Source organism: Scleropages formosus, chromosome 4, assembly GCF_900964775.1.
Source record: "Scleropages formosus chromosome 4, fSclFor1.1, whole genome shotgun sequence".
Classification (NCBI taxonomy): domain Eukaryota; kingdom Metazoa; phylum Chordata; class Actinopteri; order Osteoglossiformes; family Osteoglossidae; genus Scleropages; species Scleropages formosus.
In genome coordinates, this window is record NC_041809.1 from 30933847 (window position 1) to 31050362 (window position 116516).

At 44.4% G+C, this 116516-nt stretch overlaps 5 protein-coding genes across 13 annotated transcripts; 1 reads left to right on the forward strand and 4 right to left on the reverse strand.

Annotated features, from left to right (window-relative positions):
• Positions 1–6283: 6283 nt before the first annotated feature.
• Positions 6284–17662, reverse strand: LOC108934083 (monocarboxylate transporter 8-like). 2 transcript variants are annotated; one of them, XM_018751587.2, is made up of 7 exons: positions 17287–17662; positions 15987–16131; positions 13663–14149; positions 12209–12352; positions 10382–10610; positions 9020–9203; positions 6284–7106 (listed from the first exon to the last, which is right to left on the reverse strand). In XM_018751587.2, exons 1-7 carry the CDS (start codon positions 17612–17614, stop codon positions 7016–7018), a joined length of 1608 nt encoding a protein of 535 aa, XP_018607103.2. In that variant the 5' UTR covers positions 17615–17662; the 3' UTR covers positions 6284–7015. The 2 variants fall into 2 exon arrangements, with proteins under 2 accessions (XP_018607103.2, XP_018607104.2); XM_018751588.2 differs by lacking the exon at positions 6284–7106 and having other exon boundaries at positions 8197–9203.
• Positions 17663–21987: 4325 nt separating this feature from the next.
• Positions 21988–38049, reverse strand: LOC108934473 (interleukin-13 receptor subunit alpha-2-like). 2 transcript variants are annotated; one of them, XM_018752346.2, is made up of 10 exons: positions 37759–38049; positions 33291–33394; positions 32823–32974; positions 30245–30398; positions 28948–29065; positions 28462–28646; positions 27615–27766; positions 25211–25358; positions 24981–25092; positions 21988–23804 (listed from the first exon to the last, which is right to left on the reverse strand). In XM_018752346.2, the coding sequence occupies exons 1-10, from the start codon at positions 37794–37796 to the stop codon at positions 23651–23653; spliced, it is 1317 nt and encodes a 438-aa protein (XP_018607862.1). In that variant the 5' UTR covers positions 37797–38049; the 3' UTR covers positions 21988–23650. The 2 variants fall into 2 exon arrangements, with proteins under 2 accessions (XP_018607862.1, XP_018607863.1); XM_018752347.2 differs by lacking the exon at positions 37759–38049 and adding an exon at positions 36920–37024.
• Positions 38050–39954: 1905 nt separating this feature from the next.
• lrch2 (leucine-rich repeats and calponin homology (CH) domain containing 2) lies at positions 39955–88421 on the reverse strand. 6 transcript variants are annotated; one of them, XM_029251006.1, is made up of 22 exons: positions 88310–88421; positions 87821–88118; positions 65351–65495; positions 63148–63274; positions 62219–62324; positions 61985–62121; positions 61485–61618; positions 61169–61256; positions 59917–60025; positions 57942–58039; positions 57551–57618; positions 56487–56588; positions 55650–55718; positions 55485–55550; positions 54870–54918; positions 53975–54115; positions 53034–53087; positions 52238–52301; positions 47483–47592; positions 44663–44800; positions 43475–43552; positions 39955–41631 (listed from the first exon to the last, which is right to left on the reverse strand). In XM_029251006.1, the coding sequence occupies exons 1-22, from the start codon at positions 88415–88417 to the stop codon at positions 41512–41514; spliced, it is 2409 nt and encodes an 802-aa protein (XP_029106839.1). In that variant the 5' UTR covers positions 88418–88421; the 3' UTR covers positions 39955–41511. The 6 variants fall into 6 exon arrangements, with proteins under 6 accessions (XP_029106839.1, XP_029106840.1, XP_018607596.2 ...); XM_029251007.1 differs by lacking the exon at positions 55650–55718; XM_018752080.2 differs by lacking the exon at positions 88310–88421 and having other exon boundaries at positions 87821–88187.
• A 127-nt stretch (positions 88422–88548) lies between these two features.
• On the forward strand, positions 88549–95302 carry LOC108934376 (UAP56-interacting factor-like). 2 transcript variants are annotated; one of them, XM_018752085.2, is made up of 9 exons: positions 88549–88835; positions 89335–89496; positions 90340–90470; positions 92044–92129; positions 92325–92415; positions 93025–93059; positions 93529–93603; positions 93979–94087; positions 94669–95302. In XM_018752085.2, exons 1-9 carry the CDS (start codon positions 88760–88762, stop codon positions 94783–94785), a joined length of 882 nt encoding a protein of 293 aa, XP_018607601.1. In that variant the 5' UTR covers positions 88549–88759; the 3' UTR covers positions 94786–95302. The 2 variants fall into 2 exon arrangements, with proteins under 2 accessions (XP_018607601.1, XP_018607600.1); XM_018752084.2 differs by having other exon boundaries at positions 88564–88835; positions 93025–93074.
• A 1247-nt stretch (positions 95303–96549) lies between these two features.
• LOC108934060 (WD repeat-containing protein 44-like) lies at positions 96550–113438 on the reverse strand. Its single transcript, XM_018751549.2, has 20 exons — positions 113034–113438; positions 111563–111596; positions 109836–109913; positions 107552–108113; positions 106755–106876; positions 106455–106547; positions 106032–106168; positions 105571–105654; positions 104501–104607; positions 104245–104396; positions 102911–103049; positions 101806–101870; positions 101257–101373; positions 99519–99641; positions 99094–99285; positions 98802–98903; positions 98253–98368; positions 98021–98148; positions 97431–97565; positions 96550–97165 (listed from the first exon to the last, which is right to left on the reverse strand). Exons 1-20 carry the CDS (start codon positions 113108–113110, stop codon positions 97080–97082), a joined length of 2649 nt encoding a protein of 882 aa, XP_018607065.1. The 5' UTR covers positions 113111–113438; the 3' UTR covers positions 96550–97079.
• Between the last annotated feature and the right edge of the window lie 3078 nt (positions 113439–116516).

The window sequence follows — 116516 nt, forward strand, 5'->3', positions numbered from 1 at the left end:
TCCCATACAACTTGCTTTCAACATTTATTTTCTCAAACTGTAAAGCTCAGCTCATTTTAGAAAAGAATTAAACACATCATATATTTTCCAGCCAGGTCCCACCCCTTACAAGAGTAAATATTAATTAAAATATGCGGGACAGATGGAAACGTGCAAAAGATTGCAAAAGAATTTTTACAAAATTGGTGGGAACAAGGGCAGCACTCACCGTCGGCAATGAGGTTGTAAGTATGATAAATATTCGATAGCAGTACCTTCCCTCTAACTGTGGGCGTTCATTTAAAAAACTCACAGTATAGAACTTACAGTCTCTCCCCTACATCTAGTAGCAGTTGTCCTATGAAGTCGAGGTCTGGCATTAGTTATTCACTTGTGTACTCGCCAGATTTACCCCTAAATAAGGTATTCCCTGCTCTCCACCTCAAGTGCCTTGACTGGTCAGAACAGGATCTTCACAGCATCCTTTTAGGACTATTTATGTGTGGCAATATATAACTCTTAAGTGCACACAACTGAAAATTCTAAAGACAATTGAAACACTAATTACATGGACCTTGTAAACTGCAGAGTGTGGAGGTCACCAACTGTAGTACACAGATATTTCTTAGAGGTTAATTTTGTTGCATTTTGGTGATTTGCCTGCTGATGTGCTAATTAAATGTACCTTATAAAAAAATTTAGAAAAATTTGCAGGAGGTTTATCAGGATTCATGTATCCTGAGTTTTATGGACCTACTTGAGCGATGAACACCGGTGCATCAGGTGGAAAGTAAGAAATTAGGTTTACTTAAGAATCACATGTCTGCAGCCATGTCTCTTTCTCCTAATGTAATGCACAGATTTGTATTTTCGCTGAGATGTACGTCACTTTCGAGAAAATGGTCTGCTAAATGAATAAATGTAAATGTACATGCAATTATTGTGTTAATTTGCTAAAAATATGGCACCAGTGGTCATCTTATGATAAAATGTTCAACTATGATAATGTTAAAGCAAATGTTTGAGAACTAATTCAGTGACCCTATTAGCTGTTTATAGTAATTTAATGTCTGATGCAACCTTTGAATAGCGTGAATGCATTTTTTTAAATTTTATTTTAAAGAGGGAAAACAGTTTTTACAGTTGAAACTACACATTTTATAGAATAAACTGACATATAAGCACTTCTTACAACCTAAGACACCACAAAATCATTTTTTACCTTTACATTCCACCATATAAGTGTTGGTTGGTACATGTCTTCACCTTGTTGACAGATGAGTACAGCAGAGAGCAGGTGGGGCCGTTTAACCATAAATTGGACTTTTTAGCAAGGCATTTCTGTTTGGGGCTGCAGTGATTTTTCAGTTTTACTTCCCAGTTTTCATTTCCAGTCACCTGAACTGATTCTTCTGCCTTTCTGTCTTTTCAAAAGCCTCATAACAGCTAATGGACAGTTGTTTTGTTTGCTGTGATGTGTATATACATATATATATATACACACACACACACACACACACTGTGTGAACCACTTGTCCCATATGGGGTCACAGGGAGCCAGAGCCTAACCCGGCAACACAGGAGGGGGAAGGGGCACACCCAGGATGGGACACCCATCCATCGCAAGGCACCTCAAGTGGGACTCGAACCCCAGACCCAGCAGAGAGCAGGACCCAGGCCAACCCACTATGCCATAATGTAGTCATGGAAAATTTCCTCTTTTCCTCCTCCTTTAAATTCTGAGCGCCAGAGATGTGTTGAGCATACTTACCTCGAGCTACGAAGTGAACTAAAGATGCCTGTGGAGTTTTGGACAGATATTTGACACCTGAATGGAGTTACATGCAAACAAAGACTCCTTGTGCTTCAGACTGGCTCATAAACACCAGACAGGAGTGTATTATTAGCCATTGTATATGTGCGAGCAATGAAAACAGACTAGAAAATGAACTTCTTGGGAACTCTGAGGAGGCAGGGTTCTTCCTGTTTTTCTTTTTAACACTCATACCTACTTGCCAGTTTGAGCAAACAGCAGAACTTGTGTGTAGGCATCTGGGGAGGGGACACACCCAGGACGGGACGCCAGTCCATCACAAGGCATCCCAAGTGGGACTTGAACCCCAGACCTACCAGAGAGCAAGACTCGGCCAAACCCACTGCCCGCACCCCACACCCATCCTTGGTATAATCTCGATTACTACAACATTGTTTTGGTTTTGCACTTGATTCTGAGTTTATGTGCCAAGAAACAAGGCATGACATTTATCTGATGGATTGCCTGATGCTGTCTTTAGCTCTTCAAAGCTTCTGATAGTACATTATTTGGATTTACTCCTTTCTGTAATATTCATATAAGCACGAAACAAATCCTAGTGAGGAAAAAGTATACAAAGGCATACTGGCTGTTTCTTGTATATTTTTCTCTACCATCACTGGGTCTCTTCTGAGTGCTGTATGATTAGGCTATGGTCCTTTTTATAGATACTATGGTAATCTAGGGCATTGCCTGAATGATCATCAGATTACGCTTCGTAGTGAATAGGCATAGATTTAAGAAGTTCTGGAATTTATTTTTTGATCTTCTTTCTTTAATGTGAAAACAAAGTAGTTCTGGTAATTTTTCTTCAACTACAAATGAAAATTTGTGCGAGTTGCTTTTGTGACCACGCTCACAGGAATCTTGATGTCTTTCAGCACCGGGACTGACACTGTCAGTTCACCTTCGAGACACCGCCTTTGACTCACTTCTTGTTCCAAGAAAAGGATCGTATAACACACTTCCAACTGCCGTTCTCACCCCTGGTATCTCTCCATGTGACTTACAGGGTAAGGAAGAAGTCATTGGCACCTCTCTTTTAGATGAAGCCGTTCCATTTGCTCTCCTCTACCTGGAACATACAGAAAGGGTTAGGTTGTCAGATATTTTTGTTTTTGCTTCTTAAGGAATTTGAAGACAATATATTTTTTATTCGGGTGATGAAGAAATTTGGGGTCAGATAAATTCAATCAGTGGGTGTCAGTTGTGGCCTGTTACTGCTTTCTGGTGGGTCTGGGATTCAAGTCCTGCTCGAGGTGCCCTGTGATGGACTGGCGTCCCGCCCTAGGTGTGTCCCCTCCTCCTCCAGCTTTGTGCCCTATGTTGCCTGGTTAGGCTCCGGCTTGCCGCGACCCCACTTGCGACAAGCGGTTTCAGACAATGTGTGTGTGTGTGTGTGTCACTTCTTTACACAGTTACAGAAGATGGAATGTGCATTGCAGCTGTTGTTGGCTTCTAAAATCATAGAATCTAGGGCCAGGTGCCAGATGAAAAAAAACAGATTATACCATCAGATGATGATTTATGAATTATGAGTGAGTCATGGGTATTTTCAGTGCCTGCAGTTACTGATCTTATTCAACATTACAAACAAGTAAGATGTCGTAAGGCTGTGCACTTAGAAACTTTTGCTGGTGTATCATCCAAATGTAATATCTGTTTCTGCTCTGCAATCTCCCATTCAAGACAAAATATGGCCAAAAAAAAAAAATCATTAAGTGCACTGCAGGGTAAGGAAGAAGTCATTGGCAGCTCTGTTTTAGATGAAGCCCTTCTGTTTGCTCTCCTCTACCTGGAGCGTGCAGGAAGGCACTGCAAAACAAGGGCTTAAAGTATCTGTTGGAAATGATCTTTTTCCAGATGCTTCCTCATTCTGTAGAAGCACAGTGAGTAAAAGTTAGTATCTTACTCTGCATTTTCGGTGAAGTTCCTTATGCTGGACACCAGCGTTCCAGAACTTAAAATGGAGATCAGTAACTATTATGGGGACTGGAAAAATGAGAAACTGAATGATGTTGGCATCCATGTCCAAAATAAACAGAAGACAACCACAGAGTACTACTGTCAACACTAAAATCTTATACTCGGTTTCCACTGAGATGTTTGTTTTTCAGAGATCATGCTGATGAACGTGATGATAATCAAAGCTGTCGTGGTACAGTCGGAAAAAATATACAGTTGTCATGACAAGCATGTTTCGACAAGAAATAATTATGTTAATTTGATTGAATCACATACGAGTGAAAACATCCTGCTTCCTTAACTGGTGCTTGACAAACGTGATCAAGCGATTTGCAAAGGACAAGGAAACAGTATTGATATCGAAAAAGATAATTGATCAAATATCGCACTTTGCAACATACCCATTTTCCGTGTTTAGTGCTTGTCACTAGGGTAACCTGGGAAATACTCATGTGGGACAAAGTGGACCAAAGATTCAAATCCGTGTGGGTGGCACAGCGAGTAGCGCTGCTTTCTCACAGCACCTGGGTGGTGCAAGAGAATGTGGGTGTGATCCCTGCTCAGTCTGTGTGGAGTTTGCATGTTCTCCCCATGTCTGTGTGGGTTTCCTCCGGGTGCTCTGGTTTCCCCCCACAGTCCAAAGACATGCTAGTCAGGTTCCCCGTAGTGTGTGAGTGACAGAGAGTGTGTGTTCCACTGATGTATGGATGAGTGACTCAGTGTAAGTAGTGTATCTAGCAGTGTAAGTCACCGCGGTGAATAAGGTGTGTGGGCTGATAACACTAGATAGTATCCATTGTAAGTTGCTTTGGAGAAAAGCGTCTGCTAAGTGAATAAATGTAAATCAAAGCAACCCACTAGTGCCCTGCGTCCCTGGGATCTGCTGCAGAAGAGCTGGAAAGACATGCCAGCTCATTCCTGATAAAACTTGTAAGGTGAATGCTTCCAGCAAGACATTTGACTGGTACGAAACAAGGAGAACTGACTTTGACCGACCAGTCGCATGAATGGAAAATTCAAACTACGGACATTTTTGAATCCTCTTTTGTACAACCATACAAAATCACAAACCACTTGCCTGTTAAGTATTGTTCATCTGGTATTCATGGACTCTCTATTTGTTCATTCTTAGCCCACTCATAGGTAACTTGGATTTCCAACTTGCCAGGAATAGTGTACAGTTTTGGTAAGTGGAGGATCACACACACACACACACACACACACACACACACGTAAGACAGCTGATGAGGTTGTATTCAGATCACTGGAACTACATGCCACACTCTGTTAAATTAAATGATGCGAGTCGAGAACCACAAGTAACAAATTTGGCTTCGCGTGCACAGTACGGTAAAAACAAGGGCTGGCACCTGCACAAGGAACGTATGAGTTACGTTCAGTCTAAATAAACAGAACTTTCTCCTCTATAGCCATTAACAGATGTTTTTTCACGAAGCCTTCAAGATGCGCTGTGTGGTTCATCGTTATTAATGCAGCTCAGTGCAGCGATATTGTGAGATAAATAAGCATCTGTCTGGAAACACTTTAATTTACACAGGGGTTTGGCGGTGTGTAACAAACCAACTAATGTGCCAATTTCCGCATTTCGTTAAATTGTTCTCTCTGCAATTTTTTTTAAAAAAATATTGAGCTTCTATTTACTACCTCGTTAGTGGAAAACTAATATGTTCTGTGAATTCAGGCACATTCCGGTGTCTCTGTCATTATGTTGTCCTGTGTATGACGCTGTAGCCTCTTGCAATTTCCTTCCATATTAATAGTTTTCATCTGTCCATCACATTGCTGGACAAAAGAAAGGAAATCCTAATTTCTCCTGTTAGAGGGGAGGCCGTTAACAAATGAATTTTCATTTATTTATTTATTTTTAAATCAAAAATTAATATTGTGGCATGAAGCATACACATTTTCTAAAATCAGCTATTTCCATGCCTCATAATACTAATTTTTACTTAAAGATGATCAATATTTAATTCCTGTTTTTTTTTTTTTTTTTTATAATCTTCATCTCTTTCTCAAAAAGCAGTCCTTTACATTTTCAAGCCCTTTATACTTTGGACCGTCTTTACAACAATTCTTCATATTCCTCTTCCCACGTGTACCAAAGTTCAAATTGGGATTCATCCCGTGGCCTTTGCAGCGCTGAGTACCTGTGTAAGTGTACACAGTACCACATGGTGCTTAACCTTTTAAAGTCGCCTTTACGCTAACATGCATTTTGCAGTATGGAAATCCTCAAAATATTTTTAAAACATTTCAAATGCCCCCAAGACCTCAAAATAGTGCACTGTAAAAATTTCCACACTTCTTTTCTATGCATAGCAACAGGGTTGCCAATTATTTAACCCGAAAATGAGAGCTGAACGTGTAAACACAGGCTGCTCACAGCAAATGACTGTAGATCCCAACAATTATGGTGATTTACATTATAATAAAAATTTAGCAGTATTAGTAAAATGTATTTTGCTCTTAAAAAATGGTCACAGATTGCAATGTTATGTGGTTTATTTATGCTTCCTGCATGTACAACAAAAGACCCTCACAAAACAAAAGTACATACAGTCAACAGTCACTCTATGTACAGTTTTAGGAGGGCCGCTGGGTACCGAGTGCTCGACGGAGTGGCGCTGTGGCGCCAGAGGGCCTTCGGATGCACAGTCCACCTCGCAAAAAAGACTGCAGACTCTGTGACTGATACTGATGTGTACACAAAGTCAATGAAACAGACAAACGCATTCAGTTACTTTGTGTCCAAAATATTAAAAATACAGAAAATTCTGAAGGAAAGGGACATTACATTGGTTTCTAAGCTGTGATTCATTTTAACATTATGGTGAATGTAATATATTGCCGTGTAACTCCACATCTTCGGTTTCTCTCGTTCTACATCCAAGGAAATGCTGGTGGGCATAAAGAAATGCTGGGTTATAACTGGGGTGTGTTGTGTTTCTGTGAGCTGGAGAGTGTTAACTGGGGAAATGGAGCACCTCCAAAGTTTTTTGTAATATTATAAGCAGGAAGAAGCTTGAAAGAAAAACTGGTTTAAAAAAAAAAATTAAATATAGTAGAAATGTGCTCAGCTGTTGATACATTTCTGCGTTAATAATGTCCAGAGTTCTATTAAGAAAAATAAAGTTTATCAGTAGTGCAGTATCAGGGTCCCTTTAAAGATCATGACAGTAGGGATAACTGGTAGTGTAGTGGTTACTGCAGCTGCCCTTGAACCCTGATATTGTAGGTTCAAGTCTTGGCTCCTCCTGTATTACCCTTGAGCAAGGTACTTACCCTAAATTTCTCCAGTAAAAAAAAAATGTCCAGCTGTACAAATGATCTAAAAAAAAAAATGTAAATAGATTAATGTTGCAAGTGGCTTTGGAGAAATGCATTGGAATGCAGTGATGTAATTTACAGTTGGGTATCCCAAGCAGTGCTTTTAAGGAGAAACTCTTTTACCACAGAACACAATCTGTCCTATTTTCAGATGACTGGAGTAAGAGAGCCAGTCAGGTAAGCATGATCATCTTTCTCATTTCAGGGAAAAACACATTCCTTCTGAACTCTTGCCATATTTTCCCTTTTGTTTTGGAATAGCTTGTCACAGGTGCCGGGGTGTTGCAAGTGGCAGGAAGCCCAGGTCAACAACACATCAGTGTACATTTTCAAAAACAGATCACTTTAGACACACCATTCCTTTCATTCTGCACTTATCTCTACTAGGAAGAATCATGTCTGGCAGTGAGCCGCAGCCAGGAGCACACCCTGCTGGGAGCCAATCAACTGTGGTGTTTCCAAGAACGGCGATGACAAAATGCCGCGCGTACACTCATCGGTTGTCTCGTGCGGTTGCCCGCGCACGCTTCCACACACGTACTTAAACATACTGTACATACAATAGGTGCATTTGTTTCTTTGAAATCACGAAAATGAAATATGGAACATGCCATCCCAGCAAGCAAACCGAGCAATTGTACTGGGATCAAGTAAAAATCCAATGTTAAGTCTGGTTTCCAACAGAAACAGCAATGTCAATAGTGATTAGAGCTGCTGTCAAATAAAGCAATGTCTTTCTTATAAAAACTGTCATTAACCAGCAACACGGGGTGCAAGGCTGGAGGGGGAGGGGACACACCCAGGACAGGACACCAGTCCATCACAAGGCACCCCAAGCGGGACTCGAACCAAGGGAGCAGGACCCGGCCAAGCCCGTTGCACCGCCGTGCCCCCCCAACACAACATATGAGGGGGGGGGCGGGGTTGGGGAAGACCAGGTCCTGCTCTCTGGTGGGTCTGGGGTTTGAGTCCCGCTTGGGGTGCCTTGCGATGGACTGGTGTCCCGTCCTGGGTGTGTCCCCTCCCCCTCCGGCCTTATGCCCTGTGTTGCTGGGTAGGCTCCGGTTCCCCGCGACCCTGTATGGGACAAGCGGTTCAGAAAATGTGTGTGTGTGTGTGTTTTTGATTAATTTTTTGCTTAATTAGCCACCCACCAAAATGTCATTACTGAGCTTGATTTCACACCTGGTCCATTCGCTTTGGTTAAAGTGGTGTGAAAGTTTGTTTTCCCTTAATTTTTTTTACTAGAAAAAGTACAAACTCTACCCACAACTGGTTCAAATGTGTCACCTTTACAACAAAGCTGTGCGGTAACTAAATAACAGCATATAGTAATGTTACCGAATTAGTCTCTCCTCATTTATTTCAACAAGCTAAGATCCCAAAGCACATATTTCGGGAATAAAGATAATCTTTTGTATATGTTGATTATAGTTTTGTAATAGTAATGTTTTTTTCCCTATTAATTTCCAGTGAAGACTAGGTGTAATATACGAAGAAAACCAGAAATTCGTAAAGATATCCTTCTGCGGCCTCATTTTCTTATGGCGGGAGTTACTTTGAAAAGAGTTGTACTGTATAAAAGTGTTTGTGAACAAGCTGTGATTTATATTCACATTTGCACAGCTGGGTAATCATACCAGAGTAAGTATGTATTTGAAAGCACCTTGTTCAAGGTTGCTATAGCCACAGGTGGGATTCAAACCTGTGACCCTTGGGTACGAACACCACAGCTGTAAACAATATGCTACCAGCTGTCCCTTAGTTGGCCTCATAAGGGTCTCCGTGGGTGGTGCATAAGGAGGGATGGAGGGCTGTTGGCTCCAAAGAGCGCTGCTGTTGCAAGCGCACACACGGAGGGGTAAAGCCCTTCACATGAACGTCTCCTCATAGGTCAGGCCTGGAATCGCACACCTGTCAGCAATGTTTGCAGAGAGGGTTGGAACAGGTTCTGAGCTGGTGCCGTGTTCAGGCTCGTAGCCCTGTGCCCGCCAGTGGATGAAGGGAACCAAAAAGAGCTGCAGACCCCCAACTACGATAGGTACTCCTGTCAGGTGGAATGCCACATCGTAGTTGCCAAAGTGGTCATGCAGGAGCCCTGCAAGGAAACGGGTGAAAATGAGTCCGGGTGAGCGACACCATCCTGCGTTACAACATCATTTCTGCGTCCAGAAATATCATTTCTGTGTCAGCTGCAGCACATTAAGAGAAGCAGGTTGGTTTTGTTTTTGTTGACACGCCCACCGATAAATACAAAAATATATGCAAACATTGAAGATATTCCTCTTCCGTGATAGTTTACGAAAGGTTTTCAGCTCCCTAAGTATATTCTTTTTCAGGTGCTGTAATGAACAAGAGTTAATCGTAGCTGCAGTAGGTCTATTTAGGTTAGCTCATTCGATTCGATTCCATATGGTTTTTTTATGTGGTGCGATGATGCAGCGGGTTTGGTCGGGTCCTGCGCTCTGGTGGGTCGGGGGTTCGAGTCCCGCTTGGGGTGTTCTGTGACAGACTAGCTTTCCATCCTGGGTGTGTCCCCTCCCCCTCGAGCCTTGCGCCCTGCGTTCCAGGTTAGGCTCTGGTTCGCTTCGAGCGTGTGCCTGTGTGTTTTGATAAGGCGTTCTTCTCACATAATGACACTGAACAAAGGAATAAGACAAAGAAACAAGACGGTTGACTATATATCGGAGTAACACAGTATCCATGCAGTTATTAAAGATGTAAGTATGTCTACTGGTCATGGAGGAAAGGAAGAAAAAAAACCACTGGAGGGGTCCAAGTCCCAGTGTCTGCCCACCCCTACTAAACATAACAGGCCTGATCCTCGCTGTTCATTTAAAAAAAAAAAAACTATTTAAAGAACTTAAATGGATTTAATGGTACCATTAATGCATTAAACAGGGTGTGGTTTTTTCAGTGCAGTTTTTCTAATGCATTTCAGTTTCAGTGCAATTTTTGGGTAAATACCTCCTTGTACACTTGCAGAGTAATAGGTTTAAAGTGTGAGAAAAAGAAGCGTTATTATGAGCTGGCAGGAAGGTGTGCAGAAGCGATTTAAAAATTGTTGCATTGAAAAAATGGTTTCATATTAAGTACCTAAATGCCAAGGAGGAAATCTCTCTTCAGCTCACCCTTACTGATCTAAAACACAAATCGAAGTTCACCACTTTTCTCATGCATCCGACAGCCAGGCATCTTCTTAATCTGCAACCTTTTGGTTACAAGTTTACTTGCTTTACCACCGGACGGTCTGCGGCAAGGAAGACGTGTCATCACCTGCAATCGGCGGCCCCACGATCATGGGGAGTGCTAGGAAACCCAGCAGATAGCCGATGGCCTGGGACGCCATCCGCTGATCCACCAACTCGAAGACGATCGGGGCCATGCAGCTGAGGAAGCAGCCATCACACAAGCCTTGCAACAAGCATGCCGCCACCAAGGCTTCAAAGGTTCGACACAGGGGGAAGGTGGCAAGTACCACTCCCATCACCACAAAAGAGGCAGCCTGACACGGGGACAGAGACATGGAACGGCAGAGATACCAAAGAGAGATACCATCAGTCTTTTGTGTAGAACAAAGTACTGTAATGACCCGGGTTACTGGTATTTAGGTGGGAAGATGTTTTGTGTAAATAGTTGCATTGTGGGTAACGTGCAAATAGCGTGTGTAACCACTGAGGGCACTTACGGGAAAAATGATGGGGTGACTGTGCCTACGGGGGTGTTGGAAAGAACCTGGGGGTGCTAAGCAGGCGGGGAAGGCTGGCTGTAGGCACAGGTCCTGGTGGCAACAGGGTCCTTGGACCGAGAGCATTATTTCCCTGGTGTTGCTGTTCTAATAAATCGTTTGCAACGAACGCCGCCTCTGCGTCCTTCACCCCATCCAAACCCATGGTGCTGTGTGCCACAGTGTTTTACTTTTACTTTACCTCAAGTCTTAACTTGCATCATTTAATAGTTTTCCTTTCACTTCATATTAAGAGCATATATCAGGCACTAATTAAAACGTACTCTGGAAAAATCTTCAGAGTTGCCGCTTCTTTTGATTTTATGGCAGCTCTGATCTGTAGCAACTTGCTCGTCTTACCAATGTCCATTATATGTGGTAATTCATGTAAATCACACCTTTTCTTCGCTTTTTTGAATTGATGTGTTTTGTACCCTGTAACCATTCATAATCCCATCTGGGACATACTGTATACCTGCGGCTTTCTGGATAAATCCTGATGTTTCACTACGGCAGAGGACCACTTGGTGCCCCAGGACCACAGTAAATTAATCACCCAGTTTGGTAAAGTCAGTGCAAAATTGCTGTGTGACCGACGGCAGCTTTCCGCTCCTAGATTCCACACTGGGTGTGGAGTCCCGCTTGCACAATTTTATTTGTATGCCACCAATTTGCACTGAAAAGGGCGATGAAGTGCTGCAATGTGAAGTGCACTGTGTCCATAATGGTTTGTTCTGCTAGTAGGTGGCTGACAGCTCTGCCCAAATTTCCTGCATAGCTTTCACAATTAATATTTGCTTTTTAAGCACAAAAGCAATTCCGTCCTGGGAATTATTACCTGCAACATATGAGCCACAGCTCCAGTTGGACAAGATCCTGCACTATCATCATTTTAGGTTCAGCAACATTTTAATAACAGCTGAGGCCTGCTGCACATTCTACATCGATTTTAATTATTCATGAATTATTTGAATATCATTTGCAATTACTTAAAGATGTTCTTTAATTCAGGGTTACAGCACACATCTGCAAACTTGGGTTTGTATTCCTGTTACTATATTGTGTGTAGTAAACATAGTTTTCAAAGCTGCTTTAGGGAAAAGCACAGGATGGGTTTGTTTGGGTCTCTCTGCAGGACACGAGGGGTGACGACTACTGGGCTGAGACTTTTCACGCATTTCTGCGCACCAGCAAGGGTTGAGATCTCACCCCAGCAAAACTGGAGTAATGAAATAAAATTTGCATCATCTACACACAGCATTTGCTCTGACCTTATTAAGATTTGCCATATTTTCCACACTTGCTCAGATATTTATGAAAACATTTACAGGTAGAATAATCTGGCAGGTAAATTCAAGTGCAAGCTTTTTTTTTACCTGAAGAAAGAGCTTCTTCACTCCACCTATGAGGTCTATCGCTTTACCGAAGATGAGACGCCCCACGCAAGACGAGCCACCGACATAGATCAGTAGAATCCATACCTTCTGAGTTCCTTTAAATTTTTCTTCTGCAAAGCTAATCTGCCAGGGGAAAACGAAAATATTTTATTTAAATAACAGTGAATAGTAAATGATAAAGGTCGGGGTGCAGTGGTGCAGCGGGTTTGACCAGGTCCTGCTCTCTGGCAGGTCTGAGCTTCAAGTCCCGCTTGGAGTGCCTTGTGATGGACTGGCGTCCCGTCCTGGGTGTGTCCCCTCCCCCTCCAGCCTTGTGCCCCGTGTTGCCGGGTTAGGCTCCGGTTTGCCGCGGCCCCGCTTGGGACAAGCAGTTTCAGTCAATGTGTGTGTGAGTAATGATAAAAGCTGTAGGAGAAACTGACATTCAGAACATAGCGTGCAATACATGTATCAGTAGCAATGGGATGAATGGGTTTAATACACAAAAATAGTGCAATGCTCGTTTACCTTTGCACAACGCAGTAAACTTTAAATATTTTGCATCAAGCTGCAGGAATGAGTAAAAATAAGTGAAATTTTGCTTGTAATTTTGGCACCTGCCCTCTAACTGAGGTTTCGTTCTGTATCAGTTTTTATTGCAACGTCATCAACTTTACCGTTGTCTGTTGTATGTTTTTTCACAGAGGGCCTTCAGGATAAACATATAAGAACATATTATTACCATTATTTTTTTGTTTAGGCAATAGACTTATAGCTTACTGTTTTGTAACTATTTTTCATATTAGACCATGATCGTGAGGTTCTGATAAGGGAATAAAATAATGTATAATAAGGTGATTCCTTGGGAAGGGTTGGTTGCTTCAAGAGGAAATGTGTAGTATAATGAGTACAAAGTGCTCCTGAGGAGGAGGTGCAGTGGTGCAGCAGGTTTGCCCAGATCTTGCTCTCTGGTGGGTTTGGGGTTTGAGTCCTGTGGGGGGTGCCTTGTGATGGATTGGCGTCCCATCCTAGGTGTGTCCCCTCCCCCTCTGGCCTTGTGCCCTGCATTGCCTTGTTTGGCGCAACCATGTGTGGGACAAGTGCTTTGAGACAATGTGTGTGTGTTCAGAGGAAACATCATGTTTGATTAAATTCTTCCCAGAAAGACATGCAAGTTTGGCCATGATGTGTAACGCCGAGTGAGCTGCCAACTGTATTCCTGAGTCCCCGATGAAAACATGTGTTGAGTAAAGTCTAAGGTATCATGTGGCAAGTAGATGATGACAGAGATACTAAATAAAATCATTCCAGGGAATTTCTTGCAACACATCAATCAAATTAAATTTATGAGGCTGACAGATCATGAATGATTGTTTCAGTGACTTGATAGTTCAGAGACAGTTCAATTTCTTACTGTCACTCCAGGCAAGTCATTGGATAGATATTTGACTCACCAGATGAACAACTGGCACAAAGTATCCCAGTGTCGCCACAGCTACTCCAAACAGCCACTGCCTGTAAGTGGTGACACCAAACACCTTCAAATTGAAGTATTTTCTCAATCCAGCCCCACCCTGCAGATCAGGGCCAGGGATTGGAGGACTTGGGGCATTGCCCTCTGGGGAAGACGAGGCAGGTTGGGCTCGACGATGAGGCCCGGCGGAAGGCAGCGGGCGGAAGGTGAGAGACAGCGGCACCTGTATGAGCAAGAAGATGCTGAGGACCTGGAAGGTGGTGCCGAGTCCGAGTGGAGTCACTGCCTCTTCCAGCAGAACAGGAAAGCCCATGGTGAAGAGGCTGCTGGCTGCGGTCACCACCCCGCTGGCCAAGCCGAGCCGACGGCGAAAGTAATGTCCCAGAATGACCAACGAGGGCTGGAAGGCGAAGGAGGAACCACAGCCAAAAAGGATGCCGTAGGTGAAGTAGTACAAACTCAGGGACCTGCCACAAAAGGTACAGCAGCTTTAAAGCAGCAATCTGGCAAATGCACCACGGTACAATAGAGCAGGCTATAATGTGACCAATTCACACAATCTTGGGGTCGAAATTCTGGACCAGGTATTTATTGCCTTACCAACTTGGATCTCTCGCATATAAATCTTTCAAATGTAAGAAGGAATGTAGAGCATCCAAAATAAATGTTCTATAAATATGTGAAGAACACGCAAAGCCTAGCCAGACAGCGCTGAGACTGGATTCTAACGTAATCTAAGGGATGTAAGAAAGAACTCGTACAGCTGTGACTAAGGTGATGTTTCCCATAAGACTCGATTACATTAATCATTTAATAGACACTTGTCTCCAAAGCAGCTTCCAACAAACTCTGTGTAGTGTTATGAGCCCACACACCTTATTCACCACGGTGACTTACACTGCTAGATACACTACTTACACTGGGTCACTCATCCATACATCAGTGGAACACACACACACTCTCTCTCTGTCACTCACACACTATGGGGGAACAGTGTGTCTTTGGACTGTGGGAGGAAACCAGAGCACCCGGAGGAAACCCACACAGACACAGTGAGAACATGCAAACTGCACACAGGCTGAGCGGGGATCAAAGCCACGTCCTCTTGCACCACCCAGGCGCTGTGAGACAGCAGCTCTACTCGCCGTGCCACCGTGTGCCACCTAGTTAAGAAGACAGATGGAAAACTTACGAAGAATTCACGGTTGCTCATTCGATTTGTTACTTGGCTCCAGATACTCGATTCAGCTCACAGCTCGACAGTGACTCATCTCGCACCTGATAGTTTGCTGAAGCAGTTTTAGTTAAGCTTTTTGCACAAGCACGTGACACACACACACATTTTCAGAACCGCTTGTCCCTTACGGGGTCACAGGGAACCGGAGCCTACCCGGCAACACAGGGCGTAAGGCCGGAGGGGGAAGGGGACACACCCAGGACGGGACGCCAGTCCGTCGCAAGGTACCCCAAGCGGGACTCAAACCCCAGACCCACCAGACAGCAGGACTGCAGTCCAACCCACTGCGCCACCGCACCCCCTAAGCACGTGACAGTGCAGTCCTTTGGTTTTCAACCAGTTATTGTTGTTCCTGGTCTGGTTAACCTGCTGTCCTCAATGTACTAAACAACTGACTTGAACAGCAACATGTGTTGACGATGAATGACGTGCTTTTTAAAAGACATGAAAGGTCAGGGATACACATCTTTATTACATCCTCCAGCTTTTTTCTGTACATTTTAATTTTGTTTTGTTTTACGGATTTATCCGAAATCATCGTTTTTTGTTTACAGTTTTGCCCCAAGGGTAGCACAGTGGTGCAGCTGGTAGCAGTGCTGCCCCACAGCACCTGGGCTGCTTGGGCATAGAATCAAATCCAATTCAGTGTGTGTGGAGTTTGCATGTTCTCCCTGAATCTGCGTGGGTTTCCTCTTTGTGCTCTGGTTTCCTCCCACAGTCCAAAGACAAGCAGTTCGGGTGAACTGGACACTCCGAATTGTCCTCAGTGAGTGAATGTGTTCGTGTGTGGCTATCCGGCGACGGACTGCCATCCCATCCCCCCAAGCCAGTGATTCCAGGACAGGCTCTGGTGCGCTGTGACCCTGACCAGAACAAGAGGTAGATGGGAGCGACTGAGTTTTACCAGGTTTTATTGTATGCAGTTTAAACTGAAGACAAGTACTGTAACAGTTGAAAGGGTACAACAGCAGGGTCCTTGCTGTTCCTCAAACATCGTATTTCCGATGGTCTTTACATAAGGCATACTTTCCATTAGTGTGGAATGGGTTGAAGAAAAAGCTTCTTACGATGCAAAGGAACTGGCCAGGAGTCCAGCAAAAGCCACAAGCGCCCCACCAACTGCTGTATTCCGACAACCGAAGCGGTCGGTGAAAATACTGACGACAGGGGAGCAGAAGAACATCATGCCCATGGACAGGGCCCCAACCCAGGCTAGAGCAACGGGGAGGGAGATATGAAATGTTACAGAACATGAGTTGCTTCTGGGAACAGTTGTAATAATACATAAAATTAATAGTGCTTATAATAAAATACATTAGACCCTTTTGTATTAGGATATGAAAAGATATGATAGTATTTTTATTTTAATTTGTAATATTTTGCATCCTAAGGGGAAATTTACACACATCAGCTCAACATGGCACAGAAAAAAAGTACTGTTATCCAGTGAATAATTAGTAATGCAATAAATAGTGAAACAAAAAAATGACATGTCACACACAGATACTGTCTGACCCGAGCCGCGGTGGCGCCAAACTGGAGCCTACCCAGGACGGGACGCCAGTTCATCACAAGGCACCCCAAGCAGGGCTGGAACCCCAGATCCCAGAGAGCAGGACCCGGCCAAACCCACCGCGCGGCGAACATTACGGGCCAACATTTCCATTTCAGGAAAATTAAACTGCGTTTACAGGAACTCAGCAGAGCAGAGTGTTTATCGGTCTCTTTCCAAGAAGCAACGTTATCAAACGCTGTAAATCATGCTCTCCAACAGAAACTAAAATACACAAACGATATTTAACGAAATAATTTGTTATGTGCCTGCTTGAAGGGTTCACGAGCGTTTCCCATTGTTAAACTTTCCCATTGAAATCCTGTTTCCTAACTGCAACACCATCTGCTGCCAATAAACATGACCCATTTCAGTAATGTTGTACAATTCGCCACTGGTTTAAATTTCTATAATTTAGAAAGAACTTAAAGAGCTGAGTACATATTGGAGCAGTTTTTCTTTTCTAAAGGATATGACTCAGTCATCAAAGCCATACATATTTTTTAAAAGAAAGCAACATTTTAACTTGGGGCACCTGATTTGGTTTTGCAATTGCACGTGGTCGTTTTTTTCTGCACGACTTATGTTTGTTATTATTTCCTTCCAATAATAAATTGAGGGTCCGGAAAAGACCGAACTGCTTGTAGAATTTCAAAAGAAAATTTTTTGCACTATAGACTATGCCCTGCTGAGAACACACTTGTGGATTTTAAAGTTTTCACTTTTCGGACCCTTTGTCTCAAGCCTGACATCTGCAATTCCTCACCAGGTTGCTCAGAACTGCAACAGATAGGTTGAGATTTTTGGCTACTCACCTACTTTAAACTGAGATTGATCGCCGGATTCTTCATAGCCTTCTATGAGCATCATGTGCAAAATACTGAAAGAATTATGAATCCCTAAGATGCATCCATTGCACCACATAGAAGCAAAGGCTACAACCCAGCCGTAACCCCCATCTGGAATTACAGCTGTGTGATCCTGACTGGTAGAAGGTGGAAAAGTGGTAGATGGTGGTGGTGGTGGTGGTGGTGATGATGGTGGGTTAAATCCATTTACTTGAGAAAAATGTGAACAGCAGTTCTCTTTCTTCAAAATCTGGTTTGTGCCGTTGCTATGTGGAGCCTCGGGGACGTTGTCCATTTCATACTTACGATCAGAACCTTCACTTGTGAACTCTGCACCATACTCCGCAACATATCTCTACTTTGAACTCTGTGTACTTTGTGCAAATAAGAGCAGGCGCTCATGCTGCTGGGCTATTGCAAAATGTCAAATGTGTAGCAGTTAGGGTTACTGCCGATGGACCAGAAAGTCGTAGGTTCAATCCCCCGCTCTAGCTGTAGTACCCTTGAGTTAAGTACTTACCGTAGATCACACACACACACACACACACTTTCAGAACCGCTTGTCCCTTACGGGGTCACGGAGCCTACCCGGCAACACAGGGCGTAAGGCCAGAGAGGGAAGGGGACACACCCAGGACGGGACGTCAGTCCGCCACAAGGCACCCCAAGCGGGACTTGAACCCCAGACCCACCGGAGAGCAGGACTGCAGTCCAACCCACTGCGCCACCGCACCCCCTTACCGTAGATCACTCCAGTAAAATTATACAGCTGTACAAATGAGTAAATAATTGTAAGCTTGTAACCTTAACATTGTAAGTGGCTTTGGAGAAAAGTGTCAAGCTAAATGACTAATTGTAATGTCTGCAACCGCTTGGCCCAAGCGGGGTCGCGGTGAGCTGGAGCCTAACCCGGCAACCCAGGGCGCAAGATTGGAGGGTGAGGGGATGCATCCAGGACAGGATACCAGTCCGTCACGAGGCACCCCAAACTGGACTCGAACCCCAGAGAAGGCCCCAGCCAAACCTCCTGTCCCACCATGCCCCCCCTAAGTGTAAAGTCTTGTAAAAAAAGGGATACTGGTGTACATTTTGATAAAACATATATGGAGATTTCATTTACATTTACAGTGCTGTGAAAAAGTATTTGCCTCCATTTTCTCTATTTTTGCAGCTCTGTGACGTTAAATCTGATCAGATCGCTCTGACACATTCATCAGTATATTAATGATGCCTGGGTGAAAAAAAGAAACGATCCTTCTATGTTTTTCATGCCCCTTGCTGAGAAGAGCATGGCTTGAAATAAAAGCTGTCCATGCCTCAGCTCTTACAGCGTATCGCAGGAAGTTATCTGTCTGGCGTGAAGAAATCCCGGTGTGCTATTTCTTAAAGAAATCAGTATGGGTGTGACATACACAAATAAGAGGAATTTCTCGGCTAGAAGAGGCAAACCTTAGCGGGAATGTGTCGTGTCAAAGCTGCAGACTGCAACAGCTTCACCTTCAGATCCTGTAGATACCCACCCATGACTGGTCACAGGTAATTTGTCACAATCCTCCATATGAACCAGTGTACATCACACAAGTTGCTGCATAAAGGTGTATCCATTGTTCTTAAATTTCTTAGAAAGACTACAAAACATAAATAGTTAGATGTTTATCATGCACATATAAAACTGTGATTAGTTTGACACGCCACCCCCAAGGGCATTTCAGTAGCTTGTGAAAAACAAGTCAAAATGACATTCTCGGGTAATAAAAGGCTGCAACGTGCATTTTTTCCTGCATAATTCTATTCCTGGAACCAGGAACGCATGTCTTTAAAAGCCACAAAACATCCTTTTTTCTATTTCTGTTTCTACCATGGGAAAAGCTAGTAGTGTAGTGGTTAGAGTAGGTCCCTTTAGTGCTAAAGGTTGCAGGTTTGGTTCCCACCTCTAGCTGTTGTACTGTTGAGGGAAGATACTTGCCCTGAATTGCTTGGTCTAAAGTTGGCCGGCTGTATAAGTGTGAATATGTTAACAGTGTAAATGGCCTTGGAGAAAAGTGTCAGCTCAATCAATGAATACAAGCATTCGTCTAACTTCTGAGACTTTGTAATCAGCAGCAACTCTCAGTCATGAGTCATTTATGCCATCACTTAAGTGGTAGATGTTGTTATTTGCTGAAATCACATCACAATACCAAGGGCTGTGTTCTGAACGCATCCAGTGTCATTACTTATTCTACCTGATTATTAGATTTTCTCAGTAAGCTCTGGCACCAATGTCTGGGAAGAATGTGAACCTCTAGATTCCCTAGAGCCAGACTGTCTACCCTTCCAACAGACAGTACTCTTCCATAACTCCAGGAAAAATACCTGTGCAGTTATTTATATCCACCGCTGCCTGCTCACAAATGCTACTAAGAGCACATTATACATTACACTCGGCTATGGAGCGGAGAGACAACACACACACACACACACACTTTCTGAACTGCTTGTCTAATACAGGGTCGTGGGGAACCAGAGCCTAACCCAGCAACTCAGGGCGCAAGGCTGGAGGGGACACACCCAGGACAGGACACCAGTCCATCACAAGGCACCCCAAGTGGGACTTGAACCCCAGACCCACCGGAGAGCTGGACCCAGGCCAACCCGCTACACTACCACGCCCCCGGAGAGATAAATTTAATGTTCTTTCCAAAATATGCTTCTTTAAAAAGAAACTTCTGAGGATCATCAGTGAAAGAGGGCAGCTGGTAGGAGAGTTTTAAATAAAGCATCTTACGTTCGAAAATAGCTGTCCTTTTTGTTATTATAGCTGAATAAGTCGTGCTTTTTTCCTTCCAGCGTGTCTTTTCTGCTACATAAATAAATGTAAATGTAAATATAAATGTGTTGTGGAATCCCTTGATTTATTTTCTTTGTAGCAGAAACGAGCAAAATGAACCATGAGGCTGGTATTGCGAGTGTCAGAATTGTTTGTGTCAGGCAAAAAACTGTCACCGCACACTATGTGTAGCCAAGATAAACACGGTATCTTCGGATGGAATCTGATACGAGTTCTGTACGTGTTTTGTCAAAACAGATCCGGCATGAGCAAAATTTAAATCTGTTACAAACAGTAGCGACGACAGCTTTTTGCGTACAGAACTTATAATGAAACTTCTGTGGTCATGAAGTCACTTGAAAAACTGGTGTTGGACTACCTGAAGGACATCACTGGACCCTTGCTGGACCCCCTGCAGTTTGCTTACCGAGCAAACAGGTCTGTGGATGATGCAGTCAACATGGGACTGCACTACATTCTACAACATCTGGACAAACCAGGGACTTATGCGAGAATCCTGTTCGTGGACTTCAGCTCAGCCTTCAACACCATCATCCCACACCTCCTCCTGTCCAAATTAACCCAACTCTCCGTGCCCACCTCCATCTGTCAGTGGATCACCAACTTTCTGACAGACAGGCAGCAGATAGTGAGGCTGGGAAAATTCTCATCCAAAACTCGCACAATCAGTACTGGAGCCCCCCAGGGATGTGTGCTCTCCCCACTGCTCTTCTCCCTGTACACCAACGACTGCACCGCAAAAGACCCCTCTGTCAAACTCCTGAAGTTTGCAGACGACACCACACTCATCGGCCTCATCCGGAATGGGAACGAGTCTGCTTACAGACAGGAGGTCCAAGAGCTGGCTGTCTGGTGCAGTCATAACAACCTGGAGCTGAACACGCTCAAAACAGTGGAGATGATCGTAGACTTCAGGAGAAACACCTCAGCATTATCCCCACTCACCATCATGAACAACACTGTGGCAACAGTGGAGTCATTCAGGTTCCTGGGCACCACCATCTCACAGGACCTGAAGTGGGAGCCCCACGTAGACTCCATTGTGAAGAAGGCCCAGCAGAGGTTGTACTTCCTTCGCCAGCTGAGGAAGTTCAACCTGCCACAGGAGCTACTGATGCAATTCTACTCCGCAGTCATTGAGTCCGTCCTCTGCCCCTCTATAACTGTCTGGTTCGGCTCAGCTACGAAGTCGGACATCAGAAGACTGCAGCGGATAGTTCGGACTGCTGGAAGAATCATCGGCACATCCCCCCCAGCTCTCCAAGAACTGCACTCGTCCAGAGTCAGTAAAAGGGCTAGCAAAATCATTCTAGACCCCTCGCATCCAGGCCACTTCCTCTTCGAACCCTTGCCATCTGGCCAGCGCTACAGAGCACTGAGCACCAGGACAGCCAGGCATAAGAAAAGTTTCTTTCCTCAGGCCATCTACCTCATGAACACCTAAATCTCTCCCCTAGAGAGTAAACCGTGCAATACATAATGCTATTTATATTTATATTTATAACTATTTATCACATATCTCTTACTCACACTCCCTTGCATTTGTATCTAGTGACTATTTTTGTATATTGGGTACTTTATATTTTTTAAATATTTTTTATCCCTTGCTCACATACTCTATCTTCTCACCTGTGTTGTCACTGTCATTCTGTCTGTGCTGTGGTAGTTCCTGTCACCAAGACAAATTCCTTGTATGTGCGAACATACTTGGCAATAAAGCTCGTTCTGATAATTATGCATTTTACATAACGCATTAAAATTTCACATAAAAAAGACCAGAAACACAATATTTGTAAAAGAGGCAAGAATATTCACATTTAATGTTAAATATGAAAGTTACAAAATCTGAAAAAATTGTCCCACAGAAACATTAAATATATGACATACGCATGACAGAAGTAAATCACTGAATGGGCAAAGCAGTGAACGATTCAAGACCAGATAAACAGAAACAGTTGGCAAATCGACTTAATAACTCAATTACGTACTTTAGATTGTAAATTTGAAATGGATAATGTAACACATACACCTTGTCACCCTCAAGCAATACTGCACGTTCTCACCCGTCAGCATCGGAATGGAATTCTGTGACGGGTTCCTCTTCAAACCATAATGTTTCATTAAGGGCACAGCATTACCAATATTCAGTGGTAGCAATGTGGAACATTTGAAAAATTAGCTCAAAGTATAATTTATATTTTGCAATAAATGTGATTCAGATTACTTTAAAAGTAAATGTAGAACTAGTAAAAGACTAATTAAGTGAAAAGATTAGTTAAATATTTTTGTAATTCTAAAAGCAGCCGTCAACATCCTGGACTGACAAGTACATTGTTTGAACAAATCACATCTTAATGCTAAAGTAAGCTAGAGATACATAAGAAGGAACTTATTTGGTTATATACGGTGCTTTTGAGACCACGGGTCCCTTTGTAAGAATGAAAAAATATCCCGTCTTCCTTTCCTGCTAGAGGTATTTCATGGTGGTCGCCTATATGGGTCCATGTGAATTCACTAAAAAGACACCGATGTGCACTTTCCCTCATCACCGTTTCCCCAGAGGAATCCGTGTAAAGGACCATACAGGAATGTGAATCTGGGGACATTAAAATTACTGGCAAGAGTTTTAAATCATGACTTTACAATTAACACCTTTATATAAGGCTTATACACCATTAAATCATGAAGGTGCTGAATTACTGTACAATACTGGAATGAGCATTTTTGCAAATAATTATAATAACCAACATATTTTAAATCTAACTGAATCATATTTTTTGCATTGCCAGTTCCTTTAATGTTAGCCTGCACATATGTGTATTAACCATTTTCTACTGAATACTGATTTCATCAGTTTCTTTGACGTAATTGCAGTTCATAAAGTTTGTGGCTATATGGCTATAGAAATATTTATACATATTTACTTTGAATAGTCTGCATATGCATTTGCAAGGCATAACATTCCAACTATATTTAGAATACAGCTGAAAAACTGAGCTATCTAAATAACTGCAAGTCTTTACATTAAGACATTGTTGCAGGGAAATGAAATCCCTCGGAAATGGCAGGGAAGTAAGTCTTGTTTGTAGTCTCCTTCAAGCTTCATCTATGGCGTTTATATTTAAATCTGATTAATAAAATTTCACATCTGGACTAACCCTAGATAATATATCCCGAGTGAAACGTAAGACACCATAATAACTGAAACTGCTAAAATTGTTTTCTTACTCTTAAAACGAGGCAAACGGTTTATTCAACATCAGGCTCGAAATGAAACTACTTTGTGCAAAAGTACATCACGCAATTGTTAAATAAGATTTAAAAAACAAACTAATCTGGCAAGACTTTGGCAAATAGTGCATGATATACCTCGACTGTAAGTGGAACAGCTTGACTGATAGGGCAAACATTGAGTGGCTTGTTTTAAGGGTTCTAGCAAATTCCCATGTTTGCCTGGGAAACGGCTCGACAAACAATGCTGCGGAATATTCCGAAGGCGACTTAAACAGCCTGTCCTTGCTTAAATGGCTGCACTTCATCTTGGCTGAGATGATGGATGAGCTTTTCCACTGAAGGGGGGGACAGCCCCTGATTGCAGCCCAACAGCCCCCATTTGGTGAAACTGGAGGAAAGGAACCACTCTTGGTTCTTCACCCTGAAAAATCCAACGGGGAGAATAAACCTTTAGCTCGTCCGTTTCAGAAAGCATGGGATTACAGATCAGTCGGTTTAACCAGGTGATGGCAACCGTAGGTCTCGAGAGACCATGGCACATGCGCACGGGGTCAGTATTTTGTTCCTTGTTTTGTCCGGTGCAGGGTTTCCGTCTGCCTGTCAGGAAAACCTTAAGCTTCACGCACCCAGTGAAGCAAGCAGACTATGGCGGGACAGCGCCTTACTGGCTGGGGACTGCGCAACTTAGGCGGGCTGTAGCTATCCAGTGAGATGCGATGATCTCCCCACCGTCGGAAGCAGCCCCTGGCGCCTCGCTCTACGGGAATCGAGCACAACTTATTACCAGAAGACTGCTACTCCTCGTGTTGTGTCGTCCCGGTTAAGCAACGCTGGAGTGACCTCTCCAGTGCGCAAACCTGGGCAGGAATGTATGAAAGACCAGCTCTAACCCAAGGAGCAGGTCTCCCCTCTCCACGCCGTTAGTGAGATCCAAGGGAGAGGCAAGAGCCGGTACAACTTGGCACGACCGTTGTCGCAGGAGCTGCCGGAACAGTGCTGAAGACAGCAGCGGACCGCCTTAGGGACTCCAACTCTGGATTTTTCCTCGGGGTCGACTCCCGAAGCCTTTCGCATAAGTGAGTGTGGCCGCAAGGAAGCGGAGGTTTGAAATCGGAGTATTCCTTCTCCTAGGCGGGCTGCCTTCCCAGGCTCCCGGGTGCCACCTGCCCGAAGCAACTGGTTATTAAGGCGCCAGTGACCCGCCTTCGCCCCTTTTCCTGTCTGTGAGAACAGTTCCTGCCATGTGAAGGCCAGGAGTTGGGCTTTGGTTGTCAGAAGCTATTTCAGACACATGTCGATGGGAGCATTTTATAGAAAATGGGAGCTTATCCCCACATCCAGCCCCGGCTATGACAACCTTTAGGAACAAAAAACAAAATGCTGGGAGGAAAGTTGACACCCTTGACACCCTTCACACCATCAGGTATCTTTGTGAAATCTGCCCAGTGTCTTTGCAGATGATCCATCGGAAAGGTTTGTTATGTCGTGTTCAAAGACATGTCATAATCTGAAAGAAGTTTAAACGGATAAAGGAAAGGACGATGAGGGACAAGAACAGCGACCGCAGTGGTTGGAAAGTGGGGTTCCATCAACTTACTTTCTTTTGCAGTTCCACAGGTAGAGAGGGAAGGCGAAGAGAGTAACTGCACAAAGGGCCAGCACACAGACTTGGCCCACCTTCATCGCCGAGACATCCTTCTTTGTTGACTCTGTGGGCGAGAAGCAAAGGGTGATGAGACTGTGAGGCAACAGAGGAGATTCATTCTCATTGACTCTCTTTGAAAAGAGGAGATGTGGTGCACTGTGCGGTCTTGATCCGTGCCGCACCTGCCAGACAACGCTGGTGGCTCCACTCGCTCCAGAAGCTCTTGTCGGCGCAGAACTGGTGCACTCTTGATCTGACCCGGAAACAGCTGGTCTTCGGTTGACCTTGGACGGCCGAGGTATACGAAGTTTCCCTGGTGATATACTTGTGCTGCAAATGACAGATGAAGATGAGGATTTATTTTACTCTAGACAGTGAAACCAGGCACCAGTAACAGGATGAGAACAGGTTACACCGAAGCACTGACCTACATACACATGAGCAACTAAAACTAGAACTGAAAAACATTGAGTCACATAAAAATACGTGTGTTACATATATTAGATCAATGTGATATAGACAGAGAGCCAAGAAGGAGCAGGAAAAAACACTGATGGTAACTGCCCCCGGCTCCAATCATCGGTTATGATTCATGCGAACAAGCCACTAAACCAGTTATTATAGCCCATGTTTATTTTTCCATGACATTTATTTGCATACCATGCCATACAACAGCGCTTGCTCTATGTAGATGGGCAGGCAGTGAAAGTGCCGGTATTGAGTACGGTGCAAAAGAGGTCTGACTACGTTTGAACGCTACGATACATACTGGCTGAGAACTGCATTTAAAAGCCACTGAGCTCAGTCAGCAAAAGCCTTCAGGTGAACCCCATATTTTGATCTGCAAACAATTATGTATTTCAAAAGCATGAAAATAAAACCGCAGCAAAATAATGCCATTAAAAAATGTATTCGCACATTGTTACTGTGCCTGTTAGATGAAAATCACAACTGATAAAAACACTGTAAACAAATCTGTCTGCCAATACAACTGTATTTACAGTGAGAAACTTTATTTTTTCTGTTTATTTAAACCTATACACTTTGTACATATTTGAATTTATTCAAAAACTAAGGAGTCATTTTATATCTCAGATCGACATCTAATGCTGGCGCGGCAGCGATGTGCAATTTAAAACAGTTTGGCAATTAACTGTCCATAAAGAATTATGGTATGAAATGAAAGGGCTGTACAGAAAAATACCAACAGACATTCTGCTTGAGGCACATGTTGCAGAACAGATTAGTAGAAGTGCGTTATGAAAATATCTCACTCTTTCAGGTCATTATTAACAACTCTTTGCCCCAAGTGGGGTCGCGGTGAGCCAGAACCTAACCCCCCAACACAGGGTACAGGGCTGGGGACACACCCAGGACAGGACACCAGTCCATCACAAAGCACCCCAAGCAGGACTTGGGCCCCAGACCCACCACAAAATGGGCACCAGCCAAACCCACACCCCTGCACCCCTTTCTCGATGTTTTGCCAAGCTAATATTGGTTTCTTGGGAATCGTGGTTTCCTTTTCTGCATTTTTTTTTAACAATGAAAAATATCATACACTTTACATCTATATCAATGTGGACAATTTGATGTGTAGTTGAAATTGCCCATGTTGCACAAGAACTCCCCTTACTAAGTCTATTGAAGTCTTTACATACAGCAGATTAAAGTTCCCGGTGCGTTTTTAAAGTTTGTAAATGTGTCTTTTAAAATTCATGACGCTGCTGTTCCGCATTGTTTGCTTCGAGAAATAGAGAAAAATCAAATATGCAGTGTTTCTTAGCTGATTTAACAATTCATTATGTTCACTGTGCTATATAAACTGTAATGGATCGCATCCAAAACTATTTCTTCCGTGCCATCCTGCAATGGAGCTCTAAATCCATGATGAAGGCAAAAGTCTTAAACTTTGAACTGTTAATCTCATTTAAAAAGGCCCAGTAAAACTCTGAATGCGTTCCAGTGAATTAATTTCTACTTATATACCAGGTAATATGATAAATAGATGGTGGCACAGAAGCCAAACTCTGACACTCCCATCTGAAAACATTGCCGAAGCACCTCTTTTAATCCATGAGCACGGCAACGGTGCCTGGTTGTTACGTACAGAAGGAAGTATGCAGTGTAAAGACTTGTCCTTTTTGCCCTAGCCGATAGTGGTGCAATTATTGTCAAACATTTCTGAGGCTTCTGAGCTAAGCAGAAATATGACATGATGTGAAAATGCCATCTTACAATAGTGAACTGTCAGTTTAACTATGCCTCACTGTCTCCTGATAAGCTGGGCTCCTAAGGGCTCATTATCTGAAATGCGTCATCTCGTTTCCAAAGAGAAATCAATTCAATTCAATTTATTTTTATAGAGCGCTCTTCTCACGCACTGACACAGAGCGTTTTAACACAGAAATAAGGCAAGAAAAACAGATACAAAGAAAGAAGAGAGGCGACTAATGGCTACCATAATACAGTACTTTTATAGAGCTAAAAGTATGCCTACTGGCCACCGGGGAAACCAACAGTCATTGCCCGACTATGGTTTCAACGAATACAGAAGGGAATAATAAAGGATCAGAAGAAGCATACCAAGTTTTCCCCCAGGACGCCGTCTTCTTTGGACTCCACTTCAAACTCAAGGCAGTGGTTGGGGATTTTTCCTCCCGGTGGCGACCATGTCAATAGCGTATTCCCGTTGGGAAGAGCATCCAAGCTCAGAGTTTCGACTGTAGCCGGCTTCACTGGAAAAGACCAAAGGGCTCGTTCGGAACACAAAAGTAGGGTTTTTACCCAAAGGGTTTGTACAATGCGCAACTGTTTCCTGTTCTTCCCACAAAGCAAAGCATTTGAAAGCTGAGGTTAAAAGAAATTTCTTGAGCAGCACGTTTCCCCACTTGGTAGTTCTGCACCTGGGCTGTGCTGCTGTCTACCGTGCCAAGTTAGACTTCTTCTCGCGTTTGGGGGTCTCCTCCATTTAGCCTTGTGTCCGTCAACGAGACAGACAGCTTTGGTGGATTTAGCTCGCTAAAAGTCTGAAGCATAAGTGTGATTTTAGCTGCTGTTGCCAGAATGGAGTCCATCCCACCCCGTCATACTGACCGGAGCAGTAACACCGTTACGGAGAACAAATGAATAAAACACCAATTTCGTAGTCTTGGCATGAAGGTTACGTTTTGCTAACACAAAACACTTGTGCATTAATTACAAACACTCTAGGAGCATTAACCTTACAATATAAGGTTCATATAAGGGCATTCGCTTTATAATATAGTCTTGAAAAGCTTAGACTAAACCAGTACATCCTGATGACTGCATTCCTTTAAATTTATTTATGCATCATATTTGATGGTTCCCAGATTTTTTTATTCTGTCTTTGCAAATGACCTATGGTACCAGCAGGCATTAAGCGTGGCAGGGAGGACCTACGCTGCATTACCATGGTTCTGTATCTGCAGGGTGAAGTAAGCTGCCCTCATCGGCCCAGCGGCAGAGGTGCCGTTCACACAGATGTTGAAATCGGTAAACTCTTCGAGCACCTCCTTGGGGAAGCGGCAGCCCGTTCGGAACCCGTCGGACTCGATGTACTCGGGGCATTCCATGGCCTGCCCCATTTCGCTGTGCCTGGAGGAGAGGGCGACAATCTGTTCACATTCCTTGTAGGCAGCGCACAAATCTGGGGACAGCAGTCGGCCAAAGAGGTAGGTGACTAAGGATAGGTGCAGCATCGCGCTAGGGCACTTCTCTACCCTTGGCATCACCATAGCACAGGGACAATTCTGCACAGGTGACAGAGGCTGTTCCACCACGCGGAGGCAACTTATCATAGGAGGTTTTTCCAAAGCTTGGCCACAAGATACAGTGGACAGTGAGATGTAACGTGCGAGGAAAACACAGGAATTCGGCTGCAGGGCAGCATCGTTACCAGTAGAACAGGTGGTCTTGGGCCTGTGAGGCTTCCCCTCCCCTCGCCTCCCATGTGCAATCCATGAATTCTTTCTGGTAGAACACGCAGGTGAAGCCAGAGACCCGTGGACTTGTGCCTGCAGGGTTTCAACCAACACAGCAAATTAAGTAAAAGTAGTCATGTCTATGAAAAAGGAAGAGTACAACTTGCTCTGTCTATGGGGACAGCTGGTAGTGCAGTGATTAGAACAACTGCCTTTGGACCCCAAGGTTGCAGGTTTGAGCCTCACTTCTGGCTGTAGTATCCTGGAGCAAGTTACTTACCCTGAATTGCTCCAGTAAAAAATTACCTAAGTGTATAAATGGGTAAATAATTGTAACCTTGACATCATAAGTTACTTTGGAGAAAAGCATCAGCTAAATGAATAAATGTAAATGTTGGAGAGCCCTGCTCACATTGCCTAGTTCCTAACACTTACTTTCTCATAAACCCTTTGTGTGACTAAATGCCAGTCCAGGCAGAGATGTTCTATTACTACATGTTTTGCAGAAAAACAAGAAACACCAAGAAGAGTCCAGCAACAACTGACAAGAAGCACAGTACACACGCTGGCAGAGGGCAACCAAGTATTACAGATCATACTGCACACAATCACACACCCCAGATAATACATTGACACAACACACACACACATACGTTGACTGAAACTGCTTGTCCCAAGCAGGGTCACGGCAAACCGGAGCCTACCCCAGCAACACAGGGCATAAGGCTGGGGGGAAGGGGACACACCCAGGGCAGGATGCCAGTTCATCACAAGGCACCCCAAGTGGGACTTGAACCCCAGACCCACCAGAGAGCAGGAACCAGCCAAACACACTGCCCCACTGCACCACACATCAAACCAATTCACAAACACAGTTCAAACAACATGCAAACACCACGTGGCAAGGGATGATGGGCAGGTTCCCTTCGTCCCACCCATACGCTGCTAAACTACCCACCAAAAGCCGACACGGCAAGAAACCAAATGCGAAAACGCCCATTTTCTCATTTCGCTGACACTCTTCTCCAAAGCAACTTACACTGTTAAGGTTACAATTATTTACCCATTTATACATGTGGGTGATGTTGTGTTTTTTGCTGGAGCAATTTACAGTAAGTACCTTGCTCCAGGGTACTACAGCTGGAGGTGGACTAATTTAAGTTCAGGTAGACATGCACTTAGTTATTAAACTATTATTTAAGGGTTGATGTGAGAACTTTTCATATTTTAGCCCATTTCTTCTTTCATGTTTAATTTCTGAGCTCAGCTTACCTTTATCAGGTGGCTGCAGAATCACCTCTGCAGGGGGGCTTTGGAGCTCTGTATTGTTAACGCAGGGCCCTCTCAGCAGGGTCCACACCTTCACATGAACGTCCTTTTCCAGGTCAAAATGGGTGCTGTACTTCAGCCGCACTGTCCTGATGACCTGAAAAAAAGGATCAAGACCCAGCTTTAACATTTCACTTTGTGCCTTGTGCCAATTACCCCCCTGGCAATCACACACACACACACACACACACACTTTCTAAACCGCTTGTCCCATTCAGGGTCGCAGGGAGCCAGAGCCTAACCTGGCAACACAGGGCGTAAGGCTGGAGGGGGAAGGGACACACCCGGGACGGGACGCCAGTCTGTCGCAAGGCACCCCAAGCGCGACTCAAACCCCAGACCCACCGGAAAGCAGGACCCGGTCCAACCCAATGCGCCACCACACCCCTCCTGGCAATAACAGTTGGTCACTTTTAATTTTAAAAGCCAAATGTCCCAAAACACAAGTTAAAGTGCTCAACAACCCTGCCCTTACAGGACTGTTGCCAGGATTCTTTTATTTAACATAATGAGACACTGCTTTTAATCCTGCATAAATGGGTAATTTGCACAATATAAATCAACATCAGGATATAAAATCAACTTGATTTGGGATTCTTCCAAATGACGGCCCTCGTTCTCTAAGCGTGTGATTTTTTGCGTAAACAACGAGGCTCAGGCAGCCGCAACTTACGATTATTTATTTAGCCGAGACCGTTCTCAAAGCGACACGCAGCTGCTTACAATAATTTACCCATTTATAGAGCCGGGTAATTTTTACTGGAGTAATTTAGGGTAGAGACGCTTGCTCAAGGACACTACAGCAGGAGGTGGCGTTCAGACCTGCGTCCTCCACGTACAAAGACAGCAGCATCAAGCACGGCGCAACCTGCCGCTATAAACACATCACATTTATTAATGAGAAATTCCATTACGTTCCAGCAGAGGAGTGACATTGGACACCTTGCCAATAATACGCGCTGAATCACATGAGCTTCCATTACTTTACAAATCTCAGAACGTTTTTTTTTTTTTCTTTATTTTTCACAGTGATGGGATGTGGTTGAAACAGAGAACAATATAACACACGTACTGAATTTTGAAAACATGCAACGCTGGACTCCTTCTGCGTCAGTGTAAAAAGCATTAAAACAATCCTTAACCTTTGTGTCATGTCACGTACTATGACTACTTCCTTAGAGCGAAATAAAAGGTATGCAAAAATACAAAACGTGCCATTCAGTGTCAGCGTACAAGCGTTCCAATCATTTTTTTCATGTGGAAAAATGGGTGTGGAAGACAAAATACAGAGCTATTTATGATCAAGTCAGAGGTTTCTTTGTATAGAAGCCATCTGTCCTGCTTCTTCCGAAGAGGATGTTTGAAGCAAGTGTTTGTTTTCTTTAATCAAGTTAGACAAGCAGCTTTGTGTTAGAAGCATGTGCGGTACCAGCATCTGAAAGGTCATGTGAATCTTTTTTACATGTCATGATACCGAGTTCCCGTGCCGGATTCTCACTGGAAACACGACACCAGATTCCACGCCATAGTTCCAGAATTCCAGCATCCCTGCCCTCAACTCAGTATGTCTCATACACGATGGTAAAATGGTCCTTTTATTCTGTCACAGCTTCGCTTCCCTTCTGCAGAAATGCACCTCCCACTGATGTGTCATTTAAAAAATTCCCTTTTCCCGATCTATGTTATCAGATGATCTTTCTCACTAACCAAACTTCCAGAGAAAAAGAGATTTCGAGAATGACTGGGCCTTTAGCCAATGGTGACATATTTTTTTCTAATGGACAACACTATCCAGTAAGGGTGATTTACATGTGACCCTCCACTAGTCATTCAGGAGAGGCATGTTGCAATTTTCCCTGTTAGTGTTGTTGGACTTTTCTACTCAACACCCGGCTCTCCCTCACAGCAGCGAGAAATTCGTTGATACGAGAAATTCTGCGTCGTATCTGCAAGACCCGATCATCTGCTACACCCCAACCACACTGCTACGCTCTTCCACCTCTGTCCACTTGGTGGTCCCACGCATAAAAGGTCCAAAAACAAAAGCACAAAGGTTCTTGGTTCTGGCTCCGATGTTGTGGAATGACCTCCCCCCCCCCTCACTCAGAACTGCTGAATCTCTGTCCGCATTTAAAAGGAGTCTTAAAACTCACATCTCCCAGACTCACTTCTCCCATGATCTCTTAAGTTCATTCAATGTGTAAATGTTCATGCTGTATAACTTTGAGATAATACCTGTTAAACAATGGATAAACCTTTATGCAGCTACTCCCATAATGTAATCTATATATATATATATATAAAATTACGAATGCGTTTAGGAATCGGCGATATTCAGATAAAGTTTTATTCAGCTTTCCGTTTGATTTACAAACACTGTACTTTATAATCACGCATCTGCATCTAAGTGTCTCTTTCTGCTAATGTAATGCACACATTGTATTTTCTATGAGACGTACGTCGCTTTGGAGAAAAGTTTCTGCTAAATGAATAAATGTAAATGTAAAGGTGTAGTATTTACCGTCCAGCGGTCCTCGTAAGTGTTGAAGTACTGGAGCTCGAAGCGCACGGAGCAGTCGGTCACATTCTCGAGACTCGAGGGGCGCGCCCAGCTGATGTGAAGGTGGCCAAGGTGCCCAGGATCAGTCACACGCAAGTCGGCCGGCGGATCGACTGAAAGACACAGCGAGATAGATGGGGGCTGTCATGACAGAAAACCACAAAGCACAGCAGTCGCTCAGTCAGCAGGGCACCTGTCAGAGCAAACAGCTGTGATGACCTGCGCTAGCAACTGAAGGGAACCCTTCCGTTGTACCCTTGAGCAGGGTTTCCGCAGCAACATCCAGCGATGAAAGTGGCATGGTACGTTTCTTACCTAAAGAAGCCGCGTTCCCTTTTTTATTTTGCCTATTCTTAATAAAGGCTTCATTTTTGTTGTCCATTGATTTTGCGGGCTTGGGTTTTCAACTTGGGAGGAACGCAACTTTACCTGTGATTTCAGCGGAGGTGCTGCACACGTTGAAGTTCACCAGGAGAAATAACCCAGCCAGGAAGTCCACCGTTAACTTGTGTTTCATTTTCTTCCTCACCAGCCTGAAAAACAGCAGTGAAAAGGAATTTAATGCAAACCACATAGTAAATGAGACCTTTCTGAACTTCTCACACTGATGAGCCCAGCAGCATTATTTTAAAATTCATTCTTAATACCACGCTGCACAAAAGTCCTTTCCTGATAAATACTGATTCAAACTAGCCTTTCCCTCACTCACCGGATACACAATCCTGCCAAAAAGTGGGGTTTTTTTTGCCTTGTCTTGTATTACACTTTAAGACGAGTAAAAAGGAGGTAATATGACTATGCCGTACTGTAATTGAAATAAGTGCAGTATGAGAAAGCGTGGTATTTCCGAAGAGTTATACACTGGCTCCTCAACTTCTTTAACTGTATGCACAATTACAAAAGTTAAAGGTACAAAGTATTTTCTTGGTGTTTCATTTAATGGCCCTTTTCTTGATTTGCCTGTTTGCAAAATGTCACTTTACAGCAGAGCAAACACAACTCCTGTTTTTACCCAAGTCGCTGCTAGATGGCAGCGAAAAGCACCATAAATGTAGTACAAGTGTGGGAAGGACTTGGTAAACAGCACATGCAGAGAGACACTCAGAAACAGTCACACCTCCACCTATTTCTAACACTACAACTTCAGTTGAGTACCTTGTTCAGCTTTACTACAGACAGGGGTGGGATTTGAACTAACAACCTCAAGATCTAAAGGGAGCACCTCTAACCACTACACTACCAGCTGTACTTATTTGTAATGTTATCAATGACACTTACAGCTCCAGTCTGGGGTTCCTCACTCTTACTGGTTCCAGTAGCGCCAGTAATGAGAGGGGAACAGTTACCATGGAGGCCAACGAGGACATCAGTCTTTATTATTGATCTTAAAGTGCTGAGAAGATGAGGAACACTGTAAATTCCTGTGGGATGAATCATGGCTTGTGCCGGATAGGACTTGAGAAAGAATTTAAGTACTCAGCAATCAAAAATAGTTTTAATTTTAACATAGTTCAAAGTTAATGAAATACACACACACCCACATCATCTGAAACCGCTTGTCCCATACAGGGTCACAGGGAGCCAGAGCCTAACCTGGCAACACGGGAGGGGGGGGGGGGGGGGGAGGCTAGAGGGGACAGACCCAGGACAGGGCACCAGTCCACCACAAGGCACCCCAAGCAGGAATCAAGCCCCACACCCACTGGAGAGTAGGACCCGGTCCAACCCACTGCACCACTGTGCCACCCTGCCACCATGCCACTGCACCCCCTGTTCATGAAATAGTAAACCATTTTTTTCCACTTTTTTCAGTTATTGATTGTTGTACCCAAAGCCTTTGCAGAACTTCACCCACCAATAAATGGAGAAATGTCTGCATTACGGTTGTGATTTTAGATGTAAAAGTGACTTTGAAGGTATCGGCTTACAAACAGTGTCCTGGTCCCAGTTGGCTTTGTAATGTTTGGAGGAGAGAATAGAACAAAAACTCCACACCAGTTAGTTCAGTATGTGGACTTGTGAAGACAAAGTTACATTTACATTTATTCACTTAGCAGACACTTTTCTTCAAAGCGACTTACAATGGATACTATGTAGTGTTACTAGCCCACACACGTTATTCACCACGGTGACTTACACTGCTAGATACACTACTTACAATGGGTCACTCATCCATACATCAGTTACAGGTTACAGGTTCAAGTTCCTCAAGGTCCCCTGTAAGACTACAGTGAACCAATTAATACACAAAATTGAGAAAAAGATCAACTTTGAAGGTGTCCAGGTTCTCATCTTAGAGCCTTAAGGTCCTGTGTTCATGTTGCACTCCTGCTGTAGCAGGAATACAGTGAAAATACCCTGCCGTATGAATACGTGAATTATTCTAAAGGGGATTATCTAATGCTGTAAGACATCTCGGACAAAAGGCGACATCTAAAAATGGTGAACAATAAAAGGTGAAGACCACGTCCTCAAAGCGCAACACAGTAATGTAATGCAATGTAAAGTAATGTAACATTGTGACTGTTTCCACACTGTCACGGGTGTATAGCAGTGAGAAAATGTTAACACCAATAGCCCTGGAGCAAAACCACAAAGGTGCGGTGCAAATCAAGCTCTAGTTAGTTCTCATCTGGGTAACCACACGTCTTCAACATAATATATAATGTAATAAAAAGAGGAAGGCTCCCTTTGAACGTTATTACCGCTGAAAAAAAAATAATCTCTGAAAAGAATTAGCTCCGAAAAAAATACAATAAAACGCTAATTTGGGGTGGGGGGGGGTCCTGATGTGACACTGTTTTCAACAAGAAAATTAACATGATGAATGAGTAGAGTTGCCAAACAGCTCTTTGAAGCGCAGGAAACCACAGCCAAGGCCATTGGCCAGGAATGACAGAGCGCATGTCCGCTCTTTCCGCAGAATACTGAACTTTACCTGTTTCCATGGAGGAAAGAGAGCTTCCAGCTGTCAGGGTGCAACAAGAGATCATGAGGACACCATGGACCCGAAGGCCAGATTTATAACCAGAGTTTCTTCCCTATAAAGACCTTTAATCTTTATAGATACATGAATCTTTTTAGACGCCTGGATAAAGATGGACTTCTTGGCCTACCCTTAAAAGAGCCCAGTATTTTAAATTATTTTATCCCAGATAAAGTCATGTCAGGTTACATCTCATTTTTGTTCCACTGACAACTTGCGTATTTCCTGTATTTAATCATGTTTATTTAGCAGACGCTCTTGCCCTGGGCAACATGCAGGATTACATTTGTATACTGACAACGTTTCGCACATTTAACTAGTGGGGATATTATTGTTGTATCAACTTACTGTACTTTACTGTAACTGCGGGAATTTACCTAGGTCTACGGCAGGAGAACAGGGTGGAAGGAGAGGGCTTTAATACCTACGCCCCCTGCTGGCCATTCTTAGGCACACAGTTAATTTATTCAGCAGGGAGAACTGGGTTCGCTGGAATTTCTGAAGGAGCCCAGTAAGGTACCCCTCTCAGAGGCTGCGACCACAGGTCCACTTCTCGCACCACAGTTTCACTTGAATCACTTTACCCGATATAATGAGCCCTCAAACTCAAAGCGACTGTCCTACAGCTCCCAGTGGAACACAAGGAGAAGAGCAGAGGAGAAAAGTTCCGATGTCCAATGACGAAGGAAGGCTATTCAAATTATAACTTATTAAAATATCAGCAATAAGATGAGAATTTTTAATTACTCTCAAAACCCTGAAATCATGTCAGCCTAGTAAACATCCATATAATGCAAGAGTTGCAATTTGTGTAATCAGTATGGATGGCAAGTAAACTGTTTAAAAATGTACTAACTGTAGATTTTTGTGTAGAAAAAAAAAACTGTCTCTTTTATCATAATAACGGACACATTGTGTTGTATTTTCTGTGATGTGTACGTCGCTCGCTTAGGAAAAGCGACTGCTAAATGGATACATGATCATCATGTATGTAAATGTAGTAACAGACACAAGTTACCATATTTTACTCTAGGCTAGAGCACGATGTGTTCGGTGCAAAGGGAGCACTTACTGAGAGCCCAGGAGAGGCAGGTTGCTGTAAACCAGATGTGTGGACGCGATCCAGCTTTCGCTCTGAGGGCTGCGTGGAGCACCGCCTCTATATATAACACGGCTGGTCTCGTGCGCTTTCCCCCTTTGTCGGGCGGTTACTATTTATACCAGGGCGCGCACGCGGCCGGGACGCGGACGGACACTGAGCCCTGAATGGGAGCTTCGCTGGGCAATTCCCGGGTACAAAGAGGGCAAAGAGGGGCAAAGAGGCGGATCGCGGCACAAGTTAGTGTTAATCCTGCGGACTGGCGGTGCCGTGTCACAAGTCACAAACCTGGTGGCTGGGTGGGAGTGGGACATTTTTGTTCCGCTGCGAGAGCGGTGAACTGCTGCCATAAAAAAAATGCCTTTGTTTCTGATCAATTCCAACACAGCGACTGAAATTTGGTGCTGTGTGACACAAATACGCACGTCAAGATCGATCTTAGGCGGTTAAATGAGGGGAATTAAAAAGTAACGCTGCATCCTGGGCGCTGTGCGGTTCAAGTACACTTTGTTACTTTACACCATATATGAACGAATCAACCAAGTATGATTGCATCACACGAGTACCTGCATAAAACTTTTTCTGAACAGTTACGATTCCTAATGATCCTAGTAATATACATCTACGTTACATTACAGCAGTTTTCGACCTTTCGAGAAGAAAGCCACAACGATATAATAACTGTCTAAAATTGAAATTGTTCAACAAAAGTATTTCACGGTAGTGAAGGAATGGAATAAGAAGTTTGTTACGTTGTTAGATCATTCACACATCATGTATACTTGTATTCGTTCTTATACTACAGTACTTACACGCAGACGATTCTCGTGTCATCCACTTCAAGAGCCATAATCCCATTCAGATTTGGGTCCGTATTATCATAAATATAAGACTGAGTCCCCCACAATTGGTCTGATGTGAAACGCAAGGCATAGCGTGTATCACTAACCTAAGTGGAACGGAGGGGAGATCATCTACAAGGTGGAGTTCACTGGAGGGATCTTTGACTCGCTCATTCACGGGTGACATCAATAAGTGGAAGCGATAAATCACTTAGAGAGCGGGGTGTGTGACGGCAGACTGTCTGGAAGCTGGATGTGTGTGTGTGTGTGTGTGTGTGTGTGTGTGAGCGCTGACAGTGACGGGCTGGTTAAACAGACATCCGTGTCCAGATTCCAGGAGTGATGCTCATCTTGTGCTCGGGAAGCCTGGGGTCGGTAAGAGACAGCCGGCAGCGTAATCATTATGGTAATGGTTAGTGCTACTGCCTTTGGACCCAAGGGTTGTAGGTTCGAGCCTCGCCTCCAGCTGTAGTACCCTTGAGTAAGGTACTTACCCTAAACTGCTCCCGTAAAATTACCCAGCTATATTTAGGTAAATAACTGTAATCTCAACACCGTAAATCGCTTTGGAGAAAAGAGTCGAATAAATGTAATCACCGCGCTAATTTGTGAAGGCAGCAGTTGCTTGGAGCTAAATCTTTATTTTAACAGAGTACTGTAATAAAAAGTATCCAAAACAGCGGTTCGGAGAAGACAGAACGCCAAACGGTGTGCGAAAAAAGATGAGTTTTATTTTTCCTTTAGACTTGAAACATTATAGAAACAGACAATTTACACATATATGTACAGTATATACACAAGTCATGTGATCTGACAGGTTCGTGGCATGCACTTCATTCAGTTCCAATACAAAACAGTTACGTACAATTGGCACATTATACTGATGGCAAGATTTTCTAATATGAAATAAATTGGGTGTATAATTGTTGACTCCCAAAAAGAAAGACGAAAAGGCAAATGGATGTAAAAATATTTAAAACAGTAGGAACAGTCACTAGAAATACGCGCATGACCTGTGTTGTTGTACCTGTCACAAAAAAAAAAAAAAAACAAACAAAAAAAATCCCAAATTCAGACCTGATTATGGTGCTGTCGTCCCATCACTAGTGTTTCAGTGACAGTGGTCAGAAAGACCACCAGACAGTGTAAACGGTCTCAATACTTGTCTGGCTACCAGCGACTAAGAACCAACGAATGGGGTCCTACAATAAAAGTGTACCGGTTATTCAGGTGAGTCCTGAGACGAGTAAAAAATAAAATCTCTGTTCAAGGAAGAAATGTGTCGATGCTACTGTCCAAACGGTCCATCCATCATAGCAGCACATTTGGTTTTGGTCCCCAGTCCATTTAGTCCGAGCAAACCCTGGACAGAATGTCAGTCATTATTTTAATATTTTATTCCATATTATTTATTTTGCAACTCGGTTTCAAAATTTGCATTACTTTCGCTTAATGCTTCAGGGCGCGGACAACCTTTGCCAAGCAGTTTAACCGAAATGCAGTACTGCGACCAAGTAATAAAATGCTTACAAATGTTTGTATCAGTTCAAACGAAACTGCCAAGAAATCAGACAGAAATTATAATTTAACAGGCTTTCAAAAAGCCATCAATACTAGCCGCTGGTGCGTGGCTTAAAAATACTGCTATTGTGGTATTCACACTATAATATATCAGTATAACAGTGTAATAACAGTATATAAAGGCAAGTCTTAAGAAGCAATCCACTCTGCATCAGGCAGAATTTACTGGTCAAGTTTGTTAAGTCTTTCTTGAAAGATGCGGGAGTTGAGCAACGTGGTGGGAGAATAAAACTGAAGAAGGAAAAAAAAAAATGAGCTGGCTTCTTAAATGATCAGGCTACTGTGATTCGAACCATATTCATAAACGCCTGCCTCCATAGCAGAATCAGTTTATAATTAAACAAGTTACCCGCAGGCTTATGGAATTTTTAGGTTTTGATCCAGTTCACATTAGCGAGACAGACCTTGTTAAATAACCTATAAAATGTGTCCAACAAAAACACTGCTGTCTTATCTAAGCAACACCGCGCGTTTGTGTTGGCACGACCCAGGACGGTAGGGCGTCTAACAGCCGAGCGAACGGAACTGGAGCCTCTCGTCCCACGGCGCACTTGTCGCGCCAAAAGCCCGCGACAGACCGCGCGCGCTCGGCCGCAGACGCTCACGCGACCACGAGAGCTCCTTCGCGGGACAGGCAGCGACACAAGGCTCAAGAGCACAAAGGCAAAGCAGGGTTCAAGGTGGAACTGAACAATACTGCAACTTCCCCGACAACATAAATACTAAGACGTTAAATAAAACTATACATACATACATACATACAATACATAAATAGGCTTTCTTGGTATAAATAAAACTTACTGTACGACGCGTACGACAGTGGATTTAGCCTTAGGATCTGACACGTCAGTCAGCCGTTATTAAATTAGTGAAATACAAATACGGAAAAAAAAAAACTACAATAATTTAAAATAAAAATATCACGAGAACTTTTACAATGACTTTAGGATGAAACTTAAAATGCTTTCACGTACCAGTGTGGTGGAATTTTACGATACTTAACTGAGTAATGAGCTCACGTTACGAATACTAAAACTCCTGAGCGGGAAAGCAGTGACTAGGGCTGTGTGCATTCAGATATGTTTCAACAGTTCAGTGGAAATTCTGGCATTTCGAAATTCTCCCATTTTTGGTGAGGCTGGGCGTACCAAACATGAAGGGCTTGGTAACTTGACTCAGATAAGCAGAGTTTAGATCTGAGTTTAGATATCCTCCCAAATATTAATCTGCTGCTCCAACAGCAGGAAGCTCGTATATATTTTTGGGTAACAAACCAAATTCATTAATTCGAACAAACTAAGTCAATTATCTATCTTTAATGCTGCATATTGCGAATTTCCGCTGAGTCAAAATTCTAGAGCCCGAAGGTCTACAATATAATTTTTGATTTGCTAAATGTTTTCTGACCAAATTCTGAAGTAGGGCGCTTTTTGCCTGTAACGTCTATCACGCGTTGTTCTACACCAGGCATATTCACAGGTTCATTTCATGTCTTATATTTATTTAAACAGTAGGAACAGTCACTAGAAATACGCGCATGACCTGTGTTGGTGACGTCATGACGCAGCCGAACCGTGTCAGTATCTCGCTGACGCAAACCCGCAGACACCGTCGCACTACTAAAATCCACATTCTCTCATTCATGGGCACAATGATGACGTCATTGCTTCAAACAAAAATGTGTGAAATGCTCCTCCAAAAAAACAGAAAAAAAAAAAAAAAAAGCATGAATATTGGCCACTGACGTCTTTACCATGAATTGCTCTCCACTGTGATGTTTGAGTGTTAGGTTGTTACAAAATGCTTTTAAGTAGCTATGGTTTTCTACATGTTCATACAACATTCTTACTGGGTTTACCAACAAGAAATGCTATAAGAGTACCCCACCTGGCTACAGTGATGTGCTTACCTGCCAGGCTAAAACAGTCTCCATTAGTGCTTGTTCAGAATTTGCTGCTGGAAAACAGACCATATACAGAACCCTTTCCCACTGGGGGCAATACAGCTGAAAACAAGGGTGGTTCCAGCTGATGTCATGAAGGAAGTGGGTTCTGGATCCTTCCCTCACCCATTCCAAACAGTTTAAGCCTCCCATCAGGGGGCAAAGTCACTGGGTTAGGTTGGATGAGGTCAGAGGCAGTGCTATACAGAAGAGAGCTGGGTTGGCTTCAGGGCTGGCAGGTCCAGCAGGGCTTGGACTGTCACGCTGACCTTGACCAGGCCTCGCTCCTCCAGGATGTGGTGTGGCAGACACAGCTTGTCCTGGGGGACCGGAATGTATTCAATTTTCAAAAAAAAATTCTATTGTGAAGAATTTGGTTAAGTCTACAGCTGCACATTCGTTCACCTAGGGGGCTGTAAGGCTCGGAGGTTTCTTGTCCTGTAGCAGTAAATTGTCAAAGTTTTCATTTGTATACATAGATTAAATTTTTGGGAAAAAAAAGAGAAACTCACCTTTTGAACTGAAAGTGGTCCAGACAACCAATTAATCATACATTTAGGAAGCTAGTGAATCAAGTCCCAGTAACTTCCTATTCAAACTTTAAATAATGACGCTGTGGTGTATTTGCATATCATTAAGAGGAGCACTTGTCCACACTGGTCCTGGCAGCACGTTGTGTGAGCTGTTTTGTGTCACACCTATTTTCATATCGGTTATCTGTAAAGTAATACTAAGTAGTATTTTTCATATGGGTCCTATTGGTGCTAACAGACCCAAATATGCTGTTTAAAACTGATCGTGTCACTCTGTGATGGTTTAAAAAAATTTTTTTTAAATTAATAGCGACCAGCTGATTTAATAGTAAAGTAGTCACAAATTTAATTTCATTAATAGGGACAAAAAACATTTTTCATAATGAAATATAATGAACAGATTTAGCACAACTGAAAAACTGTACAGAGGTCTCTGGTAATGTACTCAGGTAAAAATAATCAACCACTATTCCAATCATGTTTGTTAAATTGAATAATTGAATTCACAATTATGAAAATAATGTTGCAAGGTCTGAGATTGCTGCATTAAAATCTGCAACTTTCATGGGACGAAGTTCTATAAAACAAGTACAACTGCAATGAAACATGTTATATTTAAAATTTGCCAGCAGTTGTGTTAGTGCAATGGTTCATTTGTCCTTTCTAGGCTTCATAACTTTCTTCTGTGAGAAATGTTAAGCATCCTACCAGCCTCATAATACTGATGAATTACAAAAGTTATAAGATTTTATCACCTCTTGGGAACTTTCAAGACAGTTTTACTTGTTCACATTTGCTTAATGTTTTAATATTTTGCCATTGCACTATACCTGTGTTTATTTTTGTGGTATACTCATTCTGTGTTGTTGTGACCCATGTTTTGCTGTTAATTAAACAAAAAAAATAATACAATTGTAAGCATATAAATGATTTAACAATTAAGGAGAAAAAGTAAAATCTGGAAAATCTGAATTCCCCTATTACTTTTGAAAGTCTTGACTTCACAATTCAAAACTGGGGTAGTAGTATGCTAGCAAGTCATAGGCTACAAAATGTTCAGAAATTATGACATTTGTGAACATGATATTTAAAACAAGATATTTAAAATACACACACACACACACACACACACACACACACACACACACACACACACATTTTCAGAACCGCTTGTCCCATACGGGGTCACGGGGAACCGGAGCCTACCCGGCAACACAGGGCGTAAGGCCGGAGGGGGAGGGGACACACCCAGGACGGGACGCCAGTCCGTCGCAAGGCACCCCAAGCAGGACTTGAACCCCAGACCCACCGGAGAGCAGGACTGTGGTCCAACCCACTGCGCCACCACGCCCCCATATTTAAAATATTTACAAACTAAAATAAAAATGAAAATATAAAGTGACTTTAGTAAGGCCTTCCTAATTAAAGGAATGAAAAACATACAGACTTTACTGACTGGACCAGGATTTTGTGCCACCAGGACATAACAAATATCAGATGTAGAGACATGATTATTAATTCTTCAGTCTCCATAATTTATCCCTTCTCTATACTAAAGTTCAAGAAAATCCAGAAAACCTATGAGTGCTGGAGCCATCCAGCAGCTCTCCAGCTGTTTAGTCAGCCTTACCTGTGGTACCCCCAACTTCTTACAGGCATCCAGGAAGTTCTCTACATTCCTACGACACTTGGCCATGCTCAGTTTGGGCTGCAGACAAAACAGGTTCGTTACTTGGGATACGTCAGGGCTAAAACATTTGGGCCCAAATAACCTGCTGCCCCAATTATGCAAAGTTTCACATAAAACAGTTAAAAAGGTATCAGACAAAAGACAAACTAATGTTTACTGAGCAACAAAATACTTTAATTGTGGAACAAATGGTACAAATGTGAGAAAAATATTTATAATCCAATTATGTATCAAACACCCATGCAGTTTTTAATAGTTAATGATGTTGGAGGAATATATTGAGTGTTTTTGAGATGTTCTTTATTGTCCTTCACATAATGCCCATTCTTCTTGTTGCTTCCTGCTGAATTGTTTACATTTATTCATTTAGCAGACACTTCCCCAAAGCAACAAACAACACTAAGGTATCTACAAGTATTTGTCCATTTATACAGCTGGGTAATTTTACTAGAGCAATTCAGGCTAAGTACCTCGCTCACTGGTATGACATCTAGAGGTGGCGTTTGAACCTACAACCTTTGGGTCCAAAGGCCATAGCTGTAATCAGTACTCTACAAACATGTGACTGGAGATTTCAGCACTACAGGTATCTCCACCAGCCACCGATGAGTGATGTTAGGCAGTTGGCATTTGATTTGTTTAACTAAAGCAATTCTGTTAGCAAAAGTCAAATCTCTTTGTGGCATCTTGGTAAGGGTCTAAAATTTTACTAAATCAGAAGTCGCTACACTGTCTGACTGTACCCATTTGTTACTAAGAGTTAGTCCATACGCCACATGCTGGCAATGACATCCAGCAGTCACTATGCTGACTAGACAGCATCCCAAATAAGCAAAGCAAATTCTGGTTATCTTCTCGATTTACTTTAATTTCTCAGATTAACGGCTTCCCCTATTAACTACTGGCCGAATTATCCGAAATTCAATGTATTTCAAGATTTAGAATTAAAAAAAAAAAAAAAAAAAAAGGATTTTTTTTCCTGCTGCTGTGATAAAAGGACTACGTATCTGATTTTAATAACTGCCAATTCTTTCTTAATCAAACCTAGTGGCACCATGATATTAGACATTACAGATGATGGGTGTCAGCAGACTCAGTGCATGCACTAAGGAGTGGAAAGGCACTCACCACAGCGGGAGAGGGCACGTGAATGCTGGCCACGGACCGGGGTCGAATGTGATTAGCCAGGTGACAGAGAACCACGCCATCCATCAAGGCAGCACCCACATCTTCTGGTAGCAGCACCTTCAGCCTGGACTCCAGGTTCTGCAGGGCAATCCAGATAACTTTACTATACACAGCAGGACATACAAGCTGACGAAGACGTTGAAAGTAAACAGCTTGCTGTGACCAGGTTCTGCTGCTGGAAAAAAGCATATAAATTAATGGAGGGGAAAACATTCACCAGTATAAAGTGACACATGTACAATGTTAACCACTATGTGATGTAAAACCAGCTCTTCTATGGTTTTTGCATTTATTCATTTAACTGACACTTTTCTCCAAAGTGACTTACTATGTTAAGCTACTGTACTTACAAATATTTACCCATTTATACAACTGGGTAATTTTATTGGAGCAATTTTTTTAGGGGAAGTACCTTGCTCAAAGGTACTACAGCTGGAGGTGAGAATCAAACCTGTGACCTTTGGACCCAAAGGCAGTAGCTCTGCCAACTACACTACCAAAAATCTGTAACTGTACATACATATTTTGTATTACATAAATGTAAACTGAGGGGGTTCGGTGGCGCAGTGGGTTGGACCGGGTCCTGCTCTCTGGTGGGTCTGGGGTTCGAGTCCTGCTTGGGGTACTTTGCGACAGACTGGCATCCTGTCCTGGGTGTGTCCCTTCCCCTCTCCAGCCTTACGCCCTGTGTTGCCAGGTTAGGCTCTGGCTCCCCACGACCCCAAATAGGACAAGAGGTTCAGACAGTGTGTGTGTGTGTAAATGTAAACCTGAGTTCCATGTCTACATTTAAACAACTTCTATTTTGTTGTCCCCACAAGGATAACATCTTGTTGGCACACTGAGTACTTCACAAAGTTTTAACATGCAAATATGAAAAGGAACTTAATGGTAGTTATGTGTATGGCTGTTTTTTTTGAAAATTATACACATTAAAATTCTGCCAGACAGCCACCTTCCATTTCAGAAGTAAACCCAGCACTAACAGGACAAAACTCAAAATTAACACCAGGGGGGGAAAAAAAAAAAAAAAGAAGCGAAGAACAGTATCATTACAGTTACTATTAATAAGCAAAAAAAGGGTGTGGTCAGTAATGCAGCGGAAATGTGTAATCATGCAATCGCAAACAAATTCTCGGCATCTGCCTGCCCTGATCATATCGGACCTTCCTGTGAAGACACGCTCTCCACCGAGACAGTTCTACTGGCAGTGTCAGATACTTCCCAGTCCAATCATCCCCTCAGTCTCTCAACTGGCGTCCCACAGGGCCCCGTACTGGGTCTCCTACTCTTCTCAATGTACACCTCTTCCCTTGGCCCTGTCATCGCCTCTCACAGATTCTCCTACCACTGCTACGCAGATGACACCCACCTTTTCCTCTCCTTTCACCTGGAGCTACAGACATTTCCTCACGCATCGATGCCTGCCTATCAGACACCTCTGCCCGACTACCTGATCACCACCTACAACTCAAACTTTCCAAAATGGAGATACTTTACCTCCCAGCTGGCCTGTACTCCCATCGTGAACTCTATCAAACTGCACAACTGACTTATTTTGCCTGCTTCCTCAGCTAAGAGCCTAGGAGTAATGACTGACTCAAATTTGTCTTTCTCTCAGCACACTGAAGCCACAGCTTGGACCTACAGATACATCTTACATATCATCCTCAGGATCCGCCCCATCTAACAACTGACTCTAGGCATCTACTTGTCCAGGCCATGGTGACATCCCACCTGGACAACTGCAACTCTCTCTTGTCTGGCCTTCCAGCTTCTGCTATCAAACTTCAACAGCTGTTACAGAATGCTGCTGCACAAACTGTGTTTGACCTGTCGAAGTGGTCCCAGATATCTCCCCTGCTTCTCTCTCTGCATTGGCTTCCTATTGCTACCCGGATAAAACTCAAGACTCTGGTTATGAAAAGCATCAATGGAACTTCTCCCCAATATCTACAAGACCTCATCAATCAATACACCCCACCCAGATTGCTATGCTGCTCCTCCTCCTCTGCCCACTTGGTGATCCCAAGCACAAAGGCTTCTGATCCAATGTGGTGGAATGACCTCCCACTCAGAACTGCTGAATCTCTCTCCACATTTATTCATTTAGCTGACAATTTTCACCAAAGTGACTTACAATGTTAAGGTTATAATTATTTACCATTTGATACAGCTGGGTAATTTTGCAAGAGCAATTTATGGTAAATACCTTGCTCAAGGGTACTACTACCAGAGGTCAGGATCGAACCTGCAACCTTTGGATCCGAAAGTAGTAACTAACCACTAAACTACCGGCCATTCACATTTAAGGGTCTTAAAACTCACCTCTTCCAGACTCACTTCTCCCCTGATCTCTGAAGTGCATGTTAATGTGTAATTGTTTATGCTCAATAACCTTTCAGGTATAACTGTTGAATAATGGCTAAACCTGTATGCAGCTACTCATGTGATTTAAAAAGTTAATCGTGCTTACAATCACATGTCTGCATCCAAGTCTCTCTTTCTGTTGATGGAATGTACTTGTATTTTTCTGTGAGATGTAAGTCGCTTTGGAGAAAAGCATCTGCTAAATGAATAAATGTAAATGTGCCTGTGTCAACATCAGTACTCTTCAGATGGCTAAAGGAAAAACTCACTGGAAGACTTATTCCTGTAAGCAATTTCTCAAAACCCAAGAAGCATACTGAACACAGGCCAATGTTTTATGGTGTCTAGTGTCACGTGACGTGCGCCAGGTCCTACGCACGTGTTGCTCACCTGTCGCAGCAGTTGTATCTGCTCCATCTCCTCTCTTAAGTGTTCCATCTTTCTTCGCATAGTGAAACTGGGATCGCTGCTGAAATCCTGTCGAGTCCCTCGGGAAAAGGCTGCAACAGTAGAAGGGCCAAAGGTCACAGCGAGGTACGGCAAGGTCATGGATCAGGTGCATGAGGTATTCGCACACGTGGCTTATGGACGAATGCCATAAAAACTTAACAGCTTGGTTTCCGGTTTCGCAAAAGAAATAGGAACAACGTGGCTCTTTTCTTAACGGGATTTTATGTGATAGTAAGAGTAACACCGTGGCTGATGGTGCTTCACAGCTCCTGGGCTTTGGGTTCGGAAAGTACTCCGGCTACGACGAGTCTCTTCTACACGCCAGCGAAACACACACTGTCTAACACAAACACACACTACCGGCAATCCAACTGAAAGCACATCTTTGGACTGTGGGAGGAAACCGGAGCGCTCAGAGGAAACCCACGCAGACACTGGATGAACATGCAAACTCCACACAGACTGAGCAAGGATTGAACCCACGTCCTCCTCCGCCACTCAGGCACCGTGAAACAACAGCGCTTCTCGTTGCAGCAGCGTGCCATCCAAAATGTGAAGAAATAGGTGAAGATCGGAAGATCAGAAAGTAACACTAATTTATCCGACACCTTGCTCCAAAGCAACTGACACTGTCAGGTACCTACAATTATTTAACCATTTATACAGCTGGGTAATTTTACTGGAGCAATTTCAGGATAAGTGCCTTCCTCAAGGGCACTACAGCCAAAGATGGGATGCAAACTTGCAACCTTTGGGTCCAATGGCAGCATTTCTAACCTCTACAGGTGGTCCCTGATTTACGATGGAGTTATGTTCCCTGAAACCCATCATAAGTCGAAAATGCATTTAATACACCTAGTACACACCTCTAAGTGGCAGATGGAGATGCAAATCGCTGTTGCTGTCCAGCATCGCAAGAGAGTATCGCTTGTCCGGGGAGAAAAAAAAAAAGTTCAAAATTCGAAGTACGGTTTCTACTGAATGTCTATTGCCAGCTCACCATCGTAAAGTCGAAAAAAATCGCACGTCGAACCTTCGTAAATCGGGGAAGACCTGTACACTACCGTACTGGCGTACTCCTGGTAGAGGCGACCAAGAACAACCTGCCAAACATAACACAAAAACCACAGATGGTCTTTGTGCAAGACTTGCACAACTTTTTTTTTCTTTTTGTCCTATTCCTTTTGTTTTTTAGAATAAAAAGTGACATTTGGTTTTCTAGTGTATGAGCCACCTGTTTAAGGGTGTGGAACCACTGTTTTTTTACCCTAGGGCTAACAAATCACATTAGTTACATTTTAGTGAGAAGTTTAACTTCTTTTTGAGCAACAGTCATAGCCAAAATTACCAATTATTCACACAAATATTATTTAGTCCAATAAATCACACTAACAATATCACAAAAAACACAATATACTGTAGGAGGTCTGTAGGTGTAGCGTCCGGACGGGAGTCCGACACGGACGCGCGTTGCTATTACGTCCAAACACAGACGAAATATATAATGACTTCACGTGCAGTGTGAGGTTAGACGTGTACGGTGAGTATTGTAAGACACTCGGTGGAAGTGAAACAAGAAACACGAGACCAGGAAACACACACGGTGTTGGAACTACGGTGAACAGTGAAACGCTAATCTGTGAGTCTGACCGCAACCCTGAGACGTGACGAAATACCGGACAGGAACGATGGACCAGGACTGAAGAACAAGAGGCAGGAACTGACGGGACGGGCACTCGGGACTGGAACATGCACACCTAGGAAACAAACTGAGGGAACAAGAGACTACCAATCGCCAACGAAGCACAAGAGAACTGCTGATTAAGAATCCGCGACTAGTTCTGCTCCGCTGGCTCCTTTTATACCTCCATGTCCTACGAGACTGTGAGGTGATAGGTAAGCGTTAGCTAGCGGCACTGAGTGGCGCCGCCTCTGACCAGGAGGGGCAGTGACCCCGTGGGATGTGACAGTAGGCTGTTGGCTCAGGACAGATAAATGCCACCAAAACCAGGGATTCTTAAACTTTTCACCTTTGTATCTGATCTGAAAGTGAAAATGTTTATATATCCTTCCGTTCTCTAAATTAAACAGAGCAATTCTGATACATTTTTTTGGGAGTCACCTTACACCTCCCCTGAGCAGGCACACCCCGCAGGTCAACATCCTGAATGAGAACCAACCCTACACCGGAATGCTGAGCCGCACAATCCATATGTAATGCAATAACATTGTAATAATAAAGTGTGCACACTGCAATTACCAGCTTCCTAGTAAATCCCACAGCCCAAAGGTTTGATCATTTCCCCTCTAGTGTCAGTTACATCAGCTGCAACCCATTCTGACTGATAGAAATACAAGCTAAAAAATTGGGAAAGTACAATTAAGGGGAACCCTGTTGTTTCCAAAGCATGCAGAAGTGCTCATGTGGCCAACAAGCACCCCTACAGGGGAAGACTATTCAAGTGTTAGAAGAGTGAAAGAGGGAGTTCTTTGGACGAGACAGAATGTGATGGAGAGGGCCCTCTGGAATTTGCCTCATCCAGCTGCTTGAAGGCGGTGACACTGGACACTGGATGCCTGAAGGAAGAGCGAAGCCAAAACAACAGTACTTCACTCTGTCAACCACAAGAAAGTTGGGGGGCGGTTTCTACGATTGAAGACAATATTGCGTGCACAGCCAAAAAGGAGTCTCGTGTGACCTGTTGTCTGCCTGGAGACGTGCTGGAGATGTCCTTGAGTGCATGTAAAAGCTGACCAGAGGGAGAGGGAATTGAGCTTTCACAGTCCATGTCCAAGCCAATGATACTGTTTACAAGTCTGGTTTATTAAAAGAAGCCAACCACCACTTTGTTGAACCCTATGTTTATCGTAAATGTCACCACTGGACAGAGACAGATAGGATTTAAATTATTTTTTTTATTGGAAACAGGCACATGGCAAAACCTATATTTGCAAATGTAATATGTGGCCATAAAAGACAGCTGAACCCAAACTATCCATTATGGTTACATTTACATTTATTTATTTAGTAGACACTTTTCTCCAAAGCGACTTCCAATGAACTCTTATGTAGTGTTATCAGCCCACACACATTTTTCACCAAGGTGTTGGAAGCAAAAATACACTGCTTAAGTAACAGAGGGTTGCTGCAGCAGACAAAGAGCCATCTAGTTATAAGAAACCTTACTGTATGACTCAGTTGAACCAAAAAGTGATTGTTTGCAATGCACCAAGTGCATGCATACAAGTAATGAAACTTATATCAATATAAAGCATGATGGTGCTGTGCAATCCTATGAGCATCTTTACTCAAGTCATTTCAAAAGGATATTGCTGCATCGCAGAGACCTCAGTGAACAAGACTATTTCAGGTGCTTAAAGGTTTCCATAGAAGGACAGGTCATAAATTTACATTTATTCATTTAGCTGACACTTTCCTCCAAAGTGACTTACAATGATAAGGCTCTTTATTTAGCTATTCATACAGTTGCATAGTTTTTATTGGAGCATTTTAGGGTAAGCACCTTGCTCAAGGGTTCTACAACCAGAGGTGGGATTTGAACTTGTGACCTGTGGATCCAAAGGCAGCAGCTCTAACCACTATACTACCAGTAAAAAGCAAAGGCAACAGAGCTGCTGACAATCCAGGTATCCGAAATTCCTGAAAGCCAGCGAAAGCAAACTAAATCACTGCAAATATTGAGGCCACAATACAAAGACACCGAAGGAAAATTATTAAGAACAAAGAAAAAAAGCTATTATTTACGTGAAAGCTGGTAGGTGTTCAGAACAGACTCATGCAACAGAACTATTGACTATCCAAACAAGCTAGGTGAAGTGAGTGGGCCTCTGGGAATGTTGCATTTTCTTCCTGGTTTCTTCTGTAAGAATGAAGAATGGGTTTTGCGTAGGGTAAATACTTAAGCCAATTGCTTGCTGAACACAGGGACGGCTGATGGCGTCATGGTTGGGGCGGCTGCCTTTGGCTCCGCGGGTTGCCGGTTTGATCTCCGGCTCTAGTGCCCACGAGCAAGGTGCTCGTCCTGCAATTACTCCAGTACCTTTTCCCGCCTGTGTGCCTGGGTACCTAGTTGTGGCGCTGCGATGGACTGGCGTCCCGTCCAGGGTGCGCCCCCCCGCCACTGCCTTCAGGATAGGCTCTGGCTCACCGCAACCCCGTTCCGGACAAGCACTTATTGAAATGGGTCGGCCGGTCAGCTTGCTAAAAGCCAGCACATTTCTAAGGAAGAAGGTTTCCTTTGAGTAACCTGACATTTTCCTGTGAGAAGCACAAACTGTGCAGTGAAAACATGTATTAAAGAGTAGCGTGGACACCTGCATCTGCACAGAAAAGTATATTTTGAGTAAGAAGACCATGTGGCCCGGTTATTAACAGTGCACTCCCTAAGGACCATGATTCAAAATCCAGTTGTAGAATCCCAAGGTGGTTGTGATAAGAACATGTGCCATTGTGAAGGCACCCGGGGGGGTCCTGTGAACTCCAAACTGACTCACTTTTTACAGAAACTCATTACAGTGGGCGGTTATACTTGTCCAGGGGAAAGATTCTGGTCTTCCGCCAATAAAGACAAGGTTAGATGAATCTCTGCAGCCACTGTCAAACTACCCAGCACCAGACCTTGACATACACCACGCCATATCACAATTTCTCTGAACAGATATGGAGGTTCTTACCTGATCTCGGCTTCAACCCAAACACTGAAAGATTTGAACTGAACTCAGCAGAGCGTATTCCTTCCTGCAAAGAAAAGATCTCTTTAACACACCTGGAATCAACAAAATCCAAAAGTACTCGAAACGGTCATTTCCGTATCCTTGCTCATTTCGATTGAATTGATTACCTCATTTATTTTCTGTAGATTTCTTTATTCAAAGGAGCATTCATGGTGCGTATCTGATTTATAATGAATCAAGCAGGTGCTCCTATAGAGCAACAGTCGTTTCATTATGGAAAACGGACTCGGCAACCTCGCTACTCTCTGGGGCCTGCGACAAATTGTTTCTTGCACTAAACCTTTGAGGAGGCACATTGCTGCGGAGTACTTTGAAATACAAATTTTTGCACAAGAAATACTCCGAACAACAACAAAAATACTCTTCGCAAAGCCCCGAATTTTCAAGCAAAGCTTTCAACTCTGATTTTTAAGGCTCCGTAACACGACTGAAAGGACACAAGCACGCATGTTCCAAGTCTTTCCCGCAAAATGAAAACATAGAGACAAAAAAAAAAAAAAAAAAAAGGTTTTTATGACCCATGAGCTTACTGCGATTCAAAACTGTTTAGATTTCTTGAATGAGCACGAGCGCTGACGCCGCGCACACATATAGAGAGACCAATTTGAACGTGGGTGTGTATACACACAGAAAAACATATAGGGCACACCCATACACAGAGACCTGCACAGACACGAATAAGGTGAAAAATACTCGTGATTGATGTGCAACTATTCACAACAAACCAAAAACTTACCTCGCTCTCACTGTCCTTGCTGCATGAGTTTCTCCGTGCACTCTGGCATTTGTACTGCAAAAGGAGGGAAAAGCAGCACATGACCCAGGCCATAGCCAATCCTAAATATTGCTCATCTAACTGCAAGATGCCGGAGTATATAAATACATAAATCTGCTAAACAATAATTTATCTCTACACTAGACAGGGAATCACAGTGGAATGCACACCAGCATGGAGAAGGAGCAGCAGATAAGAACTCAGCTTTCCTTCTGCCTTACTTGTTTGGTTCAGTTTACTTTGTTTACAGCATTTCTTGGTGAAAGGAAAAAAAAAAAACCACAGTTTGGCTATTCTCATGATCAATCCAATGGGGAAAGAACACATTTTCAACATTACGGCTCTCTACGAGAATTTACACCACTCAACATCGTCAATCACGCAATCTCAGAATTCCCCCCATTTCAGGTACTACGTAGCTGCAAGAGAGCAACCTTGACCCCTGTTATTGCCCAAATGTGTACTTCTGTCACAAGATACATTAGAAATGTAGCAAGCATTCTCACTGAATGCTGACTTTATCTTCAGTTGGTCCCCAAAGTACTGGGCGGAGCACAAGTGAATTTTTCCAGTTGTCAGAGAGTTTGGACAAACTCTTCCCAAGAAGTTTAGGAGACTTCTGGAATGCTTTTAATTACTTGGCTCTGAGAAATGATTCGGTGTCCTGCAGCGCAAAGAAAACTGGAAGTACTCAGCGGACTATCATGGTACAAGTTTGTATATTTTGAATGAGAGAGAAAAAAAAAAAGAGATAGGAGTCATCAGTTCATGCAATATTAAAACACACTGATGTGAGGAAAAAAGTGGTTGCGATGACTAAACACTAAAACAAAGAATGCCTGGAAGCAGATAGATGCTGGTAAAGCATCCTCTCTGGCTGAAGGCCCGTGAAGCAAAGGTACCTTCAGGTAGTCTTTCCTCAGGTATTTGCTCCGTCTCCGGTCGTCACCTTGGTTCGGCGCCGGAGGGACGTCTGTCCACCGTGGTTCTGCGTCCGACAGCTCGGGCTTTTGGGTTGGGTCACCACAGTCCGCGGAAAGGCGCTGAAAGAAAAAAAATCAGAGGCGATTCGAGACACCTTCTCGGTGATTTACACTGGTTTGGTTACCCTCCTCCAAACAAAACTGCACGCAAACATTGTCTGAAATCGCTTGTCCCAGGCGGGGTCGCGGTGAGCCGGAGCCTAACCCAGCAACACAGGGCGTAGGGCCGGAGGGGGAGGGGGACACACCCAGGATGGGACACCAGCCCGTCGCAAGGCACGCTAAGCGGAACTCGAACCCCAGACCCACCAGAGAGCAGGACGTGGTCAAACCCGCTGCACCACCGCACCCCCCTTTGCACACAAACAGCAAAAAAAAATTTAATTTACACAAAAAAAAAAAAAAAAATCACCATACACCGAAGAAAAACATACCCAAACCAAAATGTATGACAGCCGAATACCGCAAGTGCGCTTACGTTACGGTGTCTTCAGTTCACCCTGCTGAATCAGACCCATTTGTTATTTAATTTACTTTTTTCAAAGAACTAACTGTTCCTTGACCATTATACCACTTATGGTCCAGGGGTATACGGCCAAGAAAATACAAAGGCGAGGAACCACATAAAAAAGTTGACAAATCATCTGCTTTCATAGTGCAGTTTCATGAGCACCTTCTTCCCAGACAGCTGGTAGAGAACACAAGACAAACATGAACTTCATTGCAGTGAGAGGTCTTGCGCAAAGACAGAGATCAGTAAACACTGTGAAATGAACCACAGGCCTTGCACGTCTGCGAAGACCAATTTACGTACCTGTCCCCTGAGGCTCGTAACCGTCGGGCTTCCATCTTCTAATGAAGGGCTGAGAAGGAGAAGTTGCCAAGTTCAGTCTAAGGGGTGCTATTATAGGCATCGGCAAGTTTAAATGTCCTATCAAAGTTACAACAGCAGGGCTGGACGGCCAACGAGCCAACGGCACAAATTTGCTTTTCTCCTTCGTCACCGCATTATGAGTTTGGGACAGGTGGTGGAGCAGACCATCATCTCGGACCGCATGGCAGGAATGGACTGAAATGTGAGTTTTGGCTGGAAATTAATAGCTGTGAGACACTAAGTCATTGCAGAAATAGCATTCTTTCTCATCATTATTCTAACACTAACATCACAGGGTGGCCACTCTATGTTAACAAAAGGGTAAAAACCAACAGAGCCCCTACAGACACATGAGGGCATTTTTAGTGCATGATGCAAACTCGAAACACAAATATGCACGTTATTCCTTTTGTTATAAGCACTAAAAATATACAGATGTGACAGCGGAGTCTCGCAGCAGCCTTTGAACCTCTGAGACAGAACAGAACGCTTCTATACATCACACAGCGGTGAGATTAGATCAGGACAGGAATAAACCAATGAGTTGAATCATACCTCTTTATGGTTTGACAAGCCGCTCTCTGTTTACTGTTAGAACCGCTCCCCGCATGACCGAGGAACCTGAAGCCCAAGGGAAACCGATTAGCACAGGGCACGTACGAAACCCAAGGCGCTCTTCTTTGTCCAGCACAAAGCACACACGCACACGCGCTCATCTACCTGTGAGCTCGGCCTGCCGCCCTGCGCCGGTGGATAAGGCTCTCCGCTCTACAAATTAACGACCGCCTCCTTGTTGCCAAGAGCACCCGTGCGCCGATGGACGCCAGCATTAGAAGGGGAAATGGGGAAGGTAACAAGGATGCGGGGGGAGAGAAAGAGTCACAGAAGACAGTGAGGTTGGGTAGAGAAGGAAGGGGAATCGTCGGAGAGTTCGGCAGCGAATGGACCGGCGTGAGAGGAGGAGACTCGTGAAAAGACTGAAGAACAGATGGGATCGAGAGGAGAAATGACATGTTCGTAATCGATTTTGCCCGTTTCACCCAGAATTACTGGTTTCTCGGTGCAAGATGCCAACGATATCCGGCACCTGTCTGTTACGGGTCAGCAGAAAAAGAGTGAGCACTGAACAAAAAGCCACTGACTGGCGTGAAGGGTGTGTTCCTCAGTGTGTGTGTGTGTGTGTGTGGGGCGACTAGACACTCCTCATACAATCGCCGGCTCTCACGAAGGCAGTCAGATAAGGCATTCTGGCTCGTTTCTCTTCCGAAGCGATTGCACTCTTCTGCGGAACCCGTCCCGGTCACGATCAGTCGAAGGCACCTCTCACGCTCCAAAAGGCAACGTGCAAATCCGCACCTTTATCGGCCGAGCCTGCGAAAGCCTCTTTCTTCCCCTTTTAGAAGAAACGCCCCGAAACCTTATCAGTAAGCCTTGCGGTTCAGTCTGCAGCCACTGAGGAACGTTGAGTGACGGGTTTATCACTTTCACACAGGACACATGGGCTGGCTGCTGGCGGGGGCAGAGCACCACACCACTACAAGCAGGTAAACGCCCTACCTGTTCTGCTGCTCTTGCTGCAGCAGCTGGACGGCGATCTTTCTCAGGTCAATAACCTCCTTCAGTTCATCCTCCTCTTCGGCCAGGTGTTCTTTCTCCGAGCTGAAGGACAGAACCACAACAAAAGGCCATGTGTTCCAGCTCTGATCATGTTACTGGTGACAGCTGGTAGTGCTGCGGTTAGAGCTGCTGCCTTTTGATCCAAAGGTTGCAGGTTTGATCCCCACCTCTGGCTGTGGTATCCTGGAGCAAGGTCCTTACCATAAATTACTCCAGTAAAATCACTCAGCTGTATAAATGGGTAAATAAGGGGTGCGGTGGCGCAGTGGGTTGGACCACGGTCCTGCTCTCCAGTGGGTCTGGGGTTCGAGTCCTGCTTGGGGTGCCTTGTGGCAGACTGGCGTCCTGTCCTGGGTGTGTCCCCTCCCCCTCTGGCCTTACGCCCTGTGTTACCGGGTAGGCTCCGGTTCCCCGCGACCCCATAGGGGACAAGCGGTTCAGAAAATGTGTGTGTATGTGTGTAACATTGTATGCTGCTTTGGAGAAAAGTGTCAGCTAAAGAAATAAATGTACTGCATGTGTTTGTATGCAATGATTGTATTACTTTCACATCGCATGTTGCCGTACATTAACCATTCTACTGTACTCGGTGCTCCTACGTTCCGATCATTTCACCGCTCCCACCTGGGGATTATACGCAGTATGAGCATGACCATGCATGCTAAGCCAAAACAGATGTATACAAATCCTAAGCAATTATGTGTGAAATGCATCTATGTTGTACCATAATGCGGTAATATTACTGTAGGGATAACTAAAGCGGTACAGCCAGCTGTGGTTTCACATCTGGATTTGAATCTAGGGACGCCTGGGTTTCCTCCCCAGTACAAAGAAACGGACGGAAGAAGGCAACGATAAAGCACTTCCGTTCTCTCCCAGGGTGCGAAAGGCACGCGGGTGGTCGCCATGAGTCAGTTTCAACTCAACAGCACTTACCACGAACGTTCCCTAAAAACAAACCGCTCTCTTTCCTCTCCCGACGACACCAGGCCGAGACGACTTACCCAGATTCTTCTTTCCAGTTTTCTTTGTCTTTGCCGTGGTGCGACTTGCTAAGCACTTTCTCGAGCTCCTGAAACGACACGTTTAAATGAGTATTTTGAAGAGGCCCCGGCATTTCTTAACCAGCGTATTGATAAACGTGAGCCTCTGGGCCTTCACATATCAGCAAACACCGTTTAATCTGATTTTTACTAAACACACACAGCGTGCTCTGAATTCCATCATAGTCCCAGTTCTATGTGTTTTTTTTTTTTTTCCTTTTTTTTTTTCTTTGTGCTTCTAGCTTCACCTCCGCAAGAATATTTCCATGACACTCCGGATAAGCAGCTGTGCTCAGGGAATTAAATAAATGAACGCAGCCTGTGAAGAACATTGAAGAAAACAAAGTGCCACCTTTATACAGGACACGTAGGGGGCGCTGTGCTGCACGTCTCCCTCCAACAGGACCGCCTCCTCCTCTGGGTTCGGGTCAAAGTCATAGGGTTCCTGATCTACACGGCACACAAAGAGGACACACAGTATTCAACACTTGCGACATGTATAACAGAATACTGCCATAACTACATTCCTCAAAGGTGGCAAAATGACTGCACAAACATCCCTGGACTATATATTTATATATGCTCTATGAGCACTAAGTAAATATATATTAGCAGGTATTATTTGGTTTATCACACACACATTGTCTGAAACCGCTTATCCCATACGGGGTCATGGGGAGCCGGAGCCTAACCCGGCAACACGGGGCTGGAGCGGGAGGGGACGCACCCAGGACAGGACGCCAGTCTGACGACGCAAGGCACCCCAAGGGGGACTCGAACCCCAGACCCACCGGAGAGCAGGATCCGGTCAAACCCACTGCGCCCCCCGTGGATTTTTCAGCGCTTTCTTTTTTTAATTTCCATGGTTCTGAGCAATGTATTGAAAGCGGTACCAATATCAACCCCCCTTACTGGTTCATATCTGCACGTTTCAGCTGATTTTCTATGCGTATTTTCATTATAAGCATTCATATTACATTAATGATTATCCTTGTTTTCTATACTTTCATGTAATTGCATACAGTACAGGTCTGTCTTGTAACTGTGGCTAATGACAGCAATGGGATAACTACCTAAATAATATAATTAATAAAATTATTTAATTTAATAAATTCAGAAAAATAACTGTAGGGTTAAGGGGTACCAATATGTAAGCTATTAATTTTAAATAAACTTCAATTGTTTATGCAAAAAAAAAAAAAACCACCAAACATAGCAGCCACCATAATTTATCTGAAAGCCAATTGTCTTAGGGGGCAGCTAGAAGCGGACTGGTTAGAGCCTCGATAGATCCATCACTTTGCACTTGGAGAACCCAGGTTCAAAGCTCTTCTGTAGTACCCTAACCCTAACTACCCTAGTTTACCCTTATTTTCTCCAGTAAGGATTACCCAGTTGTATAAATGGGAAAATAAATATAAATGATCCAAAAACAAGTTCCTTTGGAGAAATGTGCCAGCAAAATGAATTAATGTAACATAACGCAACTATAATTGCATAAAAAAAAAAAAAAAAAAATTATACTAACTACCTGTGTCTGAAGTCCTCTTAGACCTGCCCATGAGATTGCTATCATCCCTGTCTTGACTCTCACTTGAAATGCACTGGATAAGACTGGAGATAACAGTCAGAGATAAGGTGTCCCACAGACAAGTCCGACTATTTGAACTTGTTTCCCCAGCCGAGCAAAATAAGTAAACGCCGACAACCGCCACGCCACAGCCGCAATGATCACGCAAAAAAAAGAGCATAACTGCACAAACATCTCTTGGCTTCAGCAAAAAGTTCATGGTATATTCATCAGCAGCCTAGGTCTTCAGACACCAAAGATGTAACGATACCACACACACACACACACACACACACACACACACACACACACACACACCATAGAAAGAAGCTCTTGCACAATCAAAGTCAAACTGCACTGGATCCCAAGCCAAAAACACTGGCTTTTCAGCCAGAAAACCTTTATCTCCTGGTGAAATAGGGCAGGACAGGACTGGCACAAGATAAGTATTTCCCCACACCACAGCAAACCCATGTTGCATATGCTTTGTAAATCGCGTTATGGTCTTCATCTGAATACTCGAGTCAAAAGAGATCAAGCACCTGAGGGTCAGGGAGGGACACTCGTGACCACTGGCCTAATCTAAATCTGAAGATTATTCAAAGATGACACGTGTGTTTGAAGGACGCGCTAAGGTGGCGACAGCTGTCGAAACAAGGACCGGTGGGTCCGCACTGCTCTTCCCGTCAGAGAGGCGGAGCCTGCGAGCGGGGAGGGGGGGCGGGATGGGGCTGGAAGGTGCAGGTCCTGCGTGTACCTTTATGCGAGTCCATCTTGTTAAGCAGCGAGTGGATGTCGCCGCGACCCGGATCCCTGGCCGTCTCAGACACCTGGGAGTGGAGGCTGACCGTATCGTCATCGGAGGGCTGCAAAGGCGAAAGGGGTGTTAAGCGGAGGATGGGGTTAAACCACAGCGTTCACACACCTGCGGCCTGCTGTCAGTTCAGCGCAGGGCAGTTCAACCACACGCTTACCGTGCATAGATGCTGTGGTTTAAACGGCAGCAGCGCTAGGCTTTGAAGCGTGCGTTCGTTTATAAACTCAGCCATCAAAACGGCACTGGGAGAGATCATATACGGCACCTCGTAGAGGATATTCGACGGTAACGAGGCCAAGAGAATCGCATCTGAAAGAGAGCCACTCTTGTACACCTGTCAGCCCAACAGCTCCAACGTCCCCACGAAGCTGCGTTTTGCATGAGATCAGATGTGAACCCTGTGACCGGGTTTCAGGCCCAGCTGGCGCAGTGTTTGTTCCAGAATTTGAGAGCTTCTTCCTAATTTCTCAGTTCCCCAGATGCAGGATTTACTGCACATGCCTTATACAGCCTTCCCAAATCTGATTGCATGACGTGAAATGCTGCACTTTCCCACCTCCTCTCCATCATGCTGCTCTTTACTACCCCCACGTGTTGCCTTTAAATGCAGCAACTTCTCTGCAAGCGCTGGGACATTTAAAAATGCATCTCGTGGGCAATTTGCTCCAAAGCAACTTACAGTATTAATATACTTACAGTGATTCACCCATTTATACAGCTGGGTAATTTTACCGGAGCAATTTAGGGCCAGTACCTTGCTGAAGGGTACAACAGCTGGAAGCAGGATCCAGACCTGTGACCTTTGGGTCCAAAGGGAGCAGCTCTAACCCCTACGCTACCAGCTGCCCCTTGACAGCATAGAGTATGTACGGTGAATAGGCACACAAACGAGCTATGGCTTCACATGGGATATTTTATGCATTGTCAGCGAATCCTGTTTTTAAGTGAAATTCATTGATTCATTTCAAAAACAAAGGATCAGGCTGTACAATAATTTAAAAAACATTTACGGTGCAGCCTAAACACTTTTATTTATATCACATTAGTTCATACCACTGTCCTGAAGCTCATAAACAGGTTGTTTCAAGGCAGCTGTTCAATGATACGGATAAGAGTGCCAACAGCACATGGAGCTCTGATTGTGAGCACTGCAGGGACCCTGGAGACACACGGGGGGAGGGGGGTCACGCACCTCCGTTGTTGAAAGCCTCTTATCCCCGCTGTCACTCCCAATGCCAGAGTCAGGTCCATGGTTCTTGTTAGGGTAAAAATCCTCCATACTGCAAAGGACAGAGTTAACAACTGAGCCAGAGGTTAAATCAGCACAACACCTCCTCAAATGACCCTTGAACAACTAGCCAAAAAAAAAAGAAAAGCCTGTGACATGACATCTGCAGTTGTACCAAAAAGGGATCAGATTCTCAGGGTGAAATTCAATCTTTTATGTATGGTGTTAAGTCACGGATCAGGGATATCCACACAGAGCAGAAAATCGTGCAAGAAGAGACCTGTCTGTTAATGGCTGTGGGAGGATGCTCCGCTTTCCCAGGGAAGGGAGGTCCAGTGAGTCAGGCTTTTTGTCAGTCCGACACGCCTGTATGCTCAGATACTTGAATATGTGCACCTTCCCTTTGAGACAAACCTGAAAGAGAACAAAATATTTCATTCCATGCTGCCAGATTTCCACAGCAATGGCATAATATGTCCTCTAGGTGGAAGTGAGAGCATAGCTGTTCTAGTGTTCACAGCTTCCAATGTTTTCCTATATTTCCATATTTAGCAGATGCTTTGCACCAGAGTGACTTACAAGGCAAAGCTACTTGCAACTATTCAACCCTTAAGCACATGGTAATAGAGATAGGACTCAAACCTGCAACCTTTGGGTCCAAAGGCACCAGCTGTAACCACCATGCAACCAGCAGCCATCTCTTATGCAAGAGAGATGCCCTACCTTGCCTAGACCCATGCATTTCGATAGCATCTAAGTAGCCACGCCGGATGGACAGACCTGGGCAGGCGGGGACTGCATGGGGTTGTTATCCAGGATTATGATCTGAAGGTGTCTCAGCTTCCTGTAGGCGGGTGGGATCTCCGAGATCTTGTTGCAGGAGAAGTCGAGTTTGATGAGCGGCAGCTCCGCCAGCTCTGGAGGGAGCGACAGCGTAGTGAGGACGGAGTAGCTGAGGAGCACGGAGGAACGGTCTGCAAGACGGACTGGGAGCAGGAGACGAGCGGCGCTCACCTTCCGGCAGCACCTGTAAGCAGTTTCTACGTACGTTGAGCTCCCGAAGGGCGCGAAGCTTTCCTACCTGCGGGGGCAACACCTGGATCTCATTGCAGCTTACATCCTGAGAGAGGAGACACTTCCATCAGTTCGAATGATGCTGTGCAGGCACACAATTGTACTGTGCAATAGAACTACACACACACACACACACACACACACACACACACACACACACACACTTTCCAAACCGCTTCTCCCATACAGGGTCGCAGGGAGCCAGAGCCTAACCCAGCAACTTAGGGCACAAGGCTGAAGGGACACACCCAGGACAGGACACCAGTCCATTACAAGGCACCCCAAGCGGGACTTGAACCCCAGACCCACCGGAGAGCAGGACCTGGTCCAACCCACTGCACCACTGCACCACCGCACCCCCCTCACCCAAATCCACTCATATACAATATACAAGGAAACATTACTTGCCCACTTACCTAATTCTGTTCTCCACGGTGATTTACAGTGTTAGTCAACTGCAGTGATTTACCTATTCACGTAGCAGTGTATTCTTACCGTATCAATGCAGGGTAAACACCTTTATCGAGGACACTACATGGCAATGGGATTTGAACCCAGGTCCTTAGAGTGGAAGGCAATACAACTAAAGACTACTGTACCTGCTGTCCCCACTAGTCACTCTCTCGCTCACACACACAATCACAAATTAAAACACAAATGTAATTTTATACAAAAAATACTAATATTTATACTTTATTAATATATAAAGTATATAACTAACTTTAATACTTGTACTTTAAAATAATACAAAACTATAGGCCCTACATCCTTGAGAGCATCCGCATGTCATGACTTAGACAATTACTAATATTTCTTATAAAGGGTTATAAAGAAAAGAAGTTTTCTGGCAGCACAACTCCAGTACTCACTAATTCCATGAGGTCTTTAGACTTCCCAATTTCCTCAGGGATGGACACCAGTTTGTTGTTGCTCACCACCAGCACTTTAAGCGGTAGGCTAAACAAGTATTTCGGCAGTGTGGAAAGAAGATTTCGGCTGGAGGAAAGGAAAAAAAAAAAAAAAAAAGACCAATTAAAGAGGAAATGTTAGAAGCCACGGTGGCACCAGAATGTGCACTGCAAAGGTATCTTAATTATGATACAATTCTGTATTTCTTCTGGTTTCTTTAATAATCTGAGGATAATCAAAACTAAAGAATACTTGATGTTTTCTCCAACCACGAGCTGAAACGTAGCCAGAACAGCGAGCTGGAACTGACGCCTTGACGTAAAAAAGTAGAGTGTGGTGAAACACGGTTATGAGCTGAGGCCTCCGGCGAAAGGAGATTTTTTGTTCCCCGGTGTGTCTACGGCCTTTTCGGAGAGGCCAGCGGTCCTGGTTCGGGACGGTGCAGTGCACATGTATGGAGAGGGAATTCCAGCACTGGGAGAGATTTGGCGTTCGCTTCCTATTTCCAGAAAACCTGACACGGCAGGGAGGCAAACCCAAAGCCCCCGCTCCGACCGCGGCTGAATCTTAACAGACCGCGAGGAGCGACCGCAACGTGCCCCTCGCCGCTCCGCTGGACGGGCTACGAGCTCCGGCTCTCAGACCGTGCGTTAGCAGGCTTCCGGAGGACCTCCAGGGACGTCTGCGAAATTAGGCCCGGCGCTTTTTCTGCGCCCAGAGTGATGGGTTGAAAAGAACCCAGCAGTGAAATCCCAGCTGAAGTAAACACTCAATAAATCCCATTTAAATGAACATACTCACGGTCCTAAAAGCAGTCATTTTTTTTCCTTGGTACCATTTGAAAGTAATGGGTGTCAGAAGGGGGGGGGGGGGACCTGAATCACCTTGTTATTTGTAACGAGCGGCCTGTTGCAAGGCAGAGGTGGGATTTAAACACAGTGCAACAGGTTTTCTCATCAAAACATCATTTATTCTTCAACGAAAAACGAGGCCAAAACAGGGACAAGAGCCCTAGTGAGGGAGAACAAACAGTCATAACTAAAACCGATATGGAAGGAGGAAGGACGAGGGGAGGAGGACGAGGGGAGGAGGACAAGGGGAGGAGGAACCATAGCCCAACCCCAGGCTCATTACAGAGAGCTCTCCCAACAGAACTCAGACCAGCTGCTTTTAAACTCTTCAAGACTGGCCTTTAAGTAGCAGCAGCTGGTCCTCATCATTGCAGTAGGACAGGATGAAGCTTTTAGAGCTGTCAATCATTCAGATCCTGCCTCCTGCCCGCCCCACCCACGAGTTTGTCTGCTGCAAGACAGTTATGAACAGTAACGCTTGTAGCCGAGTTGATTATTGTTTTTTTTTTACAATTATGCCATGCATTACGTAACAGTGATTCTTCTGTTACCTTGACCTTATCATTAATCCCGAAACTAACCAGTCACTATGGGTGGTCTCCGATTTACGACGGGGTTACGTTCCCAGAGACCCATCGTGAGTCGAAAATATCGCAAGTCAAAAATACATTTAATACACACCTCTGTGTGACGGAACGGGAGGCGTGGATCGCTGTCGCTGCCCAGCATCGCGAGAGAGTATCGCTCCGCGTACCGCACGTTCAAAATTCGAAGTACGGTTTCTACTGAATGTCTATTGCCAGCTCGCCATCGCAAAGTCGAAAAAATCGCAAGTCGAACCATCGTAAATCGGGGACCGCCAGTGTTTACTTTTATTAACCATTATTTAGCTAGTACTTACCCAAGGTGGCTTAATGTTAAATAATCAACTTGACAACGAGTCACCTATTTATACAACAGGGAGTTCTTACTGTAGCAGTCGAGGTTAAGTACCTTGATCGAGTGTACGATACCACGGGTGGGATTCAAACATTTGAAGACTTTGGGTTGCTGTCTTACGTTCTGACTGTCGCCATTATCAGGGATTCGGGCCCACAGATGTTAGTTATGGCCTTCGATGTGTCTATGGAAAAACCCCCTACTGTACAAGGCTGTTAAATCCTCACAGTCCAGTCAGAGGATCAGCAGATTCCTCTGAGAGGAAGAGGCACCTCTGGGCAAGGACCCCTCTATTCATTACTGACAGCAACAGGTCAACTCAGAGAGACAGGCAAGGCAGAAACACAAGGAGAGCATGGGCCAGGCCACCAACCTGACGTTCAGGTAGGTCAACATCTGCAGGTTGACGATGGCTTCCGGGACACACTTGATGCAGTTGTGGTACAGGTTCAGGGACTCCAGGGGCGCGAAGAGGCAGACTTCGGGCGGGATATCCGTGAACCTGTTCTTCGAGAGATCTAGGATGACACAAAAACAAGGGGTGGGCAATGGAGATGAGGCTTCGCTGTAGTACGGTACCGTTTTCGCCCCATCCACATTTGTTCAGCAGTGCCACTGAAAACCACCTTCGTGAGACTAGGAAGAGCTACCGAACTGTGTATTTTAAGAAGCAGGATGGATCCCAGCCTGGTAAAACCACTTCGGACATGGACACTTCACCAAGCCTGTCCTCCCAGACTAACTGACAGTGGACACAACAGAATAGGGTGACAGTGCAGACATCAGATTTATTCCACAACGAACTATCTGTCGGGGGGCGCGGTGGCGCAGTGGGTTGGACCGGGTCCTGCTCTCCGGGGGGTCCGGGGTTCGAATCCCGCTTGGGTTGCCTTGCGATGGACCGGCGTCCCGCCCTGGGTGTGTCCCCCCCCCCTCCAGTCTTACGCCCTGTGTTCCCAGGTTAGGCGCTGGCTCCCCACGACCCAGAATGGGACAAGCGGTTCAGAAAATGTGTGTGTGAGAACTATCTGTTTAATAACAACTAAGCTACTGCAACTGACAACCCATCCTGTACTTCACAGGTTATGAAAACCGACACATGATTAAATGTGATCAAAATGCCAGCGAGAGAGCTGTAAAAAGGGAGGGCCCTAGGGGATCCAAATTTTCCTGAAGAGTTTATTGATTTAATACATGTCACCACTCCCAACATTTATAACCCATTCTGTTTGCAGACAACAGCAGCGATGACCTTTATAAAACATACAAACAAGAAAATGCTGGACTGTTCCATGGCATTTCACAAACAACCTGTCCCCAGAATGTGTGCAGAACAAATATGTTATTTCTGAAATAATCAAGACTTAATCACCTATTCACCCCCTATCAATAAGCACTTGTCGAAGTGAGGATCACGGCGATCCGGACTTTATTCTGGCAACATGAGCCGTGAGACGGTACACCCTGGACAGGACAATAGTACATCACAAGGCAGTCACACACACACACACACACACACACACACACACACACACACACACACACACACACTCATTCACGCAAACATACACACGCTACGGGTAATTTAGAGCCACCGGTTCACCTGAAAAACGTCCTTGGACTACGGGACAGAGGAGGGGCACTTGGAGGAAGCCCACGGGAACACGGGGAGAACATGCAAACTCCACACAGATACACCCAAACTGGAGCCCAAGTCCAAATACACAGCGTGTTGTACCACCGTGCTGCCCTGACTTTATAATAATAAAAGCAATTAAATATACATCAGAGTTTTATTATCCAGACCAAAAAATATGTTCTTAAATTCTCTTCTCAGTCTAAGAATATTGCGGGAGGCCCACAGGGTGCGTGAGCCGGCCATCCTGGACACCGGCAGAGGCACGTCCTACAGAAGAGCTTTCGTGCCTTTCAGAACAACCTCCAAAAATCTCCTGCAGGAGTCTTCTAGAGGGTCTGCAGTGTCACAGATGGAGGGGGATGGGTGTCCATTGGAGAAGGCATCACTTTTTGCTTTGCGGAGGGTTACGCACTTTAGGGATGGCGAAGCTATAAATGTGCGGAAGCTGCGGCAGCGAGGGCTTCTCTCCAAACCCCTGTTCTGCCCTGCTGTCGACCTTAATGACACACCGCTGCTGCCAGGGGGTAGGGGGCGGGTACGATCCCTGCGGCGCTACCGAGAGAAAGAGAGGTGGCACCGATGGCTGCAGAGAAAGGAGCTGGCAGAGGGGACGATGCCTGGGCCGGTGCCCAGCAATGGAAGAAAGGAGAGCGGGTGCCGAGAGACCCGTTCACACACAGATGGCAGAGGGAGGCGTCCCCGGCCGTGTGGAGAAAGGCCAGTGGTAGTTCAGACTCCGCTCCGCGGAGCGCATGTTCGAACGCCCCGGGGATCAGGGTCGTGGGGAGGTTTACAGCGTACCGTGGGCTTTACCCAGCCTGAAGTGCGGAGTCCCCAACCCCATATAGAGTCTACCCCTCTGGGTCTTAGCCTTTCTGCCATTTCTTTGTGCTCGCGGGCACATCGGGACTAGATGTGAGGCGGGTACCGCTGCGAGGAATTGCATGATTAAAAATATTATTCCAATTATGATCTCATCCTAATAAAAAATTTGCTTGCATCAATCTAGCTTTGACAGGTGTGATCCCGCAGAGCCATCACATGAGATACGCTGTCATCAGAGACATCCCGCGCAGAGCTGGGGAACCACTTGGCGGCCGTCCTCCCGGCGCCATGGCAACGGCATGGCGGAGACGGATGATGCGATGCAGCTTGTCAGCGTCTGTTAGGTCAACCGCTAACGTGGCGCCCGGGGAAAGCCTCGAGCAGGTCTGGGAAATACCTCAGAGAACCACCTGGGACAGGAGGGCAGAGTCCAGTGGTCCACTTGCTTGTCTCTTTGTCTCACTGCGCAGCGGCATAGGAAAGTAACAACGGCCACTGCTTCTAATATTCAGACTGACAGTTTCATCACGTACTGAGCATTACAGGATTGTAAAGCACAAAGTCTTGCAATGTGAGTCTCCTGGGACATGGTTTCAAACCTGGATCAGTTTGTGTGTTGAGTTTGCGTGTTCTCCCCGTGATTCTGTTGGTTTCCTCCTGGTGCTCCGGTGCCCCCCCCCCCAGCTGTAAACACACACTTCAGGCGAATCGGTAACTCTAAACTGCCTGTACAGGGTGGCACCCAGTATATATACATATATATATATATATATATATATATATATATATATGTGTGTGTGTGTGTGTCACACATTGCTTGCTGTGTAGATGGGTAAATGATTGAGTTTGCTACAGTGTATCGAACACTGCGTCACATTTTGGACAAAACATCAGCTGAATAATAATGAATAATAAGTAATACTTGGTTCACATATGGCCATTACTGCAATCTGATTAAGACCCAGGCAAAGATAAATCATCAAGACGGGTGGCACGGTGGCATAGCGAGTAGCGCTGCCGTCTCAAAGCGCGTGGGTTCGATCCCCACGAAGTCTGTGCGGAGTTTGCATGTTCTCCCCATGTCTGCGTGGGTTTCTTCCGGGTGCTCTGGTTTCCTCCCACACTCCAAAGACATGCTGCCCAGGTTCCCCCATAGTGTGTAACTGACAGAGAGAGAGAGTGTGTTCCACTGATGTATGGATGAGTGATCCAGTGTAAGTAGTGTGTCTAGCAGTGTAAGTCACCGCGGTGAATAAGGTATGTGAGCTGGTAACACTACATAGAGTTCGTTGGAAGTCGCTTTAGAGAAAAGTGCCTGCTAAATAAGTAAATGTAAAGATACTGTCCCACAGATCAATCTCAACATGGCTATGTGGCCAGCTACTCCCTGTCACCCGCCATGTCAAAGGACCTCCAACAGGAACTGAATCTGCACACCTCTCCTACACGCATCTCCTCGGTCATAGAAGGTTTCTATGCAAATCTGTTCACCAGCCTAACGAAGGTGTCTTCATGCTCCACTTACGGACGAATGGGTGCTTCAAGGAGCCATTGACCCCACGTGCCAAATTGCAGGGCTTGGCATCTATTAGCAGAGCATGAAGGGAAGGTCTCTGCGAGGCTCCAGGTAGAAAGAGAACCACCCAGGCACCAAACACACAACGCCCAACACACTGACAACAAGGCGTTAACTCATTTCAGCCAGAATTTTTCCCGAAAACGTTTACGCAGCTGAGTCACGGAGGAAGTGCGACCGCAGGGAGACCGACCATCCAACAACAGTATTTTTTTTTTTACCGTCTTTCTGACGTTCGTCCTTTTCGAATGTGCAATGAAGTCTGGCCAGGCTTTGCTGTTTAAGAGTAAACACCCTTAAATTGCTGCCCATTTACAAACTCATCATCACTCATGAGTAATGCCCATGAGAACTCAAAACGAACCCAAACGCCACTGCTGTAACACATGGCCATTTCGTTAATCGGAAAGTGTTAGGACCGCCGCGCTACGCTGTATTTTTTGCTCCTCTACACTGCTTGCCTTGAATATACAGCTATTTTGGCAAAACTCAAGGCCCTTTGAATGAAATCAGCAGCCGAAAGTGCATTTCAAGCAATGAAAAGTGAGGCCAATCAGTTATGCCACGTCACTCGGTAGCGACATCGCTACTCGGGGGGGTCGTGGATTAGGAGAACTGAATGTCAAGTGACAGAAGTTATTGGAAAATTAACAGCTCCATTCCCCAACAGAGTCATTCATGCTAAATAAACACAGTTAGTTCCTCAAGCACAAGCGAATCATTCGAGCCTTTGAGATCGTCAAGAAGGGAAGTGACGTGACACTCGACTGGGTTCTGAAACTGGTCGTACGAAGTGATATAAAAAGGAAACTGCCGTCCTGGGCACATTCAAACCGAAACTCCCGATGAGGTCATATGACTAAAACGTCCGAAAAACAAAAGCAAGAGGAAATACACACGCACGCACGCCGAAGCCACTTGTCCCAAGCGGGGGTCGCAGTGAGCCGGAACCTAAAACAGGGCACAAGGCTGGAGGGGGAGGGGACGCACCCAGGACGGGACGCCAGTCCATCACAAGGCACCCCAAGCGGGGACTCGAACCCCAGACCCGCCAGAGAGCAGGACCCAGACAAGCGCACTGCGCCACAGCACCTCCCTTGGTGGCCCTGAACACATCATCATGTAATTGTTCATTTAGTCGAAGTTCTTCTCCAAAGCAACTTGGAATGACAAGTTCGTATATTAAGGTATGCGTAAAACAGATATACAGCAGGGTAACTTTTACTGTATGAATTTAAGGTTAGTACTGTGATCAAGGGCACTATAGTCCATGCGGGATTCAAACACACCACCCTGTAAACTTACTTTCCCAGAGCCGTGAAAGTTTGTTTGACTGGTAAATTATACTTATCCGATACAGATTTTTTTTCCTAAGGATAAAAAAATGAAAGCAAACATCACTTAAAATTATTATTTAATCTGAGCACACTTTATAGCCCATTTTTTGTGCAATGGAAAGAAAGTACTAACATCACAAAAAAAAAAATTAAAAAAAAAAAAAAAATCACACAAGTCCTTTCCTTAAAAAAAAATACACACGGGCATCAGTGATCACCAAAGCAAAATTAATTATATTTTCTTTTTGACACACTCAAAACTGACATATCGACTGACATCACGGGACACTAAAATGCAGTCAATACAATGTGTGGTGGCCAGAGGCAGGATGAAACTGGCACAAAGCTGTTGATTTCTTTTTTTGCCAATTTTAAGGAATAGAAAGAGGTAAAAAGACAGCAGAGACACGGCGGAACAGTCGATCTACCACCAGCGCTACGAATTTGGCATGTGCTGTCATGGAAACCCCACACAGCTTGACACTGAAGCACACAAACCGCTGGCAGGCTGGAGCGGGAACCTCCCACCGCAGTAACTCAACTGCCCGCTGCATCACGTTACCATGGAAACCAGCGCTAAGCTCTTATCGCAACGGCAGGGGAAGGAAACAGCTCACGGGTGACATGCGATCTAAGAACATCTCTGTTCTGTAATTATTTTTTAAAAAAAGATATCAATTTTTTCATACTTTTCAGATCTCATTTAAACCAGTGTACATTTTAAAATCTCTTATGTAATCCATCAGATTAGCAAGAGTGACTCACTATTCAGTCAAAGTACATCTATCATTAGGTACTAAAGCAGCAGCTCAGATCAGACGCTCACTGATAATTTATTAGTGACTTCAGGGGTAGAAATAAGACATTTAACATCTTTACATACCCCATTAGGCTATTTAATTTGGTGTATCGCTTCAAAAAGAACAACGGTGAGATTTTAGCTCGTCTACCGGGTTTAGAACGAACTGCGGGACGCGTCCAGATTCCTGATCGAGCCACGATAATTAAGAGCTCAGCTGGAAAAGGCCACAGAGCCCGCAGCTCCCAAGGTCCCACAGGGGAATCCGATGGGATACAGTTGCATTTTGAGAAAAATCCAGGTTTCCTTCGATGAAATACTGAAGGCCTTGTAATTACCACAATCCACGCGTTTACTCCTCTGCCGAACCACCAGGCGACCCTCGGGAAGACGCCGGAGATGGTGCGTTCAACGGGAAACGCCGCCGTGCCCAATCCCACAAAGGACTCAAAGGTCCAAGCTGCACTGAAGCGATCCTGCAAATTGAAAAGTGAAATCCCGCAGCGTCCATAAACAGAACCCTAACCCCATGTGAGATTCCGGATCTAGTTTCTGGCCGTCCGCGAGGGGGACTCCGCGGAGCCTATGAAAGAGAGGACCAGCGCGGCTGTCGTCTTGCATCTGCACGGTGTTATATAATAATAATAATAAAAAAAAAAATAAATAAATAAAAAATCAGGGGTGGGGTTCCTTTTGAGAGGCGCACCACAAGGGTCCTCCTTTCATAGGCTCCGCGGCCACCACCTGCCCCAGTCCAAGGAGACGCACCCACGGGGGAATCTCCTTTTCCATCGGGGATAAAGCTACACGACGAAAATGTTCATTGCCCTCCATGGTCCCTCAAGAAAATGTCACTATTTGGCAAAGTGACTACCGTTAATTTTTCGCAGCATCAACTTATTATGAGGAATTCACTTCATTTGCAGATGAGAAACTGCGCTTCCCTTCCGCACCGTGTTCAGCGCACAACTAATATAATGCAATGGCCCTTTCAAATCTATCAACTCAATTTGCCATCGATCCATCAATACAAAATGGGTCAGAAATTGTTAAAATGTTGTGAACTTATTAAAAAAAAAAAAGTCATTATACACCTTTTGCGTGGACTGTGTACAGTTACATTGATTCATTTAGCGGACGCTTTTCTCCAAAGGCACGTGCATCTCGGACAACGACACAAAAAGTGCAATACATCAACAGGAGGAGAGATTCGGATGCAGACGTGCGATTCTTGAGTACAGTTTGTTTTATAAGCCAGTATATATTACGCGAGTAACTGCATCTTTTTTTTTTTTTTCTTTTTTTCTTTTTCTTTTTCTTAGGAGCATATAATAGATCGGGGTGAAATGAGTCCAAAAAAAAAAGGTGAGCTTTGAATTTTAATTAAATCAAAATAAATCATACAAATTAATTCTGCAGACTTTTTCATTCATTCTTAACGGTTTCATTTATACGGTGGCACAGCGAGAGGACATGGGTTTGATCCACGCTCGGTCTGTGCGGAGTTTGCGTGTTCTCCCCATGTCTGTGGGGGTTTCTTCCGGGTGCTCTGGTTTCCTCCCACATTCCACAGACATGCTGTTCAGGTTCACCCATAGTGTGTGAGTGACAGAGAGAGTGTGTGTGTATTCCGCTGATGTATGGGTGAGTGACCCAGTGTAAGTAGTGTGTCTAGCAGTGTAAGTCACCGCGGTGAATAAGGTGTGTGCGCTGATAACACCACATAGAGTTCATTGGAAGTCGCTTTGGAGAGAAGCATCTCAGTCTGCTAAGTGAATAAATGTAAATACAGGATACCCTGTACATTATGACTGTAACAGTCTGTCAGCGAAAAGCCACATATGTATGTTGGGTTTTACTCAGACCTCTTCCGGTAATAACACATTCACAGGTATCGGACATTTTGAATGTTTTCTCAATGCATGATTTATTGAAATTCGGAAGCTAGTTTTACTACGTTTTGAAGACAGGCCTCAGTTATCATGCACCTCCGAAGGATATTTCCCTCCAGCGCAACACCTGACTGTTTTACTTTCCGGCTACGCTTTCGTTAACGTAATGAAAACGAAGGGAAAAGGGAGACGCGTCTTTCCTGTAGAACGTGTTCGAGATCCTTTGGTTCAGAGAACGGTGATGGGAGTCGCTAGCGGGGTGACTAAGCAGCGGTGTAACGTACCTTGCCGACAACGACAAAATAAAAACGCAGCCGGCCTTGAAACCTGCCGCCACTACGTTTTGCGCTTTTGCTATGACGTGACATTAATGGCAGAGGAATAAAATTCTTTTTTTTTTTCTTTCCCTGGAGGAGCATCTTCCAGTATCCATAATACAGACCCCGCTTTCCAATCAGGGGCTCAGTCATTCGTTCATTGCTTGATTCATTGATTAATTGCTCGATTGATTCATGGATGGATACTCTCTATTGATCCCTGGGGAAATTCAGTGCTGAGGTCACCCGAAATGAGACAGAGAACTGCTCACTCAGCACCCCGGCAAAGTGCCGGTGTACAGCAGGAGCCCTGCGGCGTCACCCCGTCGCCGCGAAGCGCGTTTCGGTAGCCGGACCTCATGAGCGGCGGCTCCACGGGCGGTAACCGAATCCGCGAAACCCACGCCCGCTACCCGCAGGCGACACGCACTAGTGGTGCTTCCCGGAGTGGGCTGAGGAGGTGGGGCTAAACAGAGGAAAAAAAAAAAAAATTTCAGGGGGGTGTGAGCCCTGACCTGCTCGGCCAAATATCAGGGCGGTCGCTGCCGCACGCACGTCCACGGGCTCGTGCCGCACGGCGACGTCGGGTGCGCGAGAAGTCGATGGTTACGGCTCCAAGGCCGCCTGAGGGGATTTCGCAGCCTCCCGCGCCGGCTTCTCCCGTGCGCCGCCGTCTCGGCTGGTGCCCTTCGGGTCCCGGAAGCCTCGGCTTGCTCCCTAAATGCAGCTCGTCGGTCGCTATACTTTGGGTCGTGTTCGCTGGGCATCTTTCAAATGTTTAAGTCGACGACCCGCCTTCGGGCCCCCTACCTCGGCCTAAATTAAGGTTTTCCTGCCGGCGCCGTACGTGTCCGATAGCGCGGCTCCGTAGCTATGAACCGAGGTGCTGACGTCAACGCTATGACGTGTGGTTCGAACGCGGTGACGCGTAGCGCAACGCGCGGCAACTGCATAACGAGCCGAACGTGGGACATTTTCACGACGTTGCCGGCTCGCTCAGGTTCAACCGGCAGCGGCCGTCCATATGTCGCTCGATGAGGCGTTCCTTCCTCTGTCCAACGGTATATGCACTATCCCTCTGTGTCTCTACATCTGCGAGCAGCGGCGGCGAGAGGGGGTTGCATTTTTACGTGACCGTCAATTCCCGAGTTACCCTCCCACTAGTGAGGAGAAAGACATAGTTCTACGTAAAAAAGTCCAGGTGTTCTTTCCCTCATGGAATTGCACGCTGCAATACGGTCCTTTGATACCATGTGTAATATTTCATCAGTATATTTACATTTATTTATTTAGCAGATGCTTTTCACCAAAGCGACTTCCAACGAACTCAATGTAGTGTTATCAGCCCACACACCTTATTCACCGCAGTAACTTACACTGCGAGATACACTACTGACACTGTGTCACTCATCCATACATCATTGGAACACACTCTCTCTGTAACTTGCACACTATGGGGGAACCTGAACAGCATGTCTTTGGAGTGTGGGAGGAAACCAGAGCACCCGGAGAAACCCACACAGACACAGAGAGAACATGCAAACTCCACACAGACTGAGCGGGGATCGAATCCACGTCCTCTAGCACCACCCAGGCACTTTGAGACAGCAGCGCTACCCGCTGTGCCACCGTGCCGCCCACAAAAGGGAATTTCTTCAACACACTTCCTGCCTTTTTTATTACCGATCTTTAAAATTCTTAAAAGTCTACAAGAAAAATAGGCACCTGTGATGTCAGTGTGCGATCTCGATGTGTTCTGTCTGGGTATGCAGGACCAAGACCTTTGATGGGCTGAAGGTCACGTCTGCCAACCAAAGGTGTTAATGGATGTTCCTTGTTTCTATGGAACTGCACAGAGGGATGGAGCACCTCTGACATGCCAGCCACGCATTCAGAACATCTCCATGTGCTGAATACTGAAAGACACCTCCCCGTCCAGCCTTGGAGGCTCCGCTCCGACTGGCTCGTTGCTGGTCTTCCACCGCTTCCCCGATCGGCAGTGTGGATGACACGCACCCCCCCCATCGATAGTACTGAGGCTCAGCAGTGTAAAACTTGCCGGTGTGCCCTCTCTGGCTGAGTGAACCGCACTTTCCCCACACATATCCCCCTCACCTAGCTCCTGTCCCCATCATCTTCTCAGTGTGGGATTTAATTGGTCCACGGAGGCCTCTCTGCTGGAGTCGGATGGATAGACAACCGTGGCATCAATAATTGTACGCTAAAACGAAAACACTCAGCGGCTCCCAATAAAGCAAAGCATCCTGCTTACTTGAGGCTCTTCCAGTATCTTTGGTAACTTCAACCGGGGTCTGGCATAGCTATTAAAAAAACAACGATAATGACACCCCTGGGAATTCTTGCAATTACCATGCAGCACAACCAGTGGAACCGACTCTAGGTAGAGGAGCGGCATCACGAGTACATTCCGAAAGGCGTCCTGTGTCCGGTGCACCTACGAGTGGCTCAGCCCCCCCCCGTTGTGGCTGAAAAACTGTCAGGCTGCAGATCTGTTTGTACACCGAAAGGCATGCTGATGTCTACCTGGGGAAGCCCACCACCTGAAATAGCACTATGAGCAATGATGAAACCCTTCAGCATCAGTCATAATACAAACATAGCGCCTGAACTAACATGAATAGGCTCAGGAGGAGAGAGTCAGATAGTCATTACACACACACACACACACACACACTGTTGCGGCTCCGCTGGTTTCCAGCGCCGAGGCGCTCTCAGACTGTTGGAGACACTGTGCTGAAGACCGGCATGCATCATTCATAACAAGCCAGCACAGAGGAGCCTCTAAACCACATCAAAACGCAGACGTCAACACACACATACATTAAATATAGTTACCTTCCTTTTTCGGCGTCAAAGCTGCTCAAGTGTGCCTTCACACATGGCAGGACTTTACTCTCCCCACCCTCAGCCTTAAGGGCTCCAGCTCAACATTCTTGATCAGGACCCATACTGCAGCTCCAGCCTGGGGCCTTGAGACTGACGGACAAGCTGCATACTCAACCCTTCCCACCTTGGCAAACTCCCCAGGTTCTACCGGACAGGGCGAGAGGGCCAGTTCAGTGCAGCAAACGCATCTGAGCAGTCCGCTCCTTTCCTCGACCAAGGGCATCACGCAGACGCGTTCATCAACGTTATCGGACAGCCTTATTGATTGGGGGGGGGGGGGGGGTCTACTTGAATCACATACCACCAGCCTCCTCTGGGTCCTGAAAACACAAGCTTTATACTGCTGTTCTTTCCAGATCATTTCCAGCTCCAGGGTAATAAACCACTGTAGTGCATCATGCCTGGATTTCTAAAGGCTGCATGTTCTGTTCGCTCTCCCAATATTCCTCAACGACGGCACTTTTCGTTCCTAGGGGGGGGGGGGGGGCTGAGGCTGAGGCTCAGTTCATGCTTACTGGAGCTTAAAATTAGAGCAAGGCTGCATCTCGATGTTTAACCGTGTTTATTCTGCGTGGGACCTCAGACAGCCCATGCCCTTCTGATGTGTCCCAAGTCACGGAAGGGAGACGAGGGACACAACTGTTCCCAACATGACTATTTCACCTCCAGAGTAGCAGCCAAACCGTCGCTTGACCTCCTCTGTCCGTAGGACTCGAGGAGATAGGTACAGCAGTCTTCTAAAGTCATTACTGAACTGAGCACTGCTAACATCATCCAACCCAAAATACACAATTGACATACTTTGAACTAACTGGTAAATATTTTACAAAATACACAGTATATAAACACCACCAACTATTTCCAAGAGGTACAGTTGCCAGTTAGACTCCAAGGACATGTATCTCCTCTTCCGGATTCATTTCCCCCGTGATCTCTTAAGTGCATCTTAATGTGTAATTATTTATGCTCGATAACATTTTGATTATAACCGTTGAATAAACTTTTATGCGGCTACTCCTGCGATGCACCTTGATTCTTATGGTGGAAAGTAACAAGTTAACTGCGCTTAAAATCACGCAGCTCCAACTAAGTCTTTCTTTCTATTGATGTAACGAACTCACTGTACTTTCCTGCAAGATGTATGTTGCTTTGGAGGAAAGCATGTGCTAAATGAAAAAATGTAAACGTAACAAATGTAAATGTATCACTGCATCTTTTTGTTTATTGCTGTTATATTTACTGCCAGTATATTTATTGCCTAGTTCGTGTTTATAAATTTTAGTGTCTAAGAACATGTAAGAAATAATTTCATTGAGCGACGTACACCTGTACTACATACGCACAGCAATAAATCTGACATTAGGTAACCCAAGCAAAACATTAAAACAACCTGCAATATCAAAAATATATTCCTCTAATGAGTGACTTGGAAAAGTATAATAGATAACTTTTATAACTAAGTTAAACATCCCACCCACTGAAAATAAAAAGGCTCACTAGTCTGATGTATGGTTTTGGGTTTTTTTTTTTTTTTTTTTTTTAAATATCCCATTCATTAAAAAAGGAAAGAAAAGAAGAAAAACTCTGCCCCTTTTTACAACCAACCAATGACAAAGACACCATGTGCAACATTTGCCCCAACCATCTGCTCTCGTCCTTTCACTAAGTCAGCAGGAGGACAATCTGTCACGCGGGTGTTTCAAGAACAACCCTTCCAGCCCAACCGACAACAAATCAGTTCCTTTTACCTAAAAACCCGATTTTACAATGAATTAAATCTATAGCGATCTGAGATTTACACAGTATTCCCCAATCTCTTACATTAATATTCTACTTTTAAAACATAGTGACAAAGTTTGCCTTGAAGTTTCATTTTCAAACATTTACTGTACACGTTACAATAAACTCCCCCCTAGGTCTGGACAAAGGGAAGTAAAACTTATTTGATGATCGAAAATACTAATGTAACAGCTGTCGCTCATTGTTTGTGTTTTCAAGGTCCGTGCAGCACCACACTCCAATACAACCAGCACACGACATCCTTTCTCGCTAACCCTTACACCAGTTACAAGACTAAAAATTCTAAATTTTTCATGATTTCACCGATTCAGATCGACTCCAAACAGGTTCAGTGTTTTTACATCTATTACGTAGCAGATGCTGCAACTGTCTCAAAGACAGCTTTCATATTGAGAGTTCTGGTTCATTTTTTTTGGTTATAAAATCCTTTCATTCGAGTTTGGTTAGTTTTTCAAATTATTAAAATTCAATAAATACTGCGTGATATTAAGAATGTAATTCTTTAAAAAAAAATGGGTTGTTAAATGCAGAGTTTAACGGGTCACGTGATCTGAGTTTAATTAGAGGGAATGTTGAATTGTGCGTAAGGTGTTAGGGATGGGGGGGGTCCTGCTCTCCAGTGGGTCTGGGGTTCGAGTCCCGCTTGGGGTGCCTTGCGATGGACTGGCGCCCCGTCCTGGGTGTGTCCCCTCCCCCTCCGGCCTTACGCCCAGTGCTGCCGGGTTGGCTCCGGTTCCCCGCGACCCTGTATGGGACAAGCGGTTCCGAAAATGTGTTTGTGTGTGTGTATGTGTGTGTGTTAGGGATGCAGAGGAAGGACGTGCAGCAGCGAAACGGCTTCCGAAACGACATTTTCTGCATAAGGTTCAAAGTGTGCGCACAGTAATTGTCACTTTAACTTAGTTTATCTTGTGTTATAATGTTTGTTGATTTGCTTTATACGAACAAATGTGATTGTTTCGTGTGTATTTATCGTGCTAATTATATTTCCGCTGTAACAACGTAGTCGTGCTGGTGTGTTAACGGACTCTAATATGAGAGAATTTAAACCGAGGGAAAGATGTATGCTTGAATATTTTTATGTCTTTGTTTTTTGTAGTTTTCACGGTGTCTGTCAGAGAGAGAGGGAGATAAATAAACGGTAGAAGACATCAGTATGAGGCATGGCTATCCTTTAATTGAACCGGTGCAGCTATAGATGCTCTTCACAAAAACCACTTACAATGTTAGTCTACCTACAATTATTTACCCATTTATACAGCTAGATAATTTTACTGAAGTAATTTAGGGTAAGTAACTTGCTCAAGGGTACTACAGCTGGAGGTGGGAATTGAACCTATGACCTTTGGGTCCAAAGGCAGTAGCTCTAACCACTACGGAATATCTCACATGTAGATGAAGTTATTGCTCACCGGTAAGATCAGTATACAGTACTAGTAGTAAATACATGATTCATCTTAAGTCACATCATATTTTACATCACAATACTTCCTGCCACAGTTTTTGTACAGCAACACTTTTGTGTACTGCATTAAACTTCAAGTGGTGCAATAAAAAAAAAAAAAAAAAATCCCACTGCAGTATAAATCCAAAATCCATCTCAAATATTGAGTCGAACTTTACAGGTATCCCCCCCCCCCCCCATTCTGTATAACTGAAATACTAAATGAGACAGGTTCTGATCTTCTTTGTTGGGCAATAAAATATTTTTATAGAGTATCACCAACAACAGAGGAGCCAAATTATAACTCCTATCATGTCATTCTGTAAATTCGACATTTCTTGGTTTTTGCATCAGCGCCTGATCACCAGGTGCTTCCGACCACACAAATACTCCTATTATCTGTGCGTATATCTGCCGTACGCCTCAGGTTCACTGCTATTTTTTCATAAGACACTTCATTATTGACCACAACTCTCCTCCTCCTGTGCTTGTTCAGTATATGAAAAGACTGCACCATTTAATCAATATTAATACTGTTACGCTGCCCATTTTACAAGCTGCTGACTAATTGCTACCTTTATTACTGTTAACTTACTTGACCAATATCGTCCGCCGTGATGCGGAATGACATGATAAATTTTACACCGTTTACCCATTCATACAACAGGGTATTCTGACTTTATTAATTCAAGGTAAGTACAGCGATCAAGGGTGCCACCAACAAGCCACCAACTTCGAGATTACAAGACAAGAGCCCCAAACACAACACGCCCGGCTGCTCCCTCTTAGACGTACCGAACGTACCGTCACTTGAACGGCGATCGCAATTTCCACCATACGAAGCTTCCCGAGATGGCGATTCCATCGACGTGCCTTTAAATGCCATCATTTTCCAGGAAAATATTAAATTCAACGACACCAGAATTGCGCGTGGAGGGAGTCTAGACGGAAATATGTGACCCGTCCTGAGTTAAATGTCTCGGCATGTGCGGGAAGCAACCTTTATTTTAGGCAAAGAAATTGAGGCACAGAAGAAGGTTTTTTTTTTTTTTTTTTCCTCTCTCTCCAGTTCGTTGTGCAGGAAGGGGTTTTAGTACCTCAGAGACTGTTGGAGCTACATGAGCGAATAACCACGATGACCTTCTTCTCACTTCTGAGCGTATGGACCGTACAGGAGCCTCACAGCTCAGCTTCGGGTCTAAAATACTGCACTGTACATCGACCATGGAAGCACCCGTCCAGCGTGCGGCAGAACCTCAGGAGCGCTCTGCCCAACCAACCCCGGCGAACATCCGGCGGCGCAATCCACCTTCCGCGATGCCACGACACTTGATTATTTTAAGACAATAATAATAATAAAACTGGGGGTCTAAATGCGTTTCCTAACACAGACAGTGAAAAGGAGGGAAAAAAAAAAAAAAATCTGTGGAACTGGTGAGGGGAGAAAAATATTCACGTACAACATCGTCAGACTACAGAGGCGCCACAACGAGTTTAAGAGTTCGAAGCAAGACGAAAGAGGGACGTCGCTTTACGGAAGCTTTAATCCGAAAGGACTAAATGTTTTACTTGTGACCCTGAGGCGTTTTGAGTGAAGCGGATGAGATGCTTCTCTCCTGGGACCCGAGTGAGCAATATGTGGTTGAAAGATGACTCGATGTAGCTAAGCAGTGCCCCATCGCTGAATTCCCTGCCTTGTATGGCCACGCTCGCACGTCCTTGCCGGTTCTCTCGGGAAAGCGGCAAACCTGGAAGGTCAAAAGGACTCGAAATAAAACTAGACATTCTTGGCTGTTAAGCAAAGCTTTCACTTTGGCGCTAGCTAGCCGTTGGCGTTTAGATGTACCAGTCAAGGCTGACGCGTAACCGTCACCCAGTTCAGTAGTATTTATAGAGGCGAAACCTGCAGACCTTCATGACCGGGCTTTACCGTGTCCATTTTGTGACCCTGTGACGATCGCGTGCTAACCTGACCGGCAGTATCCACACACACACGACTGGATTTTACTGTCGGATGGAAGAAAATGTCCCCTGATGCTAAGGGTTACCTCCCATCGAGCTTCGAGCTTCTGCTTTACAACGAATCGTCTAACGAAGAGGTGGTCTCATATCCCCTTTTTACCACAGCGAAAGCAGATACAACTATAACCGTGAGAACAATCCTGCAACATATCAAGAGTTTACAACCCAGCAAGCTTAACAGCTACCATGCAGACACGCGTTAAATAAAAACACGTTTCGTTCTCCTTGTAGACGTTTACAAGCTGTTGGCTTCTACTTCTTCCACAAGGGCAGCGGGTTGCTGCATGAAGCTGTAGCCCGAACGCTAACCAGCTGACAGCAAACCGTAACGCTGCATAACTACAACGCATCACTGAGCATCTCGTGAAGAATGTAACATAAGACTAAAGAAGTGTTTAATACTAACACATAGGCCTAATGCTACTTTGTAGAAACCCTGTCCACTTAGCGAACAGAATTAACTTTGAACCTCTCGGGTTTTGTTTTCTAAACGACGCTTCACGTTCACAATAATGCAGTATTTCGAGAAAGCTCTCTCAAATTTTTCTCAAGTTTAAAAGTTAAATTCGGCACAAGAAAACCTCGAAGAACGCCCGCGGTTCAGTAACGGCCAGAGATTTTCTCACTGTTGGCATTTAGTGATCCAGCCAATTAACTACACAAAATACTCAACATTTTACTCTGAATGGCTCCTCATTTAGGGTCAGTACCTGTCACAAGTCACTGTCCTTTGTGAAGAGATGCTGAAAATATTAATAACGAGTGAATAACGAAATGTTAAGTGCCTGTACAAAAATGGTTCTGGTGATGAAATCGGGGCTTTCCTTTCAACTCAGGCCAAGGTGGATAGAGAGCGAGACAGTTAATCCACAAAGTGGGTTTATGACAGACCACCACAATGGGGCATGAGCACCAAAGAACAGCAAAGTGCTACACATTGCTGTCTCAAAGCCGGACTCCTGTGATTCCTCTCAATTCTCTCCGACGTTAAAAGGATTCCACTCCGTACAATTTCTCTAATAACACAACAAAATTGTTCAAACTTCTTAGTTATGTTGAAGTTTGCATCGATTATGATTTGTTAATGTTTATTGAATACAAACATACTTTATATATACACACACACACACACACACACACGTCTGTTCGGAGTTTGCATGTTCTTCCCATGTCTATGTGAGTTTTCTCTGGGTGCTCTGGTTTCCTCCCACACTCCAAAGACATGCTGTTGAGGTTCACTCATAGCATGTGAGTGACAGAGAGAGTGTGTTCCACTGATGTATGGATAAGTGACCCAGTGTAAGTAGTGTATCTAGCAGTGTAAGTCACCGTGGTGAATAAGGTGTGTGGGCTGATAACACTACATAGAGTTCATTAGAAGTCGTTTTGGAGAAAAGCGTCTGATAAATGAAGTAACGTAAACATGCATACAGACAAACAAACCCACACAGAAAAAAATCTATGTATACATCACTGAGGAGTACATTGACACCGACAGCATTGCTGAATGTTTGTTTACTTTAAATAAGCATTAAATCCTTGTGACCTTTACCACACTGTCATCAATAGGCACCCTGTACCGTTATGCCAGTGTCAGCAGGTTCGGCTGGTACGCGCTGAGCTGCTGCCCGACAATTGATAGCATTATATATAAATTGTGAAACATGTCACTTTATATTAGTCAGGTCTGGATTGTCCACAATGAGATGATAATACAAAACCTTGTGCCTAATTCAAAACCTTGCGCTTTGGTAACCTAATTCTACAAAACACTTAGATATTTTCATTTAGCTGACCTCTTTCGAACCTGCGACCTTTGGGTCCAAAGGCAGCAGCTCTGATGCAAATATGGTGCCGAAAAATGGACTTTAGGTTGCAGCACCAAGCGACCAATTGAATTCGTCAGCAACAAAGTTGCAGTTAATGCCATTAAAATCTATCGGTGCCAAACATTCCTCCGATTGACTGCGGAAAAAAGACGTCTCAGACACGCGTATTTGGTAGTTCTTGCACAGAAAAAAAATGTGGAACAGCTTTTGTTCTTCTTCCAAAAATAAGGAAGTGACAAATTCCTCACGAACCTACCCACGGAAAACCCATGCTCAGCATAACTTCAGAAGGAGTTTTTCCTCAACGAGTTTGAACATTTTGCTGCACAAGCAACGCGTTAAACTTCGTGCCAAGAGCGTTACGGGTGCGCTGAATATCTTCCATCGTTGGGGAAAAATTAGTTCCACAACAAAGACTCCACGTGGGTTAGTTTTTGTCCCATCGTCTCCGCAGGCCAAGGTTTAATTACATTTTACACGCATTCTCTCCCGCACGTCCAAGCCTATTTCACACTCGCTCAGCAAGCAAGAGCGTAGAAATCAACACCGAGGTTCTTTCGCAGGGGAACGGTTTAAAAAGGAACGACCCACATGCACGTCTCCTTTAGCACAGCCAGACGAGCGTTGAGGTGTTCGGTGGCAGAGCTACAACAGATGCGGATCAGATGCGTTGTATGGGATGCGTGTCACTCAAACGGACACCGAGGCTGGAGGAGATCAGCTCGATGTGCACGTTCTCCAACGCGGCGGTGAGGGGCACAGCTTTCGCGTTCAAGTTCCACGGCGTCGGGGCCGAGAGGTGCGAGAGTCGAAGGCGGCCGAGGAGCCGAACGTCGATTAGGGCGAGGTCGCTTTGAGGATCGCCAAAAAGGCCGTCTCCTCTATAAATAGTGCAGACACTTCCTGCCGTGACAGCTTCTCACGAGTCCTCGACTTCAGAAAAGAACGAAAAAGAAGTTGCAACCTCATTGCCTCATGTGCTCTGCCATGATGGGTGCAAAAAAAGAAAAAATTGTCCTTGAAAAATTCATAAGGGATGCCACACACTAGTTAAATGGATACTTATGAATTTGATTAATTGGCTATATTTGATTCGATATAGTTGTCTTTCACAATTAATGATGTATGCAGCCACATGAAGGGTGCACCAAAGTCTAAGAGCCATGAAATTCTGAATGAGTCTTTTATACGTAAGCAAAGACCTTGGTAACAGCATTACTGATGTATTGCGCACTGCCGTAATAAAATAAAAACCTGCACATGCAAGAACTCTTGCACAGAACATATACAGAGATAAACAACTCATTTACTTCGAAATGGAGCATAGACTGAGTGTCTGTTTTACCGTGTTAACCTGGCCAGCTACACATTTGTCTATTTTCGCCCAGATTCTTACGCACCCTATTAATGGCATGCAAATTTTAGTTTAGATACATTTAAATTACATTTACATTCATTAATTTGGCAAAGGCTTTAGTGCAAAGTGACAGACAGCTCTGAGAACACAAGCAGAGATTTGGATGGAGACATGATTCTTGATAAGTCAATCTGTCACATAGCACAATATAAAGCAGTATACATTGCATGAGTAGCAGCATATAGGCTTTTTTAAATTATTAAACAGATAACATACATGTAGGCATTTATCAAGCACTTAGATCAAAAAACTTATTACAACTTGCACAGTTTTTGCACTTCGTATTCTAATTAATTTCTGTAATGTTTATACCGCACGCTTCTCAACTGAGCCACGCAGCAGGGAACAGCAATTGATAACTATAAAGTAAGCCATCTGGCAGCTGAGGAAAGGAAAACAAAAACTCCCAACTGCAAATAAAGGTGGGAAAAAAAAAAAACATAAAACTCTGGGGGTCCAAGTCCCAGTGGTTGCCCAGCTCTCGTGGGCAGAGTTTCTATGGAAAACATTTGCAGTAATTGCAAATACACATCCAAAAGTAACTCAGTGAGAGCACTAGTTTGGGGACTGTAAGGTAAGCATTACAGTTTTTGTAAACACTTTCCAATCTGAAACTACCACAGGCAGCTCTAATGATTTACATTTATTTAGCAAACGCTTCTCTGCAAAGTGACTTCCAATAAACTCTGTGTAGTGTTATCAGGCCGCACACCTTATTCACCGCGGTGACTTACGCTGCTAGATACACTACTTACACTGGGTCACTCATCCATACATCAGTGGAACACACACACACTCTCTCTCTGTCACTTACACACTATGGGTGAACCTTAACAGCATGGCTTTCGACTGTGGGAGGAAACCAGAGCACCCAAAGACTTACGCTGCTAGATACACTACTGACACTAGGTCACTCATCCATACATCGGTGGAACACACTCTCTCTGTCACTCACACACTATGGGGGAACCTGAACAGCATGTCTTGGGACTGTGGGAGGAAACCAGAGCACCCGGAAGAAACCAGAGCACACAAACTCAGTCACAAAGACTGAGCGGGGATCGAACCCATGTCCCCTCGCAGACAGAAGCGCCACTCGCCGTGCCACCCGATTTACCGGCGCTCTGCTACAAGGAGGACATTCGACTGCTTTCAGCACTGCTGTCCGTCCGCAGGGACGCGGATACAGGAGGGTCACTTGAGGTCCAACTCCGAGATCTTTCCAGACTAACCGGCTCCGGCTCTCACGCCACCGGCACTGCCGACTGACTCCAGCAGCTGCGCTTCTCCAGCCGACCACTTACTTCCCCATCTGGAGCGGGAAAAGCGTTTCACTTCCCTACGAACGCGACGACTCTCCGAAGCGAGCGTCTCGGCCCCCGTCCGCGTCAGTCACGAAAAGGGTCCCCCGGCCAAACGAGGAACAACGCGCGCGTTTTGTTTTCGCGCGAGCGCATCGAGCGCGTGAATGCGGCCCTTTTCTCCGCAGCAAAGCGGAGCACAGAGGGCGCTTCATAAGGCCACAGATTCGGACTCGCGCTCGGGGGTAGAGCGAGCAGTCGAGATGCGGGCCATAAAGATGGGTATTATTCAGATCTTGACGCGAATACACATCTCGGCTGCTTCAGATGGTTTAAAAAAAAAAAAAAAAAAAGTCAGGAAAAGACATCCCCTTTATGAGCGGAACACGAGTCCAAGATTAAACGAGTGTTTCTGTTTTCTCTGCGATGAGGACGGGCTCCAGTCAATGTGTCCCCAATCCGGACTCTCGTCGCCTTTTTTGGGTCGTATTTACAAGACGGAAACACAACAAAACTCACATTTTCAAAGGGCCATCAGGTTAAAAACACAAGTTTCAGAGGGATGAATCATGTAAGAGGCGCCCAATATATTATTATATTGGATATCATCATGTTTTAAGGAAGAAACGAGAACCTTCGCGACCGACTTGTCCACTCAGTCGGTCACGTATAACACGTAAGGTAACGAGCTTTAGATTTAATAGGTAATGTCTATAACTTTAATGCAGGTTTTTTTGTGTGGGAAAGACGTACAAGAAGAAGGCCTTAAAATGCATGAGGAAATGTGAGGGGAGAGGAACAAGAAGAAGCGAACACCTCGGAGCTTTTATGGACTGCGGTTCCCTGCCTCCCTCCTGCCTGTGTGTGGACGAACAAACAAAGCGGCCGGACTACGGGGCTTTTACCACATTTTCTCACACACAACCTGTGGTAATATCATTTTATTCCACAGTGAAGGCTCGTGTAATCCAACAAAGTATATTCATACAGTCCAGTCAACGTTACTGGCTGTCTGAAAAGCTATTATTGACAACGGATCGATTGATATTATTATTATTTACGACACACAGTGACAGGAAAAACTGGGTATTTCGAAAGAAGGGGCTAAATTTGAGTGTGTTGTGGACGAGGAGACAAGTCTTAGTCTGCGCAGAGCTTGGGGTGCGTGTGTGTGTGTGTCTGAAATGTACGTGTGCAGCACTGACAGTGGCCACGGCTGTTCTTGTTTCATCTTTTCTCCCGCGACACAAATTTTTCCCTCTTTTTCCGATTTTTCGTCCAATCATGAATTTCCAGAGTCCTTCAAAGTGTCCATGTAGCAATAATAAAGAGAGCCGCCTCCCCCAACACGCGCGCGCGCACACACACACACACACACACACACACACACACTGAGAGATACAAATTCGTAAGAGGCTGCTCCCGCTCCGCGGTACCGCTCGGATCCCTGTCCGGACACATGTCCGCACGGGAGCGCGCAGCGTGTGCGCGCACGCAGCAGCAGCAGCAGTGACAGTTGTGCCCATTGTACTGCCTGTACAATAGAGCGCCAGCACGAGCCGAGGACGCCTCGGAATAAAACAACAGGCACTGACTGGCACGAGGAAACGAGGCTTCCCGAGCATCTTTTCAAAAAGGTGCAGCAATGATGCGTTACATTTTTTCTTAAAAAAAAATAAATAAATAAACAAACATTTGTACCACTAACTTAGTCACAATGGGCTGTGCAGAATCTCACCTGCCTGCGTGGTGTCTGTGAGGTCGAAGCTCGCGCCGGGGTAATCGCGCAGCTTCCTCCCGCTGATGTTGAGCGTGCCCGAGCACGCGGCGTCCTCCAAGGCGCGCTCCAGGCTGCGGGCCGTGTGGCCGTGCTGCTGCAGCTGATGCTGCTGATGATGATGATGCTGCTGATGATGATGATGATGATGATGCCCGAGCAGCCCCGGGTTCCAGTGAGCCACGTTCGGGAAGTTGTAGCTCTGCAGAGCGCTCACGGCTCCTCCGCCGCCTCCCTGACTCGCCGCCATTTTCGCTCTCTGAAATTATGGGGGACAATAATAAGAGAGCGAGCCGCGTCTCTTTCTGCCCATGCGCACAGCGCGCGAGGCACGGCCTCGGAGCAGAGGCAGGACCACCGCGGAGCGCGCGCGGGGCGGGCGGGGAGGCGCGGCCGCACCGTTATATGAGCGCGCGTACTAGTCACCACTAGCGCCTTCAAGATACGTACGCGCTTCGGACTGTCTTCAGTCGCCAGGTGTAGATGCAGAAAGCAGTACTTTCTATGACAGCATATTTCACAACACTTCTTCATATTGGTATTAGAGGCCGTTTTCATGAATGGCTTTATTTCGCGTGCGTGGCACTTCTGTGGCAGTTGACCGCCGTTTGTATTGATGAGTCGAGCGATCGCCCCGGCACGCGGTGAGGCGCGAGCCCGGCGACGTCCGCGCTGAAATGTCAGCCGGCGCGTTCCTGCGCTCTGACAGCATGGGCTATTTCAGGGGCGCGTCGCACCACCGCGGGCTGCCAGCGCGGCTCTTTCCAGCGGCCCTGCTCGCGACCTGAGTAAATAAGGAAGACATTCTCTAGAAATATTAAAAAAGAAAAAGAAAGAAACCAAATCAGTTGCGCGTGACTCCGCGGAGACTTTGACTACCGGCGGCGGACAGCGCGGACGATGAGCGACACCATCGCGGAACCCGAGCCCATGGAGGAGGAGGCGAGTGGCTCGGACAAGATTGACTTATCGCTCGGTTCGTAAAATTAACGCAACACCCGACAATCGCATATTACAGATTTATTATTAATTTTCTAAATTCTGGAGTTCTTTGTTTGTTGAGGCTTCCGCCCCCAGCTCCACGTGTCTCACATGACATTCAGAGCCCAGCAGCTGTCGCTCACTTTTACTAATCGTGCACCCTTAGAAGACCAAATATGGATTCATTGACGCAGTTAATCGACATGCGCTATCTAACGTCAAGTAGTAATGTTTATGTGGCTATACATGTTGACACATTGTTTGAAGTCTGTTGTAATAAATGAAACCAAGTAAATTATGATTCGATAATGCCTCGCCGTTCACAGTAAAACGCCGCCGCTCATACTCTTGAAACGCAGCTAAAAGGGCCTTCAAATGTATGTTTGTTTACAGTCACACCGTTTCATAGCGGCTGTCCTTGAGTCAAAGTTTATTTTGTCAAACCCCAGCGGTCACAGAGTAACTCTCGTAACTGCGCGACTTTGCGGCTCCAGATGAGATCATCAAACGGAATAAAAAGGAGCAGAAAGCGCCACCTGGCGGCTACAGGTGGAGAAGCAGGCAGGCAGCGAGCGGCGGTGCTGCGAAGACGCCGGACCGGGCGGCACCGAGACAGAGCTTCCGAGCGCAGAGAGGCGCCTACCGCTTCCAGCAAGGTGAGTCCCCTGATCCAGAGAGCAGAGCCCTGGACGCCCTGAGGACATGCTTGTTGGCATACTCACTATAAACCTGTAGCTCCTTTCTTCATATTTTACATCGTCCATTTTTATTATTATTATTATTATTATCAACTATAATAATTTTATTTATTTAGCCACTTCATTTCATCAAAGCATCTCACAATGAATAATTATTGTTCACCATAAGGGGGTGCGGTGGTGCAGGGGGTTGGACAGTTCATCCTCCTCTTCGGCCAGGTGTTCTTTCTCCGAGCTGAAAGACAGAACCACAACAAAAGGCCATGTGTTCCAGCTCTGATCACGTTACTGGGGACAGCTGGTAGTGCTGTGGTTAGAGCTGTTGCCTTTTGATCCAAGGGTTGCAGGTTTGATCCCCACCTCTGGCTGTGGTATCCTGGAGCAAGGTCCTTACCATAAATTACTCCAGTAAAATCACTCAGCTGTATAAATGGGTAAATAAGGGGTGCGGTGGCGCAGTGGGTTGGACCTCGGTCCTGCTCTCCAGTGGGTCTGGGGTTCGAGTCCCGCTTGGGGTGCCTTGTGACGGACTGGTGTTCCCTCCCCCTCCGGCCTTACGCCCTGTGTTACTGGGGAGGCTCCGGTTCCCCGCGACCCTGTATGGGACAAGCGGTTCTGAAAATGTGTGTGTGTGTGTATTCACCATAAACCTGTAGGTCCTTTTACGATGTTTTACATTATCCATTACAAAGGGGGGGGGGGTGCGGTTTTTCGGAAGACTCGGACCAAAATGCAAAGGTTAACGCTTCCGGCAGAAATGATAAACGGTAGTGTTAACAGGTTGCGTTGTATGTTTTTCAGGACCCAACAGGTTTAGGTACATGGGCCAGCCTGCGCGCGACTTCTATCGATTCAGGCCCTATTATCCATGGAGGGCCGCGGTGGGAATGAGAGGAATCGGCCCTCTGAACAGACCACTCTGGAATGCAAAGGTACGCCCTGCTCAGCAGTCGCCTGATCACGGTTGCAGATGGAAATTGCCAGAAGCTTCTTCTGAAGACTAGTCAAGAGAGCATTCTTTAAAGACAAATAAAAAAGTCAGCTAAAGTCAAAGTCAAATCTATTGTCATTCCACTAGAGATGAATTATACGTACAGGGGAATGAAATTTCGTCTCACTTGGACCTTTGTGCCACATAGGACATATAGTGCAAGACGGTGCAAATACAGGACGGAAACAATGCCGTACAAAGGCCGGAGTCCGGCAACAATACACATAATATACAATATATACAGGCAATATAACTAATACTAAAAGGTTTACATGTAGGGGGATGCGGTGGTGCGGCAGGCTTGGGTGGGTCCTGCTCTCTGGTGGGTCTGGGGTTCGAGTCCTGCTTGGGGTGCCTTGAGATGGACTGGCGTCCCGTCCTGGGTGTGTCCCCTCCCCCACCAGCCTTTTGCCCTGTGTTGCCGGGTTAGGCTCCAGTTTGCCGCGACCCCCGCTTAGGACAAGCGGTTTTGGTGTGTGTGTGTGTGTGTGTGTGTGTGTGTGTGTGATTTACATGTAGTATAGAGTACAAAGTACAAAATTTAGCTTTCATGTCTGTCATAATAGGACTGTTGGTAATGCTTTTAAAGTCGTGTAAAGGCATGAGATTTTACCGGGTGATGTGGTTAATGATACACTTGTAAGCTTTGTCTTATCACATTAGGATAATGGGGAGATGTGATATAAAATATGACAGATGATGAGAGCCCCGATCACATTGCCCGGTTCCTAACGCTCAGTCTCCCATGAACCCTTTGTGTTACTAAAAGCCAATGCCAGTCCAGGCAGACATGCTCCATTATTATATGTTTTACAGAAAAACAAGAAACACCAAGAGCAGTCCAGCAACAACTGACAAGAAGCACAGTACACACACTGGCAGAGGGCAACCAAGTATTACAGATCATACTGCACACAATAACACACATTGACACAACACACACGTTGACTGAAACTGCTTGTCCCAAGCAGGGTCACGGCAAACCGGAGCCTACCCCGGCAACACAGGGCATAAGGCTGGAGGGAAGGGGACACACCCAGGGTGGGATGCTAGTTCATCACAAGGCACCCCAAGCGGGACTCGAACCCCAGACCCACCAGAGAGCGGGAACCAGCCAAACACACTGCCCCACTGCACCACACATCAAACCAATTCACAAACACAGTTCAAACAACATACAAACACCACGTGGCAAGGGATGATGGGCAGGTTCCCTTCATCCCACCCATACGCTGCTAAACTACCCACCAAGAAACCAAACACAGAAACACCCATTTTCTCATTTTGCTGACACACTTCTCCAAAGCAACTTACACTGTTAAGGTTACAATTATTTACCCATGGGGGTAATTTTACTGGAGCAATTTAGGATAATCATCTTGCTCAAAGGTACTACAACTGGAGATGGGGCTCAAACCTGTGACCTTCAGGTGCAAAGGCAGCAGCTCTAACCACTGTGCTACCAGCCACCCTGTGGAATTACAGCCTTCGGTGACATTTCTTTCCCTACACAGAGCGCTGGGCATTTTGGACCACTGAAGACCCAATTCAGAGGCTCGTACTACCAGCCCTACAGAGGCCCACGAGGGGCCCCCAGGAGGTATCGACGCCCTGCACTTTTTACATTCTCACAGGTCACTCTTCCACTCATGCTTAACGCGTCTCGTCCTTATAACCAGCCGGACTGAGAAACGTAGCGTGCGGCTCAAGGTCCGCGTTTCTGTCTGGGAGTTGGGGCGACGGGCTCCGCGGAGACCCCGCAGTGCGTCATTTCGTTTCTGTGTGGGGATAATAGGCTCCCTCTCGGCCAGAACAGCCCGCAGTTCCAGCCAAGGCAGAGACAGCAGAGACAGCAGAGGACTGCGCCCATTATTCTCAACAGAGGAGTAAGTGTACTGTGAAGAACACGGTCACTGCGCAACCATTGCCTGTTATTACCCTGTGCAACAGAGGCTGCGTTTGAGAGGCAAATTGGCAGCAAGTGCAGTATAATTACCAAACACACACTTTCCTCTGCTATTGTTCTGCCATGGTGACCTCACACTACTAAAAGGATTTGGATTTCATACCAAAAAAAAAAAAAAAACCACAGGTTTGTTTATTTCCGGCACCTCCTCCAGTCATCTGCGGGGTGTCCGAAGGTGGACGTAGTTAGGAGCAACTTCTGTTTTGTGAACGATTATAAATTATGCAGTGTCTGAAAATTCACGAGTTCACATTACTGGCTTTATTGCCATGTTGTGAAACGGAGAATTTTCAGTTCAGTTCGTTTTAATGTTACGTTTTCCCATGGGAAAACCGCAGAATAAATTAGTTATAATAAATAAAAATATGTGCAAAATGAGATTTTTTTTTTTTTCCTCCCATCACGCAAGTAAGATCTGTGCAAGTTTTTAGACGTTGTAGACATTTACCGTCTCTCTCGCGTTACAAATGTGACTTGTACTTACAGCTTCAGGAAGCGATTTTAAAAAACATCTCGTCTTTTCCCACAGTTTCTCGCCCTGAGAGCAAGCGGGAAGCTGGAAAGGTACCAGAAAGTGGGGTTGGTATTGCTGCATTTTCTCTCGCTCTCTCATTATACTGATAATAATATTCCAAACCTGAAGAGTGGAGTTGAAAAGGGGCATCTGACAGCATAGTGGTTAGTTCTCCTGCTGTTAGACCTGAAGGTTGGTGGTTCAAATCCCCCCTATAACTGAAGTGCCCTTGAGCAAGGTGTTTACCTTGAATTGCTCTTGTAAAATTACTCAACTGTATAAGTGGGTAAATTATCAGAGGGAAAGGTGTCAGCTAAATGAATACATGTACATGAAAGCACTTAGATGGGAAAAGTGCCAAGTGGTGTCTGTCTCAACATGAGTTGGAACAAAAGCCTAAATCTTTTCCATCATCAGGAGGGCTGGAAACCGCTGATATATGACGCATTCCGGGGCAATCACTGAATTGAGACACACTGCGTTCATAAGAAAAATATGTTTTTGATCTCCGTGCCAAAGGTGGAGAAAGGGACCTTCTCCTGGTTCCATCCTGACGGTTTCCCTCGAAAACTCCAAGGTGACATCAGAGCCCCGGTGAGTGTTGCGTGGCTTTCTGTGTACACTTCATTTGCTGCTTTGTAAAATGTTATTCAGGAAGGGCTTTGCACCTGTTATTACATCACCAAGCGTATGGATTTGCACGTTTAAATGGCTCTCATACAGCTCTTAATTTCCTTTTTTAAAATCTATGGGAAATCATAGCTGACTTCCATCAATTCAGCTGCCAGCTCACGAGGCGTTTCGAACACAAGGAAAGTCTTTCAGTGACTGACTTTACTGCCTTACAGAGACCGGTGAGGGTAGCGCATATGCTGGCTTTAATTTTTTGTCTAGGGCTCATCTGAAGTATGGCAAATTGCCCTGCGTGAACTTTATTAACCTTTTCCCTGCCGACCTCCTCGGGGCCAGGGTCACGCAGCCTGCCGGGAACGACAGATCTCTGGAGGACGTTGACCTGACCACCCCGCAGCCCAAAGGCATCCCCCTGAGATTCAACTTCAAGGCTGTGTCCAATCAGGTAGGCCAGGAGGTCAAACCCTTTAAATCCAGCTTGCCCTTACATTTATGTTGTTCACACAGCATGCACTGGTGTGGTTGCAGATGCTTTAAATTGCATATGTATTCTCTCTCATACACACGCACACCAAAGCCGCTTGTCCCAAGTGGGGTCACGGCAAGCGGGAGCCTAACCCGGTAACACAGGACATAAGGCCGGGGGGGGGGGATGGGACACACCCAAGATGGGACACCAGTCCATCACAGGGCACCCCAAGCGGGACTCAAACCCCAGACCTGCCATAGAGTAGGCGCAAGCCAAACCCACTGTGCTACAACCCCCTGCCTGTGTATTCAATTTTAAAAATATAGCTGAATAAAACATACATTTCCAAAGCCATCACCGTTAGTCATTTGTGCCCATAGAATTGACTTCAGCAGTTACAGCAAGTTTCATTCAAATGACTTAGATAAAACCACTGTTACTGCATATTACTTTGTCATAAAATCAGTGAGATGATTGGTGACTATTAGTATGCATTGGTGTATAAAAGGGGGAGGACACCGCACATTAGGTACCACCTTTACCGTATTGTGTTCCAGACTGGAGTAACCTTGAATGACCGCTTCACCAGCCTGAAGATCCGAGGTTGTCCGGGACAGAGATCGTGGAGGGGAAGAGGAAGGGGTAGAGGGGGGCGGATGGTCACCTTGCAGTGACCGGGGCCTCTTGGGTCACTAACCGCCCGGCTCCCATCAGCAACACTTCTCTGTGCAATAAAAGAGAGCTGCCCAGTTTCCTCACAGCTGACAATAGTATACACACTGCTTACCAATTTATTTTCATGTGACAGACATGATAGTTCTTCAGGTGTTTGCAGGACTGGTTTAGGCAATATACTGGCATTTTTTTTTTTTTATTTTTGGAACTAGCATGTGAAGTCTGGATTTTGGCCACAAGGCCGTTACCAGCTAAGCTATTAATAGTTGTGAGAAGCATATGGGTCTAAAGGATGTGTGGGGAAAGAGGCATTTTATGACATTTTCAGACATTTTTAGTGGAGAACAGTATTGAAGCTATACTGTCAAGCTGTGCATAATGTGTTGGTAGTTGAAAGATTTATTACTTCTACTCAAGAACTTGACATTTTCAGTTTCCTTTTCCTCATCTCAATGTCTGATCATTTTCTAGAAATGCTGTAAATAAAATTTCAAAATGTGCATGTTAATACAGAGTGACCACAAATGAAATCAGGGAGTAGTGTGGTGCTTAGAGCTATAGGTTTTGGAGCCAAAGGTTGCAGGTTCAAATCCCACCTCCTGCTTTAGTACCCTTGATCATGGTACTTACTCTAAATTGCTCCAGTAAAATTAGCCAGCTGTAGAAATGGGTAAATACTTGTAGGGTGATTAACATTGTAAGTCACTCTGGAGAAAAATCGATCGACACACTAAAAACACTACACCCACTACAAGAAAACCATCTGCGTTAAAGAGCATACAGAGATTAGTCAATACAGATAGACTTTCTATAAGTATTTGACCAAGAGCAAGAACCACCTATCAGGGTTTATCAAATTGGTCTGCCTGGAGACTGAGATGCACAGCATGCCATCCAGAGAGGCTTCCTAGAGGTGGCATTTCTCCACCAACAGTGCCTACATATCCTAAATAATCCCATCAGTGTCCTTTTAAGACAAATACAGTATCTATCCATCCATCCTATGAGCACTTGTCCAGTACTGGTTCATGGTGGTCCAGAGTCTACTGCAGAAGCATAGAGCATGAGGCAGGGTGCACACTGGACAGAACACCAGTCTATCAGAGGGCAATCACACACACATCCAATGTAAATTAGCTAGTTCACCTGAAATGTGTGTCTTCACTGTGGGAGAAAACCAGAGCACCGAGAGGAAAACCAGACAAAGATGGGAAGAACGTGCAAACTCATGATCCAGGAGTTGAAACACTGGTGTTGTTACCTGCTGTGCCAACTAGACCCCCTCAAATACAGCATGTAGTGCAACACAGTAGTGTAGAGTTTTCACACCAGGCTGAAAGATCTTTTTATTTTGTCACCACATGACTGTGACCATTTGTTTCCGATTCTTTTACTGTACATCCAGATGGCCTCAATTTCTCCATCACTTGCTCTTTTTTGGTGTATTTAACTACACTAAACAAAAAAGCTACAGAAGCTCAAATGAAAACAGAAAAACAAGCTAAATCCGGTTTTTCATGTATTGATTACATTTCTTGCACTGGGCTACAGACAAAAATGAACAGTAGGTGCAACTATTGCATTTTCACATCTACCGGTAACAGTGACAACTTTCAATTGCTTTAAATAAGCAAAACTTGGAAATATTTTAATCATTCTTACTGTATTACTACTGAAGATATTAAAAAATATTAAAAAGTGAATCAGCAGTTAAATTATATTTAACATTTTACAATTAAGACACAGAAATTAATATTTGCACCCAAAGTGATATAAATTAATACTGTAGACCAACATTTGTGCTTGAATGAATAGGAATTTGTGATAGTGAGAGGACTAGGTTGGGGGGGGAATTAAAGGTTTGACAGGGGTACCAATAAGTTCCCAAGATGCACTGTGAGCCCATATCTAAACAGCACAGTTTGCAGACTCATGTTCCCACTGAGTTAACAAAAAAGTTCTACCTGCACATTATATGTAAAGACCTTGTGCATTTTTCTTTTCTATACATGATTCTGCGCAGATATTTGACAAACTTTGTATATCAAAAACATTAGAAAGACTGAGAGCCATGTAAGTGTCCCCTTGTCTTTGTGCTGAATGGATCCTTACCATGAGTCCTTATGTTCTAGTTCGGGGGCCTGCCCCTTGGACCCGGATGCTAGCCCTGTCCCCCACACGTAAACATTCTGTCCAGCAGGTTGGGAAAGACGTGCTGAGCACATTGCACTTCCCCACAGTGAGCTTGTGCTGATAAAAGATGAGGGGAGCCGCGGATGCCCTTGTACCGCCATTACTTCTTCACGTTAACAAACACCTTAATGGCACCCGTGAAATCTGCGGAGAGGAGAACCTCAGTGCGGTCCGTCTTCAGGGCACCTGGGGAAGAGGACACATTCATACAGTCATCTTAATTTGACAGCCATTATTCTCTTCTTGGGGGCTGAGGGGTTAACGTGCAACACGGTCCCTTGACCTTTGACAATTGTTCCCCACGTCACCCATTCATCACGACAGAAGTAAAAGGGAGGGGGGCTTTCACCAGAGTTTCAGAACATTGGCTACAAAGTTATGTTAACATAAGAGATCGCAAAAACATTTTTTGCATGGTTATGAGTCACGCAGCTGTCATCTGTTGCCTCACCTGAGGGAATGGTGTCGCTGTCTGCAGAGTCTGTACCCCCGTGCTCCGCATCCAACTTCTCTACACCGGCTAAGGATGGGACAATCAGGCCAGGCTGAGGTGCGAATATGGCTGATGTGACGACTGCATTATGAGCTGTGAGGAATGTGCAGGAAAGAGTCCTTGAGTTCCAAGCTTGACGGAGCACTACATGACTACTAGACTATGAAGCAATGACACTGCTCTCAGCGAGGCCCTTGCTAAATCACGAACTGGTGTTGAAGATTGTTTGGTTCAAAACTTTGAGGAATCCTAGGATCATGTATTATTCGGTCATTCCCTCTCTAATATCCGACAGTTATTTGCATAAGGGTGCCAACCATTTAAACTATTGACTGGATTTAATCATATGTCTGCCTCAAAATCTCTCCTCTTGGTGTAGTGCACTTGCTTGTATTACTCTGAGAAAAGCATCTGCTAAATGAATACATCTAAATATAGATTCATTTCATTTTAGGGTCAGGGTCCCATTAGCCAGCAGACTGATGTGTTCAGGGATGATATACTGATGGTTCAATGTTCAAGAAGAAAATTAGCACATTCTTGCTCACCTTTAATTCCTTCCCAGAAGTCATTGCGGTCTCTCCGGACAGAGGTGAACTTGCTTAAGTCATGGTAAGTGTTCCAGATGTAGACATACTTGTCCTCTGACCCACTGATGATGAATGAATAATCATGACTGCAAAATGAAAAAATATTCATGTACGACAAACTGCCATCATCTAAAAACAAAGACACCTGCAAAAATCTGTAATACACAGGTAAAAGAGGCAAATGGCTTACCTGAAACTAGCCTTGATTTGACTGCTGCTGTTTACATAGCCTTTGTATTTCATTGACAACGAGAGGTCCCTCAGATCATATAAGCGAATCCGGGAATCGTTGGAGGTGACCAATATCTAAACAAAAGCAAAATCATCAAATGTTACACGCCTTGTTAGATAATTTCCCAGCTCCACTGCCCCAAAAAGCTGATAAATGAGAGCTATCTTTAGATGCTCACACCCCGTAGGAACAGCTAAGATTATTTTGTATGGAATAGTAGTACGATGGAAAGAAATGTCCAAACATTTTTTGACAATCAAAATATATTTCACAATAAAGGTTCAACATTTAATGTTATGTTATATCCTTTATATGATACTGGACCAGAAACTTGGACAAAACATTTGACCAAAACCGGTTTTGATTTCTAAATACTACACAGACTACTGTAACATACCAGAAGACCCAAAAGACTAAGACTGGCGTATCTCTGGGCTGATTTGTTGAAACCCCTTCTAACACGAATTCCAGCAGGTCACCGAAGAGGATGAGACACATGGGCCGCACCTTGTTCTCTCCTGGCAGAGGCTCAATCCCTGTGATTTTACGTCCCGCGCGGTTCCTACCCCTGGTGGATCGCACATGGATCTGGGTGTGGTATTTAAGGTGCTGAAAAACAGAAACAGATGTTTTAACTCACAAGGAAAGGAGCAGAACACCACGATAACTATAGTAACTACACTACAGTAAAGTTATGAGGCAAAAAAAATATGCAAACTGATTTAAAAAGTACGTGAAGCATCTCATCAGCTACAGTGTCTCATTACGAAGAGATGAACCGTGAGTTGGGGAGGATTACCTCGGTGTCATAAAAGATGCAGCGGCCATCATAGGTGCCAATGACAGCGTACTTTCCATTCTGGCAGAAGTTGGCTGCGGTGATGAGGCGCGTCTGGCCATCGACCTCATTCCACAGCGCCACTTTCTTGTCTGGAATGTTCCAGAGCCGCAACTTGCCATCTAGGGAACCGCTCAGGAAGTACCTGTCATCCTGTGATGGTCAGACAGGGTTGTTGCAGTGGACCTACTCACATATTTCCATTGGGGGAACAGCTTTCAGAAAACATGAAATAAGCAACACCTGCAAAAATTGGTGGGCACAGTGGCAAGGACCACACATGCACATGTAGAGACCCGTGGATATACTCAAACACGGAGACACTGAGAAATGCACTGAGAATGACCTACCAATGTAAAGCCACAGAAAAACAGAGGCAAACTTACTCTGGGATGAAACGCGATGGCTGTCACAAAGTCTATGTGCTGAAAGCAACATAAACACTCCCTCCTGGATATGTGCCACAACCGAACAGTCTTGTCCATTGATGATGACAGCAGAAAGTAATTCTGAAATGGGAATAAAATGTCCATGTGCAATATTATTTCTCCTACCATTTAAAAAATTATTAAACATATTTAAAAAAAGAAAAAAAACCACAGTATGTTTGTACAGGACTGGCGCCCCATCCTGGGTGCGTCCCCTCCCCCTCCAGCCTTGTGCCCTGTGTTGCCGGGTTAGACTCCGGCTCGCCGCGACTCCGCTCAGGACAAGTGGTTTCAGGCTGTGCGTGCGTGTTTGTACAACACCTAAACTGAACTGGAAAACCAGCATAAATGTCAAATTATGCATTATATCTTGTTGAAAAACTAAGGGTGGTGGAAATTGAGACTATGATGCTGGTTGTAGCAGTCAGAACATCACATTAATACATCGGGTAAGAACTGTCCCTAATAGTGTCCTTTACTCTCCCGAAACACCTTTTCTTTCATAAACTGCTTTACGCCTCTAGGGCCCGTCTAAGAGGCATACTGGTGCAATTGCCTATGCTCGTGGCTCAGGTTTGATCCTCTGCAGCGCCACACTAGCCATCTGTGTTGAAGGACTTCATGGGCACTAACATTACAGTTTCATCCCTAGCGTTCACAACAGTCATTCACCCACAGTTAAAATTATGTCCTTTCAAAGACTCAGTAACATTTGAGGTGACAATTTATTTTGAGCAGCTATGACTGGCAGCTACAGAATATCAACATGTTTATACAGACATGCGTCACTTAAGCATGGGAATACGTTCTGAGAAATGAATCATTAGACGATTTTGGCGTTGTGTGAACAGAGCATACCGTCCTTGTACATACCTAGATGGTATAGCCTCGATGTCGTCGAGACAAGCACTAAACACGAGATCTATGATGCTGCTGCCATGGTAACACAGCATACTGTTTTGCAGTAAACTTTTTTATAAGTAGAAACAGTACACTAAAATAAGGAGAAGTACAGTAAATACATCAACCAGTAACAGGTTTTTATCATCATTACCAAGTATTATGTACTGTACATAATTGTATGTGTTTTATGCACCTACTCGATCGATGAACCTCGGTGCAGCAAGCGGTAGGTAACGAACTAGGTTTTCTTGAGACTCGTCTGCAGCTATGTCTCCTTCTCTCAGTGTAATGCATAAATTGTACTTTTGCTGAGATGTACGTCGCTTTGGACAAAAGCGTCTGCTAAATGAATAAATGTAAAACGTAAATGTGCTATACTTTTATACAAATGGAAGCGCAGTAGGTTTGTTTACAGCAGCACCACCACAAACACGTGACACGTTGCCCTACAACATTATGACAGCTACGGTGTCGCTAGTCGATAAGAGTTTTTCAGCGCCAGTAAAATTTTACTGGACCACCGTCGTATATGAGGTCAGTCATTAAGCAAAACGTTAAGCGGCACATGACTGTATTGCGAACAGAATCAGCACTAAGATTGTGGGTTACAACTTAATGTGGCTTAAAGACTGTCAGAACATAGACAGCCAAACTGGTTTTAAAGTGTAATGTCTGTATCAGGTGAAATCAGGTGAAATCCATTTAATCACTCAGTTCTGCATTATAGACTTAAAAAAATAAATAAAATTCCTTGCCGATAAGACACAACCAAGATCCAAAACTGACTCCTCACCTTTGACCAGGAGAGGTCAAGCAGGTCAGCTGTGTGCCCTTTGTACTTGCAGAAGGGGACCTGGCGAAAAGGGACATTCCTGTCTTCCATGTCAGGGTCCTCCTGGGTGCTACTAATCTAAGAACAGCAACACAATGAGTGATTAAAATTATTTAAAGTCCCCTATATCTTTTGAGGCCTACAATCTCCTTAAAAAAAAAAAAAAAAAACTTGAACCAGTGAGCTTACAAGTTACATTATACCCTGCAAAAGTGGCACAACACTGCAAAACGTCAATGGTTGACGACTAAAACCTTCACAAACAACTCGTCTCTTTTCAAAACCACTTATACAATGGAGGATCATAGCACCTCGAAATTATAGTTTTCTAGGGAAGAGCATCCTTGTTTTTACCAGTGTTTACCATCACTGAAAACAACTGAAAAGCTGGATTCGAAAATAGTTAAAGTAACAAATGCAGTGTTATAAAAAAAGACATTTAACTCATCTTTCACGGTCTTTAAATGTCTATGTATATTTAAAAATTTTTTTAAAAAAAACCGCACTCACTGCACCATCCGTGTCAGACTTTGAGGAACACAAGCTTTCCTGTGATGGAGAAGGAGAGACTCGACCTGACCCAAAAAAAAGGAAAAAAAAAAAAAAAAAAAAAGACAGGTGAGCAGGGAAACACCTATAACGGAAGGAAGACCTGTGCCCCCTGCTGCAGACTCCATACTAAAAAGATTACTAGCTGATAATAACAACCTTTGAAAAACAAGTGGGGAAAAAAGCAAGGCACATGCCACGACAACCTTTCATACGAAGCTTAAATATGCGCCGAGTAACTGGGTGAAGCCAGTTCTCCTCGCGCCCACTTTCTTACATATTACCTGTACTGCTTGGAAACAGCCAAGTCGTAAATTATAGACTGTCCCCACACATAGGTAATTACCCAGAAGAGTAACTTGCCAATAAATACATCTCTATCAACAACGGGCCCTGCCAAAGATAATGATTTATGTAGTGTTGACAAGTTCCGTGCAAGTCAATTAGGTTACCACATTGTTTTGCAATGCTGCAATATTTGCCGGTGACTGACAGAACATTTAATATTGTGACAATTCCGCTGAGGTTAGACCTACTGAGAACTCTGAAAGCAAACCATGCACAAGCTTACTTTGTCTACTGGGAATTTTTTTTTGCTCATGTTAGACCCAGGCATTGTGAAACAGGAAATTAAGTGAGAGAACCACAGAAAATATTATTCAACAAGCCTACAGACCCATAACCAACAAAGAGCTGAAGTATAGAGTCTGAATAATGGACCTCTAACATTTAAAGTATTCACATTTAACCATGGTGAATATTTGATGCAACAAAGGCTGCTTTGTAAATATTTCTGTTATTCGACAGGGAGAAATGTTAAGCAAGTTAAAGAACAAAAAAGAATTGACTACGATTATTCATAATGCGAGTGGTGTCACGGTGCAAAACGTCACATCTGTGCAGTCTTGATAGACCAGTTTAAATTGTAGTTAAACTGCACTCTATATAACTAAACTCAAACTAGCACTTCACTCTTATTGTAGTAAAAAAAATTAATGCTGAAGTTCAGTCTTGTATTTCACAGATCAAACGCACTGAATTAAAAATAAAGTGGAAAGCATGCTACCTTCAGTGTTATATTTCATCCTCATATTATTGAAGTAGTCAAAGGCATTTCTGAGAACCCAGATCCGCACCACATTGTCTTGGCCGGCGGTGGCCAGCACTCTGCCGCAGTGGGAGAACTTCATAGTCCAGACCGCACCCTGGAGAGACAGCGTGCTGTGAGTCAGATGCATCGTTTTCCATTAAAACGACGATGGCGACGAAATGACAAATGAAATCAAAGCAACAAAACTCAAGCTGTCAAATTAGAAGAGTGCGATCGAATCACTGTCAACAAAATTGTAAAGTAAAATGAATTCTGTGTAAATAATGCCAACAAAATGCAACCGGAATCTATAGAGGGAAGTCAGGAAACCTGAAAAATACAATCATTAACGCTGTATTTACAGCCTACCTAATTTACTCTACTTAATCAGCTAAAGAACATTTTTAATTGACTCCTGTTACAAATTGCTCTGTGTACGGGCATGCTAGCCCTCTGTCAATGTACAACAAGTAAAAGACAATTACACATTTGATTTAGTTAAGATTTAAAATTAAGAGGAAAGCCTACATACAAAAGGACAACAGTTAAGCAGCCTTTTAAAACACTTGGACTCAATAACCCATTCGTACAAATCTATGACCTGACACATATCTACTGCAGCAAATGCGGAGTGCATTATCCGTCTTATCCAATTATTTATTTATTGTATTATGTTTAAATTGTTCAATTTTTTTTTATAAATAAGTGTTGTATTATTGTCTAAAGAACTCAGAAACCACTAAAATTTCATTGTATTGCACAGCAGTACAATGATAATAAAGTCTTCAACTCAATTCAAAATTTATACTGAAAAAGTACAAGAAGTTTATTAATTTCTCAAGGACTGCAGAAAAAAAAATACACACTTCATTAGGACTTGCAGTAATGGATTTTTATGTCTTAAATGCGCTATTAAATAGAGACAGGGCTGCTTTCCGAGTGTTGGCTGGCATCGATGTCCACCAACCAGTCATTAAATCACTTCTCCATTGCCATTATGTACAGACTATTGAAAAAGTTGTGCATCACTGAGACAAGCAATATATCCACATTAAAGCTTTTAAGAAATTAATCACAGAGCAAGCGTCATCTTTTTATTTTTTCTCATCCGACCATATTGTGGGCTGATAATTGCCGTGGTACATTTCAGACAGAAATATTAAAGCTTGTCAGCCTTAAATGACAAACAACAATGACTGATATTCAGCAATTTGAAAACCTTCATTCCACAAATCTGAAAAGCGACAAGAGCAGCCAATACACACACTTAACGCGTTCACACGGACACACAGACATGCAACCTGTCTCACCATGTGCTCCCCACTCAGGTCCTGGACCACCTTTATCTGGTCAAAGTTAAATGGTCCCTTGAAGCTGTGGGCAGCCTTAAACTTGACAGGTCTAGTATAGGGCATGCCTTCATCATCACTAGAAGAGGGATCATCTTGGTCTGTGTGAAACACTGAGACAAACCCATGTATATGAGCAGCTTGAAAACACACCGAGGTCATCATTTGTTTACCTGGGCACAATAAGAAAAACAGACACTGCCATTCTGAGTCATACCTTCATCACGGACACTCTTCACCTTGTTCACCGCCTTCTCGCCATATTCCTCAGCTAGATGCTTTGCCCTCTTCACCGACTTGCCCAAAAACTTCTTGAATTTCGTACTGGGGGCAAAAAAAAAAAAAACAAATCCAGCTTTACTTCCCCACAGAGGCATAAAAATAACACCATTAATAGAGACTATATCCAAGTCAACTATCTTTCAAGGTTGAGTCAAGGCATTCAAATTCTGCAAAGTCAGTTTTTAAAGGTATTATATTAAAGTATAACAGCCTGCCCTTAAAGAGTAGGATGTGAGGCCTGGATGGGGTACCAGTCCATTGCAGGGCAATATCACACTCACACACACTAACTAAGGTTAATACAGAGTCATCAATTAACCTAAAACATGTCTTCAGTTTGTGGGATAAAACTGGAGCATCCAAAGGAAACCCACATAAACACAGGGAGAAAATGCAAACTCCAAAGAGACTGGGCCAGATTCGAACCGATATCTGCCCCCCAGCACCGGTCAGCATCACTGCGTTTTTAATTTATCAAAATTTTGATAATTATTCTTCAAACAATTCAAAATTTTCTTTTGTATACTGTTCTGTGCAGCTACTGAAAATTTCCAGTGTTACGACCAGTAACAGTAGTACATTGTGTGTTACTCGGTTAAAGAGTCACTGCCAAATACATTATTTTTATAGTAACAGAAAATTGTCAGAGTACATCAGTGGTGGGTGGCACAATGGTGCCAAGGATAGCGCTGCCACCTCACAGCATCACACAGTCCAAAGACATGTTTCTGGTCAATTGCCAAAAGTGTGTGAATGTGTGCGGCTTCCCTGTGATAGACTGGTGTTCCACCTGGGGCGTTCCCCTCGTCTCCTAGTACCCAGTGATTCCAGAACAAGCTCTTCGCCAGTGACCCTAACTTGGTCAACAAGTTAACAGAAGTGATCGATTGAGCGCATCACATGGAGATTTTCGTAGAATCCATCTGAAAAACACGTGACTTTAACCACCAGAACTACAGCGGTAATCACTATTCCGGTGTACAGGGTGAAATACGGGGGGCTCACGTCTTCTGCCGAAGCTTCCCGCCATCTGTGTCTGCCAAAGGAGCATGGGACTTGTCTTCGTCGTCTGACTGTGCAGCATCATTCCTGGGAAATAATCAGACATGAGACACCGAAAACACTGCCTTCAAGAGCGCTAAGAGAAGAAACAGAAAAACACACGAGCAGTTTTCCATATATAAACACATTAACTTCTATTTCTAATAACCTTTGTAGAAAACTTTTTCAGTTTCTTTTGTATAACACATGGGAGTTCTGCTCTAAAATGCATTTCGATGTCATAGATGTTAAATATTTTTCTCAGGTTAGTGGTGTTTTACTGAGTCGCTCAAATGATGTAGCTGTCCATCCCTGAATAAAATCATGCTGACCTAACCTTTCCAATATTATGAATACAAATTACATGAGTAAAACAAGGATTTTGTAGAATGTTCTGGAGGGTCAGGGGGCACAGCTTTTCTTACGTCACGTATTCTTTGGTTCTTCTCATAATGTGAAGCGTAAGGGGGTTGATGCCAGTGGGTAGCTTCTCCTCAGCCAGGCTCAGGGGAATCTCCTCCCCGGTATCCAGATTCTTTATCATCACGCTTGCCAAGATCTCCTGTGTAACATTAAATATAAAGAGTAACTCAAGTGGACACACCCAAAGGGGCAAAGTGCTTACTACATAAGATCAATTAAGACCCTTAAAATATCCATTCTTAGCAATCATTCCACATGTCAGATAACTTCATTCATGATCCTTTTTTTTTTTCCCCTGTATAACTCATAACATTCTTCCATAAGTTAAGGAAGTACAACCAGGGAATCGGTTAAGCTGAAATGGGTATCTATCTGGAGCACACAGCTGTGGATCAAAGGATGCATGTGGGATATTACCACTGTACCTCATCGGTGAGCTCACGACCGGAATTTGACCGTGGCCGCTGAGGCCCTGGACCCTCGCTTTGACTTGGGACCAAGGTCTGTTCATCGTTCTCCTAAAATCATACAAAACTTGACTTCCTGAGCAAATCTTTTTACTCAACTTACAACAAATTTTGTAAATCCATTTAAAGATATTCCATCACAATGAACTCATTTGGCTTTCAACCATCTTGTTGCGTTGAAATCCAGGGTAAAACTGACTACTGTCAAATGCGACAGAGTACTAGGAGTACAAGGGCAGTGATGAGAGTGACACTGACCTGAGCAGTGACCACCTTGTCCCCACTGGTGGCGCTGACAAGGTCCAGGGAATGCTGCAGCTCCTTGGTGATGCACTCCACAGCCGTACTGGGGGACAGCAGGCCACAGCTCTCCGCAGGATCTGCAGACAGTGGGGAGGCGCACTGTATGAAGAGGGCAGCACAGGGGTTGGAAACAGTAGTGCCCAGAGCCAGAGCAGTGCCCTTGCACACTTGCCACATCGGACTCCTCGCAGACAGGAGGTGTAGCGCTCTGCTTGAACTGGCAGGAGTCAGAACCTCTCAAACAGCAGATCTGTTCATTGCAAGTAGTTGCAACTACTTCACTGACTGACTTAAACATTCAGTCAATTTCTGGACAAAGACATATGTACATGAAAGGCAGAAAAAGACTGAAGATACATATATAAAAATGATATAATGGAAAAACAGCACCATTCACAACCTGGCAAATAAAACTTAAAAATCAATACAAGAAACACACGAAACAACATTATAAAGCATATATTTTGATAAAAAGTAATATATTAATTTAAACAGATCAAAAACCTTTGTTGCCATTTACACTCACAGTGTAGTGGAAGTCCTACACAGCTACTCTGTGGGTTTTATACGCAGTAAAAAAATCAAATATGGAATTTTAGTAACAATTAAAATTGCAGCATATATATACTACAACAACATACCAACCACTCATAGGGGCTTCACGATGACTTTAGGTCAAAACCAGTTGAATTCCAGTGAGATTGAAAGTGCAGCAGATCACATTTGAAGGTATCAAATTGTGTTTTTCATACCTTCCAACTCTGCTGGATGTTTCAGTTCCTGGGTCTTCTTAGTAAGCGAGGTGGCTGTGCAGGTTGGAGGTGGTGGTCTGGGGGGGCGGGAAACACTAGGAGGTGGTGGCCGTGATGGTGGGGACCTCTTGGTGCTAGCCACGATGTCAGGTTCGACAGCAAGCTGCCTGGGGAGTTTGTTGGGGGCAGGCGAGCCTTGGTCAACGCTCTCATCAGCGCATGAAACCTGTTCTAAAATATCTGCCGTCTTCTGATTACGCCAGTCCTCTTCAGCTGCCTCTGGCCACTGTTGAGACACCTGACTCTGGGCCAGGACGCTGGTGATATCAGGGGGTGCTGCCTCTACAGAAAGGCTGACAGTTTCCAGGGCTCCTGAATCCGGGAGCCCATCGCATCCCTCCTGAGGCTCCCTCAGGCTTGGGGCAGTTTGATCGTTCTCAGCCTCTGGAAGTTCTTTCTCCCTAACTGGAATGGCATCACTGGCAGCTTCCTTGTCCTCCAACAGCAGCAGATCTTCCACAGAACTCTCCTTCTGGCTCTCTTCAATAATACTGTCAATGATCTGGTCACAGGCAAAAGAACTGCTTTCCATTAAACAACAGCTGAGAAGACCAAAGTTCCTCAATTCTAACACAGGCATTTCAATGACATGCTTTGTCACCATAAATGCTCCATTTGAAGACCTTGGTCTATGCCCATTGTGCATGGTAAATGGCCAAAAATGTATGCAACTACTCATGTGATGTAAATGTTTGTTACGATTTCAGTAGAAGCTGTCGATTAATGGATAAACCTTTATGCAGCTACTTGTGTGATGCAAGTTGTTTCACATGGTGGAAAGTAACTAACTATACTTTAGAATCACGCGTCTGCATCCAAGTCTCTTTCTGTTGATGTAATACACGTATTTTTCTGCAAGATGTATGTCGCTTTGGAGAAAAGTGCCTGCTAACTCAATAAACGTAAGCATTTAGACTGCGAACATGAGAGAAGAGTAAACTAGGGGTTATAACCCTGAAACAATGCTAAATTGCAGCTTTTAAATGTCCATGACTCAAGCAAATTAGTTTTTGGGTTTGTTCACACAGGGCAAGGATCCAAACACCTGCTGGGGAGACATCTCACCCTTCAGTTGACATGATGGAAGCCAGAAAGGACAATGTACTAGTGTGAGGGTTGCATAACTCAACTCATGGGATTAATCATAGAAAACATTATGTGCTGACAGCTGCAGATGCCAAACACAGCTCATATACTCTTACAGTGAAACTTTTAAGGGGCTGTTGCCTTTGAACCTAAAGGTCGCAGGTTCAAGTCCCACCTCCAGCTGTATTACCCTTAAGCAAGGTACCCTAAAATTGCTTCAGTAAAATTATCCAGCTGTATAAAAGATAAATAACTGCAAGTGTCTTAAAATTGTAAGTTACTTTGGAGAAAAGCCTCAGCTAAATTAAAAAATGTAAGTGTGATGTACGATAAAAAGTGTAGCAAAGAGCAAAAGACAAGAGAACCGACAACACAAAGATTCAGGCAAGATCTTACGACTCCCCCAATAACAAGCATATTGACATTATTCCGTTCAAACGAATTCCATCAAGCAGCCACACCAATATTATGGAAATACTCCACTGAATTCTGACAAAAACTAAGTCATGCATTTGTGTCATGAACACATTTCTAATTCCATTTCCCTGAGACAAGTCATCTGAATTTAATTACTGAGACATGCTTGAATTTCTTATGAATTGTCAATTATTTACAGCTGCAGTACAAAACACGGTGTCAGTATTAAAGGATCAGATGAAGAGAATTGGTTTGAATTAATATTAGAGTCCAACCCAGTTAAATATCTTCCACGAGCATCACAGTGTATATTCAGCAGTAACATGCCTACAAATTAAATGTTCAATAACTTGCTTTAGGTAACACGGTGGCACAGCAGATAAAACTGCTGTCTCTCAGCACCTGGACAGTTTGAGAGAAAATCAGTTTGATCCTCATTCAGCCTGTGTGGTTTGTCCAATCCCCACACCCCCTTTCACATGTGTTTCCACCGGAAGCTCTGGTTCCCTCCCACAGTCCAAAACATGTGGGTGTGAGAGCTAACAGTATGGTGCCCAACACTGTACCATATTACTCTGGAAGTGGACAATGCTGATGAGAAAAGAAACTGTCAGTCTGAAGGAGAGAAAAAAACGAGAAACCCAATGACAAAGCACAGGAGGAGCATTGTTTCATCTATGATCAGACAGATGGAAAGCCTGAAAAAGGACGGCAGACAGACCTGTATAGAATCATCATGACGGGCTTCCAAAGGGGCCAAGGAAGGGGTCACATCCTGGACGACACCTCCTTCACATTCCTGCATTGCACAAACAGATCAATGGCTTCATTACCCGCCTAAAGAAAACAACAGAATTTGAACAACATCTGGCAAGGCAGAATATGAAAATGAGACTTCACACCTCATCTACAAGGCCTATGACATAGCAAAGCAATGTTAACTAAAGGGCACAGTAGTGCAGTAGGTAGCACTGGTACCTTACACCTCCTGGGCTGTAGGTTTGAACATAGCTTGAAATCAAGCTCAGTCTGTGCGGACTGAGTGTTCACCCCATTTTTACGTGGGTTCCCTCCAGTTTCTCTGGTTTCCTCCCACAGTCTGCATTTCAGATGAGGTGCTGCTATTAATTTGTCTCCATGCATACCAATCCGAACTGCATAAGCGGATTCTGACAGATGGATGATAATATCACTATTATTTATATCAGGAAAAGATAACAAGCAACACTGAGATTTTCACGGATCATTTAAGAAAAACAGTTACACAATCTATAGGCAATTATAAATATTTAATCAATTCAAAATGTATGCTGTCAAACATGACTAGGGCCACAGTTTAAAGAAATTTTTCCACAGTCAAAATCCATAAAAAGTTAAATGTGCGTAACCCTCTTCAAAACTTCTCAATTTAAGAGGGCCGTTTACAAATTTAGTGACAACGTACAGAAAATCTCAGCAATAAAACTATAGTTTGATTAGTACCCCCCACCCCAAACTGAACCGGTGTCTCAGGTTTTTGGAGAGGATGGCAAATGTATTTCAGCTCACAGCTCGTTGCACAAGAGCAATGAATACAGCTGCAGTGCATCTTTCATGTTCAAGCTGTCCCTGTTCTGGGAATCCAGAAATTAATTACTATAAAACATGACAGAAGGCCCTTATCCACAGCAGAAGTGCACATAATTAATTATTAAACTACAGGAAACCATGGTAATACACAGTTACAAGTGTGCACTGCTCACATTGAATAACAATGCGCTGGCCTCAAAAGAGAACCAACCACACGAAATTGTGTAAATCTTTAATAATATGACGAGAAAAAAAGCGGATGCCGGTTAGTAATCAGATGGCTTGTAATGTTCTCCCAAAGCAGACAACATTTCACAAAATTGGAGCCTTCTTGTAGTTCTTTCAGTCTGTGTAACTGGTTGCCCATCTGTCTGCTATCCTCCGTCTCCTCCTCTCATTCTTTAGCCGTAAGCATGTTTAAAACTGTGCCATTGCAGCTCAGTCTCCCATTCACCTTCCATAAGGGGTGGGTATTAAACTTCATATTCCTTCTCAAATAGTTGTGATTCAGAAAAACAGTTTTTAAAAAAGACCCAGAGATGTAAAACAGAGACCACTCTAGGGATTTTGGAAAAGGAATTAAATCACAGTTCATAATCTAACAACAACGGGCAGTTTTAGCCTAGTTATTAAGCCGCTGAAACAAAGCTGCAGATTAAATGTTGTTACAATTTAAAGAACTGTGAGCACAATTTGTTGAAGAGGTGGAATCCAAAGCAATGCCTCAGTTATTAATATTTAAAAATGTTATCAGAGCATAATGCTTCAAGCTGCAAATAAAAAGTGAATCAGTTATAGACCAGGCTGCTTTCAACTACAATGAACAACCTGCTGTTGCCAAAAAAGGTGTAAATGGGGAAGGAAAAAATTAAAAATTACCTTTGCTGGCGGAAGGACAAACTTTGCAGGAGACCTAGGACACAAAAAAGAAAAGTGAAATGGCAAATTCCTCACTTCCAGAGGACAAAACTTTGGGGAATCCAGTTCCACTAAATTACAACTCTAAATCCAGCACAATTCAGCAGTTTTAACATCAATTTTTCACACTTTCTTAGAAAAGAATAAAATATTCAGTTTGGTCTAAACTGATTGTAGCATGCCGAGGCGGCGGAGCCCGAGTTAAGACAGCCGCAGCTGGGACCGATTGCTGTCTTTATTTCTTCCCCCGGACCCGCCAGCGAGGGGGGAGAGAGGAGAGAGAGAGAGAGAGAGAGACAAATCCGGAGAGACCCTGACCGACACAAACCCCGTCCCCGAGCACAAGCACGCCCGAAAACCCGATCCCGAGCCCCCCGGACGACGCAGCCGTCCTCGGAACGCTGCCCCGACCCCATCTGTTCCCAGTTCCCCCGTTCCCTCCCCCTTCGTCTTCTCCTGTGCACCAACCTGGGTCCGCCTCCATCTGCTGCACTGATTTATTTTTATTTTTTTTTAAAAAAAAGTCAAGGTTATTCACTTTACCAACTACAATATGTTCTGGAAGGACAAAGGAGGAAGATGTGTCAACGTCAATGCCCAGATCTGATTACAATCCACCCAACATGTGATGTGTTAAACATGACAGGGCAGCAGGTTGTGTACCAGTTTGGCCTCTCCGGCGTCAAGCTGAAGGGTCTCCTGCTGCAGCTCCTCTTTTAAAGGTACTTTCTCAGAACCGATAAAGTAAGAATACCCTGCTGCGTGAACGCCTGGGTAAATCACAGTGTAAAGGTTACCGACATTCGGAGCTGCTTTGCAAAGCTGTCAGGTGAAGATGATCAATAACAGCAGCAGCCACTTTTGGAATTAAATCATTTCATTGTATCTTGTCTAAAACTTGGACAGCTAGTGTAGTGGTTAGAGCTGTAGGAGCAAGGTACCTACCCTAAATTGCTAAAATTACCCAGCATAAATGGGTAAATAATTGTAGGTAGAACATTGATTGTAAGTCACTGGAGAAGAAAAGGCTGAGGACGAGGACCTGTTTTACAAAGATGTGAGCAGCAGTGTGTCATTTCATTTGTATTATCATCATTCATCATTAGTCTAGAGCTCAATTCTGACTGCACAGTGTTATTACCGTGCTGAGTAATGCTAAAAATTACACACTCTACACTTGTGTGACGGGCGAATTAACATAACAAATATAAAACAATCGTGTTCCACTGCGATTCACACACACAGCAACATAAATTACGATGCGTGATGAGAGGTGAGGAAAACTTAACCATCCGAAATTTCAAATCATGTTCTTCTTCTCGTCACGGCGGCCTAGTAGTAGTGTCTGAACATTTTAATCGACTTAAATCGGGAGCTTAAATTAATACACATAAATAAAAAGAGGGATGGATGGCGGCAGCACTGCACTCACACGTGTGGAGACGGAGTGAAAGTGACATCCTCGGCGGCGTCGTAGAACTCGTCCGTGTCGCTCGTGTCCGACGCCATTTGAACCGCGGACACACCGACTGACTGACACCGCTAGTTACTACTAGTACTACAAACACTGACTGACTCTGCGCTTCCGTACGGCCTTCGCGATGCTTTTTACTTCAAAAACTCCAAGGAAGAAATGGAACGGCGTGACAAGAGCATCCCTGTTTCCCGGCGAAGTACCACCGAGCCCTGCCGCTAGCTCCTCGGGGGGCTGCGAGAGCCGCGGGGCCCCCGAAAGAGAAGCATCCAAACGAAGCCTGCGCTCAGAGCATCCCAGTGTGCGCGGAACAGCTGGGCTGAACGAGCGCTCAGCGTCCGCCCATCGGGAAACACAGCCCACTTCCGGTGTTACAACGTCATCTTGCAACGTCACTCAGAACAGGCAGCGACCGGCATTAGGAGAATAGCAAGCGTAAAATGTAATGTCTGGTTATTGGAGTGTTTTGGTATTTTTTTGGGGTTTTTTTTATTTCCCTGCCTAGGTTGACTGTTCTGAATTAATGTCCTTGCATTGTGTGTGATCTGTTAAATAAATTAAAAAAAAAAGCTATCGTAACCCCCCCCCCCGCGCTGTAGCGGTACGACCCATCGTAATCACACGCGTAATCTCACCGCAGACATCTCGCGAGATTACAAATGTGGTCGCGATTCCTGTTGAGTGTGGTTGCTTGCATTTAATTTCCAGACTTCGGGGGCTTGTTTTTATGTTATTTTCCAATTTCTTTACATACTTGGCAAACTTTTCTCGATAACGGTTTTGGGGTTTTACTTTTTTGGTGCTTTTCTTACACCCAACATGCTAATTTAATTTTAACTGATGTAACAAATACTGAAAAGAATTTTTTGAGCGGTAAAAAAAAAAGTCACATACTTGAAATTGAAAATATCACTACTTTAATTTAAAACTATAATTTTTCCAACTGAAACAAGCATGAATGATATGCAGTACGTCGACTGCTTTTTGGAGTGGGGGAGGTGAAAATGAGCAAAAAATCAATCAACTGACTCCTCTCAAAAATTTCACAAATACGAAATATATACTGACCCCGGTGCCGCTATTTCGATATGTGCTGGTGGTCCCTTAGATACGATTGTTACTTATTTGTGTTACTTATCCGTGTCTTGCTGTAAAACATTTCGATATACCTGCAAACTAGAATAGCTGTTTTAACTCGAACTACACATTTACAAAACAGTGTTTTATAATTGTATGTATTTATTCATTGGTCTTTTAGGATTATAAATGTGTTTTTCGTATATATATATATATATATATATATATATATATAATATATAAATATCATAGGTAGTCAAACACAGCACTATTAATTTAACCAATCACTTAAGTAAAATAAGTCGCCAAAAATCTACTCGATTAAAATTAAAACGTATCACTTTTTTTGTGCACGCTACGCTTGTAATTTTTTAAACCACTAAAAATGTTAATAGTTCAAATACTGTACAGTTTTAACCCTAAGGGGAAACGTATCTATACTGAGTACATCTTTCTCAGTACATTAAATCTACATTTCCAATTAAACGTTGTTAATGGAATCAATCGAATATAAAACAATAAAGGAGCTGTCTGTAAGCCAATAGGGTGGTTAGTTTTATTCTACGGGCTTCTTTTTCCTTTCTTTTCTCAGTAAGCATCGGTTTGAAAACAACTTACATACTGTTTTATTTCAGGTATCCAGATGTTGTTTAACTTCTCAGTTTCATTGATGCTCCGTTGTTGACGCTGAATTTCCATGGCAGCTATTCATCTTAAGAGCATGATGGCCCGCTGGGTGTTTTTGTTGGGCTGGATTTTGAGTTCAAGAGCACTCAAAATGACATCTTTTGGCAGACAGTGATTACAGTTTAAGACTGACTTGTAGGTGGTGTCTAGCCAGTATAACTTAAAGGTTTAGGGTGTGTCTAGTCAGCACACTTTTTAAGGTTTGGATGGATGTGTAGTTAGTATCCATTTTTATGGTTTGGGTGGATATGTAGCCAGTTTGCCCTTTAGAGTTAAGGGTACGGCTGTGACGTTTGTATATCCTTTAGGTTGGATATCCCACACAGGACCAGGCTGCTGGTGTTTCAGAACAACATGCAGCTCAAATTAGTGGTAAACTTGGCTTTAGTGTAAAATTAGGACAGCATGTTCAAAGTAGGGTGGCAAGGGTAGTGCTGCTGCTCCACTGGGCCTGGTGCTGTTCAGGCGTCAATTCGAATTGCATTCCCTCTGTGAGCAGTTTGCAGGTTCAGCTGTGTCCGAGTTTCCTTAAAGTGCTCAGGTTTCCTCCCACGGTCCAAAAATATGCGGGTAAGGTGAACGGGAGTCAGAAGTGCCCTTATTGTGTGCTACCCTGCGATGAACTGTTCTCCTGTCTGGAGACAGCTGGGAGCATAGTGGTTAGAGGTACTGCCTTTAGACCGAAAGGTTTTACGTTCGATTCTGACCTGCGGTCGAGGAACACTTGAGCAATGTATTGACCCTAAATTGCTCCAGTTTAAAAAAAAACAATCTATAAATGGGTAAATAAGTTAACAAGTCGCTTTGAAGAAATGCGTCAACATGCTGCTTGACTGATTAAAGGGAAAATTGTGGCAGACAGCTGACAGTAACCAATGAAATCCAGAAAAGGCATCAGCCATTGAGGAAGTGTTGCTACTGTTATATTTTAGTGTCTCCATTGGAGTTAAGCAATTTAAGTTACAAATTACTAACTATTCCTTCTTGTTGAGCATCGTCTCACTACATAAGACCTGAGGAGGCCGGCTGGCGGTCACAGACGCACCCCATGCCCACTGAAGATGATGACCAACTGCCACGATGGATGGCACGTACCATACTGAGTTGGGAATTTAAGATACCATACAGCAACAATATGATTACTTGTAAACTGGCTTAGAATTGTTATTTAATCTAGAATGTCCAGGAGGGGTGGACAGCCCCTGGCCCTTGGACCCCCAGAGGTTTTCTCCCTCGATCTTCAGTTGGGAGTTTTTGTTCCTTTCCCCCATGGCCAGTAGGCATACTTCTATACATAGCTCTATAAAAGTATTATATTATGATAGTAGGTAGTCAGCTGTCTTCTTTGTTCCTTTATGCAATATATTTGTTTTTCTTGCTTTATGTCCGTGTTAAAGCGCTGTATCACTGCATGAGAAGAGCGCTCTGTAAAAATAAATTGAACTGAATTGTTCAGGAGGGAAACGTCAATAACAGACACACCAATCAATACAGAAGGGTTACGGGCCCATACCGTTTACAGTACTATAAAGAACTATGTTTTTTTTTAATAAGAACAAAATGAATATAAATACAAATGCCACTTCGCACTCCAACACTCTCTACTATTGAGTGCTGAGTCCTGATGCGCACCAATTCCCAGGTGCGTTGCTCTTGTGGCTATATCAGGCTAAGAAC

Excerpts from the sequence above, each read along its gene's own strand:
- lrch2 (XM_029251006.1), bottom strand. The coding sequence starts at position 88,417 with ATGAAAACGGCCTCTAATACCAATATGAAGAAGTGTTGTGAAATATGC. Across the intron at positions 62,325-63,147 it reads CTAAAGACCTCATGGAATTA|GATGTAAGCTGCAATGAGAT; the intron begins GTGAGTACTGGA and ends CTCCTCTCTCAG. Across the intron at positions 53,088-53,974 it reads TGAGGAAAGACTACCTGAAG|TACAAATGCCAGAGTGCACG; the intron begins GTACCTTTGCTT and ends CTCCTTTTGCAG.
- LOC108934376 (XM_018752084.2), top strand. The coding sequence starts at position 88,760 with ATGAGCGACACCATCGCGGAACCCGAGCCCATGGAGGAGGAGGCGAGT. Across the intron at positions 88,836-89,334 it reads CAAGATTGACTTATCGCTCG|ATGAGATCATCAAACGGAAT; the intron begins GTTCGTAAAATT and ends TTGCGGCTCCAG. Across the intron at positions 92,416-93,024 it reads CCATTATTCTCAACAGAGGA|TTTCTCGCCCTGAGAGCAAG; the intron begins GTAAGTGTACTG and ends CTTTTCCCACAG.
- LOC108934060 (XM_018751549.2), bottom strand. The coding sequence starts at position 113,110 with ATGGCGTCGGACACGAGCGACACGGACGAGTTCTACGACGCCGCCGAG. Across the intron at positions 106,877-107,551 it reads ACATCCAGCAGAGTTGGAAG|ATCCTGCGGAGAGCTGTGGC; the intron begins GTATGAAAAACA and ends CACTGTCTGCAG. Across the intron at positions 99,286-99,518 it reads CCATCGCGTTTCATCCCAGA|GATGACAGGTACTTCCTGAG; the intron begins GTAAGTTTGCCT and ends TGACCATCACAG.
- LOC108934473 (XM_018752346.2), bottom strand. The coding sequence starts at position 37,796 with ATGGCTCTTGAAGTGGATGACACGAGAATCGTCTGCGT. Across the intron at positions 33,395-37,758 it reads GACACGAGAATCGTCTGCGT|GCTGGTGAGGAAGAAAATGA; the intron begins GTAAGTACTGTA and ends GCTGTTTTTCAG. Across the intron at positions 23,805-24,980 it reads CTGTGGAACTGCAAAAGAAA|GGTGAAGAACCAAGAGTGGT; the intron begins GTAAGTTGATGG and ends TGGATTTTTCAG.
- LOC108934083 (XM_018751587.2), bottom strand. The coding sequence starts at position 17,614 with ATGGACAACGTCCCCGAGGCTCCACATAGCAACGGCACAAACCAGATT. Across the intron at positions 16,132-17,286 it reads TCAATCTCAGTTTAAAGTAG|CCTGGGTTGGGGCCCTGTCC; the intron begins GTGAGTAGCCAA and ends CCGTTGCTCTAG. Across the intron at positions 14,150-15,986 it reads CTGGCCAGTTCCTTTGCATC|GTCCCTGAGTTTGTACTACT; the intron begins GTAAGAAGCTTT and ends CTTTTGTGGCAG.